Source organism: Pongo pygmaeus, chromosome 15 (assembly GCF_028885625.2).
Source record: "Pongo pygmaeus isolate AG05252 chromosome 15, NHGRI_mPonPyg2-v2.0_pri, whole genome shotgun sequence".
NCBI classification, from domain to species: domain Eukaryota; kingdom Metazoa; phylum Chordata; class Mammalia; order Primates; family Hominidae; genus Pongo; species Pongo pygmaeus.
In genome coordinates, this window is record NC_072388.2 from 86917481 (window position 1) to 87040849 (window position 123369).

The 123369-nt window shown below is 37.8% G+C and overlaps 2 protein-coding genes, 1 long non-coding RNA gene, 1 other non-coding gene and 1 pseudogene across 6 annotated transcripts; 2 read left to right on the forward strand and 3 right to left on the reverse strand.

Moving 5' to 3' along the window:
- Positions 1 to 13794: 13794 nt before the first annotated feature.
- LOC134738166 (uncharacterized) lies at positions 13795 to 20065 on the reverse strand. Its single transcript, XR_010123778.1, has 2 exons — positions 15219 to 20065; positions 13795 to 14402 (listed from the first exon to the last, which is right to left on the reverse strand). It is a non-coding gene; the product is annotated as an uncharacterized LOC134738166 (long non-coding RNA).
- A 2124-nt stretch (positions 20066 to 22189) lies between these two features.
- On the reverse strand, positions 22190 to 82034 carry GALC (galactosylceramidase). Of its 3 annotated transcripts, XR_010123777.1 has the most exons (18): positions 81729 to 81940; positions 77504 to 77572; positions 77193 to 77256; positions 75502 to 75615; positions 73409 to 73548; positions 71223 to 71261; positions 65374 to 65504; positions 57404 to 57559; positions 54575 to 54699; positions 52520 to 52647; positions 40025 to 40114; positions 39212 to 39298; positions 37096 to 37246; positions 34920 to 35100; positions 30750 to 30913; positions 29272 to 29348; positions 23566 to 24227; positions 22190 to 23349 (listed from the first exon to the last, which is right to left on the reverse strand). XR_010123777.1 is itself a non-coding variant. In XM_054447704.2 (17 exons), exons 1-17 carry the CDS (start codon positions 81921 to 81923, stop codon positions 24081 to 24083), a joined length of 2058 nt encoding a protein of 685 aa, XP_054303679.2. In that variant the 5' UTR covers positions 81924 to 82034; the 3' UTR covers positions 22190 to 24080. The 3 variants fall into 3 exon arrangements, 2 of the variants coding, with proteins under 2 accessions (XP_054303679.2, XP_054303681.2); XM_054447704.2 differs by having other exon boundaries at positions 22190 to 24227; positions 81729 to 82034; XM_054447706.2 differs by lacking the exons at positions 77193 to 77256; positions 77504 to 77572; positions 81729 to 81940 and adding an exon at positions 75887 to 76007 and having other exon boundaries at positions 22190 to 24227.
- On the forward strand, positions 41892 to 44546 carry LOC129013181 (shieldin complex subunit 2-like; annotated as a pseudogene).
- A 3070-nt stretch (positions 82035 to 85104) lies between the features above and the next one.
- On the reverse strand, positions 85105 to 85208 carry LOC129013369 (U6 spliceosomal RNA). Its single transcript, XR_008493855.1, has one exon. It is a non-coding gene; the product is annotated as a U6 spliceosomal RNA (small nuclear RNA).
- A 14373-nt stretch (positions 85209 to 99581) lies between these two features.
- On the forward strand, positions 99582 to 100808 carry GPR65 (G protein-coupled receptor 65). Its single transcript, XM_054447707.2, has one exon. The coding sequence runs from the start codon at positions 99582 to 99584 to the stop codon at positions 100593 to 100595; it is 1014 nt and encodes a 337-aa protein (XP_054303682.2). The 3' UTR covers positions 100596 to 100808.
- The last annotated feature ends 22561 nt before the right edge of the window (positions 100809 to 123369 follow it).

The following is a 123369-nucleotide window of genomic DNA, read 5'->3' on the forward strand; positions in this document are numbered from 1 at the left end:
CCATGTCTTTGCTATTGTGAATATTGCTTTGTGAATAGCAAAGACATGGAATTATGTGCTGCAATAAACATATATGTGCATGCATCTTTATGATAGAATGATTTATATTCCTTTGGGTATGTACCCAGGAATGGGATTGCTAGGTCAAATGGTAGTTCTGTGTTTAGCTCTTTGAGGAATTGCCACACTGCTTTCCACAGTGGCTGAACCAATTTACACTCCCACCATCAGTGCATAAGTGTTCCTGTTTCACTACAACCTCTCCAGCATCTGTTATTTTTTGACTTTTTAATAATAGCCGTTCTGACTGGTGAGAGATGGTATCTCTTTGTGGTTTTGATTTGCATTTCTCTAATGATCAGTGATCATGAGCATTTTTTCACATGCTTGTTGGCTGCATGTGTGTCTTCTTTTGAAAAGTATCTGTTCATGTCCCTCACCCACTTTTTAATGGGGTTTTTTTTTCTTGTAAATTTGCTTAAATTCCTCATAGATGCTAGATGTTAGACTTTTGTCAGGTGCATAGTTTGCAAAAATTTTCTTCCATCCTGTAGGTTGTCTGTTTACAATGTTGATAGTTTCTTTTGCTGTGCAGAAGATCTTTAGTTTTATTAGATCCCAATTGTCAATTTTTGCTTCTGTTGCAATTGCTTGGTGGCATCTTCATCATAAAATATTTTCCTATTCCTATTTCAGAATGGTATTGCCTTCCAGAGTTTGCCTTCAAGGCTTTTATAGTTTTGGGTTTTACATTTTAGTCTTTAATCCATCTTGATCTGATTTTTGTATTTGGTGTAAGGAAGGGGTCCAGTTTCAATTTTCTGTATATGGCTAGCCAGTTATCCCAGCACCATTTATTGAATAGGGAGTCATTTACTCATCGCTTGTTTTTGTCAAGTTTTTTGATGATCAGATGGTTGTAGGTGTGCAGCCTTATTTCTGGGCTTTCATTCTGTTCCATTGGTCTATGTGTCTGTTTTTGTACCAGTACCATGCTATTTTGGTTACTGCATCTCTGTAGTATAGTTTGAAGTTGGGTAGTGTGATTTGTTCATTTTCTTAGGATTGCCTTGTCTATTCAGGCTGTTTTTTGGTTCCATATGAATTCTAAAATTTTTTTTCTAGTTCTGTGAAGAATGTCAATCGTAGTTTGATAGGAGTAGCATTGATCAATAAATTGCTTTGGACATTTTAATGATGTCGATTCTTCCTATCCATGAGCCTGGAATGTTTTTCCATTTGTTTGTGTCATCTCTGATTTCTTTGAGCAGTGTTTTGTAATTCTCATCGTAGACATCTTTCAACTCCCTGGTTAGCTGCATTCCTAGGTATTTTATTCTTTTTGTGGCAATTCTGAATGAGATTGCATTCCTGATTTTGCTCTCACCTTGACTGTTGTTGATGTATAAAGATGCTAGCATTTTTTACGTTGATTTTGTATTGTGAGACTTTGCTTAAGTTGTTTATCAGGTTAAGGAGCTTTTGGGCCAAGACTATGGGGCTTTCTAGATAGAATCATGTCATTTGCAAATAGTGATAGTTTGACTTCCTCTCTCTCTATTTGAGTGCCCTTTATTTCTTTCTCTTGCCTGATTTCTCTGGCCAGGATTTCCAATACTATATTGAATAGGAGTGGTGAGAGAGGGAATCCATGTCTTGTGCCAGTTTTCAAAGGGGATGCTTCCAGCTTTTGCCTATTTATTGTAATGTTGGCTGTGGGATTTTAATAGATGGCTCTTATTATTTTGAGGACTGTTTCTTCAATTCTTAGTTTATTGAAAGTTTTTAACATGAAGGGGTGTTGAATTTTATCTAAAGCCTTTTCTGCATCTACTGAGATAATCATGTGGCTTTTGTCTTTACTTCTATTTGTGTAATGAATCACATTTATTGATTTGCATATGTTGAACCAACCTTGCATCCTAGGGCTAAAGCCTACTTGATCATGGTGGATAAGCTTTCTTTGATGTGCTGCTGAATTTGGTTTGCCAGTATTTTGTTAGAAGATTTTTGCAACAATGTTCATCAAGAATATTGGCCTGAAGTTTTCTTTCTTTGTTGTATCTCTTCCAGGTTTTTGTATCAGGATGATGCTGGCCTCATAGAATGAATTAGGGAGGAGTCCCTGCTCCTTAATTTTTTGGAATAGTTTCAATAGGAGTGGCACCAACTCTTCTCTGTATATCTGATAGAATTTGACTTTGAATCTATCTGGTCCTGGGATGTTTTTGGTTGGCAGGCTGTTTACTACTGATTTAATTTCAGAGCTTGTTACTGGTCTATTCAGGGATTCAATTTCTTCCCAGTTCAGTCTTGTAAGGATGTATGTGTGCAGAAATTTATCGATTTCTTCTAGATCTTCTGGTTTATGTGCATAGAGGTGTTCATAATATTCTGATGGTTATTTGTATTTCTTTAGGGTCAGTGGTAATACCCCCTGTGTTGTTTCTAATTGTGTTTATTTGGACCTTCTCCCTTTTCTTCCTTATTAGTCTAGTGATGTATTTTATTAACTTTTTTAAAAAAAAAAAAAACAACGCCTTGAATTGTTGATCTTTTAAATGAATTTTCATGTCTCTGTCTCCTTCAGTTCAGCTCTGGTTTTGGTTATTTCTTGTATTCTGCTAGCTTTGGGCTTGGTTTACTCTTGGTTCTCTAGTTCTTTTAGTTGTGATATTAGGTTATTAGAGATTTTGCCAACTTTTTGATGTAGGCATTTAGTGCTATGAATGTCCCTCTTAACACCGCCTTAACTGTGTCCCAGGGATTCTGGTATGCTGTATTTTTGTTCTTATTAGTTTCAAAGAATTTCTTGATTTCTGCCTTAATTTCATTATTTACCCAAAAGTCATTCAGGAGCGGGTTATTTAATTTTTATGTAATTATATGGTTTTGAGGGATTTTCTTAGTCTTGATTTCTAATTTTATTGTGCTTTGCTCTGAGAGGGCGATTGGTATGATATCAGCTCTTTTGCAGTTACTGAGGATTATTTTATGTCTGATTGTGTGGTAAATTTTACAATATGTGCCATGTGGCAATAAGAAAAATGTATATTCTCTTGTTTGGGGATAGAGGGTTCTATAAATGTCTATCAGGTCCCTAAACCAGTGTTAAGTTCAGGTCCTGAATGTCTTTGTTAATGTTCTGCCTTGATGATCTGTCTAATTCTGTCAGTGGAGTGTTGGAGCCTCCCACTATTATTGTGTAGGAGTCTAAGTCTCTTTGAAGGTCTCTAAGAACTTGCTTTATGAATCTGTGTGCTCTGGTGTTGAGTGCATATATATTTAAGATACTTAGGTCTTCTTGCTGAATTGAACCCTTTACCATTATGTAATGCCCTTCTTTGTCTTTTTCGATTTTCGTTGGTTTGAAGTCTGTTTTGTCTGAAATTAGGATTACAACCCCTGCTTTTTTCTGTCTTCCATTTGCTTGGTAGATCTTTGGCCATCCCTTTATTTTGAACCTATGCATATCATTACATGTGAGATGGGTCTCTTGAAGACAGCATACCACTGAGTCTTGCTTTTTTATTCAGGTTGCCACTCTGTGCCTTTTAAGTGGGGCACTGAGCCCATTAACATTCAAAGTTAGAATTGATATGTGGGGACTTAATCCTGTCATTGCATTGATAGCTGGCTATTATGCTGGCTTGTTTGTGTGGTTGATTTATAGTGTCACTGGTTTGTGTATTTAAGTGTGTTTTTATACTGACTGATAATGGTATTTCTATATTCAGGGCTTCCATCAAGAGCTCTTATAAGGCAGGTCTGATGGTAATGAATTCCCTCAGCATTTGCTTGTATGAAAAGGATCTTATTTCTCCTTTGCTTATGAGTCTTAGTTTGGCTGGATATTAAATTATTGGTTGGAATTTCATTTCTTTAAGAATGCTGAATATTGGCCCCCAGTCTCTTCCAGCTTGTATGGTTTCTCCTGAGAGGTCCACTGTTAGTCTGATGGGCTTTGCTTTATAGGTGACCTGACTTTTCTCTCGAGCTGCCTTTAATATTTTTCTTTCATTTTGACCTTGAAGGATCTGATGATTATGTGTCTTGAGGATGATCTTGTTGTGAAGTATCTTACTGGGGTTCTCTGAATTTCCTGAATTTGAATGTTGGTCTCTCTAGCTAGGTTGGGGAAATTCTCATGGATGATATCCTGAAATACATTTTCCAAGTTTCTTACATTCTTCCCATCCCTTTCAGTGACCCCAATGAGTCATAGATTTGGTGTCTTTACATAATTCCACATTTCTCGGAGGTTTTGTTCATTCCTTTTCATTCTTTTTTCTCTATTCTTGTCTGATTATCTTATTTCAGAAAGCCAGTATTCAAGCTCTGAGATTCTTTCCTCAACTTGGTCTATTCTGCTATTAATACTTGTGATTGCATTATGAAATTCTTGTAGTGTGTTTTTCAGCTCCATCAGGTCAGTTACATTCTTTACTATATTGACTATTTTATCTGTCAGCCCCTGTATCATTTTGTTGTGATTCTTAGTTTTGGTGGATTGGATTTCAGTGTACTCCTGCATGTTGATGCTTTTCATTCTTATCCATATTCTGAATTCTATTTCTGTCATTTCAACCATCTCAGCTCAGTTCAGAACCCTTGCTGGAGAACTAGCACAGTTTTTTGGAGGAAAGAAGACACTCTGGCTTTTTGAATTGTCAGAGTTCTTGCACTGGTTCTTTCTCATCGTTGTGGGCTGATGTTGCTTCCATTTTTGAAGTTGCTGTCCTTTCAATGGGTTTCTTTTTTCTTTTATCCTATTTGATGACCTTGAGGGTTTGATTGTGGTATAGGTGGGTTCAGTTGACTGGCTTCATTTCTGGAATATTTTAGGGAGCGAAGGCTCAGCTCACAACTCCTGTACTGCATGCTCTAACTCTGGGAAACCAATAAAGGGCTTCAACTTTGTTCTCTGGCTCCTGGAGGTTAGGACCCCACTGCACTGGTGTGTGTTGGGGGGTAGGGGGAGTCCCTGACGGCTGGTCCCAGTACTCTGATGGATGGTGCCAGCCAAAGCTTTTCCTAGGACGGTAGCAGCCACATCCGTCCTCGTTTGCATGTGCCAGTAGCAGGCAGCAGCAGCCCCGCAGAGAATACGCTCATGGACTGCAATACGGTGCTAGCAGGTGCCAGGGTGCCAGCCTCTATGTAGGCATTCACAGCAGAGATGGAGACAGCACGACTCCGGGGATGGGGTCCTTGCGGGTGACTGTGCACACAGTTGCACTGGTGGTGGTGCTAGCACGGGGCTGGGACGCTGGCGGGGCGCAGGACGCTGGGCGCCCTGTGTGTTCACGCAGGCGAAGGCGGCCCCACAGGGCAGGAGAGGGTCTGCTGTTCTCCATCCCTAGTTTCACTCCGAGGGCAGTGTTGGTGCAGAGATGAGGCGCTGGCAGAGGCGGGGCTGGAGGGTTGTGTGCCTGCCAAGGCTCAGAGTGCAATGGAGGTACAGCGGGAGAAAGGAGGCGGGATGGGGGAGCGGAGGCACTCACTCCAGCAGCAGTGGCAGGGCAGGTGCAGTCGCACACGCACACTGGTAGGGTAGGGAGGGAAGGTAAGATCCGCCGGGGCACACGAGCGCCAGCAAAGCGGTGTGGCGGGTGGTCGTGGGCCGGGTGAGCTGCAGTGGAGCAGGGAGCAGGCGGGCTGATGCGGGTCCACGGGGCCGCCCTGCTGGAGGTCTCCTGTCAGGCGCTGTCTGCCAGTGCAGGAGCTAGGATTCAGGCCCCCAGGGCACCTCAGGCTGCACTGCAAGCAGACACAGCCAGGCTGGGGCCCCCGGGAGAGGCCAGCCGACAAAGGGTTGCTCAGGTCGGAGCAGCCCCATCTGATGGGCAACACTGCCCTGCAGAGTTCAGGTCCGACAGTTCCCCTAGAGCTAAAGTCAACTATGGAAACAAGTGCAGCCTAGGGGATGGGCATCAGCCGTGTTCCACTACAGAGGGTTCCATACCAAACCCTCTGGGCTCTTCACTGGCTGGAGTGCTGCCTCTACCACTTCTCTGAGTAGCTCTCCTTGCCAACTCAAGTATCTGTGGCGATCGAGAGGTCTCCTCATGCTGGGATTCCAGAAGCCTGTGGCAAGAGTAAGTTGCTCCTTACCAGTTCAACTCACCCATTCTCCCTGAGTCATCGACGGCCAGGAACCAGTGCCTCCCCTTGTGCAGTAGATCCAAGCAGGGTTCCCAGCTCCCTCCCGCTTCAGCCGGTTTCTGTGTCTTCTCTGGATCCACTCTCAGTGCCTTCCCTCTGAAGATGTTAGGAGTGCACCAGTCTTCCAGTTCCCTCGGTGGTAGCTGTTCCACCTGGCTGCATCTAGCCAGCCATCTTGCCCCAAGAGCCCCCGATTGATTTTTAAGTGCCTCCTATATTCACTTAAGTTGGGACTTTATTCTATGCTAGGGATTGGCAAACTTTTTCTGTAAAGGACCAGAGTGTAAATATTTTTGGTTTTGCCAGCCGTATGATCTGTCACAACTACTTAACTCTGCTGTTGTAACGTGAAAATCGCCATAGATCATATGTAAATGTAGACTGTGGCTGTACCTCGCTGGGCTTTAGTTTCTCCTCTGCTAGCCTTAGTCTGTTGACACCTGTTCTATACCCTCCATTTTTGGTTTATTCCTGGGCCATTTCCCTGCTCACTGCATTACCACAACTTTAAGTCCTTTCTCATTACACTTCTTTATAAAATTTTTCTGGCTATTCTTTAATATCTATTTATCTAGAAGAACTTTAAAATCATTTTTAAGAAAATCTTATTGTAATTGCAGTATAATTTAATCCATAAATAAATTTAGAGAAAATGCCATCCTTTCAAAATTATCATCAGATCTTCATTTATTCAAGTATCCTATCATCATTAATTTTCTTCCTAGAGGGGCAGTGTAGGCAGACTCAAATCCGAGCTCTGCCACTTCTGAGTAGTGTGAGTTTGGGCAAGTTATCTCTGTGCTATTATTTTCTCATCAGTAAATGGGAATAATAGTATCTCTTGCAGGGTTTGGGGAGGATTAAACGATTTGCAAGGCACATGGAAAGCACTATTCACTTGGTGCTCTAAGTCTCTTGTTACATACGGTAGATAATAGTGGTTATTGCTGTGAGTATCCTCTTCTCTTTCTAACTTTAAAAAATGGTTCTAGTGCTTCACCATTAGGCACAATGGAAATAACTCACAGAAATTACCCAAATATGATGTGTTACTATTTTACTGCTTATCTAGTATATGTATTGACTTTTATCAAATGCCTTTGCCACATGTGTTGTAATCAACATTCTTCCCTCCTTTAGCCATCAACATAGAGAATTCCACCAGCAGATTTCCACGACTGATTCATCTTTGATTTGTTAAAATGAACCTCACTTGGCTGTGGTGCTATCCTTTTATTCATTGCTAGGTTGTTTTTGCTTGTACTTTATTTGGGATTTTCATATCAATATTCTCATAAAAGATTACATTGCATAGCTAATTGTTTTTAAGTGCCACTCTCACTCATCTTTTATACCAATGTTATGCTTGCTTCATAAAGATAATTCAGAAGGTTCACTTTCTCTGTTTTGAAATACTTTTAAACTGCCTAGGAGCCATATGATCCTTAATAATTTAAAATTATCCAACTGGAAACTGTTTGTGCCTGATTTTTTATGACAACTGGCTCAATTTCTTCTGCAATAATTGGTCAGATTCATTTTTTCAGTTCTTTTTGAGACCTTCTTTTCTTAAAGCCTTTTTAAAGAAAAGCATTCATTTATCCTAATTTTTCTATTTCTTGAATAGAAAAATTACAAGCAGGGTTCCATACCTACCTCATAGGGTAGATAAATTACAAGCAGTAGATTATCTGCGTTTGGATCTACTGGTTACAGAAAATCTATAAAACTTTTCTAGTTCATACTTGTTTCATTTTTATTAGTTCTTTCCTTGTTTATTCACTGATTTTTAATTAAAAAGACAAATCATTATTGTATACATCTCACTCTGTGATCATCATAGAAACTTTACCTTACCTGTCCTCCTGACTTCAATCTAATGCACAGCCTTTAGTGGTAATTGGAAATGCCATCGAGCAGAAGCAAAAGCCCTAATGCTTGATGACACAAGATACAGAACAGGAGAAAAAGGCAAATAAAAATAATGGTTTTGGGACAGGGGCTTGTTAGGCTACAAGAATGGCTCCCAACTCTGACTACATAATTAGATTCACCTGGGGTGCTTCTAAAATAAATACGAATGCCTTGACCCCTCACCAAACTAATCAACTCAGACTCTTTGGCGGAACTCAGGAATCAAAATTTTAAGCCTCCTCAGATTATTCTAACACACATCCAGAGTTGAGAACAACTAGGTTCTGGAAATACAACAGGATGGGGAAAAACAAGCCTTCAGAGGAATATGTCCACATGGTCTCCAGCCCACACCCACCATTCAAAGACAAGGGCCCTAAGCTATGCCTGACCCACAGGCCTGCTTTGGGGATTCTATTCCAGACACAAGGACTTGGATCTCTCTGTAGGGGTCTAAGATACAAGGTCACACCATCATCACCTCCAAAGACAGGCTTATGACATTAGAAATACCTTAGGAACAACAACAGCAAATAACAAAAACACGTACACAGAAATAGACAAGCTCTCTCCCAGCAGACATAGAAAAGCAAGGTCAGGGCCCAGAAACCACAGAAAGGAAATCCCTGCAGCTCTCTGCTCTGCTCTGTTCTACACAGAGTCACCATTTCCTTTAAAAAAAAAAAAAAAAAAAAACACTTAGAACCATGGAAATAAATCCTGGGATCCTAGGAGTAAGACTCAATGTCTCTCATCCATGATCTAGATTTGATAACACTTCAGGACAGCATTTTCAAATTTAATGCATGGCTCAAAAGAAAGTCTCTCAAACAAGATAGGGTGAAAACTTTATGGAATAACGCTTCTCCACTCAACCCTATCCCATCTCCCCAAAATACTCAAGAATCTTTCACTAACCTAACAGGTCAGCCTTTTCCTGTCTTTTTCTTCCATTTTTTGTTAAGCTAATTAACATATCTTTGGTGCCAGATAACACATCAACTAGTCAGGCTTTTTACATTCTTCATAATTAATCTAAGAGTAGTTTTATTTATTTCATATGATAATCAACCCGAAAACCTCCAGCTTCCCTAGTAATTTAGGATGGAGTCAGATAGACTAGCCCAAGTCCCAACACTCACTAGATTTTTATCTATGGGCACATTTTCCAATTTTAGTTTCAAATATTATCTACCTCATAGGGTTGTTACAAGGATGAAATGAGATGACTCATGAAGAGTGCTTAACACCATGTCTGCCACCTCATAAACACTACATCTACTCAACCAACAGTTATTTATATGTTGGATTATGTATTGTGCATCAAGGGGTACGTTAGGCACTACAGATACAGTGGCACGTGAAATCAAACTTGATCCCTGCTTTCATGGAGCTTATAAACTAATTCTCAACAAATTCCTGCTGTTATTATTTCAAGGTGCTAAGAATGGGAACAATCCATTCACTGCTAAAATTCATAGTTTAAGTGGTACAGCAAGAATTCACAAACTTTTACTTGAGCATGCTGATTCCCAAATGACAGGTATTTGTACAGTGAAGCTTCATGGGCAGAAACCATGCAGCACTGAAGGGCTGGATAACTTTGATAAAACTTGAAATAACAGGGCCTACGAGTGTGTAGATGCAGTCTAAGAAGACCATCTTTCTGTTCTCAGGAAGTCTTCCCAGGGTATTCCATTTCCCCTTCAGCCACTTGACCTCTCTGGGCTTTAGTTTCTCCTCTGCAAAACGAAGTAGCTGTGCCCAGTTAGTTCTAAGATCTCTGCCAGCTCACACTTCTCAATAATTTAAATTCTGCGGTTTTTGTTTGTTCCCTAAAAGCAATGATGATTCAGGTCTGCCAGCTTTAGTATATTAATATTGACAACAACTAGGCAAAATGCTTGTCCACTGATTGAGATTTTAAATAACATTAACAAAAATAGCACCCTATGGCAGAGGCTGCTAGTTGCCTACCCCAACATCCATTTTCCTCTCCCTCCTTAGTAACTGAGCCCAAGTTTTATTTGAAGTGTTGATGTGCCCAGCTGAAAAGTCATATTTCTCAGCCTCCAATGTGACTTTCTGGCTAGAATTCTACTAAGTTCTGGTCAATGGCATAAATTGGTCTTTCCAAGCAAGTTTCCTTAAATGGGAAGGGTCAAGTCCTTCTCCCCTAATGAGCAGCAATTTTAAAAAGAAATATGTTGAAGGTAAAATGCTACTGAAACATGCAAAAGAGAAATGTTCAAAAGTCAGTATTTGTTTTAAAAATTTAGTTAAATATCACTATAACCCGGCAAGCCATAAGTATCTTCTTTAGACAACTAAATTAATGGAACTTTACACATTTTACACTGCTAGGGAAAAAATGTTATCACAGTTAGACTAATTGTAAGTTTTTTATCCAACATTCGTTCAACAAATATTTATGATCATTGAAGAGTTCCCAAGCATTCTTCTACCTTCTACAAAAACAGCCAAAAATTCCTGTGCTCTAAGATAGTTATATTTTTATCATAAAATGTAATGCAGTGCTCCAAATAGATTTTACCTTTCATTTAAGAATTTCAAGATGAATCTGTAGTAGTCAGAGTTCTAGGATGAAGGCATCTGTAGTAGTCAGGGTTCGCCAGAGAAAACAGAACCAACAGGGGGTGTGTGTGTGTGTGTGTGTAGAGAGAGAGAGATTTATTTTAAGAAATTGACTCATAGAATTATAGAGGCGTAGTGATATGGTTTGGCTGTGTCTCCACCGAGATCTCTTCTTGAACTGTAGCTCCCATAATACCCACATCGTGGGAGGGATCCAGTGGAAGGTAGTAGAATCATGGGGGTGGGTATTTCCCATGCTGTTCTCATGATAGTGAATAAGTCTCATGAGATCTGATGGTTTTATAAACAGGAGTTCCCCTGCACACGCTCTCTTCCCTGCCGCCATGTAAGACATGACTTTGCTTCACCTTTGCCTTCTGCCATGATTGTGAGGCCTTTCCAGCCATGTGGAACTGTGAGTCAATTAAACCTCTTTCCTTTATAAATTACCTGGTCTTGGGTATGTCTTCATTAGCAGCATGAAAACAGACTAATGCATGTAGCAAATCCAAAATCTACAGGGTAGGCCAGCAGGCTGGACACCGAATTGCAGTCCAAGTCCAAAAACTGTCTGCTTGCAGAATTCCTCCATAGAGAGGTCAGTCTTTTTCTATTAAAGCCTCCCACTGATTGGAGGAGGTCCACCCACAATATGAAGAGTAATCTGTTTTACCCAAAGTCTACTGATTTAAATATTCATCTTAAAAAGACACCTTTACAGAAACATCTAAAATGATATTTGTCCAAATATCTGAGTACTGTGGCTTAGCCAAGTTGACACAAGATTAACCATCACATCATCTTAGTTTTATTTGCAAACCTTAATTATTTGCAAAGAAAATGTGGCACATATACACCATGGAATACTATGCAGCCATAAAAAATGATGAGTTCATGTCCTTTGTAGGGACATGGATGAAATTGGAAATCATCATTCTCAGTAAACTATCGCAAGGACAAAAAACCAAACACCGCACGTTCTCTCTCATAGATGGGAATTGAACAATGAGAACACATGGACACAGGAAGGGGAACATCACACTCTGGGGACTGTTGTGGGGTGGGGGGAGGGGGGAGGGATGGCGTTAGGAGATATACCTAATGCTAAATGACGAGTTAATGGGTGCAGCACACCAGCATGGCACATGTATACATATGTAACTAACCTACACATTGTGCACATGTACCCTAAAACTTAAAGTATAATAATAATTAAAAAAAAAAAGATAATCACAAGCTATGAGAGGAAAGACACTTCTTGAAGGTCTGTGGCCTGGACCTACAAGAGGGAAAGAAGACTCTCAGTCACTTTTGTGTTACTATAAAGGAATATGTGAGGCTGGATAATTTAGAAAGAAAAGAGATTTGGCCCATGGTTCTGCAGGCTGTACAAGAATCATGGCACAGTCATCTGCTCTGCCTCTGGTAAGAGCTTTTATGATGTGTGAAAAGATGGTGGAGAAGGTCCAAAGGGAAGTGGGTACATGTGAAGAGAGACCAAACCTGAGGGGCATCCTGACTTTATAAAAACCCAAATGAATCCATTTCTTGGGAACCAATCAGTCTCACATGAGCAAGAACTCACTCACTACTGCAAGAACAGCACCAAGCCATTCCTGATGGATCCCCGACTCATGACCTCCCACTAGGCCTCACCTCCCAACACCGCCACACTTGTGGTCAAATTTCAACGTGAGCTTTGGTGAAGACAAATAAACCATACCCAAACTATAGCAGGGGCTTCGCCTGAGAAAGTGACCTTCAACTCACTCAGTCTTGCAGTAAATTTTCAAATTATTCTAGGATTGTTACTAGTTCCACCTAAGGAGTAGTCAAGCATATAGCTCCAGAGTCATTAGAAACAGGCAGGTGAGGAGAGACATCTTGACACCTTCCATTTGCAAAATTCCTGACCATATTTCCACCGCTATCAGAGAGTATCATAAGTAGCTAAGAACCCTTGTGAGCCTTCAGGGCCAGAAATTGTCCAGTGCTACCTAGGGGGATGCCACTGGGATCCCCACACTGAAGTCCTATCTATACACCAGTTAAGTTATTATTTACCTACATTAAAGGAACTTGTATCCTCTCCCTGTATCTAGTAGGGTCTCTAATGGAGTGGCAGACAGCCTGTTTATCAAATAGAGTAGTAAATGCATTGTAATGAAATCAGAAATGCCAAAGCCTATGCTGATTTCCAAAGGACAAGGGACCACCTCACATATAAAATCTTTAATATGGTCTTAAATACTACCCACATCCTGTTAAATATATACCACACAATGCACAAACATTACTCAGTGCAATCTGTTAAACAGATGCAGAAAGTAATAAACTGTCTCTTTAATATAATTTTCAAGTCACTTAATTCTATATTTCTCTCCCCTAGTGAATGTGAAAACTATAAATAACCTGGTGGAACAAAATCACTTCAAATATCTTGTCCAACAATCACTCACAATCCCTCAAAGTGTTTGCATTTTTCCTAGTTGAATAGCAATTATCAATTCTATGGAGCATCAAGTTCAGTTTTATTGGAGAAGGAAGGAGATGGAGGAGGAGACAGAGGAGGAGGAGTGGGAGGAAGAGTGGGAGGAAACACTTCAGAACAATTTCAAATTATCTACGGACTTAAACAGAAGAGCTGTTTTCAGTATAATATGATCAAACTATAATACTCCTGACAAAGAAAGCCAGGCTTTCTTTCAAGTGAATGTAAAATACTAACAAAACAGAAGAAAAATCAAGTATGAGGAAGAAATCTACCTATGAGCAAAGACTGTAGAACACTATGATTTCTAAATCATGCCTTCGTGATTTGGAGTGGTGTAAATCACATCACAATGCTTCCACACCCCCCCCAGCCCCCATCGTTTGAAATACTACCAATAGACCTGTGAGGATAATAAAAGATGGTGCTTTTTAAGCAGGTCACATGTATAGAGGAATGGAATCTGCCATAAAGTATATATATATATAAAATGAAGTTAAATCCATTTGCAAAATAATTTCATTTGATGAAGCCATTTGACCAAGGTGTAAACATACAAGGCACTGTCTGGTCATCTTTCAGTGTGGGAAACAATAGGCAGCAAATCTCATTAAGAAAAAAAAAACCTCTTCTGGTAAGCAACTCTAGACTATTTAAATATTTGAATTAAATTTCAAAAATACAAATGTTTAAATCAGCATTACAGCATTACAGCATTACAGAGTAAGGTGTCTCAGTGATTATCCAGCCTAATTTCTTTGTTTTACAGAAAGAGCAGCTTCAGTGATTCAACCAAAGTCAGATAAATAAGCAGCAGGTCTGGCATTCAACCTAGATCTTAGGACTCAAGTTCAGTACTTTTACCATAGTGCTTTTCCAGGTGTTGCTGTTGGTGTGTAAAGTAACTTTGGCCACTTACAAAGTCGTTTCACTTAGAGGCTCTGATGAGTCTACTTAATTAATACAATTCATGGTTACTGGTAGCCATCTACCAGTACAGCCTGTCTAATCAAACCTGATCAAAAATCAAGTCCTTGATGACCACCTGTTAATACGTGTGCAGCAACACAGGGAATGTAGAAGTATAAGACATTCTTTATATCCAAATACTTCAAAGCTACTTGAGATTAAGTTAATAGCTGAAACAGGGTCTCAATCACGATGATGAATATGTGGTGCAAATCACAGATGATCCTCGACATACCATGGGGCTATATTCAGAAAAATCCATCATAAGCTGAAATATCAAGTTGAAAATGCATTTAATATACCTAACCTACTGAATGAACATCATAGCTTAGCCTAGCCTACCTTAAATATGCTAAGAATAGTTACATTAGCCTGTAGTTGGGCAAAATCATTTCAAAAAAACACAGGCAACACAGTACACTATAGAATATCTGTTGCTTACCCTCAGGATCACATGGCTGATAGGAGATACTGCTTGCTGCCACTTCCCAGCAAGTGTCAGGAGAGAGTATTGTACCATATATCACTAGCCCAGGAAAAGGTCAAAATTTGAAGTATAGTTTCTACTGAATTTGTATCATTTTTGCAACATCATAGTTGAAAAATCATTAAGTTGAACCATCATAAGTTGGGGACTATCTGTCTTAGTGTCAAAATATTTCAGAAAAGGACACCATCTCTACAAAAAAAAAAATTAAAAATTAGCCAGGTGTGGTAGCACATGCATGTAATTCCTAGCTACTCAGGAGGCTGAGGCAGGATAACTGCTTGAGCCTAGGGGTTCAAGGCTGCAGTGAGCTATGATGGTGCCATTCCACTCCAGCCTAGGTGACAGAGTGAGACTCTGTCTCTAAAAAATAAAAAAATAAAAAAAGGCTCATGATGGCCAGATATTCAAGTAAATGAATGGAGAGTTCCATTTCCAGCCTTGGGGGAATAAAAACTGAAACTAGACCAGTCTTCCCACCGTAAACAACAGTTTCAGAGAGTAGACAGCAGGAAGCCCAGTACTGTGATCAGAGAAAAACAGAGAAATCAATGAGGTGCATTTTGTGATCCCCCATTTCTGTCTGGAGCCACTTACCAGATTCCAGAGTAGAGAGGGGAAATACAGAGCATATGGGTCTCGTGGAGCTGTGGAGACAAAGATCAGAGTTCAAAGAGGCTGCAGCACCAAAATTTGCAGTGCAGAGTATCTGAGAGAAGGGTGCTATGCAGAAAAAGAGGTTCAGAAATCTCAGAGGGGGTCTGTTTGTGTCTTTAGCTCTAAACTAAGCTAAACATTCACAGTGTGAAAGCCCTTGGGCCAGACAAAGAATAATCAGGAAAGTGTCAGCTGAACAACTACCAAATTATCACAGGGCTAGAAGATATTTAAGATGTGAACAAATATAGTGGAGAGAACTCATTCAGCTCCCAGGGAATTCCATGCCTTAAGAATAGGGCTAGACTAGAGCTAGAATGCCCCAGGAGAATCAACCTCTCAGACTGAACCTGAACAGGGAAATAGAAAACACGCATTTTCTGTATTTGGAGAGCTTAACTCTTCTTACTCAGTAATTAACAGTAAACGTAGAGAGAAAATCAGTAAGTCATAGACATCAGCATGATCAACTAACATGACCTAATTAATATTTGTAATACATTACAGCCAGTCACTGCAGAAGGCAAATTATTTTTATGGGTACACTAAGATAAATTGGGTCATAAAACAAGTCTAAATACATTTAAGATAGTTGAAATGAAACACAACATATTTTCTAATCACAACAGAATTAAGTTTAAATATCAATGACAAAAAGTTATCTGGAAAATCTTCACATACTTAAAAATTAAACATTGAACTTTTATAATAATTAGCACAAAGGTCAAAAAAGTACAAGATAACTTAGAAAACATTCTGAACTGAATGAAAATTAAAACATGGATATTAAAATATGTGAGATGCAACTAAATAAATGTTTAAATTTTAGTGTTAAATGCTTATGTATTTAAAAAAAGATTACCTAAAATCAAAGATCTAAGCTTGCATCTTAAGAAGCTAGAATAAGAGTAAATTTAATCCGAAAGTAGACTAAATAATAAAGGTACAAGCAGCAATTAGTGAAACAGAAAAAAATCTAAGAAATTTAGAACTGGTTCTTTGAAAGATAAATAAAATTGACAAAATATTAATTAGACCAATAAAGATAAAAAGAAAGCACAAATTGGCCATAACAGGAATGTCTTATTGATATTAAAATAAGGGAATATTTTAAACAATGTTATGCTAATAAATTAGACAATCTAGATGAAGTTGACAAATTCCTTAAAAGACAAATTGTCAAAACTGACATAAGAAACAGAAAAATTGGCCAGGCGCAGTGGCTCACGCCTGTAATCCCAGCACTTTGGGAGGCCGAGGTGGGTGGATCAAGAGGTCAGGAGATCGAGACCATCCTGGCCAACATGGTGAAACTCCGTCTCTACTAAAAATACAAAAATTAGCTGGGCATGGTGGCACGTGCCTGTAATCCCAGCTACTCGGGAGGCTGAGGCAGGAGAATCACTTGAACCCGGGAGGCAGAGGTTGCAGTGAGCTGAGATTGTGCCACTGCACTCCAGCCTGGCGACAGAGCGAGACTCTTAACTCAAAAAAAAAAAAAAGAAAAAGAAAAATTGGAATACCCCTGTATCTGTTAAAGCTTCTCAGCCTCAAACCCACTCGTTTGATCTGCTTTATGATACTGGAGCTGGGTCCTGCCAACATTTCTGCTGTGTCACATGGCATACTTAAGCTTTATCAGTGGAGGTTATAAAGACACTGCAGGAGGAAGCAGCTTCTCTTCTCTGTCCCAGTATGCTTTTTCCTTCCTGCTTCTGTGGCATGTGGCTACTAGCAAGCAGCATTTGGGACACCCCGTGAAGCACCTGTTCCAGTAGGAGTTGGAACAACCAGTGGCACTTACTCTGCCGGGATTTTCACCAACAATCCTGCAGGTGGTTTCCCAGAGAGTTTCACCAGCACCACAAAGGGTGGCTTCCTAGTGAGTTTCAGCAGCACCTTAGGAGGAGCTTCCCAATGAGTCTGACACATACCCCAGAAGACAGTTTCCCACTTGCCAGCCCCAGCACACAGCATCTCAGCAAACTCTAGGCCATTCCAGGGTCAGGCTATAGCAACACTGTATCATCTGCAGTGAGATCTGAGCCTCAGCCACGTAAGGAGGATCTCTTCCAAGTTTGTTCCCGCTGTGAGTACTCTGCCCTAGCCTAGGAAGTGGCTGGTCTCTACATCTGCTCTTCCTGTATTCTTTGGAGTTCTCTCTACCCCTGAGTTGCTAATCTCATTACTAGTTAATAATTCTTAACATTAGATTGGTCCTGGCATGGTTTCTGTCTCCTGACTGGACCCTGACTGATATAACTGATGAATTCTAAGATTTAAGAACCTCACAAACTTTCAGAGAATAAAGAAGGAGGCAGCATTTCCAAACTGAATTTATGAGGTATCACTCTGCCACCAGACCAGATAAAGACAATAGGAGAAAATAAAACTAGATCAATATTCCACAGGAACACAGACACAAACACTTTTAGCCAAATATAGGCAGACTGAATTCACCAGTACATAAATAGGGTAATAAACCCCACTTGGTCATGACATATCTCACAAATGCAAAGTTGCTTTAATATTTGAAAATCAAACCATGTGATATATCACATTAACAGAATAAAGAAGATAGTATAACTATCTCATTAGATGTAGAAAAAAAGCATTTAACAAATTCAGTACTCATTCATAAGCAAGCAGGAAGTAGAAAAAAAAATCCCTAAAGGGAATCTAAAAAATTAAAAAAAAAGAAAACTCTAGAACTAACTTCACACTTAATGGCGAAAGAAACTCTTCCTAAGATGAGGAACAAGGCTGATACATCTGCTCTTACCACTTCTCAACATTGTACTTGAAGTCCTGGTCAGTGCAATAAGGCAACAAAAGCATCAGAAACACAGCAGAAATACTGAAAAGGAAGAAACAGAATTGTCTGTATTCACAGATGACATAATTATATATGTAGAAAATTCTAAAGAATTTATCCAAAAAAAGCTAAACTAAAAAGTGAATTTCGCAAGGCAGCAGGACTGCAGGTCAATATACAAAAACCAACTGTATTTCTATGTATGAGTAACAAATAATAAACACTATTTACAATAGCATCAAAAACAAACTATTTAAGGATACATTTAATAAAAAACATCTTCAAGATCTGTATGCTGAAAACTACAGAAACTGCTGAGAGAAATTACAGACTTAATACATGAAAAGGTGTCACTGCTCCTCAGCAAATGCCAAAGAACTGAAATCATAGTCTCTCAGACAACAGTGCAATCAAATTAGAACTCAGGATTATGAAACTCACTCAAAACCACACAGTTACACGGAAATTGAACAACCTGCTCCTGAATGACTCCTAGGTAAATAATGTAATTAAGGCAGAAATCAAGAAGTTCTTTGAAACCAATGAGAACAAAGAGAACATACCAGAATCTCAGGGACACAGCTAAAGCAGTGTTAAGAGGGAAATTTATACCACTAAATGCCCACATCAGAAAGTGAGAAAGATCTCAAATTGACACTTTAACATCACAATTAAAAGAGCTAGAGAAGCAAGAACAAACTAATCCAAAAACTAGCAGAAGACAAGAAATAACATCAGAGAAGAATTGAAGGAGATAGAGATACGAAAAGCCCTACAAAAAAATCAATGAATTGAGGAGCTCGTTTTTTGAAAAAATTAACAAAATGGATAGACTACTAGCCAGACTAATAAAGAAGAAAAGAGGGAAGAATCAAATAGACACAATAAAAAATGATAAAGGGGTATCACCACTGACCCCGCAGAAATACAAACTACCATCACAGAATACTATAAACATTTATTTGCACATAAACTGGAAAATCTAGCAGAAATGGATAAATTTCTGGACACATATACCCTCCCAAGACTAAACTAGGAGGAAGTCGAATCCCTGAATAGACCAATAACAAGTTCTGAAATTGAGGCAGTAATTAATAGCCTACCAACAAAAAAAGCCCAGGACAAGATGGATTCACAGCCAAATTCTACCACAGGTATAAAGAAGAGCTGGTATCATTCCTTCTGAAACTATTCCAAACAACTGAAAAGGAGAGACTCCTCCCTAACTCACTGTACGACACATCACCCTGATACCAAAAACTGGGAAAAGACATAACAAAAAAAGAAAATTTCAGGCCAATATCCCTGATGAACATCAACATGAAAATCCTCAATAAAATACTGGCAAACCGAATCCAGCAGCACATCAAAAAATTCATCCACCACGATCAAGTTGGCTTCATCCCTGGGATGCGAGGCTGGTTCAACCTATGCAAATCAATAAACATAATCCATCACATAAACAGAACCAAAGACAAAAACCACATGATAATAGATGCAGAAAAGGACTTTGATAAAATTCAACATCCCTTTATGTTAAAAACTGTCAATAAACTAGGTATTGATGGAACATATCTCAAAATAAGAACAGCTATTTATGACAAACTCACAGCCAATATCATATTGAATGGGAAAAAGCTGGAAGCATTCCCTTTGAAAACCAGTACCAAGGCAAGGATACCCTCTCTCAACACTCCCATTCAACATAGTATCAGAAGTTCTGGCCAGGGCAATCAGGCAAGAGAAAGAAATAAAGGGTATTCAGATAGGAAGAGAGAAAGTCTAATTGTCTCTGTTTGCAGATAACATGATTCTAAATTTAGAAAACCCCATCATCTCAGTGCAAAAACTCCTTAAGCTGATAAGCAACTTCAGCCAAGTCTCAGGATACAAAATAAATGTGGAAAAATCACAAGCATTCCTTTACACCAACAATAGACAAGCAGAGAGCCAGATCATGAATGAACTCTCATTCACAATCGCTACACAGAGAATAAAATACCTATGAATACAGCTAACAAGGGATATGAAGGACCTCTTCAAGGACAACTACAAACCACTGCTCAAGGAAATAAGAGAGGACACAAACAAATGGAAAAACATTCCATCCTCATGGATAGGAAGAATCAATATCATGAAGATGGCCATACTGCCCGAAGTAATTTATAGATTCAATGCTATTCCCATCAAACTACCCTTGACATTTTTCACAGAATTAGAAAAAACTACTTTAAATTTCATATGAAATCAAAGAAGACCCCATATAGCCGAGAAAATCCTAAGCAAAAAGAACAAAGCTGGAAGCATCATGCTAGCTGATGTCAAACTATACCATAAGGCTACAGTAACTGAAACAGCATGGTACTGGTACCAAAACAGACATATAGACCAATGGAACAGAACAGAGACTTCAGAAATAACACCACACATCTACAACCATCTGCTCTTCAACAAACCTGACAAAAACAAGCAGTGGGAAAAGGATCTCCTATTCAATAAATGGTGCTGGGAAAACTGGCTAGCCATATGCAGAAAACTGAAACTGGACCCCTTCCTTACACCTTATAGAAAAATTAACTCAAGATGAATTAAAGACTTAAATGTAAAACACAAACCATAAAAACCCTAGAAGAAAATCTAGGCAATACCACCAAGGACATATGCATGGGCAAAGACTTCATGATGAAAATGCCAAAAGCAATTGCAAAACAGCCAAAATTGACAAACGGGATCTAACTAAACTAAAGAGCTTCTGCACAGCAAAAGAAACTATCATCACAGTGAACAGGCAACCTACAGAATGAGAAAACATTTTTGCAGTCTATCCATCTGACAAAGGTCTAATATCCAGAATTTACAAAGTACTTAACTGTACAAGAAAAAAACAACTCCATCGAAAGGTGGGCAAAGAATATGAACAGACACTACTCAAAAGAAGACATTTACGCACCCGACAAACATGAAAAAAAGCTCAACATCACTAATCATTAGAGAAATGCAAATCAAAACCACGATGAGATACCATCTCATGCCAGTCAGAATGGCAATTATTAAAAAGTCAAGAAAGAACAGATGCAGGTGAGGCTGTGGGGAAATAGAAATGCTTTTACACTGTTGGTGGGAATGTAAATTAGTTCAACCATTGTGGAAGACAGTGTGGTGATTCCTCAAGGATCTAGAACCAGAAATACCATTTGACCCAGCAATCCCATTACTGGGTATACACCCAAAGGAATATAAATCATTCTGCTATAAAGACACATGCACACGTAAGTTTATTGCAGCACCATTTACAACAGCAAAGTTATGGAACCAACCCAAATATCCATCAAACATAGACTGGATAAAGAAAACATGATACATATACACCATGGAATACTATGCAGCCATAAAAAAGAATGAGATCATTTCCTTTGCAGAGACATGGATGAAGATGGAAGCCATCATCCTCAGCAAACTAACACAGGAAGAGAAAACCAAACACTGCATGTTCTCACTCGTAAGCGGGAGCTGAACAATGAGAACACATGGACACAGGGAGGGGAACAACACATACCAGGGCCTGTTGGGGGGTGGGGGTCGAAGGGAGGGAACTTAAAAGGATGGGTCAATAGGTGCAGCAAACCACCATGGCACACGTATACCTATGTAACAAACCTGCACCTTCTGTACATGTATCCTGGAACTTAAAGTAAAATAAAATTTTTAAAAAGGTGTAACTGCTCATGGATTTAAAGGGTCCATATTAGTCAGATATCAGTTCTTTCCAGATTTATCTATAATTTAAGTGCAATCACAATGAAAATTCTATCAGGCTCTTTGTAGAAATAGAGAAAATAATTTTCAAAACTTTTTTTTAAAAAAAAAACGTATCTGGAAGATGCAAAGAGCTCTTAAAACTCAATGGAAAAGACAACAGAATTTTTTAGATGAGCAAAAGATTTGAATAGATATTACATAAAACAAAGTATGTAAATGTCCATTAAGTCCATGACATCTGCTCAATAGCTTTAGTCGTCAGAGAAATGTACATACTATACACCCACAATTAAGGGTTAAAATTAAAAAGAATGACAACATGAAGCACTGACAAGAATGCAGAGTAACTGGAACTTTTAAACACTGTTGATGGAAGTGTAAAACTATACAATCATTTTGGAAAACAGTTTGATAGTTTCTTACAAAGTTAAACATATAATTAACATAAGACCCAGGAATTTCACTCCTCAGTATTCATCCAGAAGAAATAAAAAGATATTTGACACAAAGATTGTAAATGTAGACAGTTTTAACTGTAGTATCAGAAACTGGTGGGGAGGAAACAAATTGTGATATATTCATACAATGGAAAACTCTTCAGAAATAAGAAGGAACAAACCAATGAATCACACAACATGGACAAATCTCAAATCATTATGCTGACGGAAAGAAACCATTCATAAGAATACATAGTACATGATGCCACTTTCATGATGTTCTGGAACAAAGAAAACTAACCTGTAGTGATAGAATTCATATCAATGGCTGCCAACAATTGGGAGTGAAAGGAGCTGACTGAGCAGGTATACAAGAGAACTTTCTGGGGTGATGGAAATATTCTGAAGCTTGACTGGAGTGTTGGTTACATGGGTATATCCATTTATCAAAACTCATTGAATTGTATATTTAAAGTAGCAACATTTTATTGTAATTAAATTATGCCTCTATAATGTTAGTTTTAAAAAATATTAGATACATCAGCTGGAAATCACTTGGTTTTAATGAAAAATTTTCTCTGTAATCTTATTTATTCTAGTACTTATCTTCTTGTCTTTAAAAGCAATGCAAAACTTCACTGTAGCTAAGCCTATGTTAGACTCTTAAAAATTCCTAAATAGTAGAATTAGTTCAATGAGTAATTCTTATAAATAATTCTGATTTACTTTACCTACATGAATAACTGATTTGCTACTTAGAGCCACATTAATGCTTAGTATAAATCATACAACATGATGAACATGCTCACGTATATTTAAATATAAACATATTTGGACTTTAAAAAGTAAGTATATCTTAGGAGATGATCCAATTCTGGGAGTTAGCAAATGGCTAAGTGCTCCCCTCCTTCCACACATAAGGAGAGAAAAGCATTCATCAGCTGTGTGAGTCTGTTACCAGTGCCACACGTGAGGACAGACCACAGCACAGTGAGATGAGGCTGAGGAAACGGCTACAACAGCATTGGCTAGATCAGGTTTTCTTCCTTCTTCCAGCCACCTGGAAAAACGTTCACAGAGAGTTATAGTGGTTACAAGACCAAAACTTCGAATCAAAAAAAATAAATAATGCAAATAACCCAATTAATATGCTAATATCTATTACTGCAGAAATAGTGTTAGAGGTAGTTTATTAAAGAGGCATTTTTTAAATCATCCCACTCATCATATCCTGCATTTCAAAAGTATCATCTTAAAAAGGAAAATAAAAAAATACTTTTTAGAGCATAAAGCCTAACAGGTTGAAGTGGTTTTCAAAAAGCTACTTCCAGTGTTCTTCAGCTTTCTATTATGGCAGCATCATCTTGTGATGAAGACATTGGTTCACTTGGACACACGGTCAGCATGCATAAATACATCTCAGCGATGATCAAGTTACTGCCATCCACAGGACCGCTTGCAAATAAGATGAAGAGAGCCACCTCAGTGTTAGCAGCAAGGCTTCGAGGTCTGTACTACTCAAACCACTCCTAAGGGTATGACCAATGCACGGTTTGAATGTTAGGGAACACACCAGGTAATGTTAAAGATTCACCAGTTTTCCCCTTGGAATTAATTCTAATAAAATCTTCCACAGGATAAATTAAAAATAAATTTCTCTCCCCTTTTACTCTTCATTATTTTTAGCCTCGAAAGCCTCATATACTGTTCCAATGAAACAAGAATTGGCTCTGAACCAAAACCAAAAAGAAGGGAAGAAAATCCAGAGTATTCTATGACGCCCTGTAGGTACTAGCGTGTGGCTTCCACATGAAAGTTGTCAAACTGTGCAAATTCAAAGGAGTGAGTTCCAATTGCAGCCCAGCCATTCTTTGGAAAATTCACAGGGATGTCTGTCCACAGAGACTTGTCATTCAGCATGCCAGAGGAGAAATGACCCTAGAGTAGAAAGAAACACATTCCTTGAAACCATATGAAAATGGTCCTCTGAAGTCTGTTTCTTGATCATGTATGGCCCACTACTTAGTGGAGCAAATGTACTACTCACTCAAGACTTAACCACAGCAAAACACAATTCCACAAGTTTGAGCAAAAGTTTAAAATACAGAAAAAAACTCTAGGAAGAAATTCTTATCTACCTACTTAAATTGTTCCCAACGTACAAGGAATACCTCAGTATTTCCTGTGCTCCACCAAAATTTAAAACCAACAAAATGCAAAACTTTCAATGCATTATTATAAAGTTTTGGAAAAAAGCTCATTAAAATTTAAAAAATGCTATTTATAAGTAGTCACATGTACAAGTGGTGTGGCTAACAGCCACCAGCTCTTCAGACATGACTGCTGGAGTCAAAACATCTGCTTCTACCTCATTGCTTCTTTAAGGTTTTCAGTAAGGAGCCTCTGCCCAGCCAGAAGAAAAATAATTAACCTTAGTTTTTGTGTTTTGTTGCCATGAATAGAATATCACTTCAAAGCCATATGAAGCTCCTACCCTTAAGCTGGAAAAACAGTAACCATCAGTTAAAGTGATGATGGAGTAGGGTGCAGCGGGTGGAAGAAGGGAGGCATCTATAAGGTGTGACTTACTGGTCACTGAGTGAAGGAAAAAATTACACCTTCCTCAGAACGTTGCCATTCTACTTAGCTCAGTGCCTGGCACATGGTAAACAATAAATCTCAGCTCTTATTATCTTTATGATAGTACATTTATGAGCACATATTCACAGCATACTAACTACAGCCAATCACATAAAACTAGCTACTCTCAAAAGGTAAAGAGCTCAAAACTCAAAGCACTGGGCCAAGAACCAGAATAAATCTGCTTTTAAGTCTTGGAAGTATAATGTAATGGGCCTTAATTTAGTTCTTTTATTTTATGCATGGAAACACTGAGGCTTAATAGATTAAAGCTCAAAGTCACAGGTTTTTACTCCCAGTCACCTAGCTCCAAATTCAGAGCCACATTCCTATTACTACAGACTTGCACAGCTATCTTCAGCTCTAGAAGTGCTTACTGAACATCTGCTGCTGCCATCAAACAGTCAATATTAACACTGAGCCAAGGGACTCAAATCACAGATCACGTTAAGCACAAAACCTGTCTAACAGGACCTCATCTCTCCTGACTCCCCAGGCTTCAGCCACCCCAGCCTCCAGGCTGCTCTTCACACAATATCAGCTACACCTGCCTTTTGCACCAGCCACTTGGTCTGCTCAAATTGTTATTCCCAGCATTCAGGTCTGCACTCAAGTACCACCCACTCAGTGAGGTCTTTCCTCACCTCCCTGGTTAGAGAATCAGGGTAACAGAGCTACTTTATCTCATGACTCTATTTTTTCTTCATAATCATTTAGAAACTTATTTACAAGTTTATTGACTCAGGATAGGGCTCAGCAAACTATGACCTACATGCCAACCACCCTTTTTTTAATAAATAAAATCTTACTGAAACACAGCCACATCCATTCATCTACCTATTGTCTATGGCTTTTTTTCTCATTACAATAGCCAAACTGGGTAGTAGCAGCAGAGACCACATGGCCCACAAACTCTAAAATATTTACTATCTGGCCCTTTACAGAAAAAGTTGCCAACCCCTGTCCTAGAAGAATACATGTTCTAAGAGAGCAGGAATCTTGTCTGTTTCGTTCGCCACTGTATCCCTAGGACTTAATAAAGTGCATACAGTAGGGGCTTAATAAAAATGTGTTGAATATAAGAATGAAACACATTTAACCCTCAAAACAACCTCACAGAAGTTATCTCCATTTTACAGATAAGGAAATGGATACTCAAAGAGGTGGAATAACTTGCTAGAAGTCTCAGTAGGTGTTAGTGAGGAAATATGAATGCTGGTCTGTCTGGTTCCAAACACTCCTACTCCTAAGAATATTAACTTGACTCATTAAGTGCTTACCACATATCAGGTACGAGATAGAGATATATATATATATATATATATATATATATATATATATATATTTATTTTCTCATTGAATCTTCATAAGAAAAGTGTTCTTCATGATATCATGGATGGGAAAATTGAAGCTGTGCAATATAAAATACTTGCAAGTAGAATATAGTAGACTTCAAAGTCCATTGTGCTACCCGCCATTCAACAGAACTGGGACAAGTCACCTGACAAGTGCTGAGAAGAATTCAACAGGTGGCTGACAGTCAGTGACAAAATCCTCACATTAGCTGTAATTTGGAATATGGGCAATATAGAAGATGGTGTTTTGTTTTTTTCATTTATGCAAAGAAGATTTATATGTCAAATACTGTTTAATGCACTGGGAATTCAAGATGAACAAGAAAGACAAGGTCCCTGCTCTTACGGAGCTTATATTCTAGTAGAAGCAGATGGACAGATATGCACATACACACAAAATGAGAGCTAAAGGATAAGTAGCATGTAAAAATTAAGCCAGGTCAAGGTGACAATGGGTGCCTTACAGACTACTTTAGTGCAGATAGTTACAGAAGACCTTCAGAGTATGTGGAAAAAGCTGAGATTCAAGAGGAAACAGAATGCCCATAGTTGATGAAACACAAAATAACAGGAGTAGGGGAGTGAGGTGGGTGCATGCCAGCAAAGTCCTATCCATCCTAGTAGCAAGACAAGAGTCAATTTTTAAAAGTAATGAATCACATTATATTAAAGACACACCAGAAGAAACAGCTAAAATAGTGAAGAGTGGCTGTATCAGAAGTACAGGACACAGAATGGGGTCAAGAAGAAGGAACACGATGTGAGGCAGGAGGCAGCTGTTTTCAGTAAGTCCTATTGATATTTTAACCAGGTACGCAAAGTACCTGAAGAAAATTAAGAAAATGTTTAAAATCTCATTCATTGATTTCAAAAAAACTCATAAAATTACTAAAACAAACCTAATCAAAGGTTTGCAAAAATAAAACTGAAGGACATAGTGGCAAATCTTAATAAATGGTGAAATATAGCATGCTTTTGTTCCTGTGTTCTCTCATGGGGAAACACACTACTGTTAAAAAAAAAATCTCATATTTTCCTAAATTGATGTATAAATTTAATGTAATACCAGCACCATTTTTCAAGTAACTGCAAGTTTGTTTTTTAAAAGTTAAATCAAATAATATATATAGTGGAATAGCAAAGATAATTTTGAAAAAGAAATAATGAGGAAGTTGCCCTACCAGATATCCATTTATTCATTTACCAAGTATTATTCAGGCTCTTGCTCTGCCTGGCTGTCAGGCACTTTTCTAGGTGCTACAGAGCCAGCAGTGAGGAATATGGAGAAAAGCCTGTCACTAAAGGAGCTATGTGCTAGTGAAGGGAGTAGGAAAACACATAAACAATTAACAGAATATGTGTGATTTCAGCTTGGGATAAAACTTTTGGAGAAAAATAAAGCAACAGAAAGGAGTTAGAGAGTGAGATGGGGCGCTGTTTTCTATCAAGTGGTCAGGTAAGAAAACTCAAGGAAGCAAGGGAGTAACTGTATCATCAAAGCTTTTAGAATGTGAACACCAATTAAAAGTGTGATTTTGGATAATAATAGACAAACATCAATATGGAGAACAGAAAAAAGTTCAGAAACAAGCATGTGCACATGTGCTGATCTGTTACATCAAAAAGGTAGCCTTTAAATCATGGGCAAAAGGATAGTCCATTGTAAGAAATGATGGCTATCCATTTTTTAAAAAATTATATTCAATACTTCCCCTTACAATTCACAAGTAAATTTCTGACGTATTTAAGATTTACACATAAAAATAAATCCTAAACTTTGTTTAGTTTGGGGGAAAAATGTTCCTAACCTTAAGAAACAAGAAAGCCTTATTTAAAACATGAAACATAAAAGCAATGAATAAAAAGTGAAATATTTGACAGTATCAAAATGTAAAACTTATAATCATCAAAAATACCATAAGCAAAATTAGAATACACATGAGGGAAGAGCATAGTTGTGACGTATGTAACAGACAATGGGTTACTATCCAGAATACATATTAAATTCACACAAATTTGCCAGAAAAAGACAACATGATAGAAAAATGAAGAAATAAGTGAACAGGCTACTTCAGAGAAGAGAAAATACAAATAGCCAGTAAACATCAGATGTGCAAGCTCCCTAATTATCAACGAAATACAAATCATATCTATGAGTTCGGAAAAAATCTTCAAATTCAATAATAGTAAATATTATTATAATTGCTATAAAATGGCTACAATTTGGCTAGTGTGGTATAGTTAAATAATCTATGCTACATCCAAACCAAATCTTCAATATACATATTGTTAATGCTAAAAAAAATTTGTGCTGTCATTTTTGGTGGTTGAGAGAACAAATTCCAAAGTTATTGGAATCTGATTTTTAATTTCTACTGCACTCTAAACAAAATTGTGAGAGCTATCTTGGGAGAGACCAGCACATTATACACAAAAAATTTATCTGCACAGCATCCCTTGGAAGCACTGTCGAGAAGTAACTCATGATCACCCAGTGATTCTGAGGAACATTTTTATATTTCTATTATACTAAAATTAATCTGGTATTTTCTCTGACAAAAATATTCATGGAAACCAATTTCTAAAAACTATGCTTATAATTGAAAACCAAATTATTCTTAACCATCAAAAATAAATGTATATGGCTTTGCTTACATCTATAAGCTCCATGTACAGTCTTGGTTCAAGCAAACTTGAAAAAAATAGTTCAATTATTGACTCTATCAACTATGCCTCAGTTTAAAAAACAAAATTAAATTAAAAAAAAAAAATAGTGACCTGATAAAGTCAACTGCTGATGGTTCTCACATAGGTTACCCTCACACACGTAACTATCCTAGGGATGAGTGGCTTCCTGGCACCAAGGCAGATTCCTTGTCTCTCTTCATTATATGTCACACTTTCCCCCTCCTATTTTATAACAGAAAATTCTAGAAAGGCACAACAAAAGAGCATTTTACCTCCAGACTCCAATCAGCAATACTTACCTTAATAGTTAACGTGAGTGTATACCATTTTTTTGCTGTAACTTCAACACGTCCTAAAGCATATATAATCCATCCAGCTGTAACACAAAAATATTATCCTAATAGATATAATTTTGAGATCTCAATCACAGAATCATATAATTCAGTGGGGTTCTCGAGTGGCATCTGTATGTAGTAAAGTCAGCCTCAATAGAGAGCTATGTCCCTTCATTCCCAGATCTACAACTGAGTTAAGCCAAAACATTTTTCATTTAGCCATGCATTTAATAGCATATACTGAGATCCTACTCTGAGCCATATACTATATGTGAGCTCACAACAGAACCAGTGAAATAAACTTAAAAGCCAGTGATAGTACGAGGTGTTAGCATCTGTAGTTCAAGTACACATTTATACATGACTGGATTGAATATGGAAGACAAGAGAGAGAGAATATAAAATTTCCAGCCAGTCTAATTGGTCACATGGTAATACTATTAACTTAGAGGGAGAAAATAATAATTTTTGGAATTAGTGTTATTCGAATGCCTATGAGAACCCCAGGATAAAATTTCAAGTAGGCAGTTTAAAAGAGACAGTAGGGACTGCAGACACAGATTTAAATTCCTAGTTCCAGTTCTGCCACTAACTAGCTTTGAATCATTAGGCAAGTCAATTAACCTCACTGGTTCTATGTTTTCGATTTCAGTATCACTGAGATAACTTCAGATTGGTAATGCTATGAATATGTAACTCTTGTTCTAATATGCTTACTACCTACTTCCTCTTTTTTATTTTATTTATGGAGTCAAAGCAAAGAGCAGCAAACTATAAAAAAGATATTTTTAAATTAAGGTAAGAGGAAAGTCAAGAGACTGAGAATCAAGAAAAGTCACTACCAGTAAGGTCTAGTTTCAAAGGAGTGGTGTGTACCAAAACCAATCTGAAGTAGACACAGTTCAATCTGAACATATTTGAAGCACCTATTCTGGATAAAATATTATCCTACCTAACACAAGGGCTGTAAAGATGACTGAGAAAAGTCAAGCTATTTTCAAGTATTAACTAAATTCAAAAATGAGATTTTTCCATTTTAAGCCGATCAATCCCCCTCCTTATATTTCTATAAGTACAGCAGCAACAGTCTTATACTCTTGCTTTTATTTATGGTGCCTCCTGAGCATTCTCTCCCTACCACCACTACCTCAGATGGTTTTGATACTATCTATGCAAATCCTATCCTCACAGCCCAGTTCAACTCTACAATACCCTTAAAAGCTTTGTACAATTATTTTCCCTTCCACAGAGCTGCCCCCATCTCTAGGAATTAAATAACTTTCTATAATTGTAAACTATTTGGTATTTGCTTACATCCCTTCCCAATTAGATGTCCAAACACCTTGGGTTGAACTCATATCACTCCCACAAATAAGAAGTAGGTGCTCAAAGTAACATAGCCTATAAGTCATACGCTATTAAAAAAAAAAAGAGTCACTTACCTAAATCACCTGTAACCCTGTAAGATCCATTTGCAAAAATCCAGAAGAAAATTCCTCTGGCACTTCTAATCAAAATACCACCTTTATTTACTCTTCCTGCAATGAACACACCTCCTGTGTCAGGGATCTCTATGTAAACATCACACTTTATAGTCAGATTGGTCCTGCAAAATAAAACGGTTGATTAGTACTGTTAAAATATGCCCTTTGTAACACAGTACAGATATGTCATTTCACAGCACATGCTTCCAAACTTCTAATTGAGGTGAGAATGTGATTTGCTAAGTCTGAGCCTGTAGCAGAGATGGACTTCAAGAATCTTTATTGACAACAGTTTTAAATGTTACATGACTTAAGTCATTTCATTGCCTCTTTAAATAATTACTGGACAATAATAGTTATGATTTTTAAGTTTCCTGAGAAAATATTTTTTTCTACAATAAAACAACTTCTCATCTTAAGAATACAATATTTTAAAAAGCCACTATTGTCTATGAACACATTAAAAAGTAAAAAGTTCCACACAATTCTGAGGGAAAATGTTTATTCAAATTTCCATCAACAAAGAGAGGCAATGAAGGCAATGCTAGGAGCCTTTGGGAGAACATAAGCTATTCCAGGGCCAACTTTTACATTTAAATCTAACAAAACTTTAAAACTCCAGAAGAAAAGATCTAAAGTTATTTCTCTGCAAAGACCACAGAGTTGACTCTCTAGGAGGGCTTCTCACACCCGAACTGCAGTGAAATCACCTGGAGGGCTTCTTAAACTCAGTTCACTGGCCCTACCCCACAGCGTGATTCAGTAAATCTGAGGCAGCCCCTTGAATTTGCAGGTCTAACAAGTTCCCAGGTGATGCTGATGCTGTTCGTCCAGGAATGCCACTTTGAGGACTATTTTCCCCTATGAAGTATCTGTCTATAAGGAAGCAATAAAATCCTGGTTCTAGGCTCACTGATCCACAGCAGTCTATCAAAGATGGGAAAAGATTCAGCTGTCCAGGGACTACCAGAGCTTTTACAGTGAGCTCTCCTCCAGGTTTCCTCTTACAAATGCTACCAGGTACAACACTTTCCTTCTGGAATGCTACAACCACCCCAAACCAACATGATCTCTGAAAATATTTCACTTCCTACTCAGTATCTAACTGCAAGTGGGAAGAAAAAAGAAAGCCTGCACATAACCAAGTCATAAATCAAGCAATATATCTCACATAAAACTGGAAACAGCAAGAAATCCATTCCGGAAATGGGTTGGGGGGAATAAGATCCAGAATTACGTGGCTTTTACATTTCTGTGTCTTATCAGTGAATTTTGCACAGTGAAATTTTACTACATAAAGAAAAATATTACAGAAGTACCTACATCAGCTACACAGGGAGGACAATCCACACTTAATTACCTAAGCAGAGCTGGACTACTTTACAGGAAGATAAATGCTGAGTAACTCAAGCCCAGTCTCTCTTGTATGTCCTCTGACATCAGAGGGAGTTTTTTCTCCATAGATTATCACCAGCATGAAACCACTGGCAATCAACACTGGTACTTATATCCCTTACCTCCTTTCTGGTTCACCAGAAGTTTGAAAGTGCTACAAATACCATCAGCACCATAAAATTATTCTATTTAGAGCTGGAATGAGAGAAGATCAAACTTTCCTTTTCTATATACCACATTCCAGAATAAGTGATTCTTGCATCAGAACTTGCCAGGCAATTTCATAGATAATGAATGAAATGGAATAAAAGTGTGGTTTATTCTTCCACAGCCACAATCTCTCAGTAGTGCAGAAAGAACAAAAACTAGCCAAGATATAAGGCAAATTTGATCAAATAGAGAGTTCAGCTGTGTGCAAGGAAAGGTAATTTTGTGATTGCCTTTAAAGGATTCCAACCAACGCTCACTATCAAGATAGAAGTAGCCAGTACAACTATCCCGTATAATCAAATTACTGTGCTGGTAAATTACTAAATCTAGGTATAAGAGAGGAAGTTCTACTCAAAACACAACTCTAAAAACTATGAGTAGTGTGCACCCATTGAGAGCAGATTTACTAAATAGCACTACAGATAAACTAATTTCTCATTTCCTACCTTTAGGAAGAAGATGATTAAAATGAGGCTGTGAGATGTAATCCAAAGAGAATGGGCTACTTAGTCATACAGACCCGGCTTCTAGCCCTGCTTCTGCCACTTACAAGTGAAATATTGGGTAAATCTTACTCCAAAGATGCAGTTTCTCAGTCTGCAAGGTGGGGATGATGATATCTCCACCATAAAGTGGTTGTGTGGGAAATCCATCAAAGTGTCTACTATTACCCAATTTTTATTACCTCCTTTTCCCACAATAAGTGGGCACAGCAGCCAGACATCAGAAATGAACAAGGGATTTGTGTGGATCTCTGAGCAGATCTGGCTGCCTCAAATAGAGGGTGGAGTACTGGAAAATAACACATAATAGATGAGACCAAATTATAAAGGGTCTTGGAAATCAAGCCTACAAGTGGAAAACACGGGTAGCAGGAGAGAGTCACTGCATCTTCCTGAGCAGGGGAATAACATGATGAAAACAGGGCTTCAGAAAGATGAAGGCAGTCCTTCCTTGACATGCAAAATTGCAACTTCCCAGTTCCTTTCCTTTCAGAATATGTCACTCTCTTCCCTTCTACACCCTTCCCCAACCCTCGTCCCCACCTCCTTACCCACTGCAATAGATCCTAGTAAAAACTGAGTATTGCTATTTAGATGTATATGAAGACTCAAATATATGAAGATTTGGGGGAGTAAATCTTTAGATGGTGCTATATCTCACTTCTATACTACAATTAAGGGGCTTCTCAATCTTTCTGGAGTCCCAGCCAGAAATAAGTTTGAGTTTGAGTTTAGAAAGAGCCCTCTTTCTAAACTCAAACTCAAAAAGTATTCAAGTGCATGGGGTATAGGGGATGTCACAGAAAAAAAAAAGTTTCCTATATGGTGACTTCAAAACTGGAGATCAAAACAATGGGACCCATGCCTTGGACACTTGAACCCAGCCACTGGACTTACAATAAGACCATCAGTCACAAATAACGATGCCACAAACTCCACTGCCATAATCGGAAAATCTAGGTAAAGTTTCCACCTCAGAGACAATGGGACAGGCAGAAATTCTGTGTAAAAACACAAGCCACAAATGTCATCCTAAATTAGGAAAGAATTCTTCACTGCACCTCAATAACTCTTCGTAGTGTTATAAGGGTTCCAGGGGCTCTGGATAACTAAAAGTTTCTTAAGACTTATGTCAGAGCTTGGGACTAGAATCAGGATTTTTAACTAGGAGTAAGGCACTGCAGGAGGGATAAACACTTTCTGCACACTTCATAGACAGGCAATTCAAGGCTCTTTTCAGAATTCTTTTCTCTTCCCTCTCCAGTTTCCAAGCTTCGGATATGGCTTTTTGGTGGCTTGGTATTACTAGTACTAGCTCTAAACCTGGAATGTTTATGTGTTTTTTTTTCCCACAGTGGAATCATACTAGTTATAGGAAAAAATGAAAAAGAAACACATAAGACAGGTGGGATGAGTCAGCACATAGAAATTCTGTAACTAAACTAAAGAGGAAGGGAAAGTTCTAGTTTGGCATTATATTTTATGTGAATAATATAACTTGTCTCTTTACCAGATGACTAAATAAAAACTTAAATTCACTAGGTGACTAAAGCTGATTTACTTTTTACTATTGCCATCTACTGTCACCTGGTAAATAGATTTTTTAATAAGGCTAAGACGGTGTAATTCTAAGATTGGTCCACTAGATGGCAACACCAGATCAACAAATCAACTCTCCAGCAAAACAAAAACTTACAAATACCTCACAAATCCGTCTATTTATAAACAAATATTAAATTATAATTGGGTCCAAAAGTCCTCAGTTTTTATACTGAAATCAAATTGTTCCTGTAATAATCACTATTAAATAGGGCAAAGATGAGGGAAGGACACTGGGGCAGCAAAACAATTTGCAGCTTTGTGGTCATCACCATAATATTCAACAACCCTTAATATCACACATTACACATCTATTAGGTTCTTGAAATAGGAGGACTATTGAAAACTCTTCACTTCAAAATGTACCTGACAATATTACAGGGTATTTCAGCCAGATCCACATTGAGAACACCAATCTTACCAGTTGTAGTCTCCTATGATACTGATTGTGTTGGATGCATCGGCAGCCCACGTAATGGGTCTCTGGTTGAGAACCTGGCGTAGCGTGAAGTGATGCTCGCCAGGGTCTTCAATATTTGTAAAATATTCAAATACACCAGTTTGATCAGCAAAGTTTGGAGCTTCACTAAAAAATGGGTAATCTGTTCAGAATATAAGAAATTCTCTGTTTAGTACCAAATCCTTCAGAAGCTCTCCTTGCTGATATTTTACAGTATGTCTGAAACACTTCTGAAAGTTTTTAAATAAATAAATAAAATCTAAACCAAAGTTTAGGACCTAGGTCTAATAAAGATATATTAATTTTGTATCATCATTACTAAATATCAAGATGATGAGTTCAACATATAGATGCTGCATAATATTTAATCCAGGCATCTGGTGTAGAGGAAAGGTCACGAGTTTTGAAGTAAGACCTAGATTCAAATTCGAGTTCAGTCTGTCGCCCTGGACAAGTTATTTAACTGCTCTGCACCTAAAGTTTCTTCATTTCCAGGTTTACAGGAGGACAAGAGAATTAAAGAAAAGATAACATGTACACAAGCCAGCACCTGGCAAGAGCTCAATAAGGGACAGCTTTATTATTTCTAATATCTGTCAAGCAAGGTTCCAAATCATGGGTCACAATCATCTGCCAAAAGAGCATAAGAAAGGTTCACTATATCAAGCATAAAATTTACAAATTTTCTTCTACTTCTAAACTGCAGCAAAAACCAGTTTTGGGCCTAAGTTATCAATTCCTTTTTAGTTTTACTAAATTAAATTATAGTCTCACAATAATGAATGCTGTAGAGGAGAAATTTTATATATCTTATAGCTCTTAGACCTCACGCTTTTCCAAGTGTTTTTGCATTCATTACCTCATTTGAGACATTTAGAAGGCTAACAAGTATCTCCAGAGCCTAGCTTATAATATTTAACTTTAGTTTTAAATTTATATTGTAGCTCATAAAGTACTACATTTTATATTTGAAGGTTTGAAATTGCCTCTTAGTCTTCAGGGTCACAAAATATTGGTCTTGGTGCTGGCAGAAGTTCTTCAATCTCATTATCTAGGCCATATCCCACACAGATTCGTCACTTACTGAAGGCAAAAGTCACCTTTGCTAACAGAGAACCAAGCGAGCAACAGATTTTAAAGACCCTGTGTTTCACAAAATTAATGGGTTTATCTAAGAGGCCATTTCAAAGAGTTGCAGAAAAACAAACCACCAAGCTCCTCCTGAGAATCACTGTTGTCTGTATTATAGTTGAGAGGACTCCACTACACAGTCCAAAAGGCCTTATACTCCAGCCAACTAGATCATTTCCTGAGAAAGGGAGGTGAGACCCTGTAGCAGTGACTGGGAAAGGGTGCTAGGAGTGTCCATCTTTGGTGGAACAAGCAGCTCTGCAGCAAACAGGAGCTTCAAGTGATGCTCCAGCAATGCCAGTTCCCTCCCTATTACTCTCCTGCTGCTACAGATTTTAGGAGCAGATTACAAAGCCACCTGACCCTGCCTGTGAGACCCATAAACCTACAGAACACCACCAACCAGTCAACAAATTTTGTTACTTACTCCCTAGGAATATAACTACAATGACCGTGTCTTCTAACTTTTTTCCAAGTGGTTTTCCTAGATCACCTATAACCAAAAACTTTTCTAACAACTTTAGGACAGATCTTCCTAGAAAACCAAGAAAGCTCAATTAAAAAAAAAGCACGGGATGGTATATAATGAGTTGGATCACCCAAGGACAACATAACTGCCCATAAGCATTCAGTTCACTAGCACTGCGGAAAGACAGATACGAATGTCTTAACCTCCACACAGAAGGAAGATGTCAGTAATGGCTAATGGGGCAGTAGCAAAGTTACAAAGTTTAAGTTTCACCAAAAACAAATTAGAACTATAACTTTCATTCTAACAATGAACTCTATATTTTTTTCTGAAGCTGAAAAATACAGGGTCCTCAAATTTAGATTTACCATAAAGTAATGCAAAAAATTAGCCCTCCTTTTACCACATATGAGATGTAGGAGCTAAATGAATGTGCTTTTGACAGCCACTCCATCATGCACCCAGTTTGACAGGTAGAAATCAACACACTACTGTTAAATATAGAAACCAAGTTAAGTTTTAGTGAAAAATACTCACCAACATTGAAATCATCCTTATAGGTACTTGGGAAGGGCTGGGATTTTGGAGGAAGCGGGTAGCTGCCTTTGCGACCAGTGGTGAGAGTGGTGAGTGTGAACAGCTCATCTTCATGCAGGTTCAGTGTGAAACTGCCATCGCTGTCGAGGAGCTGTAAAAGAAGACACTACTGTATTCAAGACCAGGTACTACAGCTCATCTCATGTGGACAAAATAGCTTTAAAAAAATTAGCTCAAAGAAAAGTCCAAATCATTTCTGTTAGAACTTCCTAAACATTTGTGGAAAACTCACCAATATCAAGGCCCTTGGAATCTTTTTTTCCTAAGTATTTTAGAAAACTTTATAAAATTATGCTTTATAATTTTAAACAACCTTACTTCATGGAAGGAAGGACTAAATAATCTCAAAATCTATTTCTATTAGCCTATTCTTTTCCACTACACAGTAAGCTCCTTAAAGCTTGCATATATTCGATACATGCAACTAAGAGACCTGCTTTTTTCTCTCAGTAGTTTACTAAGGTAGAAAAGTCCATAAAACATCACTGTCGACCCAGCTGTTAATCACAGAAATCCTTTTACAATTAAGAGAGAAAAATCCTGCTCATTTTATGATCAATATATATTTCAACTAGCAAGTTAGGCTTATGTCACACTTACGATCTTGGCAACTTAATCTCTTTAAGTCACAATCTCCTCATCTACAAAATGAAGAAAAAATATATACCTCATAGACTGTTGTGAGGATTAAAGCAGATAATGCTTTTAAAGTGCTAAGCCCAGTGTGTGACCAATGGAAAACGCTCCCGGTATCAAAGCTGTTCTATGCTAAATGTAGATCTCTGAAGACACTGGAATCCTTTTATGAAATTTGAACAGTTTTTTTCTACTTTGAATTAAAGGAGTTATTATCCTTGTTTTAATGGTAAATTGATGATCAGATCTATGAAATACCTGATGTTACATTCAGGTGGAAGAATAACCCCAAATGACATTATTTTTCTTATGGGGAAAATCAATTTTATTATGCCATTCCTAGCAATTTGTCACACAAAAAGTAGGAACTTTTTTTTCAGAACTTAATATATAATAAGGTGTTTTATCACTGTTAGTGACTAGTTGGTTATCAGAACATTAATAATAACCAGAAAAAGTGGTAGACTTGTGTCAATTAAGTGAAATAATGTGCTTGTTTGGGCCAATTCGTTCTTTGAAACCTTTCCCCAGAAAGCACCATGGATGAAGCACGGTGGGAAGTACCTGGGATATAAAGCTAAATAAGGCAAGGTTCAGTCTTCGAGGTGTCCGGTGGCGCAGGAAAAGCATTTAACTAGGTAAGCACATGGCCCTAGGTGAATATGAGCTAAGACTGGCGAGGAAGCTTCAGAGGAAGAGACACTTGAATTGAGTCTCAAAAGATGACAAAGATGAGGAGAAGCCATTCTAGGTGAAGAACACAGTATGTGCAAAGTCACAGAGGTAAATAAACAGGCATGCTATGCTTTGAAAAATGTAAGTTTAGTCTGTGAAGAGAGGCCAGTTTAACAGGACACACATCTAGGAAGAAAACCAGTCTTCTACCTTCTGGGAGGATAATGAGGGCCATGTGCTACACTAAGGAATGTGAACTTCTAAGAAAACAATCACTGAGGTCCTCTGAGCACGGTGGTCACAAAAATCAGATCTGCATTTTTGACATTTCACTCTGTAGCAGTGTGATGGGTGACCTGGAAAGTCAGACTGGAAAAACAAGAGGCAGTTTCTGAAATCCAGGAGAGAGATAATGAAGAACTGAAACAAGAAGTAACGGTGGTAATGGAGAATAAGGAGTGAGTAAGAGAAACGTGTGGATACAATTGTCTATACTTGACCACTGGCAGGATACAGAGGGTGAGTGGGAAAGACAGAGAGTCTCAAATGGGACTTAAATTTCCAACCTGGGAAGCCAGGTGATGGCGTCACCATCCACCAAGACAAACTAAATGTCTAAGAGCTAAACACATCTATAAACACACAAACTTATAAAAATAAAAATTCTTAATTAATGACATTTCTGTGCCGTTTTACTGTTTTACTGTTGGAATACCCAAAATATAAGAATTTACTTTAAAATTACCCATAGAGAATCCAGCTGCTTAAAAAGAAATCTTTCGGATGTTTTTCCAAGTTTGGTATACCATACCTGTAGCTCTGGTATTTCACTCTGTAAAGAAAAGACAAAAAAGCATGGCTGAGTAATTCATCACATCCTCTTGAGGATTTCCAAAATCAGTACCAGCAAGAATGTACCAATGACAATATTATCTCTATTTATCAGGAGAACCACCTCAAATATTAAATAATAATATTTTTAAAAATAGGAAAACAGTGTTCAAGAAAATACTTTATTCTCTAAACACTAAAGAATTTTGGCAAATGATAAAAAAATTACAGTGTCTTTGCTTCAGAAACATTCATTACTGTACCTGTGTAATAACTTCTAAATTAAAATAACTTTCTGGTATTAAAAAACAATTCTTATGCCATTAGTAATCAGAAAGGGTACTGCAGTTTCTCAATTCAAACCTAACAATTCACAGAAATAGCAAGTATCTGGTACTTTTAAAAAATATTTTTGGCATAGTATACTGTAAATATCAATGCTTGAAAATTCCCTACAGCATACAATGCTTCCACCACCAAGAACAACTTTCTTGCAAGTGACTTTTGTAAGTGTTCCTCAAAGTCACAGAGCATTTTACCTCCTACTGGCTTCTGTCCTGTTAGATTAAAGCAAGTCAGAAGACAGAAGACACCAGGGCCTCTGTCAATTCATATGCAAACTGTTAAAAGTTCTTAATATAAGGCTTCACTTAAGAACTACTGGCCTGTGACAGAATATATAAATTCTTAAATCAAAACCAAAATAAAGTTAAACATATTTACTTACAAAAGATCCCTTAAGAACAAAGGTGGCAAATTGTTGTGACACATTGAAATAAGGAAGAAATGGCCGTATGCACTTAGAATGTTTATGACTCTGAAAAAAAAAATCACATACATTATCCAAATGATATATAAGCTACCTTAGGGGAAAAAAAAGTTCAATAGTTAATGCCCAAGATTAACAGAAATTAACATAAACTAGATAACAAATATGAGTTTATTTCACATTTTTAAAGACTTTTTTATAATATAATCTTACTGAATGTGTGTTGTATGTTCCTAGTCAAACGCAAAGGTCAATGGCATTTCAACTGGATCAAATTTTGAATTCATAGCTAAACTGTAGAGACAGATGGCATACAGATTAATTTTTTGTTATAACTGTTTTCCAACTAAAATACATCAAATAAAAAGCAAAAGTAAGGATGTTTTCACTGAAAAGACATCTCATCTAAATATAACTTTCGTTCTCATGTAAGTATATATATATATGTATGGGTGTGTATATATAGTATATATAGATATCAAATACACACTAAGGTCAGCTAAATATATGTAACATAGTTCTCACATTGACATTACTGTTTACTAAATAGTCAGCAATTCTTTGGGCTGGAATCAAAAGAAGTATGAGACATAATCCCTACTTTAAGAGATTCCACAGTCACAGAATACTTACAGTACACAGTTCTATTTCAGGCTTTGCAGACAATTAAAAAATTACTTTCATAATCAGAGATTTCAATACCCATCTCTTAGTAATTGATAGTACAACTAGATGGACAATCAGCAAGGATATAAGAGATTTGAACAACACTACCAAACAACATGCCATCTATAAATGCCTCCATCTAGCAACAGCAGGATGCACATTCTTTTCAAGCGCACATGGAACACTGACCAAACTACACCATACTCTGATCCATAAAGCAAGTCCTCATAAATACAGGAAGATTCAAGTCACACAAAGTACTTTTTTAACCACAAGAGAATTAAATCAGAAATGAATAACTGAAAACCTTCTGGAAAAGTCAAAAATATTTACAAACTATCAAATTTCTAAATAATCAATAGATCAAAGGAAAAATAAAAAGAGAAATTAGAATTTTCAGCTTTATGAAAATGAAAACACAACATATCACAATTTGTGGTATGCCACTAAAGCAATACTTAGGAGGACATTTACAGCACTAAATACCTAGATTAGAAACCAAGAAAGGATTTGAGAGTTCAGCTTCTGTCTTGAGATACTAGAAAAATAGGAGCAAATTTTAAAAGATTACAAATTGGGTTCAGTGTATACTGCTTGGCGGATGGGTGAACCAAAATCTCACAAATCACCACTAAAGAACTTATGTAACCAAATACCACTTGTTCCCCAAAAAACTGTGGAAATAAAATTTTTTTAAAAAGTAAAAATAAAAATAAAGAAAAAACCAAAATAGGCAAAGAAAATAATAATGAGCAAAGAAGAATCAATTAAACAAAAACAAATTTAAAAACCACAAGAAAGTAATAAAACCAAAAGCTGATTCTTCGAGAAGATCAATACAGTTGAAAAACTTCTAGCCAGACTAATAAAAAATCAGGTTAAGAGAAAACATACATTTCAACAATAAGAAAGGTGACATCACTAGAGATTAGAGATTTACCTAGGGTGAGAGGCAAGGCATGAAATAGCTTCAAACCTTTTCTTAAAGGAATTGATATTTGACACAGAGCATAGAGAGGTTTAAGACTAATCTTGTTCTAAAAAATAATGGAGGTTTTGGTGAAAAGAAAAGAAGAGACCAGTAGCTTTACTACAGGCATAAGCTAAACCACAGCCCAGTGTAATATCCTGTTGAGAACCACCAGCCTAGTATCCTGTTGCTCCACTAAAAATGACAGTATCACAAGACAGTTTCTTTAATGTCCGTTGCTGACCCCTGGAAAAAAATTCAGCTTTTATATAGTCAACATTCTTTATATCTGAAGGATGAAAAACAGCACAAAAATCTTGAAAACTATGAAGTCCCAGAATCTATTGGTTCTCCAGATCTTAGTGGTCATTTCTTAGCAAACTGTATGAATAGACATGTTCATGTGAAAGATGACTTACGTACATTCTGTTTCTGAAACACAGAATATAGAATCCCAGAAGATTCACTCCTTTGGACTGAGTGATGTAACTAGCTCTAATATGCAAATATGTGGATTTAAAAGCACGGTTCTGCATTTAACTGAAAAGTATCAAAAGCTTCTCAGTGAAAATAAAATTATAGATGAACAGCCTAAACATCAGTCAGATATATGTGGTCAGAACTTTAACACAAATTTGTTTCAGTTAGGCCACAAATGTGCAGCTATGTTGGATTTGGTTTCTAGTACTAAACAAATTAATATAGGGCCTGAAGTGGTACAAAGAGAGTGTGTGCCAACAGAATATCATGAAATACAAAACCAGTGTTTGGGACTATTTTCCTTGAACACAGTAGACAAGCCAAGGTCTGACGCAGCAGTTAGGAAGGTCTCAGACCTTAAAATGTCAACTGATACCGAACTTCTCTGTATAATTACCTCCAGCCAGGTTGCTTTTTTAGCTCAAAAGAAAGATAAAGGGTGGAGTCCTACAAATAAAGGGAATGTAAACATGGAGACTGAACCAAAGGCAAGTTATGGGGAGATAAGAATACCCGAAGAGAATTCGATTCAACTTGATGATTTTACAGAAGCATATGAAAGTGGACAAAACTAAGCATATTCTCTTGAACATTTTAGTCCTGTTTGTCCTAAAACAGAAAATAGCCACATTCACATAAACTCTGATAAAGGTCCTGAAGAAAATACAGGATCTCAAGAACTTTTCAGTTCTGAAGATGAACTGCCACCAAATGAGATACGTATTGAGTTGTGTAGCTCAGGAATACTGTGTTCCCAACTAAATACCTTCCACAAAAGTGCTATTAAAAGAAGCTGCACCTCTAAAGATAAAGTGGCAGTCTGAAGCTCTGTCTAGAGTCCCTCAAGTAGCTAAGAAAATGAAGTTGATTTCTAATGCAGGAGATTCTGCTGCAGAAATGGATCAGAGGAATGTGTCTGAATTTAAGGGTATTTAAAAAAGTCATTAATAAAGAACTGATTCTAAAAGCCAAAAGTATCATTGTTTAGTCATGGTGCTATCTCCATGCCATGTGAAGGAAATAAACATAAAATTCGGACCAAATTCTGGCTCTAAATTGCCTTTAGCAACAGTTACAGTAATTGATCAATCAGAAACTAAGAAGGTTTTTCTGTGGAGGACTGCAGCATTTTGGGCATTTACAGTGTTTCTTGGAGATATAATTTTACTCGCAGATGTTGTTATTCATGAGGACCAATGGGTTGGCGAGACAGTACTACAATCAACATTTAGCAGTCAGTTATTAAATCTTGGGAGTTATTCATCTATTCAGCCTGAAGAATATTCCAGTGTAGTTAGTGATTTGTACTTCAAGACTTACTGGCACATGTGTCCTCAAAATATTCGTACCTCAGAGATCTTCCTCCGAGGCAGCCTCAGAGGGTGAACAGTATAGACTTTGTAGAATTGGAGCACCTTCAGCCTGATGTATTAGTCCACACAATACTAAGAGTTGTTGATTTCACTATACTGACAGAGGCAGTATACAGTTATAGAGGACAGCAGCAGAAAAAAGGTATGTTAACAGTGGAACAGGCCCAAGATCAACATTATGTGCTTGTATTATGGGGTCCTGGAGCAGCCTGGTACCCTCAACTTCAAAGGAAAAAAGGTTATATTTGGGAATTTAAATATCTTTTTGTTCAGCGCAATTACACACTAGAAAACCTAAAATTGCATACAACGCCTTGGCCATCCTGTGAGTGCTTGTTTGATGATGACATAAAGGCAATTACATTTAAAGCAAAATTTCAAAAAAGTGCACCCTCCTTTGGGAAAATATCAGACTTAGCAACCCACCTAGAGGATAAGTGTTCAGGAGTGGTTCTAATTAAAGCCCAGATTTCAGAGCTGTCATTTCCTATTACGGCAGCTCAGAAGATAGCTCTAAATGCTCACAGTTCTCTGAAGAGTATTTTTTCTTCTCTTCCCAACATCGTATATACTGGCTGCGCAAAATGTGGATTGGAACTAGAAACAGATGAGAACAGGATCTACAAACAATGTTTTAGCTGCTTGCCATTTACTATGAAGAAAATATACTATAGGCCAGCCTTAATGACTGTAGTTGATGGAAGACATGATGTCTGCATCCGTGTAGAATCAAAGCTGATAGAGAAGATTCTTCTCAACATTTCTGCAGACTGCCTCAATAAGAGTGATAGTTCCTTCCTCAGAGATCACCTATGGGATGGTCATGGCAGACCTGTTCCACTCCTTGTTGGCAGTCAGCGCAGAACCTTGTGTATTAAAGATTCAGAGCCTTTTTGTGTTAGATGAAAACAACTATCCATTACAACAAGATTTCTCCCTCCTGGATTTTTATCCTGACATTGTAAAGCATGGAGCCAATGCCCTTCTCTGAGGCCAGAGGAAGAAACTGCAGGCATTTCAAGGAAGAAGTACGGAAATGATTTGTCTTTTGAAGTAAATGAATGATAGGCCTTTTGCTTTGGATTTTTTATTAAATATATTTTACAAAGAGAATTGCACTAGATATATAAATTAAAACTTTTTTCTAAGAAAATCCTGTGAGGTTTAAAAAGATTGTTTTTTTTTTTTGGTTTCTTCCTTTCTTCTGGAGAAATGATCTACCAGTCAAGGCAATATGTAGCAGATCCCTGGGAATTAAAGGTTTGCCCATTTGTTCACTGTATTTAGTCCCTGCTACGTTCCAGGCATTTTACTAAGTATGAGGAACCACAGGGAAGACATTCCCTCAGAAACTGCTGCAGTGCTTTCGCTTAGCCCTACCTAAAAACCGTCAATGTGAAATCATTTCCTTGATTACAACTAAACATGATAATGGATTAGTTTATATAAACCTATGTTTAGACAAGTTCAAGACAGGCGTGTTTTTCTATAAAAAGCATTGAAAATGAAGGAAATGAGATCATGTTTCAATTTATTAAAGCGGGGAAGAGTGTTCTGTGGTTAGTTTGTCTAGGATTTGAATGCCTTACTGAATGTATTTACCAGCAAACATGTAGCAATCTGTTCTCTCGTTGTGATTGTAGAAGAAGCTCATGTAAAATGATAGTCATTAATGAGGAAGTATGGAGTGGTACTTATTCTGTAAGTTCAGAGTATGCCGAGTGTTAACAGATTATCATATTGCCTGAAAATAAATTTATGATGACATAAAAAAAAGTGACAGTTAAAAAAAAAACATCTCCTGTGGTCAGAAGAAAACTAAAACAGTAACCTCACACCACCCCTGAAAATGAGCTAGAATTTAATTGGATCAGTCTTTGGAACAATTTAAGTCCCCAGTGTTTAAAACAACACAGAAATCCACCAGCAATTAATGTAACTTACAGTGAGGTGTGATCAAGGAACCAGACAGAGTACTGGAAAAACCAATGTCATCCCAAGGGTGACTGTGGATATACCCAAAGCCACATTCTCCAAGGAGCAACATTTCAGGCTTTACAGTGTGTGGGAGGTAAGAGGGAGGGAACAGAGTTAACTAAAATACTCCAACAAATCACTAAATAAATAAATAAACAACAACAAGCCTCAAGGGGGAGAGGATCAATGCCCAGAGTTGCTAGCATATATTATATATGAGTTGCTACCATATATTATATATAAGGTCCAGTTTCCAACAATACACAAAAAAATGAGACATTCAAAGTAATAGGCATTATTTCATTCTTTTCTATGGCTGAAGAGTATTTTATGGTATATATATATATATACACATATTTATATATTTCCTTTATCCCTCATTGGTTGATGGGCATTTAGGTTGATTCCATATCTTTCAATTGTGAATTGTGCTACAACAAACATTATGTGGGCAGGTGACTTTTTGACACAGTGACTTCTTTTCTTTTGGGTAGATACCCAGTAGTGGGATTGCAGGAATGAATGGTAGATCAATCTACTTTAGTTCTTTGATAAATCTCCACATTGTTTTCCATATAGGTTGTACTAACTTACATTCTCACCAGCAGTGGATAAGCATTCTCTTTTCACCACATGCATGCCAACATCTATTGTTTTTTGATGTTTCTTAATGGCCATTCTGGCTGGAGTAAGGTGGTATCTCACTGTGGTTCTAATTTGCATTTCCCTGATGATTAGTGATGTTGAGCATTTTTTTTCATCTGTTTTTTGGCTATTTGTATATCTTCTTTTGAGAAATGTCTATTCATGTCACCTGCCACTTTTCAATGAGATTTGTGTTTTTCTTGCTGGTTTGAGTTCCTTATAGATTCTGGATGCTAGTCTTTTGTCAGATGCATAATTTGTAAATGTCTTCTCCCATTCTGTAGGTTGTCTGTTTACTCCAATGACTCTTTGCTTTGCAGAAGCTTTTTAGTTTAATTAAGTCCCATTTATTTATTTTTGTTTTGCTGTATTTGCTTTTAGGATCTTAGTCATAAATTATTTGCCTAGGCCAATGTACAGAAGAATTTTTCCTAGATTTTCTTCTAGAATTTTTATGGTTTCAGGTCTTAGATTGAAGCCTTTAATCTATCTTGAGTTAATTTCTGTATCTGCTGAGGTGAGAGGTAGGGATGCAGTTTCATTATTCTATATGTTGCTATCCAATTTTCCCAGAACCATTTATTAAATAGGATGTCCTTTCCCCAAAGTTATATTTTTGAATGCTTTGTCAAAGATCAGTTGGTTTTAAGTATTTGGCTTTATTTTTGGGTTCTCTATTCTGCTCTATTGATATATGACTGCTAGATCTGATAAATGAATTCAGTAAAGTTTCAAGTTACGAAATCAATGTACACAAATAATGTACATAAATCAGCAGCACTGCTATATACCAATAATGACAAAACTGAGAATCAAATCAATAACTCAATCTCTTTTAGAATAGCTACAAAAAATATATAAGAATATACTTAACCAAGAAACAACCGTTCTAAAAGGAGAACTGTTATACAAAACACGGCTGAAAGAAATAATAGATGATGCAAACACATGGAAATACATCCCATGCTCATGGATTGGAAGAATCAATATTGTGAAAATGAGACCACAATGCCCAAAGCAATCTACATATTCAGTGTAATTCCTATCAAAATACCAACATCATCTTTCACAGAATTAGAAAAAAACAATCCTAAAATTCATATGGAACCAAAAAAGAGTCCAAACAGCCAAAGCAATCCTAAACAAAAAGAACAACCTGGAGGTATCACATTATCTAACTTCAAATTATACTACAAGGCTATAGTAACCAAAACAGCATGTTATTGGTTTAAAAACATATAAATGTATGTATAAAGTAACAATGTCCTATTGAGTTTGCAGCACGCTGTGTTGTGATATGTGTGCTAATAATAGAACAAAAGGAGAAAGGGAACAGAGCAACAAGGGAATTCAGCATAAACTACTGTAATTCGGTTAGTTTAAATCTGAGGTGAGTCCAATAAGTTAAGATGTATATGGTAAGCCCCAGAAAAATCACTAAAAAATAACTCACAAAAATATAGTGAATAATTAATATTGTTAACACAGCCATACTACCCAAAGCAATCTACAGATTTAATGTAATATGTATCAAAATGCCAAGGACATTCTTCACATAAATAGAAAACACAACCATAAAATTTATATAGGAACACAAAAGACCACAAACAGTCAATGCAACCCCGAGCAAAAAGAACAAAGCTGAAGGCATCACACTACCTGACTTCAACATATACTAAAAGGCTATAGTAACGATTAATAAAACAGCATGGTTTTGGCAAAAGCAGACACACAGACCAATGGAACAGAATAGAAAGTCCAGAAATAAATTCATGCCCTATGACCAACTAATTTTCAACAAAGGTGCCAAGAACACACTGGGAAAAAGGACAGTCTCTTCAATAAACAGCACTGGGAAAAATGGATAGCCCCATGCAGAAGAATGAAACTGGACCCCTGTCTCTCACAATATACACAAGTCAACTCAAAATTGATTACATACTTAAATATAAAACCTGAAACTATGAAACTAGAAAAAAAAACAAAGGGAAAGTGCTTTATGACAATGAGCTGGGCAAGAATTTTTTAAATAAGACCTCAAAAGCACAGACAACACAAAAACAGACAAAGGGGATGACATCAAACTGAAAAGCTTTTGCACAGCAAAAGAAACAAAGTAAAACAGCCTACAAAATGGGAGGAAATATCCACAAATTATACATGAGACAAGGGGTTAATATCTAGACTATATAAAGAACTTAAACAACAACAACAAAATAGCCCAATTTAAAATTGGGCAAAAGACTGTAATAGACATTTCTCAGAAGAAGACATACAAATGGCCAACGGGTACATGAAAAAATACTCAACATCACTAATCATCAGGGAAATGCAAATCAAAACCACAATGGGATACCACTTCCCTCCACTTAGAATGGCTATTACCAAAAAAACAAAAGAAAACACGTGTTGGTGAGGATGTGGAAAAAAAGAAATACTTACTTAATGTTGGTGGGGTTGTAAATTGGTACAGCCACTATGAAAAACAGTGTGGAGATTCCTAAAAAATTAAAAATAGGCGGGGCACATGGTGGCTCACGCCCATAATCCCAGCACTTTGGGAGGCTGAGGCGGGCAGATCACTTGAGGTCAGGAGTTTGAGAACAGCCTGGCCAACACGATGAAACCCCGTCTCTACTAAAAATACAAAAATGAGCCAGGTGTGGTGGCAGACGCCTGTAATCCCAGCCACTCGGGAGGCTGAGGCAGAAGAATCACTTGAACCCAGGAGACAGAGGTTGCGGTGAGCCGAGATTGCACTACTGTACTCCAGCCTGGAAGTGCAGAGTAAGATTCTGCCTCAAAAAAAAAATAAATAAATAAATAAATAAAAGTAGAACTACCATATGATCCAGTAATCCCACTACCGTGTATATATCCCCCCAAAATAAAATATGTATGTTGAAGAGGTATCTGCACTCCCATGTTTATTAAAACACTATTTACAATAGCCAAGATATGGAATCAACCTGAGTGTTCAACAATGAATGCATGAATAAAGAAAATGTGATATATATATACACAATGGAGTATTATTAGTCATAGAATGAAATCCTGATATTTGCAACAACATGGAGGAATATGGAGGATATCATGTTAAGTGAAATAAGCCAGACACAATAAGACAAATACCTCATGATCACACTTACATGTGGAATTAAAAAAAAGAAGAGTTGATATCACAGATGCAGAGAGTAGAACAGTGGTTACCAGACACTGGGGTGGGGCTGGGAAGGGAAGGACAGGAAGAGGTCGGTCAACGGGTACAAAGTAACTATTGGACAGGAGGTGTGAGTTCTGGTGTTTTATTGCACACTAGGGTGAAGATGGTTAACAGTAAGGTTTTGTGTATTACAAAACAGCTAGAAGAGAGGCTTTTGAATGCTTTCATCACAAAGGAATGATAAATTCATGAGGTGATGGGCATACCCTGATTTGATCATTATACCACATGTATGTATCAAAACATTAAAACTGTACCCTGTGTCAATAAAAAATAAAAATATGACAAAGTTGAATTACTCACATTTCCTCACTTCAAAATTTATCAGATAGCTACAGTACCTAAGACAGTGTGGTGCTCACGTTAGGACAGATATATAGGTCAATAGAAAAAAATTGAGGTTCTAGAAATAAACCCTCAAATTTATTGCCAATTGATTTTCAACAAAGGTGCCAAGACAATTCAATGAAAAAGGAATAGTCTTTTCAAAAAATAGTGCAGGGACAACTAGATATCAAAATGCAAGAGAATCAAGTTGGACACACATATAACCCCAGTTAAGAAAGAAAATGGACCAAAAACCTAAATTTAAGATTTAAAACTCTAAAACTCTTAAAGGAATACATAAATATAAATCTTCAGAACCTTGAATTAGGCAATAGCTTCTTACATATGACACCAAAAGCACAAGAAACAAAAGAGAAAACAAAGTGGGCTTCATCACAATTTAAAACTTTTTTTAATTCAAAGGGTACCATGAAGAAAATGAAAGACAACCCATACAAAGGGAGAAAATACCTGCGAATTATATTTCTGATAAGGACTTTTTATATAGAATAAAGAATACTTATGACTCAATAATAAAAACACAAATATCCCAATTTAAAAATGGGTAGGGTTTAAATAGACATTTCTCCAAAAAAGATATACTACTAGCCAATAAGCACATGAAAAGATCCCCACATCATTAGTCCCTAGGAAAATGCATATCGAACTACAATAACATAGCACTTCACATTCACTAGGATGGCTATAATCAAAGGCATGGACAATAAGAACTGTTGGGGAGGATGTGGAGAATTGTAAGCTTCATAAACTGCTGGTGGCAATGTAAAATGGTGCAGTAACTTTGGAAAACAATTTGGTAGTTCCTCAAAATCCTAAAGACAGAGTTACCATGTGACCCAGCAATTCCACTCCTACATACATACCCAAGAGAACTGAAAACACGTCCACAGAAAAACTTGTACACATATGCTAATCCACACCATTAGTCAAAACAGCCATGATGGGGTTCAAGACACACTCCCCGCAAATATTTTAAAGTGAAATAATTTGAGAAAAATGCAGAAGCAGGAAGTTTACTCTCTGACCTTCTCCTTTCTCCTCTGAAGCAGGTCGTAAGACCCTCATTCAACAGGTGCTCTCCCTATATTCCTTATCTCTGAAGACAGTTTCTGGTGAAGATGATGAGATGCCTACTCACTCTAAGAGCCTGCAGATGAGATCCTGAGACACTGACAAAAAGCTGGCAGAAAGGTAAGAATTCTCACCAAGGCCTGCTCTTCTGGATCTCTGTCTGAAGTACCCGATTGAGAGAAGACAATTAAAAAAACAAACAAACAAACAAAAACCTCCTCATCCCTTCCTCTCCAAATTCAGATTCACAGAAGAAAAACATTCGTTTGGTTTGTGACCCTTGTATAAATTTAGTTTTGGGTACTCATTACCTGTAGATCCCTTCCTTCCCAGGGTCAGCTATTGCTTTCCTATTTGTCTCATTTTGTGTACTGAGAACCTGGCTTGACTACCCACCTGTCAGGGATGTGTGAGCTGTGTTTTGTGTATGCAGGCAGCCAACTTCAAGCCAACCCAAGAATATAACTGGACAAAAATGTGATTTGCACCCTATTTGCAGCTAGTTTACCAACTATCGCCAGCTCTGACAGGGAGTGGGGAGTAGGGAGGTTATCTAGGTCTTTCTTTTGACTATCCTCGGGAGTGGTTCTAGGTCTTTGGAGGATCACTTCTCAGCCTTCTGACTATGATGAAGTGTAGATTTTGGGAGGGCTGCATCTTTTTACACCCTCTTTTGAGGATCCTCTTCATCCATGGTAAGACATAAAAGGCTTATTGGTTTGTGTTGTGAGTCACTTAATAGATACCTTTGGTTTAAAAAGGTCAATACTGCCAGGAATATTTACTGTTTGTCCTGGCTCAAACCTGATAGTAGGATATTTGAAAGAATTTGTTTTTTAAGAGTCTGTGGTCAGGAGTTTGCCAAACTGTAGGCTGACATTCAGAACCTGATATGAAACACACACACACACACACACACACACACACACACACACCATTTTTTTAAGGCTACTCTGTTCTCTGTTTTGGATCTTGCTTCTCCCATGGGAACTTAGTTGCTAGAAATCCTTCTTCACAAAGCCCTGCTGACTATATGCACTTTCTATTCTGTCTACCTCCTTCTTATTGGAACTTCATTGACCTCTTTGGGAAGCTTGAGATCTCCCCACACTGGCACCTCTCAGACTTCTTCTTCTCTCCATTGGCTTCTGCTTCTGCTTCCACATTTTTTCACCTTCATTCTTTCATTCAGTTCCCTTGAATCCTTGATATGTCCGCTTTCAAGCCCCTACCTCCTCCCATGCCTCTGTCCACCTGTCAGACCTATTCCCTTCCTACTCAAGCCCCTCAATCACTTGAATTTAAGCTCCTTGCTCTCAATAGACTTAAGATTTCCCCAAAACAACCTGAGGATGAAAAAGGAAAAAGCCACAGCCTCCATAAGGTTACATATCAGGGCAAGGGAAGGTTGTGAAGGTCTTCTCCACAAATATTGGTACACAGGTAACCTTAATTTTATCCCAATTGCCAGGAACAAAGTGGAGAAAAGATGAGAGCTGACTATTTTGTACAAATCAATGAGTTGTGTGCTATGTTTTACGACTCATGGCTAAAATTTTTTAAATGAAAGCCATAAGATCTTGGCATCTGTCTGTATGTTTATGTATTTACATGTAAAACAAAAGCATTCAGTTTTGTATAATGTTATTTTTCCAACAGTAAAGAAGTGAGTTAATCCAATAGTAACAACAAAAGTTTACCATGGTTTCAATGATGATGGTGAGGTTCCCTAAGCCATCAGTCAGAGCTACGTAGCTTCCTCCTTTCTCTAAATGGCCAACTGTCTTCAGGTAATACCAGCCAGGTTGAGTAAACTGAGTGGTATGAGCTATAGAAAAACAGAAAGTTCCAAATAAGACAAAAATGGTAATAATAGTATTTCTTTTGGGAAAAAAAAAAGCTGTATATCAATTTGAGTCTGATTCATCCAAACAAGCTATTTTCTATTTTGGAGGAATATATCTGTCAACCTCATGTTTAAATTTTTAAATAATTAATCTAGATAAATGGTACAATTGCAAGAAGATTCCTGGAATGATGGGTAAAAATAAATGAACCTGTCAGTTCAAGAATATGATCAGTCTTTTTTTTAAGAACAAAATAGTTATTCCCCCCCAACCTTGGTTCATCACTATTTAACCCATCCTAAAATAGCTACCAAAAAAAGGTTTAAAAAGTTAATAATGAATTTCAGAAACTAACTTTATGATTTCAAACGTATTTATTTCCACCACATGTACATTTATTGGTCACCTCCTAAGCTCGTCCTGAAAATGCACTAAGCAATATACCGTGTCCCAAGCCTTGGAAAAGTCACAAAATTAAGAGTACATTAGTTCATCTAGATAATGTGGGGCCAACAATTTCAACATTCAAGGGGCTGATATACAAGTCTAACCTTAATTTTCTCATATAATTCTCAATATTAGAATATACAAGTCAAATATACAAGTCTAACCTTAATTTTCTCATATTTTTGGAGGGACAATTTAAGGAGTTTAGAATAATATCATGATTACATGATTAATATGATTACAAATCGGTCTTAGGAGAGCACAACTAAAAGGGAAAACCACCAAATTTAAGTTTAAAATAAAAACAAATTCACTCCAAATTCATAATTTTCTTCTGAAAGCATTTTACCTTTAAAGAAATTAGCTTTTTAGAAAGATTGTTAGGATTTTAAAATCAAATGGTAATAAATGTTTATAATCTTTTACAAAAAAACTGCAGAAAAAAATTCAACATTATTCAGCAACAGATTTTGTTACTTTGTTTAAAATATAATCACTATTAGTATGGTTATATCTCCTCATGAAAAAGTGACACTATGCCATCCATCCCTGCATAATCTCAGTTTCCCTTGTGACTAATGAATGATACTGCAGTAAAACTTTTGTGTTTCAATAAAAATGGATGTATTATCTATAGCCCTGTTCATTGTTTCTGAGCTATGTAAATTATGTCTTGTCTGGTAGAAATTTAACTAATTTCTTCCCTGTTGTGGGAAACCCAATTTGCCTCCATTGACAATTCATCTCCAATTCCCTTATGCTACAAAAATTTGTGCTATGTTGACTTTTCATTTGAACTGTTTCTAACATCTGTCATCTGCCAGGATCCTTCATATCATCTGAGTAACATAAAATCTTCAGTATGTGCTCATTTTTAAAATCTTTATGAGCTTTACATTGTTACCCATTTTGAAATTTACTTTTTCACAACCCACATTTCACAGATTTAGGGGACAATATAAAGCCATATTTCACATAACTTTCATGTTTACTCATTCATTTGATGATTCAATAAATACAGTATTTTTAATCATCTACCTTTGATTTTGCTAGCATACTATTCTAATTGAAACTCTATTAATATAAAAGAACAAAGTGTCTTCAAAGCTAATCTTAAGACTTCTAGATACTCTGTTTATAAATACATAATCTTATTAGCAATTATCATCATTTGTAATTATATCCTTAGATGATTATTTATTTCTGTCTCTATCCCTCCACAGCTCCTCTTTTCCCTCTCTCTCCCCCTCCTCTCCTACACTTTTCTAAAAGCCTGGTCTTAGAATAAGCAGAGAGTAGTCTAGTTACCCAAAATATTCTTATAAAACACTGGCAAATCTTGCTTAGAGACACATACTTAAAACACGCATAGACACACAGTTTATAGAATCTTCTCTAAGTGTTTTTCTGCTTTGTCTCTTAGAGGAGAATTTGGGAGTGAGAGATGGAACTGAACCATACCTGATACCCAGACAGGAGAGTCTACCACGTAGTGCCCACTCCATGGCTCCTGGGCCGTCATCAACCCGCATCTCCCATAAGGCAGCTGTTCATAGTAACTAGCCACTAAATTCCATGCGATTGTGCTAAAAGATTTGATAAAAAAGAAACACCAAGACAACTTGTGATAAAAATGTAAATGTCTAAAAACCTGGAGTAAAAAGACTTTATCATAGTAATACACATCTACATAAATGACAATAAAAGGATCAGCCAAAATAAGAAAATATAAGTTGTCTAAATTTATTCACATTTTGAAAAATCCAGTGTTGGGTACATTTTAATATTTTTAATGGTGAATCACATGATAAAAAATACAAATGTATTATGTGCAAGATTTTTACTAAACAGTGGTATAGCCAGAAGATGAATCATGCCTTACCAATACCCAACACATCACAAATTTGAGTCAAATACAAATAAAGGCTTTGTGCATACCTACTTTCCTTTCGACAGTCAGCCTTCTTAATGCCCCAGTTTTATGACATAATTTTTATGAATTTGACTCTGAACTGTCCCAAAGTTTTACAATTGAGAATTATTAGAGTCAGACTGCCTGGGTTTAAACCATGGTTTCACCACTTAACCTCTCTGTAAAATGAGGATAATAATTATATCTCTCTCATGTGAGTTTGTAAGGATTAAATGTACTAATGCATAGAAGAGTATGGAACAAGGTCTGGGCTGTAGTATTGCTATTAAATATGATTCCACTTCATCTATAAGTAGTAATTGAATCCGATTGCTGATCTGCTTTGTGGCCCATTCTTTCTCAGATGATCAGGCCCTAACAGTCCAGAGCAGGTGCTAAACCCTAAAACTATGACTCTCTGCTTCTCAGGAAATCCAAGGACAAAAGGGAAGTTCTTGAACTTGGTATTGTTGGGTCCCTCACAGATTAAAAAAACAAAGCTTACCCACAGAATTTTATTTTTCCTATCAAGTCCTCATCCACTATAAAAAAAGAGACTGACATTCTTAGCAAATCAAAGCCTTCTAATTCTATCAGTACAAAGTAGAAATAATAGTCCTAATTTTCAAAACACCTTACTACTAGTGAATATTTTAAGTTCTTATAACTTTGCCCATGGTTTGCAAGATGTGTGGTATCCTTTCTGGCTAGTGATAGATGTATAACTCAAGACAAGCTTTCTGGAGGGCATTTTGTAAAATACATACAAAACCCTTCAAAATCTATGTATTTCTGACCATTCCATTTCTAAGAATACAGCCTAAGAAAATAGTCATGGGTATGTACAAAGATATTTGTATACAATTGATCATTTCAGTTTGTACGAAGCTATTAATTAAAACAGAGACAACTTCCAATTCTAAAAGAGGAGAATATTCAATAAGCAATAATATATTGTCCACATCAGTGTTTCCCAACTTGTGTGGCATCAGAATCACTTGAGGGCACTGACTAGATGGACAGAATCCCAGAGCCTTCCCTGTAGATTCTGATTCACAATGTCTGGGCAGCTGCCAAGAAGAAGGTATAACAATGAGTGTCTCGGGTGCTTCTTAAGCCAAGTTTGGGAAATGGTGCTTTATGTAACAGAATATTTTAAATGCATTAAAAATGATGAAGTAGAAATATAGGTAAATGTGAGAAAAAGTTCCTAATGTCGTGTCAAGTGAAAAGCAGTTTTTTAAACAGATTCTATAGTATGGTCTCAATTTTGTATTTAAAATGTATACATGTCAATATAAAATAGGAGGACATTCACTAAAATTGTTAAGGATGGTTAGCTCTGGATCGTAAGACTGTAGGTGATTTTGCTTCTTTCTTTGTACCTATCTTCAGTTTTCTAAATTCTCTGCCATGAAGATGCCTTACCCTTAAGACCAAATTAAGTTATAACCAAACTCTCCTAAGTGTCTTTTCTTTCACAAAGAGAAGAAAAAGAACAAATACAATATATAGCAACCCACATTAACATCACAACAAATATATAAATATTGGTTTGCTTTTGTTCTATTTATCATTGTTTAAGAAAGCTAATTGGAATCTATTCACAATTAAAGTGTTTTTCAAAGCATTTAAGAAATGCTTTCCTTGGGAGCAAAAAAAGTTGTGTTCTCCCTTAAGAACATCTGTTTTTTAAACAAACAATTACACATATTAAGTGATGCCATGAGGAATCAATCAGACAGGCTGGGAAGCAGACAGTCCACAAGACAACCAGCCTGGTCTTTTCAACAGATCACTGTCATCAAAAATGAGGAATAAGGAAACCACTCTAGACTAAAGGAGACTTGAGGGGTGTAACTTTTAAATGCAATATGTGTGTGCTTGACCATTCCTTTTCTTAAAAAAAGCTGCAAATGATATTTTTGGGAAACAATTAGGAAAATCTGAATATAGACTGAGAATTAAAAATACTCTCATGTATGAAAAAATGATACTGTGATCATGTAAAAGAATATCCTCATGTTTTGGAGACACACGCTAAAATATTTAGAGATAAAGTGTCCTTACATATACTATTTACTTTATAATTATTTATTAAAAATATATGTAGCTTGTCAAAAATCAGAGAGCTGCATGTATTTTGCTACATATAAATTATACCTCAATAAACCTGACTTTATTTAATATAGACTATACTCAAATATAGAAAATTAGATATAGATTAAGTATAGGTATAAAAATAGAAGACACTAATAAGGCAAAACGTTTACAATCATTGAATCTAGGCTGGAAGAATAAGGAATTCCATTTTTTTCTAACTCTTATGTTTTTAAATTTTTTATGATAAAAACTCTAAAAGGTTTTTAGTAACTTACGAAGTCATATAGCCATTGATATAATTCTGATTTAAAATGCGACCCCAGCAGCCTGCACCCGTGTCACTATTTAAGGTGCTAAAGTCTTCAGAAGACCAAAGCTTCTTCCCAGTCAACTTTGCATCTTTTGCTGAATGGGTTCCAGGATAATGAGCCCTAGAAAAAAAAGGGTGGCAGTCAATGAAAAAAGGTCACAATGTGGCACTTATATACATACATATTTGTTGAGTGTATAAAAATATGAGTCTTCTCCAAGGTTTTCTATTTTAGAACAGTTGGGTAGCTTCCAGGTAGATAATGAATGTAAGCATCTGCTTTACGCCCTTTTGTCTCAGCATGCCATTAAAATGACAGCAAAGAAAACAAAAGGGGATAAACCTAAAACAGCATACAGGATAGGAAGGAAAATCATCAATAGATAAGAAATTTCAATCTTTTTCTGGAGCTCACAAGATGGATGGAAGTATGTCGAAGGACGGAGGTAGCAGAGAGGGCCACAGCCTAGAACACTCCAAGAGGAGAATGAAGTAAAGATAAGATTCAGACTTCCCAGGGGAAGCTAAGGAGCTTGGGGCAATAGTAAATGAGTGAGGAGGAGGCCAAAAATAAGACTAGTGAAACCTTTATATAAAGTAGTACTCTCCCCATTACTCCTGTCCTTAGAACACAGAAAGATAGCTTGGCATTTACTCCCAGGCCAAAAACAAACAAAAAAAACCCACACATGGTTATTTCTTGAATAAAAAGAATAAGCTACCTTGGGAAAACTAAATTACTGTATCAGAGCAGTGGTGGTTCTCAACCCAGATGATTTTTGTCCCTGGAGGGAATATTTGGCACTATCCGTAGACATTTTTTTCAACCATCCCACCTGAGGTCGGGGATATTTGCTACTGGCATCTAGTGAAGAGAGGCCAAAAATGCTGCTAAATATCCTACAATGCATAGGACCAACCCCTACAACAAAAAAATTATCCATTGAAAATATCAATAGTGCAGCAGGTGAGAAACTGCCCCAGAAAATGAATGCCTCCTTCATTCTATCATTCGATGGGAGGGGAGTCAGTCAGTGGAAGTATAAATGCATATTCGTTACTGCAAGAGTAAAATATTCCCATAATGATGATTGTGGAAGACATTGATAATAGGAATAAAAACAATAAATTTTAAATGTAAAACAGAAAATAGATTGACAATCCAATAAGAGAGCACACTAGCTAAATAACTGTAGGAATAAGAGCATCTACTTTTTAGTTTAAAAATTATTTACAAAAAACAATGCAAGCAAAATAATGGAGATTAAGTTATATCATAATTCTAATCTTTGTAGTTTGGTGTAGTAGTATTTATAACATCAAAAGAATGATCGTGAATACTTGTTTTACTTTTTACTTATTTAATTCCCTTTTAGGTCACAAATCTTTTAGGAAAAAATCCTATTTGGTAATTCTTTATACCTAGTGAAGATGAATTAGGGCACAATATCAATTTGGCATCCCAGGATTTCATGAGTAAGAAAATAATATACAATATATACTGGAGAACATAAAAAGAAGTATTAGAGAAAAATGAGGTTCCACTAAGATTTTACTGAGTCACTAAACTCAGATGAAAGCAGGCATCTATTCAATATTGCAAATCTACACTACAAAGATACGAACAGAAATCTAGCATCTAACAGGATTAAGCAATCATTGTTCTGGCACTGTAACGCCCAACCTGAAAAATCTGGCTACTAGTCTTTTAAATAATATAAATTCAAATAATTACATTTTAGATTTATTCTTCTAACCCACAACTCCATTCTATTTCCATGAAATTCAGCTTTGGCACCTCAGCCAAATGTTAAGTTTTAATACTCATCTAGTTGTCATCCAGTTGTCTAGTTACCAAATGCATGTTTGGTGTATTTGGTTAAAATATATTTCTATATTAAAGAAAACGCTGTAAAGTAATATGCTAGCATGTTACCAATAATCAGTAGATGTTAGGATTATGAGTAAATTCTATCTTTATACTTTTCTACATTTTCCAAATTTTCTATAACGAGCATATTATATTTATAAAATGAAAAAGTAACTTTACTGAAGTTATAGGAATAGGTGATATATCCTTCATTCAGAAAATGATGAAACTGTTACTACATTCAAAACCCAAATGATTTATTACATGATCTGAGCAAAGAAAGGCAGAACTAATACTAAAATCTGGGTCTTTCTTAATGTATAGATTTATTACTAGTGCAACAAAATGTAAAGGCTCCTTAAGAATATAAATTTTTATTGGGAGGCCAAGGCTGGCAGATCACGAGGTCAGGAGATTGAGATCATCCTGGCTAACATGGTGAAACCCCGTCTCTACTAAAAATACAAAAAAAAAAATTAGCCCCAGGCGTGGCGGCGTGTGCCTGTAGTCCCAACTACTTGGGAGGCTGAGGCAGGAGAATGGCGTGAACCTGGGAGGCAGAGCTTGCAGTGAGCTGAGATCGCGCCACTGCACTCCAGTCTGGGCGACAGAGGACAGAGTGAGACTCCGTCTCAAAAAAAAAAAAAAAAAAAAAGAAAGAATATAAATTTTTAATGTACATAAGCAGGCAAACATTCTCTATCATTTCACAGCATTATTTTTCAAACTTCAATAACAGACAAAATTAAGATCATTGAAAGTAAAACAACTTCACAGTTTATCCTAACAGAGGAACATATTTGTACTTTAAAAAATTAGAATTTCTGGCCAAGGCAGAACATGACAGCAGCCCAGTTTCTGAAGCTGCTCAGTACTCCTCCTGAAACCAAACTGACCAACCAGATAAGGGAAAGGAAAAACTCACAGATAACACTGCCATCAAACCAGGTGACAGGGACTCTCCCCAGGAACATCAGAAATGACCCAGGATCAGCAGATGGTATATGGAAACTGGAAGTGAAAGGGGACTGGCCGGTACTCACACAAAAGGAGTAGACCCTACTGTAAGGGGGAGCATAGAAGACCAATTCAGGAAGATGGGAACATCTTCATAGGCTTGAAGTTAGGGGTCAATGCTCAAAACAGTGAATTCATTAGGAGATCAAACCCAATACTGTAACAGTTCAAACCAGATTTGTCCAGTAGAAATATGATATGAACCACACATACAATTTTAAATTGTCTAGCAGCCACATTAAAAACCAGCAAAGGTCTTTACCACAATAAAACACATAAATGGAAAAAATTTAATTGAATTTACAAAGCAGAAAAACAGGGAGAACATAATTTTAATGATATATTGAACCCAATATACCCAAAATATTATCACTTAACATGTAATCACTGTAAAACAATTGTAAATAATATTTTCATATTCAATTTTCAAAACCCAGTGTATATTTTATACTTATAACACACCTAAACTCAAACTAGCCACATTTCAAGTGCTTCCTAAACATATGTGTCTAGTGGCTACTGTATTGAACAATACAGGTATAAGGAATAACAATTTCAGGAGAAGGTAGCAAATAATCAGGAATGGTAGAGCTTCAACATGAAAATAAGCTGTTTGAAGTAGAATCCAAGTTGAATAAGGCAGGAACACTTTGAGGGAGAACAACTTTCAGTCACTAAGAAGAATGGGGCCCAGCAGAAACAGACCCTAGAAAGTACTGTAACTGTAAAACAAAAATCTGCAGATATAGCACAGGCCAAGCATAACATGAATGAGGCAGGGAGGAATAGTCTTCTATGAAGATGTGAGCCAAGAAATATCTCCTGAACAAAATTCCAATAGCCAAAAATTGGAAACAGTCTAAATGACCATTAAAAAATAATACACAGATAAATTGTGGTATGCTACATTTAGCATGCAATTGTTGGATGCTAAACAATAAATATGAACTACCTCTATATATAACAACATGCATTAATCTCACAAATGTATATAATATTGGCTGAAATAACAGCTACTATAAGATGCCATTTAAATAAAGTTTTTAAACCGGCAAAATTAGTCCATGGTGTTAGAGGTCAGATTAGTAGTTATCTTTAAGGCAAAAAGAGAGCTTAATTATTGGAAAGATTTCCAAGGAAAAATCTTTCCAAGAGAAAATATCAGTAACCAAGCTTCTTGGGCACTGATAATTTTCTGGGTGGTGATTACATAGGTACGTTCACTTTGTGATAATTCATTAAGCTATTATCCGATGATTTTTGTACTTTTATATATGTATGTATGTATGCTGTACTTCAATTAAAAATTTTAAAGATGAATTGTTAGCGATACAAGAAATTAAAATGAGAGAATTATAGAAGAATTATTTTTAAAAACACATTTTGGAAATGAAGGTTAAACTAGAAGGAACATAAGACAGAACAGACACTGGAAAACACAGTGAGGAATACAGAATAGTAAGGATAAAATAATAGAAAAACATAAATAAAGAGATAGAGAAAAATTCAGAGAAATACAAAATAAAGGCATATGCAAATAAGACCAAAGTATAACTGGGGCTTCTAAAAAGAAAACCAAAGTAATGGAGTGGAATAATGATTTAACTTATAACTTAAGTAAACCTTACTGAAATAAGAAAATACTTAAATATAGACATTAAGAGAGCATATACTATATATCTGGAAATGGTAAAGCGTATACAGCAACTAAACTTTAAAGATGAATAAAAATATTCTTTGGGCATAAAGGAATTGTGTCAAGTTACTTACAAGGAAAAGAAAATATCTCTGGAGTCAAAATTCTCAATAGCAACATTTTATGTAAATAACTAATGGAGCAAATTTTATGATATATTTACACATATTTGAGGATTAAAAAAGGATTATATCCAGTCAAACTGTCCTTCAAGTATAAAGGTCATAGATAAACATCAATAAACATCTGAACACATCAAGAAATATTGTTTCCATTAGCACTTTCTGAGACATTTAATAGATAATTACACTTCTGATATCCAAGAAACTGAGGGAGAAACTTCGGCAAAAGACTTGAAGGTGAGCATTTAATATGTTTAATGGTAGAGCTAGATTAAAAGAAATAGTAATTAAATTATATGTAACTATTACACACTTGGCTAAAGTACAACTAATATAGCTACATGAAATAGGACAAGAGGGAAAGAAGGTGAAATGTAAACTAAGTTTGCAGATTATTTGGGAGTAAACAGTTAAAACTTGTAGCTGTCAAATCAATATAGTAGAAGCTTAAGTTCATGTAAGAGTACAAAAATTAAAACTAAGATAATTCTGGTAATTAAAATTCCACGGTAGGGGAGAAAAAGGGAGGAAGAAGTTATCAAATAATTTTAGTATTGCTCATAGTAAACCAATAGACAATAACTAAACGAAGAAGAAACCAAGAGTATTAGTATGAAGCAGTTCCTGAACCTCAGCACTATTAATATTTTGGGCTGGATCATTTTTTGTTATGGGAAAACTATCCTGTGTACTAAAGGATGTTTAGAAACATTCGTGGCCTCCATCCATCGGATTCCAGTGGCACCGCCCTACCTATTTGTGGCAATTAAAAATATTTCCAGGCATTGCCAAATGTCCCTCTGGGAGGCAAAATTATTCTCAGTTGAAAATACTGGTATAAATCAGTATAAATATAATTGATAGAACAAAAACCAAACCTTGCTAAATAACAAAAGAAACACCACCTTAAATAAGTGCAAAGTAAACAAATCACATAGCAGAATAGCTTGTATTAGTACATGGATAGTATAAATCATTCAATAACAAAAGACAATATAGTAGTATAGAAAACACAAACATCAGTTATATTTAAAAATGAGTTTAACTCATTCATTAAAATATAAAGATTTTCAGAGGAACTTTAAAAAAGCAAACCCTAACTCTATGCTATATACAAGCAATGCACATAAAAGAAAACGGCCTTGAAAGGTAAAGAATAAAAAGGCAAAAATATATTAGGCAAATCCTAACGAAAAGAAAGCATGGATCTCTTAGTCACACAGAAAGCAGAATTCAGGCCAAGAAGCTTTAAACGAGACAAAGAATGGCATTTTTTAATGATAAGAAATAAATCATAATGAAGATAAAACATTCATCAGTATTTACATACCAAATAACAAAGCAGAAGCTTCCACACAGCAAAAACTGCCTAAGATTGAAAGGAGAAATAGACCCCACTAACATAAGGAAACAAACACACCTGGTAGCCCTGAACAGTTCAAGTGGACAAAATCATTAAGACACAAAATACCTGAACAATATAATCAAAAAGGTAGATGTTATAAACTCAATTCTGTATCCTAATAAAGAATACATCTTAATAAATCAAAATATGCTCGAGATAGTCAAGAAAAATGCGAAGGTATTTTTTCAGATTTTTTTTTAATAAGCTCCTGAGAAATTTCCCAAAAAAGTGTAAATAATACATTTGGTATTGAATGGCCACAATGCAATAAAATTAGAAATTAATGATAAAACAGCCCTATGAGATAAAACTAAAGCAGTACTCAGAGGAAAATTCATTACATTAAAATACCTATATCAATAAAAAATGAAGTACATATCCAAGTCCTTTATGAAGATACAGTAAAACCCATATTTTCATTTAATATTTTTTAAGAAAATATATTTAAGATTAACACAACTTTGTTTTCCTTCAAGACTTCAACTATTTATGAAAGCTTTAACAACAGCAAAACTTTCATTTTACTTTCAATGTATAAAATGTTTAAATATAATTAAGAAATTTTATCTTGCAAAAAAAAATTAAGCCTAAATCTAACCTAACCTAAATTTAACCTAAACTACCAATTTCAAAAACCATTGAAAAAGGATAGATGAGCAAGTTATATTAAACTGTAGGGGTTGAAATCAGTAAAATCCAGACTGACACAAAGTTTATAAGACAAACAACCCCGTTCTTCAACAAATTAAAAGAAAGAAAAAGAGCAAGAACCTAAAGATTAGAACAGATTTAAATATCAACCAATCACAATGCATGAATTTTAAATGGATCCAGATTCAATCAAATAAAACTATAAGATAATAATAATGAATATTTAATATCAAAAAACTATTACATTTTAGGTATAATAATGGTATTGTTTATGGTAAGTAGAAAAATAATCCTTATCTTTGGAGACACATACACAGTAATATTTTTATAGAAGAAATAATGTCTGGGATTTCCTTCAAAGTAATGTAGGCAGGAAGGGAAGAGTAGATAGACGCATGGATGAAGAATTGGCCATGGATTCACAGTTCAAGAGGCTGAGTGATAAGAACATAGATATTCACTGTATTATTCTGCCTATTTTTGTGTACATTCAAAATTCTTCATTAAAAAAATAAAGCACATGGAGAGATCAATCAGTCTTCACACTGGATAAAGAACAAATTCTACACACATACATACACATACACACACAAACATACATATCCTATTTTTCAAATGTTTATATCCTGTGTCATGGTAGAAAAAAATATAAATTCACTTTTTAAAAAAAATGAACCCAATGAGGTCAGGGCCCAGAGTGCTAAAAGGCAGAAATGGAATAAAGAGTAGGGGTCAAAACTATACTACTAAGGAGGCATGACAAAAGTTATTGTCAGTGATCATAATGAACCATTTACAAAAGTGTTCATGCAAGAACTTCCAGCCACAGAATATCTGAGAGTTTGAAACTAATTTCACAACTTTGCCTTTATAATTTCTAAAATTAAATACAGGTATTACTCTGCCCCTTAATCTAAAACAAAGCCCTGTTTTATTATTCCAAACATCAACATGTTTTTTAAAAGCTATCAATACATGTTTGTCATAGAAAGATCCTAAAATATATTTAAAACAGAAAGTAATGAACTATGAGCCATGCATGCTTCAGGTAGGTAAATACAGGAGAGCTACCTTCTGAGAATGTAATCAAATGGGGAGAAGGCAAGAAAAAGATAGTCGATACACAGAGCAAGCAATCAGAAACTGCTAGTTTTCCAAGTAAAACATGCCTTACCCTATAACATCAACCACCTTGAAGAGTTCGGCATCAAGGAGCATGGATGCAGAGATGGACTCCCAGAGATTATCACTTGCTATGATTTTCACTCGCTGGAGACCTTGATAGTTCAGCATTTTTCTTAATATCTTTTGGAGTAATAAACACAACATAAGAAAGGATACAAATGAATTTTTAGCTGTTGAATTTATGACCAAGATAGATAAAGTTATCTTTACAAATCAGCATTCTGGAGCATTCTGGATAATAGCTTTTTTTGTTTGTTTGTTTTTCTCAGACAGAGGCTTGCTCTGTCACCCAGGCTGGAGTGCAGTGGCAGGATCTCAGCTCACTGCAACCTCTGCCTCCCAGGCTCAAATAACCCTTCTCCTGCCTCAGCCTCCCGAGTAGCTGGGATTACAGGTGCGCACCACCACGCCCGGCTAATTTTTGTATTTTTTAGCAGAGACAGGGTTTCACCATATTGGCCAGGCTGGTCTTCAACTCCTGACCTCATGGATGATAATTTCAATACTATATTTTCTCAATAGAAACATCCCACCTACGGAAAATAAAAGCATTACCATTAAGATAACCTACTTCACTAGGAATGTAAAAAGAAAAAGAAAACACAAGGGTTAAAATGTTTTAGAGGATTTTCACTTTGACTTTAAAATTACGTTTAACCATAGAAATACTGGGGGGGGGGGGAATGAAACAAAAATAATCAAATGGTACTACCCTGAAATAACCACTATCATTTTGCTATGCATTCTTACAGGAAGTCTCCTATGCAGACACAATAATAAAATGGGTAACATATTAATCATACCATTTGGCAAAATGCTTTAACTTATCATTTTAAGTATTTTCCACAGTCTTCAAATATTCTGCCATTATTAAAGAGGAGAGCAAATAAAATTTACCTGTAGGACTGTCCACCTACAAAAATTAAAAGTAACAAGCTAAGCTAAATTCTAACAGGAAATAAATCACACAAAGCACAAACAGCACCTACTTTAGTACTCAGTACTATGCTTCGGCCTCATGAGGACTCTAAAAGAAGTATGAGATGGAGCCCTCAACCTTAGGTGGCAAACACACTCAACAGGACACCAAAACTAACAGGGCATACTAGAAAATCAAAGGGCAGGTACATACCAAAACGTATGGATTGCCTATATGTAAATCAAGAGCAGAGAAAAGGAGACATCATTTTACTCAGGATCAGAAAGATCGGATTTCATACCATAAGCAGTTCTTGATGAATGGATACAAATAAGCCCACTACTATACCCCCCAAGGACCCGGAAATCTCTGGCACATAGCAGCAGATGCTCAATACTACTGGTTGAAGAAATTAAGCAAGAACAAAGAATTTCATAAGCTCTCTCTTCACATTCCAACTTCTCTGAATTAGGGCAATTTCCAATTAATGTGCTCTTTTAGGACGCAAATAATAAAAGCTCCAATTAAATCCATGGTATACTTTTCAACAGACGGTTTCTTAAAACAGATACATTATAGGATTTTAGGAAACGGGGTGAAAACTAGAGGTGGCAGTCTAAGTTCATCTTTCAAACTGGATCAGTTGAGTCCTAGGACACCCTAGAAGTCTACAGCACGAACAGATCCTTCGTAGCAAACCGAGACCAACTCTCAAGATTCAGTAGGATTGAGAATCCCTATCCCTTTAGCAGGAGGATCAATCCTGAATTTCACCACCCTGAAGTTCTTCCTTTTCTTTGAGACAGAGTTTCGCTCTTGTTGCCCAGGCTGGAGTGTAATGGTGTGATATCGGCTCAACCTCTGCCTCCCAGGATCAGCAATTCTCCTGCCTCAGCCTCTCAAGTAGCTGGGATTACAGGCATGTGGCACCATGCCTGGCTAATTTTGTATTTTTAGTAGAGACGGGGTTTCTCCATGTTGGTGAGGCTGATCTCGAACTCCTGACCTCAGGTGATCCGCCACCTTGGCCTCTCAAAGTGCTGGGATTACGGGCGTGAGCCACTGCACCCAGCCTCTTTATTCTTACAGAGAAGAGGAAGAGCAATTTAGTCAAATTTGCATTTTTCACTATAGACGGATCTAGTCTTTCTAGTCCTAGTCCTAGAAAATCCCAGTAAGACTGCTTACTTTTTTATACAGTGTATTTGAATAACATTCCAAAATTTACAAGTCTACATGCTATGATTTCTAAATAAGTTTCCATCCAAAAGTCATTACGAACAGCAGCAATCTTTTGAGCAGTTTTATCTAACATATTTTCAGATTATGTTTTTGTTTTGGAACTTTCTCATCCAGAAAAAGCTTAAATAGAAGCTCTATTTATAAGATAAATGGAAATGAACTTGTTCTGGTTGAAGTGAATGAAGGTCCAAAGACCCACACTTCCATTTCCATCCACTATCCTCAGATCCTAGATGAGATTTTCCAGACACAATTTAGAAAACTTAAGAACACCACTGAAAACCACAATAAATCATACATATCAGTAGCAAAAAAAAAAAAAAACTTTAAAGAAACAATACCCTTGTCATCTTTATATAAATTGCTCCTTTGTATTATATTTACTTCTACTATTAAAAACAAATCCTTATTCTTTCCAGGGGTCATCTTATTATCCCATAAAGAATATATATTCATTAAGGTTATCCAATCTGAGCACCTACATTCGTCATTATCGAACTCTTTGTGATAGGCATTTCTTTTTTGTTTCTTTTCTTTTGAGACAGAGTCTCGCTCTTTTTGCCCAGGCTGGAGTGCTCACTGAAACCTCTGCCTCCCAGGTTCAAGTGATTTTTCTGCCTCAGCCTCCCAAGTAGATGGGATTACAGGCGTCTGCCACCACGCCCGGCTAATTTTTTTGTATTTTTAGTAGAGATGGGGTTTCACCATGTTGGTCAGGCTGGTCTCAAACTCCTGACCTCAGGTGATGCACCTGCCTCAGCCTCCCAAAGTGCTGGGATTACAGGCGTGAACCACTGAGCCTGGCCTGCAATAGGCATTTCAACAAACGGAACACAAATCCCAATAAAATCTTGCTGGAAAAAAAATGGCAAACACAAAGTAAAAAGTTTTTGTATCCTGAGATATTTTACTGCAGGAAAACTCAAGGTTCAGAGAAAAGGAAATGAAGTCTCAACTGTCTGAAACACTGAAAATATGTCTTAGAGCAACAATTAAGTCTTTCAAACCAGGTTAGTTGAATTAGAATGCACTGGAGTCAGCAACAGACTCTTAATAGTAAAAAAGTTAAAATAAAATAAAATATAGTCCTGTCTTATTTCATTAGTTTAAAAGAAAATGGAAACTATAATACTTTTAATGTTTCCCTCAAATGAAATGAACACAAGAGAGACACGTGTATAATCACAAGAAAATAAAACTTAAGCTTTGAAATGTCAAATTTGGGTATCACCTTCCACTATGAAGATGTTGTAGCAATGCCATCCACCCGATTACAGTTATCCACTATACATGCACCAACTTGGCTTCTGCTCTGTCCCCTTACTGCTCTTATCAGACCTGTGCTCATAGCAGACATGACTTTCCACTTACAATCCCTGTGCTCCAATCTTATTAATAGCTCCATTGCCCCACCTCCCCCACCCATCCTGCTCCCACCACCACACTCCCATCAGCATACTTCAGCCTGGAATTGACCTTGAGTTACCTAGCTCTGGCTGCAATAGATCTTCTCAATCAATGCCTTCTCCACCCCTACAACTACAGATTAATTAAAATATGCCATTATTGGCTGGGCACAGTGGCTCATGCCTGTAATCCCAGCACTTTGGGAGGCTGAGGTGGGCAGATCACAAGGTCAGGAATTCAAGACCAGCCTGACCAAGATGGTGAATCCCCGTCTCTACTAAAAATACAAAAAAATTAGCCGGGCATGATAGTGGGCGCCTGTAATCCCAGCTACTCAGGAGGCTAAGGCAGAGAATTGCTTGAATCTGGGAGGCAGAGGTTGCAGTGAGCCGAGATGGTGCCACTGCACTCCAGCCTGGGTGACAGAGAATGACTTCGTCAAAAAAAAAAAAAAAAAAAAAAAAAAAAAGCCATTATTCCAGTGAATACATTAGCTTACTGATGGGGGTCAGTGCCCCCACTCTTCCTCCATTGTCTAATCCATCTTCATGACTTGTTTTTCCCCCATATCCCTTTACCTCTCAATCTTCAGTTCTTTGCACATGCTATGCCCATGCCTTAGCAAAGTGGAGAGTTCCTAATTCATCCCTTCTTGAAGATTCAAATTACACATCATCTCCTCTAAAAGACTTCCCTAATCAACCCAGGCAGAGGTGTCATCTCCTCTGTGCGCCTTTTAAGAACCCTGTAGGTGTATTATTCCATTATTTGACACATTCCAAATTATGACACATTTTAATTGTCTATATCTGACTCTATACCACCCTCCCCAACACAAAAAATCCTTTTGGGCAGAAAACAGTATTCTCTATCCTTATATTACCACCTTATGCACAATGCCTGACAAACTAGTGTTGAGCAAATAAATGCTCTATGATTAACTGAATGAAGAGATGAAAGAAATGTATTGAACCTTATCTACTTAAGAACATAAAACATTCAATTTAAAGAAAATTTTTTTCTATAAACACGCATGTGCAAGTATCTTTTTTGTATAATGACTTCTTTTCCTCTGGGTAGATACCCAGTAGCACGATTGATGGATTTGTGAAAATATGGAACTAGCCCAAATACCCATCAATCAGTATGAGTGAACAAAGAAACTGCGGTATATGTATATAATGGAATACTACTCAGCCACAAAAAGGAATGCATTAATCACATTTGCAGCAAGCTGGATGGGATTGGAGACTATTATTCTAAGTGAAGCAACTCAGGAATGGAAAACAAAACATCGCATGTTCTCACTCGTAAGTGGGAGCTAAGTTATGAGGATGCAAAGGCATAAGAATGATACAATGGACTTTAGGGACTCAGGGGGAAAGGATGGGAAGGAGGTGAGGGATAAAAGACTACAAATTTGGTTCAGTGTATACTGCTCCAGTGATGGGTGCACCAAAGTCTCACAAATAACCACTAAGAAATTTACTCATGTAACCAAATACCATCTATTCTCCAAAATCCTATGGAAATAAAAAAAATTAATATAAAAATTTTTAAAAACTTGAAATATTGTCCCAAAATTATATTTCTTGGAGAAAAGATAAATACAACAAGACAAAAGGAAGTGAAAAGTAAACTAGAGATTGGCTCCACCTGAAAAGTGAAACTGCCACTTTTTTCCAATGGCAGAAGTTATTATTCTGTTTTTCCTTTCCTGGAAAATAGCAATTATAGTAGTTACCTCATAGGTAAGGTTGTGAGAATTAAATGGAGATAAATAGAAGAAGTGGCACAAAAATAACACAACTGGCAGATGTTACTGCTACCTCTTTGCTAATCACAAAGAGAAACATGTACTATAACACACTCCAATAGAAAACAAGAATTAGAATATATGCCATAAGTTTTGACAAAAGACAAAGGAAAAGAAAGCTACATTTCTTGAAGTCCTAAAAGTCTAAAATCATGTAATTGTTTCATAACATTTACCAGAATTCCAAAACTAATGAGTTTTAAAATAGAAAAAGTCAACACTTTAGACAAAGGTAATTCAGGGCTCACAAAGAATTACACATGCTTTAATATCAGGGATATAAACATTGTTAAGATTTTGCTTGAATTTTATGTCACAACCAGCAAAATAAATAACTGTAGTATAAAAAATATGGTGTTTCCAACACAAATTTCCTACTAATTTCTGTGTTTGGAACCACAAGGAATTATTCACTAAAAAGTTAAAAACAGAAAGATACTAAAGTTGTACACACCTTAATATAATTGGCATTATATGACCTCTCATTCCAAATCTGCAAAACAAAAAGTCAAAAAAGTCTGAACTGAAAGTTACAAAATGTCAGAAAGTAGATTATCGTTAAGATACCATTTCTCTCATCATCTTTCATATTATCTGATAAGCCATTTTTTAACTTTATGGGATATCCTGTCATAGAATTTATAGACAGTTATAAGATAGCACAACTTTCTAAAAATTAAAATATTATTTTTAAAAACCTTAAAATATTTAGTGGGTATTTTTCAAAAAGTAATTTATTCCAAAGATTTTCAACAATGGAATATTCATTAATTCATTCAACACATATTGACAGTGCAATGTGTGCCAGGAACTATACTAGGCTTTGGAAAACTAATAGACAGGGAAACTGTTACAACAATTATGACAAGATCCCTGAAAGCCAAGTATTAATATGTATACTGTATAGAAGGCATATTTTTAAGCATACACAGAGAATCACAGTAATACACTAGTCACAAAAGCAACTCTGAATGAGGATGGATAAAAGGAACATATATACATCTATTAGGTTTAGAGTCATGAAGCATGGGGTTTTAGAATTGAAAGAACTTCTGTAACTCCACAGTTGAGAAAACTGTTAATAACAAGAGATAATTCTAGAATCCAGGTACAGGTCTTTTTACTCAATGATACAGGAAAGAGTTTATCAATGAAGCTCCTCACCATAGCATGTGTTATCACGAGTCTAAACAAGATGTGAATCACCCATTACTTGTGACTGTACCATAAGAGAAAGCTATTAGACCAAACCTACATTTAGTCTCACTATGGGTTATAAATGTCCTGACATTTAAGAAAGTTCTCCGGCCAGGCCTGGCGGCTCATTCCTGTAATCCCAGCACTTTGGGAGGCCGAGGCGGGCGGATCACGAGGTCAGGAGTTTGAGACCAGCCTGGCCAACATAGTGAAACCCCGTCTCTAATAAAAAGAAAAAAAAATTAGCTGGGTGTGGTGGCGGGTGCCTGTAATCCCAGCTTCTTGAGGCAGAAGAATCACTTGAATCCAGGAGGCAGAGGTTGCAGTGAGCCAAGATCATAACACTGCACTCCAATCCGGGCGATAGTGCAAAAAAAAAAAGGAAAGTTCTCAAATATAAACTAATTTTTCAGTCATAATTTGGAAAAGGATAGCAAAAACTAGTATATTCTTTCTTCTGACTTCCTCCAGCCCTTGGCTCATCCTCATGCTCTGTATCATCATGTAGTATTGCAATTTATATGTTCCAGCGTCTACTTCTCTTTCTGAACACAAGAGCTTATTAATCTTAGTAGCCCTAAAATATTACAGTCACAGTTCCTGCAACATAGTAGGAGCTCAATAATTGTTTGCTGATAATCTAAGTCATGACTGCATAAAAATGTTTAAGTATTAGTTTTAACTGATGGTATATTAATAAGCAAATGATTATGGAGACCCACCTATGTGTATGTTAAGGCTCTGTGGGGTACGATGCAGCCTGAGGCATGCCTCCACCTAGCCAACAGACAAGCTGGACATGATATCATTTTTCATACTTTTTAAATCCTTAAAAGTTGTTAACTAACAGTTTGTGACAGGTGAACGCAGATTTCAGCCAGCCTGACAAATCTGGCCCATCATCTGTAATTTTACAACTTGAGAGCTAAAAGTGTTTTTAGTTTTAAATAGTTACATTTTAAATGGCTATATATCTACCTCAAGATCCTCAATATTGCCTTTTGGCCCACAAACCCAAAAACTATTTATGCTCTGGCCCTTTAATAAAAAGTTTGCCAATCTTTGGCTTAAGACAACAAGAGGATAAAATGAGACTAACCCATAAGCTGTATAGGAAACACAACACTGCTGTAGGAACCAGAGAAAGTAGGGAAAGCTTTGAAGGAGAATTTGAGTTGGGTTGATACAAAAAAAAAAAAAAAACCCAGCTCAGAGGAAGGAGGTATACACTTACCACAGTTTTCAAAAGTGGGAACACTGGGATGGGCAAAGGGGAGCAATTAAAGGTCACATGTACTTAGTTTGTGTTATTATCAGACACCATTAGAACAAATTAGTCTCATGACATAAAATGGTTAGTTAAAAAGTACCACACCATCAAATTATTTTTTAAATTACAAATAAATGTCCAAAACTGAATCATATTTTAAATATATTACTAACTCCAATATAATCAATGTCCAAATCATGATAACGCTTGGCACCCACAATCCAGGTCACGACATAATAGGCAGTCAGCTGAAGATTGACATAAGGCCAGTTGAAGCCTTTTCCCAGCCATCCAGGGAATGACCATGGCAACCCTGCAGAGAGAAGGGAGGAGGCAAAGGTAGAGGAGGTATGACGGTGCTGGCGCCATTGAAAATAAAACAAATTTTTTTTAAGAAAAGCATTCAACTAGCAAAAAACCAATACAAATCTGACTAAAGGAAAGTTTATATACCATATAAAAATTATTGAAATCCTTTCCAATCTGTAGACACTATAATTCCTTATTGATCCCTAGAGTCAGGTCCCATAATTTCAAATGTTCTTTCCAAGAAAAAGAAAAATAACAAATATAAACATCTCTCTCCAAGACCCTTACCAATAGAAAGAAATGTACCATATGTTTTAACTTAACATGTCCATTCACTGTTGGAATGTTCAATATTCAACTTCTGTTCTTTGAGGTCAAACCAAAAAATTCTAAAAGGCTTATGCCAAACTACTCCTTTGAGTTATGTATAATACAAATTTATTGTTCAATTGTACATCTTCTTACAATTTAGGGTCCTTAAAATATTAATCAGTCAGGCAATAAAATTTAGCAAAACTAGTTTGTTCTTATATCAATATAAATGACAATGACTCCATAGAGAAATATACCCTTGTTAAGTGATACACATCAAATAAGTCCATATTCTTCCAATAACCCTGATTATGTTTAAGTAAAAAAATGAGAAGAGTAGAAAAGTACTTATTATAATTCTAAATTTAACTTTCTACTAATATATTAAAATAAGCTCAACAGTTAAGTTCCTCAGCAATAAATATATTACCAAACTAGTTCACCACTGAAAAAAAAAAAATCGAAATGACAAAATGCTTATTTTCTAAACTCAGGAGAACACCCAAGTGTATTATATAAAAAATGTGACATTAAAGTAATAGAATTCTTGAAAACAATGAAATGCTAAATGCAATCTGAAGGCCTACCAAGTCTTTGTTAGGACATGGTTTAGCATGCCATATTTTCTACATTTAAATGAGGTCTGACCTTGGAAGCAGTCTAGTGGATATGTGCTGAATTCCGTGATGCTTTTACTGCTCACAGCATTTCTGGAATCTCTTACAAAAGCCCATTTATAAAGAACATACTTACTCCTAATTTCTTTTAACTTAGAAAATATTACTCTTCTCCTTTAATTTGATTGTTGAGAAAACGATTTTTCAAATAACTAGAAATCAGGTCTTTAAAATGAATCATTAATTTCATTTAACTTAGTTTGAATTTAAGCCTGTTTCAAAAAATCAAATTCATTTCAAATGATGAAAGTATCCCATCACTCTGGATGTTTGAAATACTTCACAGGCTCTGTATGCATTCTCACAGAACTGTGAAATGTACATAGTCCCATTTAAGCAACTAGCCAATGATCCTCCCAATAGAACCTAAGCCCCACAGGTGCAGGAATTGGGGACGGGATTGGCTTCCTGAGTCCCAGAACAGTAACCAGCACATTATTGAAGTTTAAAAACTGACTAACAAACAAAAAACACTTTTGTATGTACCTTTTCTAAAAATGGGGTTTACTACTACATGCAATATACAATTTTGTAACTAGTTAGGTGTACTACTGCATGTAATATACAGTTTTGTGAATAGTATTACCCTTTTACAAATACTGATGACAGATTTTGTGAAGGAAAGTAGTTTAGCATCATAGAAACATGGAATTAGGTGCTAAAACCGATTTTGCCATTTACTGTCTATGACCTTAGGTTAGTGGCATAATCTTTCTAAGCTTCTACTGCTTCTTCCTGTAAAATGGAAAGAGTCATGCCTTACTCCACAGGTATTAAAAGGATTCAACATAATATACAAGGGCAAAGAAAGGATCACCCCTGGCACATGCTTTGCTGCTGGTAGCATACTGGTAGTATTAATGACATTATGAGTACTTCCGTATTAATAGAGATTCCACCAACATGATTCAGAATTTAAAAGTTAAAGGAAAAGAGACTGAAGAAGCATTGCAAACTTCATTTCTTACCAATGAGTGTAATATTGGGATTCCTCTTCTTAGCTTCCTTCATTAACCACCACTCATATCCTCGGAAATAATTCTCATCTAGTGCGTAGTGCATGTGGGAGGGCTCAGTGCCATCTGAATAGAGGAGAGCAAAAACGGAAGTAATGATCTGTGAATGGTACTTCCTAGGACCATCAAACTCCCCACCCCCACCCCAGACACACACTTCACAAAAGCAGTATTCCAGTTCTAATCCTGAAGTTGGGCAAATCATAATCTTATACAACTTGAGGATGGATGATAAAAGCATATTATTTCATCCTTTTTTCATTATCTTAAGCATTGTAAAAGTCTTAATAAAACCACAACCTTCTATTATAAGCAGTACTGAGAGAAACGTTATCACCTCATATAACTAAAAATTTCCAGTATTCATTCTTCTGGGCTTTTGATCTCTCTGTGGTTTTCAAATCCCCATGTCCAACTTCAAGTTCTCATTATCTCAACTTTCAGCTTATCAACGCTGGATATGAATCCCTGGGCTCATGAGCCCTGTTCTCAGAACCCACACCTTTAACCTATAATATGTCTTGATACAGGAAGAGTTTTGAGAAAAAAAAAAAAAGGAATGAGTATACATATCCACCCTAAAAATAACAAAATTCTATACTAACATCTGCAGTTAGTAGAGGTTACATTATCTTAGCACTGAGGTAGGTAATTGCTATCAAAGTCCTCGTATATTTCCACAGTTCACAAACATCTGCCCTTGCTAAGCAGGGCCTTCCGAGAGGCCCTTGCCCATTTCTTCTTAAAGGTAAACATCAGAATTCACAAGAACTGCCGGTTTATGTATCTCTACCTCTAATTTAGCTTCAGCAAGTGAAATTAGCCCATCATTGTCAATTCTGCCTAAAAGGTTTTAACAGTAAAACGCAATAGCTTGAAGAAAGTTTCTGTTATGGGGGTTTCTTTTGTTTTTGCTTTGCACTTTTTCTTTCAACATAAACACTAACATCACCATATAGACATATCTGTTCAACAAAGAATTACTTCCAAATCACTAGCAGGAATACAAGTATGCAGGAGATACTCTAGAGTTCATTATAATGGAATCTGATCTGTAAATAATAAGCTATATCTAATCATAGAGAGAATTTTTTTCTTCTTCCTGGAAACAAAAGGCCTATAAACTGCCAATTGATAACATGGACTACACAAAGCCAATCAAAATAGTGACAATGAAGACTGAAGATTTAGTGATTAAAGATAAGCTTTGTTTTTAAAAGAAAAAAAAAAGCTGTTTATCTCTGTAACACTGGTTGCATATATTTTTACCACATATTTTAAGTTAGTAACACTTTATATGTTCTACACGAAATTAAAATCTTTCTAACTGCTCAATAAAATTCAAAACTGTCCCTATGCTCTGTCCTGTATATATAGGTTTTAGAAAACTGTGGATTTGTTTACTACCGATTACTTCAACTAAATAAGCAATTTAAAGTCTGAATATTGTTTTTGATGGATCAGTCATATTCTATATAATATTTTAAAATAATTACAGTTAAAAAATGAGGAACACTCTAATAAGCAACAATCAATCTCAAAAGTGTTGGTATTGTTTACACATATTCTGAAATCACAGTCCATATGGTGAGGTATAGATTAAAATGTTGATGGGAGAAATCCTATCTCCCAAATTCTCCTACCTGTTGTCTGCCCATCACCACCTATTTCCACTTTTAGAATATGCAAAGAGGCACCAAAATTCGGCTGTGAAAAGAAGTAACAGTATTAACATAGTGTTGTATTGTTTGAAGCTTCAAGACCATTACTAATTACTGCCTTACGTTTTACAGACACAAAAACAAAAGCAAAACTTCAAATAGCAATTTATTCCAAAAGTAATGTGCCATTTTTTCAAAAACTAGAATTGTGAGGCTAATAAATTCTATGGTGAAATTCACCATACAGTTTCTAAAATATCACAGGTACTATGAAATAATTATTTTTTCATTACCTTAAAGAGATAATCCAATATCTGAGAACGATAGGGCTCTGGGTAATTTACTAGAAGTCGGGAGGTTGCCTAAAAAAAAAAGTTTTCAAAAGTATTAATAAAAGAAATCCAATCATGAATATTTGTCTACAGTGTTCATGCACACCACCTGGTATACACATATTTAGCCTCAGGCAAGGTCAGGCTGAGAAAAAGCACCTCACAAGTTGTCTGTCTGCCCTTTTTGTGCCAATCATTGGGCAAGTAGGGCTGCTGTTTGTCCGACAGCTAAAAGGTTCTCTCCTTCTGGAATGAGGGTTAACTGGGAGGTAAGCTTGCTAACCTCATGATCACAAAATTATCTTGAAACTCAGGTTTTCTATCTTGAGACCACTTGGCAACAATATCTCAGGACTAAAATGGGAGGGATGAATGTCAGGTAATTTTTCCCCTTAACATCTTCCGGAAAAACATCACAAGCAGCAATGCTGAAAGGAAGCACTACTTTCCCCATCTTCATAAATTCTACCTGTTACTATTAAGAATAACTAGCAATAATCTCCAGACCAGGCTGTACTAAGAAAACTTAACATAGGAGTGGCATCAGAATGCATGGAAAGACAAGGGTGGACAGTGCGGGGACCAATAGTGGATCACGCCTGGACCACGGCATACAACTATTTGAAAAAAGAAACCACAAAACCAATAATTGACCCATAATCTATCCTTTGGGAGTCAATATAAGCAAAAAATAAATAAAAAGAGGCCAGTTTTCGGCATGAAACAGTAGCCTCAGGCTTGTAAACCAGGCAGTCCTAGGTTCAAACTGCTGACATTTTGCCAGGTGTATGTATGATGGTTGGGACAAAACACTTTTATGGGGTTCAACTTTCTATTTTATATTCTCATATATGCTACCACTGACATTCTGGTAAGTGCCCATATCTACTCTCTCACACCCAAAACATCCCCAGTCCCTACCAGTGAGGCAAAGACCCATGGAGCTGCTCTCTAGCCACTCTTCCCATCTACCTCAATATATCCCAAACCAAACATAGCACTTTTGCATGTATCTGCTACTTTTCCTGAACTTGCTGTCTCAGTAACCAACACTTGCTGAAACCATAAACTTGGGCCACCTTTTGTCCAAACTTCCCATGTACCCTCAGTCACCAAGATATCATTAATAGCTCTCAAATCCTTCCTGTACTCTTCAACCCCACTGACTTACCTAGGCCCTCCTCACTTATAAGAACAGCATAAGTGGTCTCAGGACATCCCCTCTGCCTCTCCCTGTATTCTATCTTCCATGCTACTTACGAGAGTAACCTTCCCAAAACACAAACGTAATCACAAAACTCTTCTGTGTAAACATACTAAGACCTTCCCTTCCCCAAAAGCTTTCAGGATAAAGTTCAAATTGCTCAATTTTGCACCCAAATCCCCTAATTATTTGGCTCCTAACCCTGATACTTTATCCCTTATCACTCTCACACCTTCTATCTAGATGTATCAAACGTTTTCTATTCTTATGCCTGGAATGCACCCCACATCCTCTCTTGGACAACTCCAATTCACCTTTCAGCTCAAATTCCACCTCTCCAAGGAAGGACGTCTTCTGGCCCTGCTCACTGATTTGACGTAAGTGCCTCTCCTTTGGCACCAGGTCCATATCTTTATTACAACACTTCGAACCCTGCACTCCTTTACTTTTCTGACTCACCTCTTAGTTCCTGAAGGACATGGACTGTATCTTATTCAAGTTTGTATCCTCATTCTTTGTTATTCAATAAACACTTATTAAATATTTTATGGGTCTTTTGTTGCACTGGTACTGGCAACATAAATAGGAGTCTTTGAGTCAAATGGAGTTTGTATCCTGATTTCATCATTAATAAGCTATGTAATCATAGGCAAATTATTGTAAAGTGGGCTATCTTACTCATTCAGCTGTTGTAAGACTAAAATTAGATGTATGTAAAGGACTTGGCACATTACCTGGCACATAGTAAGTTCTCAATAAAGGCAAGTGTTATATACACAAATTTTTTAAAATACATATTTCTCAAAGAGCTTACAACCTAGCAGGGGCTCCAATATTAAAATAGGCACTCTTTAAATGAACACTGTACAGGCACACTAATATATCCTTGACCCTAGGTAAACAATGCTTCCTGTTCTACACTACGCCACTAAAACCGTGCCTTTTGCTGTCTAGGGTTTCTTTTGCCCTCTATGCACTCCCACATTTAACAGAGAAAGTATCGGCTTTAGGCAAACATACCAATCATGTTATTGTAAAGCTATAGCCACACCTAACACAACAGCATAAGTCAAAGGTAATAAAACCAAATGTTAAAATGCACCACCTAGCAATAGCAAATCATGGGATTACTAACCATACTGCCTGAATGAGGCCTGGAACTGTTTACAGGCCCAGGAAAAAGCCTTGGGGACATTTCATCATTCAGTGGCCTTGAAATAACTTCCTCCTCCCTAATCCCTGAAACTGGTTATTAACCAAAATTAGTAATGTGCAAGACATCATCCTAAGTACTTTAGGTCTATCTTCACGATGCTCCTACCATGCAGGTATAACTGTATCCCAAAAAAAAGAAAGTGAGGCAGAGAGGAGTTATAACAGACAACCCGCCAAGGCCATACAGTGAAGTGACAGAACCCAGAATACACTCTTGGCAATCTTCTCTTTAGTCTACATTCTTTTTGTTTTGGTTTGGTTTGGTTTTTGGGTTTTTTTGTTTTTTGAACGGAGTCTCACTCTGTCGCCCAGGCTGGCGTGTGTGATCCCGGCTGTGGTGTGATCCCGGCTGTGGTGTGATCCCGGCTCACTGCAACCTCCGCCTCCCCGGTTCAAGCGATTCTCCTGCCTCAGCCTCCCGAGTAGCTGGGACTACAGGCGCGTGCCACCAAGACTGGCTAATTTTTTGTATTTTTAGTAGGGACGGGGTTTCACCGTGTTAGCCACAATAGTCTTGATCTCCTGACCTCGTGATCCGCCCGCCTCGGTCTCCCAAAGTGCTGGGATTACAGGCGTGAGCCACCGCGCCCGGCCCTACATTCTTAACTACCTACTTGTACCATACTGCTTTCTCTGTCTGACATGAAGATTAAATGACAGCACTCTAAACACTTACATATTGGCTGTTTCAGGTTTAGCCCAAAAACATAAAAAGGAGAATAGTAGTAGCAAGGAATAAATGCATTAACTCATCGGCCCACAGGTTTCCCTGAAATACACATCAGCACTGCTGAAGAGATTGCAAATTAGGGAATGAAAACATAAAAATCAAAAAGGATCAGCTAACTCCAGGGGAAAAAAAATTTCCCCTAGCAGAAGGTTATATCATGTGGTCAGACTACAGACCAGGTCATCCTTGCAGCAGGCATTCAAGCTTGTTCTGAGTTGAATGTAAGAATGCAAGCTCCATCCAACTCAACCCCAAAAATCCGAGTTCAACCTTAAAATTTTCAAAAAAAATTAACCCTAGATGTAATTTCGGGTACAAAACCAAAAAACAAAAATCTTCTCACCCAAAGGTCGGCCACCAAGAAGCCCGTGGGCCCAGAGCGAGTACCTGGTAGTTTCAGGCCGCTCGCTTATCTTCCTTTTAAAGAGACCTTGAGGCACCAGTCCTGCCTCCAAACAAAATCCTATTCCGCGCTACCATCTCTGGAGGAGCCCATCCTTACCCTGCACTAACAACTGCCCGGGACTGGGACTTACGAATCCACCACCCACCAACTCCCCCAAAAGGAAGAGACACAGCCAAAGCATCCCACTGGGGCGTTCTCTTTGGCACACGGACGCTCCCGCACTCCCCGGCCCTTTCTGGAGCGACGCTCCCCGACTGCCACCTCCGCGATGAAGACAGCCTGTGCCCCACTGCCTGGGACGAGGGTTCCAGCCCCGGCTACTTCACTACTTAGACCTGTCACTTTACTCTCTGCACCTATACTCTCTGGACCTCCGGATCCTCATTTGTTCAAACCTAACTGCCTCTCTGGTTCGTGTTAAACGAGAAAGCACCCGCTCCAGCCCCGCAGCGGGCCCGCCCCAACCGCCTGCTGACCGGCACCCTAGGGGAATGCGGCGGAGAGTGGAGCGGGTGGAAACGCAGGGCAACGCCGCGGGGGCTTGTGGGGCGGGCCCCACGGGGCGGGTTCTTGCGGCCCCAGGGGGCGGGTTCTTGCAGCCCCCCGCGTATCCCCGCAGCTCGCAGCTCACCCCGCCGCCGCTGACCGCGCCGATGCCGTCGAACTCCCGGCCCAGCCCGTCGGAGTCGTCGAGCACGTACGCGCCGCCGGGCGCCAGCAGCGCACACAGCAGCAAGGGCACCGCGGCGCGGCCCGCCGAACCCGCGGCGGCCGTCATAGCTTTCACTCGGCGTTGCCAGGAAGCCGAGAGTAGCCACTCAGCCATTGTGTGAGTCACATGACTCCGGCGCCCAGGGAGGCGGGTCCAGTCGCCGCCACGATAGATACGGGCAGGAGGCCGCTGACGCTGACGCCGCCGCCGCCGCCATTTTGAGTGCGGGTCAAGGGCCACTGACGCAGCTGGTGAAGTCTTGAGGAAAGAAGCGGCGAGCTTTTTCTTATCGCTCGCGTGTCTGTGGTCAGCCACAGGATTTCACCTGTACTTACTTCTGGCTTCTCTTCCGGCGTCACCTGGTGGAGAACTTTAACGCAGGGAAGGTGGATGTCCAGGGTCCGCCAAAGGAAGAGGGCCATGAGTGGCCCTACCATGGCTCTTCCCCAGCATCTCAGGGAGTATCTACCTCGTGCGAGGACCAGGCTTGGACCCCAGGTCCGGATTCCATTGTCATCTTAGTGGAATCAGTTTGCTTTTGGAGCCTGAGTTTTCCCTTATGTGAGATGAGGCGAGAAGAGCAGCAGAGTGAGGGACTGAGAGAAAAGTTAATAAGCACTCAGTACATTTGAATGCATTCCACAAGTGGCAAATAGCTGAGAAGGTTCTCCAGTGTGGTAACTACCCCGGCATATTCAAGGCTTTTAGCCTTGAAGGAGTTAATAATATACCACCTCAAAATATGCTGCTGTGGCATATTGACTGTTTTAAATTAAAGGCACTTACAGCAGGTGCAAGATCACTCTCATGGATATTATGTGTCTTAAAAGGAGGAGATGAAATTCCCATGTGAAAGATGTCTTCCCTATAAAATAACATTCTTATCTTCAGGGACAGAAAGTTGAAGTCGAGGGAAATCTGTCCAAACAAAATTTGTTAATCCCTGTCTTTCTAGTCGCTTCTCTACCCCAAGCCCCTTCGCCTTATCATGTTTCACAACTTACTATTTTTTTGTCCGTTTCACTCTATAAGCAATTGGCTCTTAACTGCTGCTTTAAGGTCTTTTTTTTTAATGAGGGCCCCCGTGCCATGTAAAATAAACAAATTTGTGTGGTTCTCTCCTGTCAGTCTATTAATATCTTAAATCAATTCAATACTAGGGCCATGCTGGGACCCTACAGGGACGAAGGTGAAATTTCGCCTCCCCTGCAATTTTATAAACTATCTTCCACTGTCAGTTGAAGTGATTCCAGATAGATAACTCTAAATTGGTAGGAAAGTTGTGAATTACCCTGAATTTCTGCCACATCCAGCACTGTCCTGAGATTTCTGATTTCCTTATTATTGAAGTAAATTAAAGAGACTCTGAAGAGCTGCAGAGAAAGATTTTCTGATCCCCAAATTTCTCTTAGCAGAAGTATGGAACTGGTTATCATTGCCTACACAAGCCACTGAGATACCACAATGGCAAGGAAAAGACCCACAGACTTTAGGACCCGTGGGATTTGTCTGCAGAACCCTATTTGGAATCTGATTATTTTGCCCCTAAACCACAAACCTAAATCTAAGTTTCAAGAACTCAATTATACTTGAAGGTCAAAGCTCTGGGCAATCCAATAAATATGCACATTAGGTCCTCCGATATCCCTGGGTTCTTAATGTACATTAGATATGTTTGTTCTTTCTTTCTTTTTAAATTGACTCTACGTCTATCCTGGTTTACTAAGGACGGTCACAACTTTTGTCTGAACATAATTACTGATAATGCTCCTTTCACCCTCAGTAGTCTTCTGGCTTGGATCGGTTAAATAGTCCCCTATGTATGAACCATTTATTTTCTTTGGTTTCTTCTTTCCCCAGTACAACACGAATCTGAGCTCTGCCTTGCCACTGCAACCAGTTTATGATGCAAGTCAGTAATTTTCAGTTCTGTGGATTTACTGTTACAGAATTCACTCTGATCCATTTGTTCTAACACAGTATTTTAAGCATGAGCTGGAGCTCCTGTGGATACAAGCCATAGTAACCATTCCATCAAGTGAATGTTAAGCTTCTCTTACCAGCTCTTAACAAGCGCATAAGACCCACTTAATACTGTGACTAGATGGGAAATACCAAGGTGATAACAGAGAAACCTACCTTACACATAAAATTAGGAAGTTGCATGATGATGTATGAATACCCAGCATACACCATCCTGTAGCACGTCATTGTGAAACAGGTCAGTGGTCAGTGGTCTCGTTGTCTGAGGTGTTATCCAAGCTTGTTGTCTCACAACCAAGAGAATTAAGGAGTGTGGACACTAGAGTGAGGTTGAAGAGAAAGTTGATTATATGAAAGAAGAAAGCTTTCTTTCTTTGCCACTTTGCCACTGTTACAGTTGAATCCAAAAGCTTTTATAAGAAGCTCCTCTCATCTCTGTAGCTGTTTGTGTAACTTACTTGTAAAGCTATCTGTGCAGCTCCCCTTATCTGTGCAGCTGTGGGTATGTCTTGCGTAAGGATAAAGTTCAGCTTCTCTTGTTTGTGTAACTGTGGGTTCTAGGTAAGCACCCTCTCCACCCCCCATGCAAGTTCCCACAGAGCCCACCATGTATGTGCCTGAAAATGGGAAGAAACTTTTTCCTGGGAACCTGCTAATCACACAAAGGAAAAAAGGCTTCTATGTTTGGCCTTCCTTTCTTATCAGTGCAGCTGTTGCCTGAGTTTTCCCCAGGCCACTCTATGTGTGCCTGTAGCTTGATTTTTCAGGCTGTCTTTCTGTTTAAAAGAATTTTACCAAAGACCAACTTTAGATGTCTGCCCAACTAAGTTTTCCCTTTTCTCCTCCCTCAGTTGCACCTTGCAGTTGGAATGCACGCCACAAATATTTGAGCAATGTGAAATCTACAAAAGAGGAAACATAAACTCTAATGGAAAAGGTAGCCTCACTTCCAGGAAGTCCCAGTAGTTCCTATTAGTTCAGTTACTAAAGAAATTGCTTACCAGATAAATATTTTTTGTTTCTAATTTGTGATCTATATTCATGAGAGCAGACATGAGGTAAGAAAGTTTCTAATAAAAGGCCGATAAATACATGCTGACAGAGATCCTTGGAGTGCTGGGCACGGCACTCAAATGTGCTCAAGATGTGAGATAAAGAAAAATGACAGTTACCCCACAAGTGATCATATGCTTAGCTTCCCTTGCGTCGGTGGATCAGGGTCAGTGAGATAAGACGGTAAGAAAGGAAGGTCCCAGTTTTCAGATTTTTAAATGAGTTTAAAAAGTAATGACAGTGTTTCTCTCTCTGTCTTTTTAATCTGAAACACTTCAAGAATTTGCATGTCATCTTTGCTCAGAGGCCACACTGATCTCTGTAACATTCCAGTGTTTGTAAATGTGCTGCCAAAGGAAACACGATGATTTTTCTCTTAAATAACAGGTGTTTCTAAGTATCACAACTATACTTCAGCCACCCCAAATCTCTCCTTTTTCTAAATAAAATAATGTGATCAAAATCAAATAGTCTCTTGAGAAGGATCAGAGATCTTTCCTTTTAATGAAAATTTATTGATAAACTCTAATAGCAGTCTGGATTTTTTTTTCTTTTTTATTTCTCCAAGACTATCATAAAACGGTATGGTAGCAGTCTGTTGTCTCAATTCAGGAAAAGGCTTTACTTTTATAAATCAGTCTGCCTCCCCTTCAGTCTACCATTGATGGGCATTTAGGTTGATTCCATGTTTTTGCTATTAGGCTGTCAGAAATTCCAGGGCAGAGGCCAAGTTTATTTCTTCTTTGTACGTCTTAAGCACAGTGCCCAAACTGTGCTAAGTACTCAATAAATATTAGTTGAATTGAACTAAAAGACAAATCACTGAATGGTCACATAAGGGGATACAAAGATAGAATTATTTACAAAAGGAGTTGGAAACATTTCTTAAAGTAGGAATCCCCTGGGACATAAGAGTGTGGAGTGTTTTCTTGAACTGTCGTGTAACATCTGCTATATTTTTCAACTTTTATTTTAGGTTCAGGGTGCATGTGCAGGTTTGTTACAAAGGTAAATTGCATGTCCTAGGATTGATGTACAGATTATTTCATTACCCAGGTAATAAGCATAGTACTCGATAGGTAGTTTTTTGATCCTCCGCCGCCCCCCATCCCCCACCCTTAAGTCGGCCCCAGTGCCTGTTGTTTCATTGTTGTTTGTGTCCATATGTACTCGATGTTTAGCTCCGTCTTATAAGTGAGAATATGCAGTATTTGGTTTTCTATTCCTGTGTTAGTCTTCTTAAGGGTAATGGCCTCCAGCTCCATTCATGTTGCTACAAAGAACATGATCTCATTCTTTTTTTTTTTTTTTTTTTTGAGACAGAGCCTTGCTCTGTCATCCAGGCTAGAGTGCAGTGGTGTGATCTCGGCTCGCTGCAATCTCTGCCTCCCAGGTTCAAGCGATTCTCCTGACTCAGCCTCCTGAGTAGCTGGGATTACAGGGTGTGTCACCACACCTGGCTAATTTTTGTATTTTTAATAGAGACGGAGTTTCACCATGTTGGTCAGGCTGGTCTCGAACTCCTGACCTCATGATCTGCCTGCCTCGGCTTTCCAAAGTGCTGGGATTACAGGCCTGAGCAACAGCACCCGGCCTGTCATTCTCTTTTATAGCTGCATGGTATACCATGTTGTATATGTAACACATTTTCTTTATCCATTGATAGAACACTGATGGAGATTTAGGTTGATTCCATGTCTTTGCTATTGTAAATAGTGCTGAAATGACCATCCACTTGCATGTGTCTTTATGGGAGAATGACTTATATTCCTTTCAGTATATATCCAACATCTGCCATTTGTCTGGTCTTCTAACTCTGGACATGTTTCTTGATGGCAACTGTTGGTTACACTGCCCTATTCAGTGACTTCTCTCTAAAATATGTTACAAGGCTCTATTCATTCAGGATTTTATATAGACAAAATGAAAATAAGTCAGAGGACAGAATCCACCTAATGAAATAAATTATAAATTGCTTACTGAACATTTTCTTAAGTATAACTACAAATAAAAACTTCTATAGCAAAGAGCAGTATAGTATGGTAGTTAGAATACTAGCTCTGGAGCCTCAGGTTGCCTGGCTTCAAATCTTTCTCCTGTTGCTTAGTAGCAGTGTAATTTTGGTTAAGTTATGTAACTTCTTTGGGCTTCAGTTTACCCATCCATAAAATAGAGATAATGATGGCAATATATTAATGTGAACATTGGACAAGCTAATATTTTTATAGCACTTAGAAGAGTGACCCACACATCCTATATGTTATATAAGTGCTTATTATATAAATAATAACATAAATGACATACCTATATAACTATCAAACAACTTTTGAGTTTACTGCTTTCCCCACAATTAATTCTGCAAAAACAGATTATTCCTGTCTTTGTATTGGTCTCAATTTTTCTTTTTGCTGGGTTGTTGTCCACAGTCATCCAAATCCATGTCGTGTGTGGCTGATTCCTCATAGTGAGAGTCTTGGTGTGAAGGAGAATTCTGCCTCCTTCAGAAGTTAAGGAACCAGATCCTCTCTCTTACAGTCCCTATCAGTACAGGCTCTGACAATGACCAGGTTTTCTCAATCAGTTTCTTGAACCTGTAAATTTGACCTTGGAAGAGGAACTAGATGTATGCACAGTTGAGAAATCCCACAAGAGCCATATCAGAGTCCAGAGGAGGCAGCTGCATAGAGGCTCCATCAGAGGTGGCCTCAGATACCTAAAGTAGTGGGATCAAGCAGTGCCATTCTCACCTGAATGCTGAGACAGAGTGACCTGGCTGTCCTTTTGGTCCTTTGACTCTAGCCCATTTTACAAGTCTTATTCTGAAGTTTCCGCATCAATTTGTTCCATATCCTCATTTCTTTCTTTCTGAGTCATTCATTTTCTGCTCAGGTAACCCATAGATGGTTTCTGTTACCTTCGGCAAGGAACCCTGATGGACACACCAGGTTATAATCCAAAGCTGATGTGATAATTGCAAAGAATTATCAGGTTCCATGTCTGCATTTCTCCACTGTAAAAACTGCCTTCACCACCTGTAGTCCTTTTGCTGGTAATTGTTACAGCATAGATTTGCTCAAATAAAGGAATTCAGGAAATTGTACTGTCCTCCTATGCTTTACCTGTGATATTTCTACTCTTCCTTGTATTTCAAATACTCACTTTATTGCACTCCGGCCAGGAAAAGAATTTTAGAGTCCACCTAGCCCCAGGTCCCAGACATGAAGAAAATGACAATACAAGAGGTTCTCACCACTCAAAATATTTTTGAAACATCTATCACAATGCTCTTCAACAGAAATATACCCAGTAGTGAGACTGCTGAATCACATGGTAGTTCCATTTTTAGTTTTTTGAGGAACTGCCAGTTATCCACAATGGCTAAACTAATTTACATTCTCACCAACAGAGTGCATGGGTTCCCTTTCCTCTACATCCTTGACAACAACATCTTCCTCTTTTTGATCACAGCCATTCTAACAAGTGTGAGGTGATATCTCATTATGTTTTCAATTTGCATTTCCCTTATGATTAGTGATTTTGAGCATTTTTTAATATACCTGTTGGCCTTTTGTATGTATTCTTCTGAGAAATGTCTATTCAGCTCCTTTGCCCATTTTTAATCAGGTTACTTATTTTCTTGCTATTGAGCTGAGTTCCTTATTTATTTTAGATATTAACCCCTGAGATGTGTGGCTTGCAAATATTTTCTGTCATTGTGTAGGTTGTCTCTTCACTCCGTTGACTGTTTCTTTGGATACGCAGAAGTTTTTTAGTTTAATGTAATTCCATTTGTCTATTTTCACTTTTGTTGCCTGTGCTTTGGGGGCCATATCCAAAACGTCATTGCCCAGACCAATGTCATGGAGTTTTCTTCTGTGATTTCTTCTACCAGTTTTACAGTTTCAGGTCTTACATTTAAGTCTTAACCCATTTTGAGTTAATTTTTGCATATGGTGTGAGATAAAGGTCTTATTTCATTCCGCTGGATGTGAATATCCAGTTGTCCCAACAGCATTTATGGAAGAGACTGCCTTTCCCCATGTGTTCTTGGCACCTTTTTCAAAAATAATCAATTAACTGTAAATGTGTATATTTATTTCTGAGCTTTTTATTCTGCTCCATTGATCTATGTTTCTGTTTTAATGCCAGTACTCTTTTGATTACTGTAACTTTGTAGTAGATTTTGGAGTCAAGTAGTGTGATTCCTCCAGCTTTGTTCTTTTTTGCCCAAGATTGCTTTGGCAATTCAGAGTTATTTTTTATTCCATATGAATTCTATGGTTGCATTATCTGTTTCTGTGAAAAATAGCATTGGAATTTTGATAGGCATTGCATTGCATCTGTAGCACATTTTGACAATATGGACATTGTCATTTTGGACATTTTGACAATAGTAATTCTTCTAATCCATGAGCATGGGACATATTTCCATTTATTTGTACCTTCTTCAATTTCTTTCATCAGTGTTTTATAGTTTTCAGCATACAGGTCCTTCATCTCCTTGGTTAAATTTATGTCTACATATTTTTGTAGCTCTTATAAATGGCATTGTTTCCTTGATTCACTTTTAGGATAGTTCATTGTTAGTGTATAGAAATGCTGTTCATATGTGTGTTGATTTTGTATCCTGTGACTTTACTGAATTTGTTTATTAATTCTAATGATTTTTTGGTAGAGCCTTTATGATTTCTTATATATAAAATTATGTCATTTGCAAACAATTTAACTTCTTCCTTTTTAATTTGGATATATTTTATTTCTTTCTCTTGCCTAATTGCTCTGGCTAGGACTTCCAGTACTATGTTAAATAGAAGTGGCAAGAGTGGACATTCTGTCTTGTTCTGATCTTAGAGGGAAAGCTTTCAACTTTTCACCATTTAATATGATGTGAGCTGTGGTTTTGTCGTATATGGCCTTTATTATGTTGAGGTACATTCCTTCTACACTTAATTTGTTGAGAGTTCTTGTGAAAGGATGTTAAATTTTGTCAAATGCTTTTTATGCATGTATTGAGATGATCAAATGGTTTTTGTCCTTCATTCTGTTAAAGTGATGTATGGTGAAAGATCCTGTTAATGTGTTGTATTCGGTTTGCTAGTATTTTGTTGAGGATTTTTGTATCTTATGTTCATCAGGACATTCGTGTGTAACTTTTTATCTTGTAGTGTTCTTGTCTGGCTTTGGTATCTAGGTAATGCTGGCCTCATAAAATAAATTGAGAAGTATTCCCACTTCTCCAAATTTTTTGGAAGAGTTTGAGAAGGATTGGTATGACTTCTTTAAATGTTTGGTAGAATTCAGCAGTGACGACTTCCTGGGCTTTTCTTTGGTGGTAGAATTTTTTTATTACTAATCAGATTTCCTTACTTTTTATTACTCTGTTCAGACTTTCTGTTTTTTTCATGTTTCAGTCTTGGTAAGTTGCATGTGCCTAGGAACTTCTCCGTTTCTTCTAGGCTATCAAATTTCCTCTTCCTATAAGGACAGCAGTCAGGTTGGATTAGGGCCTATCCTTGGGGCTTTATTTTAATTTAATCACCTCTTTAAAGGCTCTATATCCAAATGCAGCCATGTTCTGAAGTATTGAGGATTAGGGCTTCAGCATATGAATTTTGGGAAAGGACACAATTCAGTTCATAACACCAGCTAAGATTTAGGGACTTTTCATGTTGCCAGGACTGGAAGGTAGCTTGACCCTTGGTTCTCAGAACTGCCCTCTATCAATGCTGGCATCTCCTGAGACACTCCCTTTCCCTTCTGGTCTTTGGCAGTTAGCCCAGGTAGTATTAACCTGAGTTGTCCCTCATCTGTGACTACAAAGTGCCACACTGGGCCACTGAAAGTGCTGTGAGATGGGCTGAGGCTTCCCATCACTTCTTTGTGCCCCTCATTCTACTCCACCTGTGCTATATGGGCACAGAGGGACTTGATGAGTGTCTTAGTTTGTTTTGTGTTGCTATAAAACAATACCTGAGACTGGATAATTTATAAAGAAAAGAGGTTTATTTAGCTCATGATTCTGTAGGCCAAGAAATTCAGGGATGTGGTCCCAGCTTCTGGCAAGGGATTTCATGCTGCATCACAGCATGGCAAAGAAAGTCCAAAGGAAAGTGGACACATGCAAAGAGGGCCAGAGAGGTATCCAGGCTCTTATAACAGCCCACTCTCTCAAGAACTAATCCATTCCTGGGAGAACTAATCCAGAGAGAGAACTCACTTACTACCTCAGAACAGCACCAAGCCATTAAGGAGGGATCTACCCCCATTGCCCAAATGTCTCCCACTGGGCCCCACTTCCCACTACTGCCACACTGGGAATCAAATCAACACCAGCTTTGTAAAGACAAACGAACTATACCCAACTATGACAGTGAGGTCTCTCAGGTACATACTCCTGAGTCTCTCCTTGGAAATGAGGCACAGATTCACTCTCCTCCCCAGATCACACAACTCATCTAGGGTGTTTGTCACCCACGCCTGCCTCAGGAATTGCTTGGAAGTGAGTATAGCAATCAGGATGCAGGGCCCCTTTCTCAAGCACTGACCACATTTAACTCTTGAACATACTTCCTCTCTCACAACAGTAAACCCAACCCCCACCAAGCAGGACAATCTTTTTCAGTTTTGGGGGCTGGGAAGCTTTACTTTATTTCAGCACACATTCTCCCAAGCATAGTGTCTGTGCCTCAGTCTTTTCCAAGGCCTTGAATTTTTGAAACTCAAAACTCACATTGTCTTTTTTTACCCCTGCTTGTGCCAGAAATTTCCTCAAGGCAATAAATGCAAAATGGCTCAATGATTGTGTAAGGGTAGGGCTAGAGTGAAAAGAAATGTGGCTGGGAAAATATAGCATTATTTCAAAATCTTACCCTGCCATATTTAGTTGCCGCTTTAGCTAGTGAAATTACACCTAGCAGATAGTGTGGCCTCACAAAGGACCCCTTCATCAGTAGAACACACTCTTGCACTGTCTGCCCAATGGAGAAGTTGGAACCAGGTAGATCCACAATCTCCTCCCCATTACCCCATGAGTAGCCCAACTGGCCAGTGTTGGGTCCCCAGATTGTGACCACAGAAGACCAAATAATTGACTGGTCAGAAATGCCAACCCCCTTAAGGCAGTGTTCTGAATAACTACTAATTGTCTTTATCTCATCGTTATGTTGTTAAAATGTCACAGTGACTCAATGATTTAAAATTTCTAACCCTTCATTATAAAAGATAGCCCTATAGTTGAAAATACAGTATTGCCATAATTTCCATATTAAGAAGCAAATTTCTTAAAAGCTGGTAAATTTCTTATTGTGTAGAGTTGGCAAGGTTTTAGCATAGGTCAGCTCCAGCTTTTTCTCCTGTTTAATCAGAAGTGAAAGTTTGTGTTTCTTATGTTTCTTAACTATAACCTTTTTTTTTGAAAAGCAAAATACATGAATATTTGATATGGACATGAAAATACCCTTTCCCTAAAAGCAGAAGTATAGTCTGTTCAGATAAAGTAAGAGACCATGAGAGTAATGAAATACCTACGTAACAATGCACTTGTACCCCAAACTTAAAAAAGATATATCGTGTATAGAAACCACAGATAAGCAGATGTACGAAACCAAGCAAAAATGAGAATTTTGAATTAGAGTCACAAGTAAACTGAAATTATTAATTTTCATTTTTGTAAAACTTCAAGACATTTATTATTAATTTTTTACTTTATACTTAATTTTTATTATTCAGTAAAAATATATTCTGATTTATAATTTACTATATGCTAAATTACTTTATAAACTTTCCTGTACTTTATAAATGTAAGGTATTATTTTTATTATTCTCAAAGAAAGACCTACAATGGAAGTATTGAAAATCTTTACATTCCTGATATACCCTGATCAACTTCAATATGAAAAGCCTTGCTTATATACAGGCTAATCTTTTCTATCTCTGGTTAGGAAGAAAACAACAACAACAACAAAATACCAACAACAACCCTTGATGTCCTTTAACAAACACAGATTCAAAATGTCCTGATTACATCTTTAAAATTAAGTCAAATGTTTTCATCCCAAATCAATTCTGTTCTTTCAAATAATATTTTCCCTTCATTTCTAATAAAAGTTTATGAGGGCAAGATTCAAAAGTGGTATTTCTGACTTTTTTATATATCAATAGTAAGAAAGTATAGGAGCTAATTTCACTTCATATTAAACCACTTATAAATTTGGCATTAACTTTAACTTGCTAAAGTACAAGAGTTTGTATAATAACAATGTAAGTCTTTCTCAAATAAAATATTCAAGTTTCATAAAATTATTTTTCTCAGCTAGTTAATTCAACTGGTTTTAGCCATCTCTGTTTCGAAGAGGAGAGAATCAAAGGAGAAAATAGTTCTACAATCAAATACTATATATCTAATCCCATTAGTCTCTCAAAAAAAAAAAAAGAAAAGAAAGACTGTATGAGGTTGGCTACCTTAACCCCTGCCTTAAGCAGCACAATATCCATCATTAAACCCCTCAGCCTCAATTGTCCCTTTTCTGTTTTTGTCCCAGGAACTTTATCACCCTGAATCTGTCTACAATATCCTCTCCTATCTCACATATCCAAATGGTTCATTCTATTTTGTCTGTACCCCTCTTGAAGTACTTCTTCATTTTGCCATTGCATTACAATCATTATAAACATATCTTTCTCCTTTACTAGGTAAAAAAAGCTGCTTTTGGTTGATAGCCAGTTCGTATACATCTCCCCGCACACTGCTGGCATGATGAGTGAATGAATGAATGAATGAATAAATAAATAAAATATTTAACATATATTCCATTAAGTAAAGGGCATATAATATAATATCAGTACACACTTGTAATTAAGATGCAATGAGACAAGTGAGTTATAAAAATTACAGTACAGTAAACAATAAATAAAAACATCTTTAAAAGTATTTAAGAGACTTTTTTTGTCCAAACTTGGATAACGCACATCCTTCTCATTGAGATGCTGCTTCCTCATTGGTTTGTGCTGAAATATGAGTGCAATTTCCTGTCCCCTCAGCAGTGTTGGTTTCTCTTCTTGACTTGATGCAGGCACAGATTTATCAAGCTCCTCGGTCAACAAACACATCACCGGAAGAAACATGGGTAAGTATAAGATTAAAAAATAAAATAATATTTTAAAGTAGATAACATGCTTTGGCATAATTGTCAGCAATGTTCGCAACATTCTACCTGGTTTAGGCTGAATAAATGTGGTAATGCAAAGCATGATAAGAGAGAAAGAAATGAGGAAGACACATGGTTTCCTCTACTTTGAGCAGTGGTAAAGGGCCAAACTTCAAATTTAGAACTAATTAGGTAAAACTATAGGTATAGAAAAAGGGGGTTGTTCATACTTTATTTTCTTTTCAGGAAACAGTGCTTTGGCAAACTTCGTTCAGTATTTAGGAAGAAGCCTACCAGCCCCTGGCTTTAGAGCTATCTGGCACGAATCCCTCATCTGTACAATGGTCTGGTAAATACTTTTTATATCCATCAGAAAAAAATGTGATATTAGGAAAGAATATCTCCAGTATTAATAAATGTCAGGTAATAATTATTAGTTAATAAGTGACTACCACAGTGCCTGAAATATATAGTAGAGTCTTAATAAGTAACTATTCAACTGATAAATGAAAGCAAGCATTTTCTATAGCACTGTAGGAAAATATTGTACTTTTGGTCATCATCATCAATGATTTGTACTATTTTTAGATCTGTTCAAGAATAGATATACTTTAATATACTGTAGATTGTCTTTTTTGACATCTGGTAAAAATTTAAAAATTAAAAACTCACCAAAATTTCTCAGTGCTGGTTCTAAAAACTATTTTCTCAAAATTTGATTAAAGGAGCCAAAATATTATCTGAAAAGATATATGAATACTGTAATAGGACTTATATACAGTATTCCACTAAAATCTCAGATCCACCCAAATTAAATGAACAACTATTATCTGCAGAGCCTAGCATTATACGTGAAGTGTTACCATACAAATTACACTCTGAGCACCTCCAGCTTTTCTGCTATGCTCTGGCTAGATGACTAAAGATTATTTCTTTTCAGGAAATGTAGGGGACACCACAAAGATTGGTGCAGACTACCAATGTCATTAAAACAATATTACCAGCTAAAGTACAGTGAATGCCTCCCATGTGCTAGGAACTTTGCTTCATATGTCGTTTCATTTAACCCTCACAACAATCTTAGAAACTGGGTACTAACTTATGCATGTGAAAACTGGAACTTAGAGAGGTGAAGAAACACAAATGGGCCCAGAGTGCTGTTGAGAGGCATTCAAATTGTCTCCAGAGCCCACGCTCGTAACCACAAGCCTGTACTGCCTCTGCGTCACTACAGAGAAGAGGGCTTCTGCTTCATCAACCCATCCTGTCTTGTGGTTAAGTCAAGGCAGGAAATGCTTTTACAGCTAGAGAAATGTATTCCATTGAAAACTTTATAAACCTTTCTAAAAATCATTTTTTCATTTAATCTGTCATACCATTTTTAAAGAAAATGATGACTATTTATTGAGTAACACGGACAAAGGAGGAAGAGGCACACACTGCCCATTACCCGACTTTCTCAGTCCTGGTCTTAAGGGAGGATGTTTTCATGGTTCAGGTGTTCTTCCCAAGACACATGAGCCTGGTGTTGGACGTGTTGTGTGTGCATCAGAGTCCCATCCGCGGGGGCTGATTCAGTCTTCCTGCATCTCAGACATTACCCTAGTGTCCTTTTCCTACTTCAGTTATATCCTTTAGAAGTTTCTTTAGTGGGGATTTTGGATGTAAATGTTCTGAGTGGTAGTTTATCTGAAAATGTCCTAATTCTTGCTCTGGTCCTTGAAATTTAGTTCTGTTGAGTATATAATTATAGGATGACATATATTTTCTTAGCAATTTGGAACTTTTAATCTTCTGCTGTCTGTTATCGCTGTTGAGAAGTCTTTTGTCCGTCTAAATTCCATCCTTCAGAGGTAGTCCATCTTTCCTCTCTGTCTCTTTTTTCCTTAGTCTTTGGTGAACTGCAATTTTATTGCGATGTGTCTAAGTATAGGTTTCCATTTTTGTGTTTTTAATCCTATTTGGGATTTTCTAAGCTTCATAAATCTGCAGATTTCATGAGGATTGAAGATACATGAGGATTCTTCATCCATCCTCAGGATTCCTTCATTAGTTCTAGAAAGCTCATCATCTTTGTGAATATTGCCTTTTCAACATTCTCTCTTTTCAATCTTTATGGAATTCCAATTATGTATATGCCACCCTTTTCACCTTTTCTCCATATCTCTTTTATATTTTCCCATGTCCTTAACATGCTGATAATTTTGTGTTATTTCTTTACCTCTATCTTGCAATATACTAATTTTCTCTTCAGCTGGATCTAATCAGTTGGTTAGTCCCTGTGTTTATTTTTAAATTTGAATTATTATTATTTTTATTTTTAGAAAGTCTTTTTCAATCTAAAAATATGGCTTGTCATTTTTTAATTTCTTCCTCCTTACTCATGTGTTTAAATCCCTTCTTTTGTTTCTTTAAACATATTAAACATATTTTGTGTTTTTTATATATATATAAATTTTATCTCTAAAGTTTTGTGGATCTGGTTTACTTTTTTGTTTCTGCTCAATCTGACACATAGTTGCTTATTTCTCTGTGTGTACGTGTGTGTGTGTGTGTGTGTATGTGTGTGTGTGTGAGTAAGGTCATATTTGTTAGAACTCTATCTGTAGGATTCTTTGAGGCCTGAGTTAAAGAGGACTTGTTCAAGGGGGAATCTGTGTCTACTTCTTCCAGGAGCCTAGAATTTATTTTTTCATATATAGTTAACCTTTATTTTTGGTGAAGGTATTTTCATAATTAGGTAAATTATTTATTTATTGTTTTCTCTCCGTTACATTTTATATATGAGGATAGAAATAAAATCAAATTTCTTAAAAAGGCATATATGTTCCATCTGTAGGTAAAACAGATGTTTGTCAAGATGCTCTAACATGCCATCTCACACAGCCTTTTGATTCCACTCTTTAATGTTTTCATTGCAATACAATACACATGCAGCAAAATGCGCATATCCTAAGTGTACAGCTTGATGCATTTCTACAAACTGAGCATGCTTATGGAACCAGCCACTCCTATCAAGAGATAGAACATTACCAAATCTCAGAAGTCCTCCTCATGCCCTCTTCCAACAGTACTCAGCCTTTCCCCAAAGGGAGCCACTACCCAGACTCCTAACATCATAGATTAACTTTGCCTGGTTTGTATCAGATAATACATACTCTTTTGTGTCTTTTTCTTATCACTCAACATTATATTTGTGATCTTCAACCGTGCGATTGCATGTAGCAATAATTTATTCATCTTCATTGAGGTGTAGATTTCAATGGTGTTACTATATCCCAATTTACTCATCTATTATACTGCTAGTGGGCATTCTAGTTAGGGGATATTACAAGTAGTGTTACTGTGAATATTCTAATTCTAGTACCTGTCTTTTGGTTAGCATACGTATGCGTTTATGTTGAACAAATACCTAGAGGTGGAATTGCTGGATCATATGGCATGCATAAGTGCCTAATGTTTTCTTAATCAACAGCATATGAGTCAAGGTGTTCTATTTCCTTCCTAACACTTGATATTTTGTTTTATTTTCATTTTATTTATTCTGTTGGGTGCGTAGTGGTATATCATTTTAATTTTAGTTTGAATTCCTCTGATGACTAATGAAGTTGAGCATGTAGGTTGGCCTGAAGTTTGCAGGATCAAACTAATAATGTAGACCCAGGTCTAGTTTCCAAGTGAGGACCCCACAGGCCACAACTACTTAGGGTAGAATTTTTTATTGTAACTCCTCACAGAAACCAAGCAGAGGCAGGGAAATTGCCGTCTTTTCTCTACTGTCTGCAAATGTCTGTGGAATTTATTTTGTTTATTTTCTAGTTCACCCTTTCCCTGACAGCAGAGGTTCCTGGATCCCATGTGTGTGGGATGGTCAAGGACACCTTCTTACCTGCATAGGCCCAAGTTTGTCTCTAGTTTCTCTGATCCTTAGTGGGTTCCTCCAGATCTACATATGTCTCCAGGCCATCTAGAGGTCCAGTGCTCACTCACCTCCCTAATAGCAGCTCCCACCTCCTTTCTTCATCACAAATTTTTCCCCCCTTTGGAAGCTTCACTATTTATTTAAAAGGCTGTTTTTCACATTTTATTCCTGTTTTTTAGGTTGATAAAGCTAAAAGGTTTCAGGAGTTTTAGTTACCCGTTTAAGAGTGAAATATGATATATTCTCCCATATGGTTTACTCTGCTAGTAGAATTCTTGTGACTTCTGATGGCAGGTCTTTTTGTGCTCAGGATTCATCAACAGTTGGGAGGGAGTGATTCTGGTGCCCTGAATAGTGTTTCTAGAAAGCTTTCTCTGAAGGTATTCACCAAGAAAATAATCTCAGCCACCAGTAGGCCTCAGCAGCAAAGGGATATAGACAAAGTATTTCTCTACTCCAGTATGGAGAGAAGGATGGAACCTTTACTCTTATGTGAATCTATGACATCATAGCTTTAAAAAGACACTAACCTCTTAAACCATCAGATATAAAGGTGGAAATTAATGATTCCGAGATTTTACCCAGAATGAGAACATTCTGTCCTCTCATTTATAAAAGTATAAGAAAAATAAAGTGAGTTAGTCTACAAAGGAAATGAAGAGATAAACAGAAGTAGGATTGTCTAATTATATGCTAAGGCTTAACAAACTGCTACATTTTAAAATTCTAAAACTTTATTGTATTTCTATTATAGTATTTCTTTGGATAATAAGGTGATTTTTGAAAGTGCCATACACCTAGATTGCATATGAAATTAGAAATTTGAAATCATATAACCATACAGTTGATCACACATGCAAAAGTATTTACCAATCACAGACAAATAACAGAATTTTTTATCTTTAGCTGCTGGAATGATTTTTAACTTGAGTTTTGTGTTCTTGGGTTATGTCCATTGAGAAATATAATTCGCTCTAATCTAACATGCCTCAGGTAATTCTTATTTGATATAAGTAAAATGCCTTGACTTGGTTTCATTTACTGAAGTCAATAAGATAATTTTCCCATTTTAAACACCTTCACTGTAACGTAATGCATTTTCAATATCTTCAATAAATGAAACAAAAAGGGATTATTTCAAAATCATGATTGTAATGAAGTCGTGCATCTTAAACATCTAAACAATTTTAATTCGTCTTTCATTACAGAAGGAAAGGAATTTTAAAAGGAAATACCAATCTCTGTGAAAACAAAGCCTTGGATATTCATGTTTGCACCAATCTACTGTGAGATTTATGAAGAAAAACAAATTGCGGACAACTCTCTATGTACACTTACAAATGCCTCAATTGATCCTTGTGGGCTGTTTGTCAGCATTCTGTGATAATGAACACATGGACTTCTGTTTATTAAGTTCAGTTAACTCCTTTAGCCAATTGCCAGGAGCCTGGATTTTTACTTCCAACTGCTGATATCTGTGTAAAAATTGATCTACATCCACCCTTTAAAAGCATTGATGAATTAATTAGAACTTTAGACAACAAAGAAAAATTGAAAAAGAATTCTCAGTAAAAGAGAATTCGATGTTCAAAACAAACTACAACAAGACAAGACTTTTCTGTTTACTTTCTAAGAACTAATACAATTGCTACCTTAAAAAGAAAAAAAATGAACAGCACATGTATTGAAGAACAGCATGATCTGGATCACTATTTGTTTCCCATTGTTTACATCTTCGTGATTATAGTCAGCATTCCAGCCAATATTGGATCTCTCTGTGTGTCTTTCCTGCAAGCAAAGAAGGAAAGTGAACTAGGAATTTACCTCTTCAGTTTGTCACTATCAGATTTACTCTATGCATTAACTCTCCCTTTGTGGATTGATTATACTTGGAATAAAGACAACTGGACTTTCTCTCCTGCCTTGTGCAAAGGGAGTGCTTTTCTCATGTACATGAATTTTTACAGCAGCACAGCATTCCTCACCTGCATTGCCGTTGATCGGTATTTGGCTGTTGTCTACCCTTTGAAGTTTTTTTTCCTAAGGACAAGAAGATTTGCACTCGTGGTCAGCCTGTCCATCTGGATATTGGAAACCATCTTCAATGCTGTCATGTTGTGGGAAGATGAAACAGTTGTTGAATATTGCGATGCCAATAAGTCTAATTTTACTTTATGCTATGACAAATACCCTTTAGAGAAATGGCAAATCAACCTCAATTTGTTCAGGACGTGTACAGGCTATGCAATGCCTTTGGTCACCATCCTGATCTGCAACCGGAAAGTCTACCAAGCTGTGCGGCACAATAAAGCCACGGAAAACAAGGAAAAGAAGAGAATCATAAAACTACTTATCAGCATCACAGTTACTTTTGTCTTATGCTTTACTCCCTTTCATGTGATGTTGCTGATTCGCTGCATTTTTGAGCATGCTGTGAACTTCGAAGACCACAGCAAGTCTGGGAAGCGAACTTACACAATGTATAGAATCACGGTTGCATTAACAAGTTTAAATTGTGTTGCTGATCCAATTCTGTACTGTTTTGTAACCGAAACGGGAAGATATGATATGTGGAATATATTAAAATTCTGCACTGGGAGGTGTAATACATCACAAAGACAAAGAAAACGCATACTTTCTGTGTCTACAAAAGATACTATGGAATTAGAGGTCCTTGAGTAGAACCAAGGATGTTTTGAAGGGAAGGGAAGTTTAAGTTATGCATTATTATATCATCAAGATTACATTTTGAAAAGGAAATCTAGCATGTGAGGGGACTAAGTGTTCTCAGAGTGATATTTTAATCCAGTCCAATAAAAATATCTTAAAACCGCATTGTACAGCTCCCTCCCTGAGTTTTATTAAATGATGTATATTAAACAAAGATCAATATTTTCTTAATGACTCAGGGTCTTTATTGTTAATGCCAATTGTTTTTGTATCTGTGATATAATCCCTTAGAGTCAGTAATGTATGTAGGACTGTTTCTTCCTTTGTGTCTGGGTTTTATGATTTTTCTCACTCTTCCTTTGGACTCCAGGGTGTCAGCCATCAGTTCTCCTAATTTTGTGTACCGGTCTCCAACAACCCCAGCTACTGAATACTGCTTCTAATCTCCTCATTCATTAACAAATCTTTATTTTTTTTATCTTGTACAAAGTAACTGCTTTATTGACACAAAATTTACGTAACTTGAAATTCAACTTTGTAATGTGTACAATTCAGTGATTTTTTGTATATTCACAGAGCTGTGCAACCATCACCACACTCAAAAAATTTTCATCACCCACCAAAGAAATCTTATACTCTTAGCAGTCGCTCCCTGTTCTCCCGTCCATGCCAGTTATTAATTTACTTTCTGTCTCTAAGGATTTTCATATTCTGAACATTTCATATAAATAGAATTATACAATATGTGGCCTATTGTGATGTATTTCACTTAGTATAATGGTTTCAAGTTTTATCCGTGTGTAGAATGTATCAGCACTTCATTTCTTTTTATGGCCTGATGGTATTCTGTTGCATGGTTATACTACATTTTGTTTATCTAATCACTTGGCTTCATTAACAAATATTTATTGAATCCATTCCATAAACTAGGTTTTGAGTTAAGTACTGGGGCTATGAAAGAAACGGTCTCATGAAGCCTCACGAAGTTTACATTAGTTCAAAAGCCTAGTCACTGAGCTTGAAAGATTTCTATATAAAGGAAAAGGAAATAGGCTCTGAGTTTTATTCTGATCTCTTTTTAATTTATAACTGGGTATAGCATAGCTGAAATTACCAGAAGTTTAATGCATAGACAAATAAATAGTTCTATTATATCTTTCTTTTTGGACTTAGAATCTTAGAATATTTTGAGAGTTCTTTTTTTTTTTTTTTTTTTTTGAGTCAGCGTCTTGCTCTGTCATCCAGGCTGGAGTGTAGTGGTGCGATCTCCACTCACTGCAGCCTCCACCTCCCAGGTTCAAGCGATTCTCCTGCCTCAGCCTCCCAAGTAGCTGGGATTACAGGCACCCACCACCACGCCCAGCTAATTTTTGTATTTTTGGTAGAGACAGGGTTTCACCATGTTGCACAGGCTGGTCTCGATCGAACTCCTGACCTCAAGTGATCATCCCACCTAGGCCTCCCAAAGTGCTGAGATTACAGGCGTGAGCCACCATGCCTGGCAAAGAGAGTCTTGATACAACATATTCTTTTGAATCCTCATTGTGGAAATTGCCTCGTTGTAAATAGACACTCAGTAAACATTTTCCTCACCAAAATATTTTTAGGATTTTTCTACCCTTCTCCTTTTCTCTTTGCTTTCCTTTTCTTGCCTATTCTTTCCACTCCCCCCAAAATGATCAGATAGCAAATGTCTTGATAACATGAAGTGCCCTCACATTAAAAAACAAAATATTGAGCCGGGCACGGTGGCTCATGCCTGTAATCCCAGCACTTTGGGAGGCTGAGGTGGGCAGGTCACCTTAGGTCAGGAGTTGGAGACCAGGCTGACCAATATGATGAAACCCTGTCTCTACTAAAAATTCAAAAATTAGCCAGACCTGGCCTGGTGGCATGCGCCTGTAATCCCAGCTACTTGGGAGGCTGAGTCATAAGCCTGCAATAGGAAAATGGATCGAATCTGGGGTGAGGGGGAAGTGATGTGGGGGTTAAGATACCTCTTTTCTCTTCCAAAGATGCTGTTCTTACTGCATCACTTGTGGCTGGCCAGGAAACGCCATGCAGGAGTTTTGTTTGTGGCCACTAGGTGACGATCGTGTTCTGTACGGGACCTCTTATTAATAGTTCACCACTAGCTGCCACTCCAGAAGAGCGGAGGAACCCAGGATAATATTTTTTCAACCAAGAAACAAGAAGTCCCTCCCAGGAACTGGAAATGAATGGGGAAAATGCTGAAATCTCATTTGCACTATTCATTTCTCTTCTCTCTGGAAAGCTCGGCAATCATCAGGTCATTTCATTTGGCTTAAATTCCATATGTCTTTCCAAACTTTTAAAAGCTGGTGAAAATTGTTCCACCCGTAGGTAAGAGAACATAGGCTAAGTTGTCTAATTCTTGCAGGAATGTAGATATAGCATTAAAAATATGTCTTTGTATACTTATCTTACCCATGTAAGAAAAGAGTGGCCAACTTTCACATAAATAGAAAGAGAACATTTAAGCTATATGCAGTTTGCATTTTTGTCTACTATTATGAAATTATTATCTATGAAATTCAAGTTGTAACTCAACATATGTATAATTTTAATTTCTAATTTATTGTTAGATCTCAGCACTTAAAAAATTACATCTTGTATTTGAATTGTTAAATCTGTTCTTTGCAAAGAACAGTAATACAATCATGTTCTAATTTACTAGCATTTGCATATGTTAGAAATATAATGGCCTGTAATTTACTTTTCTTTTGCCTATAATTTTCTGAAGCTCTTTATGAAGCACCGGTGCATTTTTATTTAAAACATAGGTTGTGACTCCTCAAATAATGTTGCAATTCGATGTTCAAAAAGCAATGCATGTACATAGCCATAAAGGGATGAGCTAGAGAGGTCTCCATATTATCATTCAATGTGAGCTCTAGAATAAAAATATAAATTTCTTTATCTAGGAAATGTGTGTTCATTGAACTTCAAATCTAACACAAGCAAGAAACCTTACCCTGCAATGACTTGATTTGCCAATACTGTTAAAAATATTAACTTCAGTTCTCAGCATTTCATTGAAAGCTCTTAGATATTTGCTTGAGCTTGTAAACATCTTTCTAAAAGAATTATTTTCAGAATTACTCTAAAATTTCTGGTATTGCCTCCAAGACTGTTGACACTAACAAAAAATTTAACTTGGAAACCTCGATTGAAAATTTAGAAACAATTTTTGTTCTGATCCCCAGAAAGGACAATTTTAAGGGTATTCTCACTGGTAATCATAATTGTTTGTTGGATAAATAAATAATAAGTTAATTAATCAAACAAACTAAAAATGCTGCAATTTTACAGTTTGTCCTAACCTCAGGATTCAGTTCCTAAAACCCTTAGGGCTATTTGTACTCCTGGTTGAAAAATTTTAAGATTATATGGGAAAGTAAGGTTAAAAAGAAAGAGTCTCCCTTTAGGAAAGCCATTATTAATAATTTTTACATTTGCTGAACTAAAATAGTAGGAACAAACATTAGCAAATGACATTTTATTCATCTTAAATTAGTAGTAACAAGAAGTGTCATGTTAATTTCCAGCTATCATTCCTTGCTCATGAGAAATGTTTTTAGGATATCCCTTCCCTAAATTTTTAGTAAACTGTTCATCAGTTGACTTACTTTTATTGCAGACTACACAGTGGCATGAATCTCTGTTCATGGAATCAGCGCTGCGAGAAAACATTGCTACATTTTCTTTGTCAGCTTAATTGTAACTCCCAGCCTACATCCCACCAAGCTATAGGAAATTCCATCTCAGGCATTATGGGATTGTCTTCCTCTTTTTGGTTTACACCAGAATCGGGGAGGTTTACATGATGCTAAGAAAATGAAAGGGGTCTTTGATTTATAGTCACCAGTGATGGTAATATTGCCTAACCTTTTAGTGGTTGCTTGATTCCTTTACTGCCTCCCTGAATCTCTTGGGGCACAGGGCAGGACTTGGTAGGAGCCCAGTTAATGGCTCAGATTCTTGTGCATCAGGTAGAGGTTCCTTCAAAATGTCGTATATCCTCATGCGAACTAAAAATAAAATCCTAAAATTCTAAGCCCCCCAACTGACTGAAAAGACCCCTCTTGGCCGGGGGACCCCAGAGAAACCTTAGAAACTGAGTTCCTAGCCATGACAGAATGGGAGCTTATACACACCTCATTGTACCCACTCTGTTTTACAACTTAGACAAAACAGCTGACCAGTGTTAATGTTAAAATGGAGATTATAAGACTGACAAAATGGACTCTTTATGGCTATAAGATACTAAATTGTAAACAAGACCTAAGGTCATGCCAAGCAAGAGTTAAGTCACGTACCCCCTGTACTTAAAGAATAAACTATGTTCCACCTGCCACAAGATTTTTCTTTTTCTCTAGCAGCTAAACAAGCACTGGCCTCGAGATAAGAAATATTGAAACAATTACAGCTCACCAATTGCCAGATGCAGCCTGATTTCACCCCTCTGTTCCAAAAGCCATCACTACAGCTCTGATGAGACAAGAGGTTGATTTTGGTAACTTTCTCTTGATGAAAGACCCCCCAGCCATGGACTGGTTCTGGCTGGTTTACAGAGGCTTCGCACTTGAATGCCTCTGTGTCTCTGCTTCACCTTTTGACATACAAGGCCTAATTGTAATGCATTTATATGTTAAGTCTCCACACAAAAGTGAATATGCAACATGCATGTTTATTCAGTGCACATGCGTTAGGACACCCTTCATGAATATTTATAGCTACTCTTATAACCTGCTAAATATGTATACTTGGCTAACCTGTTCAGCATAAATCCCTGTTCCATCCTCCCCTCCCTCAATGTACCTGCCTTCTGGCTTCTACCAGACGCTACATTTCCCAGCCTGTCAAAATGACCACCCTGCAGGCTGTAACCCTTTATGAGAAATCAAGTCTCCATTCTAAATGTAACATCTCATGATGTTTCAGCTGACACTTCAGAGCTGCCTCTTTTTAGGAATGCCTGACATCCAGACCTACATGGTTCTTGGCTTTAGCAATGGAGCATGTAGTACCTAAATAAATCAGTCAAAGCCACAATGATTGGTTCAGTGGTGGTCATGTGACCGAACCTGCTTAGATTCTGGGACAAAGGCCCTTTCTTTTAATCTGGATGTGGTGGTATGTGAATGAGATGCCTGGAATCTTTGTGGCCATTTTGTTAACATGAAATAGCCAATGCATGGGAAAAAGGAGAGCTCAGGGAATCACACAACACTGGAGCTGTGTCCTAAAGATACAGAGAGTCTTGAATATTGCAGATACATGAACCAAATACACTTCCTTATTATTTTAGTGTGAATCTCGTATTTTTGTTCCTTTAATCGTAAAGGATCCTAATGGAATTTGGAACATGGAAGTGAGGGTGATGTTACGGACTCCAGACTGTTGAATAGGCAGAGCTGAAGAGTTACAGTGAAGGCAATGAAGATAGAGCTAGCTTGTGATGTTAGCAGCCCATGTTAAGTGGTAGCAAAATCGCTGGTTAAACTATTTCCTGCTATATCCGGAGACTCAGATAATGTCCACCAAGGGTCTGGAATCAAGACTTTGGAAGGAAAAATTCAAAATGTTGGTGGTTTTTGGCTGCTTCTTATAGCTTTCAATAAAGTCCCACAAGAGACAGATAAAATAATACAATTTTTGTGAGAGCTTTTCTGTTAAATTTTCAAATCCAGAAAACACTGCTGCCCTGTGGGGCCTACACACAGAAACAGTGGGTTTTATGCTTCAGGAAAAGGGTAAATTTTAGCTAGAAAAAGCAAGTCAGCATTGTTTGTGAGTCACTAGTGAGTGGAGTCTCAAAAGCCAGACATTATGGGGAAATAAAAGAACTTTTTAAATCTCTTAGGCTCCCATCTCATATCAAGAAGTAGGCCTGGCTGACTTCAAATTGGAGTTTTCTCTATGCCGGAGGTGGTAAGAACCAATCATGATGTAAACGAAGCTTCTATTATTCAGGGAAATGAAAAAGCCTGGGCTCCTGACCCCAGTGGTCTAAGGGGAGGAGGCAAAGAAGAGTTAAAATGAGGACGTCAGAGACAAATATTGATCCTCATGGCCTGAGAGCAATAGAATTTCCAGAGTGGCCAGGATGGTCAATGCCAATAGTCTGCTTTTCCTGAAGATAGCTGCAAGCCTCTAGGGAAAACCCCATATTCAGCCTTATGCATGCACTTTACTGTGGTACAAAAATAGAGACTGGCATACAGTTGTGCAGGTTGAGTGTTGCACAAGAAATCCATGTCTAAGAGGGCACCATTCATTTAACAGACATTGAAGATTTGCACATTTATTATGTCCATTTTAAAGCATATGGCAACAAGATGCTTGCTCTAATAAAAGCAGCATGACAACTTTCTAACAACTGGAAGGAAGGTATCATAAGGGAGACACATCTTACTTTTACAAAATGCCCCATGAGCAGCATAGCCCTGCCTCTGCCCTGCTACCACAAGGTCATGTAAGCCTCTCCAACCCCGGAACCACCATGGGAGGAGCTAAGGTAAGTGGAGTATATCTGAAAGACTGAATGTTTAGCCCAGAGTAGCTGAGCTAACCTAAAAAGACAGTTTAAGCAAGAAAACGTGGTGATATCATTAATTCGCAAGTAAAATAATTTTTTGCACCGATACCCAGTAGGTTGGTAAATCAGAAAGAAGAATAAGAATAAGGAGAAGAAGAAGAAGAAGAAACAGTCAGAGAAAATAAGCTACTGTTTTAGGTGTGCATGCAGTTGAGTTGTACTGTGACCACTGTATCTAGATGTCCCAGCTTTGACAGGAGGTGGCCTCCCTGGAAAAGAGAAGAAAACATACCTTTTAAAAAAGGATGAGTTCATGTCCTTTGCAGGGACATAGATGAAGCTGGAAACCATCATTCTCAGCAAACTAACACAAGAACAGAAAACCAAACACCACATGTTCTCGCCCATAAGTGGGAGTTGAACAATGAGAACACATGGACACAGGGAGGGGAACATTACATACCAGGGCCTGTAGGGGGTTGGAGGGCTAGCGGAGGGATAGCATTAGGAGAAATACCTAATGTAGATGACGGGTTGATGGTGCAGCAAACCACCATGGCACGTGTATACCTATGTAACAAACCTGCACGTTCTGCACATGTACCCCAGAACTTAAAATATAATAATAATTTAAAAAATGATACTGTCCACCTATGATCTAGAATCCAGGTTGAATATAGGTCCAATCACCTGGTGCAATGGTTCTCAAACTTTAATGTTTATAAGAATTAACTAGGAATCTTAGTTTAAAAGATTCTTATTCAATACATCTGAAGTGGGGCCTGAGATTCTACATTTCTAAGAAATTCTCAGGTAATGCCATTGCTGCTGGGCCCTGGGTGTGGGTGTGGAGTTACATAATTTTAGAGTCTAGAGAAGAGGTTCTCAAACTTTAGCGTGGATGAGAATCACCTGGAGAGCTTGTTAAGACAGAGCACTCAGACTGTAGTCTACTCTTGTGTCATCACTGAGTCTTGGCCAATCAAAGGTGACCAACTGTTCAAACTGTGTTCAAATGATGCAAACATCAAGTAGCAACCCATCTAGTTGTTTCTGTACCTCACACCATTTTCTGTATGTCACTTTCTTTCTTCTATCTATAAATCTTCCTCCATTTGGCTGTGCTGGAGTCCCTGAGCGTACTGTGGCTCAGGAGGCTGCTCAATTTGCAAATTGTTCTTTGCTCAATCCCTCATCCCCAGAGATTCTGATTCAGCAGGCCTAGGGTGGAGCCTGAGAATTTGTGTTTTTGACAAGTTCCCTGATAACACTGATGTCAGTGGGACACACTTTGAGAACTACTGCTCTCAAATAGAGTGCAGTGCTTTCCTAAGTACCTCCTATTAATTGCCATCTACCAGAAAAAGGTACAGTCCCACCCAGTGAAGAGATGGATCCCTCCCACCCCCAAGTTCAGGCCCACCTGATGTTTGCTGAGACAGAAATTCTCAAGCTAAGGTCTAGGCTCAAAGACTGCAGCTAATCAGGTTTCTGGCTGTGGTCTCTAACCTGCAGAATTGAGAAGAAGCAAACTGAAAGCAGCCAGCTTTTTAAGGGATCTATGTGATCTTTCACCCCTGTCTGATCTCATCACCCAGTGGTGCAGGCGACATTTGGTTCTTATGCCATGCCTTGGCCAATGGGGTTCATATTCATCTCTTCCTCCAAGTTAAAAGCTATTTAAGAACAGAAATCATGTTTAATTCACGTCTTAATTCCCTCTGAGCCTATCCTCAGCTCCCTTCCTAGAAACTAGCAGAGTTTTACATATTCTAGAGGTAACAGGAATCCTATTTAGAAGATATTAAATTGTTACATTTTCCATTCCCATATAAGTGATTGTTCTCCCAAAGGCTTTCCATCATTAAAGCCCTGTTTATTGCCCAGGAAAAAGGAGGAAAGTATCAAAATGCCACAGTGCATGAAGGAAGATATTACTTGGTGATACCCTACTTGACAGTGTTAAATCAAGTTTAGCTTAAAGCTGCCTCCTTATGTATTTTGAGTTCAGCCTAAACGTTTCTGTGTACATCATGAACTATAACCTAAATGGAGTTGCACTCAGACTGTAGTCTACTCTTGTGTCATCACTGAGTATTGGCCAATCAAAGGTGACCAACTGTTCAAACTGTGTTCAAATGATGCAGACATCAAGTAGTAACCCATCTGGTGGTTTTTGTACCTCACACAAGTTTCTGTATGTCACTTTCTTTCTTCTATCTATAAATCTTCCACCATGTGTCTGCACTGGAGTCCCTGAGCCTACTCTGGCTCAGGAGGCTGCTCAATTTGCAAATTGTTCTTTGGTCAATTAAACTCTCTTCAATTTAATTTGGCTAAAGTTTTTCTTTTAACAACAAAAAGATGAAGTAGATATACCTTCTGATTCTATGAAGAAGCCATGAGGTACAGAAAGCGAGAGCAAGAGATAGGACATATTTCCGGATTCATATCAAGAGAGATCAGCAAGGAAACCCAGAAGCAGAGTGGCAGAGGGGACTCATGCCTTGTTTGGGGTTCAGGGAGGAGATCACCTTTTAGGGCACCCCTGCATTAGTAAAATTGCAACAGAACAGAAAAATCGACACGGTGGTATACCATGGTGGTGATACTTAAGAAGAAAAGATAACTGGGAATAAGTCCTCTGCTGTGGGATAGGGAAGGAATCCAAACATTGTCACTTGCTCCCAGAGGAAGAAGAGTATGAAAGAGAGATGAGGGCCAGTGGGCCTCCCATGGATCCCTGTGGGAGGGCAACTTGACCCCATGGCAGAGGCTGCTGGGTGGACAACCAAGGCCCAGGGTGGATGGAGGAGGCAGCTGAGACCATGGGGAGCTGCTGCTCTAGCAAGAACCAAGGTAAGGGAGTATAACAGGAGGGGACACAGTAGACCCCCAGCAGGCCACCAGATCACCAATTATACTGGCTGTGGTCTCAGCAGCTTCTGTCAGGGGGATGCCTAATGGATAGACAGGACATCATCTCAAAGGCCAGAGAGGACCAGAAGACAGTATGAGGAGCAGCAGGTGGACATCCTCACGGCAAAGAGGACAGGTAAGCTTTCCTCTCCATCCAGTTGCCATCTTATGGAAGACTACATCTTGCGAGAGGCACCTCTTGTGGAAAGTGCCTTCTAGTGAGTGGCTCTCCAAGACGAGAAAGAGTACTAAGAGGGGCATGGACCTTAAACTTGATTGAGTCTTTATCCAGAAGACATAAACAAGTCTTTAAAAGACTATTTAAGCCAGCAGACATGGAAATATCTTCTATGCACAAATTTAGGGTTTTTTTTCCCCCACCAATGGTGGGAATGAGGTTTTCAGGGCACAATGATGATAGTTTCTTTCCCACATCTAAATGTAGTGTGCAAATATGTGACCTTTCAACTCATCAAATGCTTGGCAAATTATGCAGGATTGTGTTATTACATTGATTTTACATAAGCCTAGTTTATTTAAGCTAAATTTTCATCAACTAAAACACAACAGCAAAAAATAGAGCTACTGTGAATAGCCCAGAAACAGTGGCTTGGTCATTGGATAGTGGAACAATGAATGGATGAATAATGAGGAAATTAAGTACTTTTCAAAATTTTCCTTCATCTTTACTTTAAAATTCATTTGTTTTTCTGGCATCCTTTGATGAAAATAATTTTCATCAAATGGATGCCAGAGGAAAGTATCAAAAAGCCACAGTGCATGAAGGAAGATATTACTTGGTGGAAACTTGGAGGGCTTGGAAGGGTTTCTTGAGTCCCTTTCAAGAAGAATAGACATAAAGATGCAATGCTAACAATCGCAATGACTAGCTCCACATTTTACTTCTGGTAAACATTGAATTTTTTTTGGCCATTTGGTGTGCTGATTAGATTTTAAGAGAGGTATAATGAAAATTATATAGTGTATTTGGTTAATTGGATTGAAGTGGGAAGATGGTATGAGTTGATACCTCTCCTAGGAGTTATCAATAGGGCTGACCAGGGCTGGGTAGGGCCCTTATTTGTAATGATGTCTATCCTTTATTGGATGGACAGCAGTGCTGCGGTGAACGTGCTAGGAACAGAGAATGAGCTCACTTGGAGGCATAACTTTTCTCTCAGTTCTAGCTGACCTGGAAGATTGGCTACTGTTGATCCTTCTCCATGTTCAGCTCTAGAAAGGCATTTGAAGAACATCCAGTACAAAACCCTCATTTTATAGGTGAGGGATCTAAGCCCAATTCCAAGTCTCCCAGTTCATAAATTTTTTCTTTACTGTAGATTTTTCTGGATAAAGGTGACAACAGATCACACACACACACACACACACACACACACACACACACACACACAGATTATTGGTCCAGGGGAGAAAAGTGCAGGGACACTTTCAGGTACGGCTGAATTCAAATGCTCAACCTCTGTGGCCAGGAGGACATTTTCACCATCTCTCAGTTCCACCTTTTGCTATTTTATTTTGGCTTTTATATGATGTCAAAGATGGTTAACAGCATCTCCAGGCCTAGGTTCCACAGATCAGAAAATCCAGCGGGAAGACAGCCTCTCTCTTGATATCTCTGAAAAATGTCAAGGTTCCCCTGCCCTTGTTCCTTCCCATCTTTAAACCGATCACTGTGATTAGGGGTGTATAGTTTTCTCATAAGCCAGGGTGGGGCCCCACGCCTGCCCTGGAGAGTAGGGTCAGTCCCATCATAACAGCAGAGACTGTAAGGGGAAGAGAGAATGGTTTCTCAAGGGAAAATCAGGATGCTGTTACCAAAGGAAGGAGAGAAAAGAGTCTGTTTCTATGACTACATCTTTCTGGGCTGTGTGGTTCAAACACACCTGTGACACCAGACATGTCCCCTACATTATTTTCCATTGAAAATGATGTTTATTTCCTTTTATACATGGTGAGAAATTGCATTTCCTTGCATAGAGAATAGACTCCTTCAGAAATATTCATTCTGGAAGGTAATGTCGGGAAGGATCCCGGCAGGCAATGGAGAGATCACTCAGATTCAGGTATTCTGAGGAAAGTCTAGTAAAGAGATATTTACAAAGGATGGGCAGGGTACAAGGAAGCCACAAGGATGATGCGGGAACTGGGGATAAGAACATCTGGGCACCCTGAGGCCCCTGGCTCTGAGAGTGCAAGCGGAGGGGGTGGTTACCAACGCTGGAGGCACAGAAGTCTGTCTGCAGACCCCCAGGCATAGCCAGCCTATGGCCAGGCATTAAAATGAGAACTAGGGAAAGAAACAAAAATCCACACCTGCTTCTCCTCCCTCCCTCCAACTTGCTGCAGGAATTCCCTATTGAATGAACCACCAGGAAGCCAGTGAGAAATCTCTTTGTTGTAGGTCCTAAGATCAGCCTCCCAGGGCACAACGGGAGAAGGACAAAAAGTGGGAGCAGAGAAACAAACAGGAAGTCAGTTTATTATCTATTTTTACACTCTATTCATGGGCCCGTTCAGGGAAATATCCATAAGATGTCAAAACACATGCCCTGGTCTGATTTCCTGTGGTATTGACTGCTAAACATGTATGTTAAAAATGGCCTGTGTAAACATCAAAATACGTGAGACTGTGAACATATCTAACAGCAGCATCAGTGTGGTCCCTTGAGGCGTCCTCTTGGTTTGGAGGCATGAGGTTTGTTTGAACTTTTGTTCTTTCATTTACAGGCTACGTGATCTTTAACAAATGAGATAACCTCTCAGAGACTGTGTCCTTGTCTTTAATAGGAGGATATTTCCCCTGCTCACCTAATGGTATCTGTTATTCAGTGCAAATGAAATATTGGATATAAAAGTATTTGAGAGTGATAAAGTACTAATGTTATATTGATCTTTTCAACCTTAAAATATGAGCATAAGAAATACAGATTAATATTTTTATGGGTATGATCGTTTGCAATGTTTATTTCAGAGTTCTACGTGGGGAAAAGAAGGAGAGATCAGACTGTTACTGTCTATGTAGAAAGAAGTAGACATAAGAAACTCCATTTTGTTACGTACTAAGAGAAATTCTTCTGCCTTGAGATGCTGTTAATCTGTAACCCTAGCCCCAACCCTGTGCTTGCAGAGACATGTGCTGTGTTGACTCAAGGTTTAATGGATTTAGGGCTATGCAGGATGTGCTTTGTTAAAAATGTGTTTGAAGGCAGTATGCTTGGTAAAAGTCATCGCCATTCTCTAATCTCGAGTACCCAGGGACACAATACACTGCGGAAGGCCACAGGGACCTCTGCCCAGGAAAGCCAGGTATTGTCCAAGGTTTCTCCCCATGTGATAGCCTGAGATATGGCCTTGTGTGAAGGGAAAGACCTGACCGTCCCCCAGCCAGACACCCGTAAAGGGTCTGTGCTGAGGAGGATTAGTGAAAGAGGAAGGCCTCTTTGCAGTTGAGATAAGAGGAAGGCATCTGTCTCCTGCTTATCCCTGGGAATGAAATGTCTCAGTGTAAAACCCGATTATACGTTCTATTTACTGAGATAGGAGGAACCTGCCTTATGGCTGGAGGTGAGATATGCTGGCAGCAATACTGCTCTTGAATGCACTGAGATGTTTGCGTATATGCACATCAAGGCACAGCACCTTTCCTTAAACTTATTTATGACACAGAGACCTTTGCTCACATGTTTTCCTGCTGACCCTCTCCCCACTATTATCCTATTGTCCTGCCACATCCCCCTCTCTGAGATGGTAGAGATAATGATCAATAAATACCGAGGAAACTCAGAGACCAGTGCTGGCGCCCGTCCTCTGTATGCTGAGTGCCAGTCCCCTGGGCCCACTGTTCTTTCTCTATACTTTATCTCTGTGTCTTATTTCTTTTCTCAGTCTCTCATCCCACCTGACGAAAAAAACCCACAGGTGTGGAGGGGCTGGTCCCCTTCAGTTCTAAAGCCCACTTGGCTCATTCCACCTGTGGCAGTATTTTTTTACCATGTGAACGCCGAAATGAATTCGTGACAAATGAACCTCCCGTTTATTCCAGGCTTGCATTAAGGAAATGATTTCCTATGATTCTGCTTACTGCTTAAAAAAATTAATCAAGTTTTCTGCCTGACAAGTAAGTCACTGTGTTTATTATCTGTTCATGACTAGGCAAAAGCACATAACATCCCTGTGTGTCCAGTGAGTTATGAAAGTCCTTTAAAAGCAGTGCATTAGCCATGGATCTTCCTGCTATCTCTCCCCTGAAGTTTGCTGAGAATGTTTTCCATAATAGAACCAGGCTTATCACAATTTATTCCTGCCTTACTGACTACTAGGTCATTGCCTAGAGTTCTGAACCCCGGGTTGGAAGCTGTTAAAGTTTAATAAAAACTACTTTAAAGAAAATGGTCACTTTCCCTTCATCCTCTCTCACCTCCCTCTGGCTCCTTGACCCCCATCCCTCCCTGAAGATGCTGGTTCCTAAGGCTCTTTTAATAGATTTCCTTGTAGTCCCAGGTTTCCGGGAATTCATCAGTGATAGCTGCCATGGGTATGTTAAGAGGATATTATGTGCTGAGAACTCCACATCTGATATTTTACTTAATTTCCCCACAATATTATGAAGTAGATGTTATTTTCCCCATTGTACAATAAGAGATGGAAAGCTAGAGAGGCTAAAAGTAGAACAAGAATTTGAACCCAAATGCCTGTGACTGTAACCACCATACATATAGCCTACCTGTTTCCATGTTGTTCTAGCAGGATCCTTGTTTTCTTCCTTCTTACAGTAAAATCTGACTGATCACTGTTGAGTAACGGATCTTAATTAGGTCAAGATGTGGAAGGAGTTTGCTCCTGTAATTTCAGGAGGTCTTTGCATATACCTATTACTGCAAATAGATTTTGCTTTATTGGAAAAACGCTATCAGTATTCCCTGGGGACTCTATTTTTACAGCTGAGACTGCTGCTCTCTATCAGTCACTATGAAGTAGAAATTCTGATTATGATATCACATAAGATTCAAGGCCACTAGTGATAAATGTTCAAGAGGAGGTGTGTTCAGCTTTGTGATGCACTATTGTGATAAAAATATGGCACAGGATTTTAAAAATATGAAAATGTAAAAGGAATACAAATATGATAAATGATTACAAGTTTATGTATGGAATTTAATCTATTTTTCCTAAATGCTGACTGTAAGAGGTTTAGCCCAGTGATATAAACTGTGCCTGAGAAAGGTCCCAGTCAATTTCATGCTGTTCATATGCCATTTATTTTTACTTTTTAAGTACATTGGGAAAATACATAAGAAAAAATGTACATTCATCTTTTTAATGATATTATAAAAGATGGTGAACAAGTTAATCGGAAGAAAAGAAAAACAATTCATCTAGACATTCTTGCAATGAATTTTTGCCAAATGCTTAATTTTTACTAGATGCTAGGAGAATTGGGAAGCCTTAAGTCTGACAGAGGCTCCAGAGACAAAAATTACAAAGTAGTGAGTGCTACAGTAAGGGTTAAGTAAGAAGGCTGGATAAGATGTCCACTACTAGCTCAATCTTGAAAGGGTCCAGGACACTTGCCTCTGAGACCTAAACGGCTGAGTGGGCATTGCTCAAGAGTGGGAGGTTGTTTCAGGATCAGCACATGCAAAGGACAGGCTCCATTTTAGGAAAATGAAAGTAGTTCAGTGTTATTGAAGCTGATGGTGAGGGAGGAAGTGGCAGAAGATAAAGGCTGGAAAGAAACAAGTCAATAAGTAGCCACAAAAAAGTTTTAAGTAGATGAATGACACGATCCAATTTGTGCTTTAGGAAGATTACTTTTGTCTCAGTGTCCAAAATAGGTGGAGGGAGGCAAAATGAGAAGCAGAGAGTTATTTGATGGTGGAAAGAGAGAGCTGTTCAAACAAACAGGCAAGATTCAGTGGAGACCTGAACTAGGCAGGTGGCATCTTGGGTTGCAAGAAATGGACAGATACAAAAGATATTTAGAAGGACAAGAAGGTATTTTAGTAGGATGACGTACATTTCAAAGGAACAAGGAAGAAGAATGGTCTGGGAATAGTATTGGTGAGCCAGGAGTCTTCATTTTAGTGGGCTGCAGGGAACGTTGTGTCCTCAGAAGATGCCACATTTCAGCTATGGTGCAATGGGAGGAAATGTTCACTGTGGCAGTGGAATCACCAGAGGGCCACAAGTGGATCAGATTGGGAAGCGGGATAATATTCCAGCCTGAATTAGATTGTACAATCCCAGGGAGCAGGAATGAGGAACAAGGGAGTAGAATAGAGAAAGAGGGAGAGTAATATGCAGATGCGTTATAGGTCTAACTGCTGCTAGGTATGACTGATTGCTCAATCCCATAGGACCATCTTCTAAGAAGTTATAATAATTTCATCACGGAGAAAAGCAAGTGAAGAATTTAGCCACTGGCTGCAGCCTCCAATTGGCCAAAGGTTTGTCTCACAGAGTATGAACCTCCTTGCACCTCCATATTACACATATTTGAGTGCAACAAGGTTCTTATATAAGTATCATCAGGGTGGCCCCAGGGAAGGAGGTAAGAAGTTGCAATAATGTCAGGTTGTGCTTGCATACAGGTGATCAGAATATACCCTAAGAGCAAGTTATCTCAGTGGCAGCTTGAATGAAATCGGTGAGCCAAAACATATAAACTAGCACATAAAAGGTGCATAATACAGTCCACCTTCTGCACTATTCAGGGCCACTTTCCCCCATCATTATATCCAAATCCCATACTACAATATAGGTCCTCGTTTTGTGAGAATAAGTTGTCCTTATCTATTCTACAGGAGGGGAAGCACTCGTCCAATCTGCCACAAGGTCCCCTTCAAGGGGATGGTCCACCAGAGTCTGGTTGAGGATAAGCAAGACAAACTTCTGTTCCATAGCTGGACCTGGATCTGAAGTCATAAGTAATATTTATCTCCAACCTCTTCCAGCAATTCTATATTACCCTCATTATGGAACAGCACATTAGCTATCTGTGTTGGTCTCCTGGTGGGATGACACAAACTTTCATCCTTGAGGGGCTTGAACCTTTATTTGCCTTATCCTTTTTGGGCCATAGTTGTTACAATACAATTACGCATCAACTTTTGACAATACAATTATGTAGGTACAATACAAACTATGTACAAATCTGTTATCACTGGACCCAGGAGCACCAAGAGATACCCTTGTGAAACCCTTGGGTTCCAGATGTGTTTCTTCTTTTCCTCACTGGGAACAGCAACTCTAGCTATTCAGCAGAGTCAAGGGCTATTACTTTTAATGATGTGCTAACTTTTTATTCCCTGCTGGCCCATAAGCATGAGGAGTTCAACTGATATTTTCCACCTTCAAATTCAGGGGACCCTTACATTTTATCTGGCAGAATTATTCTCTTTCCCATACACAGTCACAATTAAGATTTCTAATCCTATAGAGGCTAAAGTTGCAAGATGGAAGACTACAAATTCCGTAATCACTTGGTTCCCAGTTTTATATAATTGAGCTACTGGGGATTCAAAACCATATATTGGTCATTGGCTTAATGTATATGCCATATCCTGGAAGATCACAACCCTGCTAGATGTTGTCCCCAAGCTGGGATCTTAATGAACCTTTAATATGATTTCTACCATTCTCTTAGGATGGCTGCTTCTGGGTGATGGGATACAAGGAACAATTATTAGATTCTGTTTCATGCACTCATTACCTTGATTCTTATAAAACAGTCCCCTTGGTGTGTGGCAATGCTGTGTGAAATATGTGTTGATAAGCCAAGCGTTCTAAAAACTTTTGGATGGTAAGCCAGTGGAGGTACTACAGACGAGGAGGGCAAACCCAGGGTCTATTCACATTAAGGATCAATTCCTACAAGGACAAATTTCTGTCCTCCCCAACCCCCAGTGTAGATGTCTAATTGTAATCTACCTGATACCAAGAGACTGGCTGACCTCCTCAATCTCTGCTGTTGACAAATTGAGCATTCAAGAGTATCATTAGCTAGACTAGAAGGAGTTCATGCAAACCTTTATCTCTGCCGTGAGACCACCCTTTTCTTGGGCTTACTGTCCAGCATAGAAGCAGTCAGTGAGAGAGAGATGAAGTGACATACATGATGAGGTAGCCTTCCCCACTGGTTGGGGAGAGACCTGCTGGTGGTAGATGTTCTCTGGTAGGTAGTAGCAGCTGCAAAATTTGTGTCCATTTTTATAGGTCAATCTATATGCCTTTTCCTGTGACATCATCATTCCCCAGTTTTCTAATTTGATTCCTTCCAGACTCCTCACCAGTCATTCATGCAAAGTGGATGACCAATTTACTGCTCACCACTTTCCCGCTGGCTAATTTACTTTTACCGCTGCTCTTTAGAGATACCACTAATTGGATCTATAATATGTCAGCAGTGTATTTTTGACTAGCATCTGTTGACACACTTGTGAGCCAGGCGTGAAGTTTTTTTTCAATCTTCTATCAGTTGGTCATAGGGAATCCCCTATAAACCATAAGTGCAAGATGAGATAAAAGGTATCAGAGTGATAAAAACAGATGACATGCAAATTTGTGCCACCTCTTCGTGCAATTTACTCTTGCCTTTTGGACCTGCCTCAGTCCCATTTCCAGGCACGACATTCCATAATGTAGATTGCTGGTGTGCTAACCCAATCTATGACTTAGTGGATCTAATAATACACAGCTTGCTGTAGTTCTGATATTTGCCCCTTTCAAATCTCATCTTGAAATTTGACTTCCAATGTTGGAGGTGGGCCCTAGTAGGAGGTGTTTGGGCCACAAGGAGTGGATCCCACATGAATAGCTTGGTACCATTCTCTCATTAGTGAGTGAGTTCTTGCTCTTTTAGTTTCAATGACAGCTGCTTGTTAAAGAGTCTGGCACCTCCACTTCTTTCTCTCTCTCTCTCTTTCTGTCTCTCTCTCTCTCTCTCTTACTTCCTCTCTTGCCATGTGATCGCTGCACATACTGGCTCCCCTTAGCCTTCCACCATGAGTGGAAGTGGCCTGGGCCCCTCTGCAGAAACAGAAGCTAGCACCATGTTTCTTGTACAGTTTGCAGAACAGTGAGCCAAATAAACTTCTTTCCTTTATAAATTACTCAGCCTCAGGTATTCCTTTATAGCAATACTAAATGGACTCAGAAACAGCTCACACTTGTTGTCTTGTGATGTTATAACTAGGCATTCAATCTCTACAAATATCCAGTAGCAGGCCAGGAGCTGCAAAAGAAATTGCAGTCTGCAAAAGCCAGATAACTCTTTGTCAACTTTGAAGGAGATTCTCATTTCCTACAGTTCCTTCATCATGGAGAGCTCTATCACGATTAGATCTATTGAGTTTTATAGTTCAATAGTCTGGCTCTGCAGAAGGCTCCTGCAGAGACTTCTGTTAACTGTGGCCCAGGCAAAACTTCCATAGCTCCCAGAATATAGACCAAAGCAGTATTTTTAAATGCAGTCTAGTCTTCCACCAAAATTCAAAAAGGCTCACCAAGCAGTGTACCTCTTTCTTAGTGGTAGGAGTTGCAAGTAGAACAATGTGCTTATTTCTTTGGAAGAATGTCCTAGCATATTCTGGATTGCTGGATATCTACTAAGTTGACCAATATCATGGGAGCCTGAACTTCATTGGGTTTATCACCTACCCTCTGATATGCATGTATCTTACTGGGTCACCTAGGGTATTAACATTTCCATAAGCATGGCATCATCAATGCAGTAGACAAGTGTGATACCATGACGTTCTGCAGAAGGTTAAGATGATGGAAATACCTAGCTATTATGTTGTGACAGGGAACAGGAGAGTTAACACAACAGTGAGTATGTAGAGTTGCCCCTCTAAATGTAAAGTCAAATTCCTTTTGATCATTTTTGCTGATGGAAATCTAGTCAACAAACATTTTCTGTAAAGGGTCATACAATAAATATTTTTAGCCACATGGTTCTGTTATAATTATTCAACTCTGCTTTTGTAGTCTGTGGTCATATTTGGCCCATGAGCTGTAGTTTGCCTACTCCTGACTTAAAAACAGAGTGTTTTCCAGATTGGTAGCTGCATATAAAACGCCAAGGACTGTGTTGATCATTTTCATGAAAGGTACCACATTTTGTCTGCAATGACCCATATGTTTTTTTCAGGATACAGATAAACCAACTGAACAGGGATATGATGAGACCACCACACCTTCATCCTTTAAATCTTTAATGTGTAATAAAGATTTACACATTAAAAGAATTACACATTGTGTAATTCCTTTTAGGATGCAGACTGCTTCTTATTTACAATATAGGGCATGGATGTGTACATAGGGGTGTGTGTGTGTGTGTGTGTGTGCATTTTTGTATATGTGTATATGTAGGAGGAGAAGGAATTGCAGAAATTTCAGGGGTTTCCACAGAGCCCTTGCTACCATAATGGCCCTTAATCTACAAGTTGGAGAAACAATGGGAGGGTTCTGCCAGATGCTTAAAATAACTGTGTATTTGGAGACTAGAAAAATAACTGAGAATTTCTGTCCTTGTGATTGAACAATGAGAACACATGGACACAGGAAGTGGAACATCACACACCAGGGACAGTTGTGGGGTGGCGGGAGGGGGGAGGGATAGCATTAGGAGATATACCTAATGCTAAATGACGAGTTAATGGGCGCAGCACACTAACATGGCACATGTATACATATGTAACAAACATGCACGTTGTGCACATGTACCCTAAAACTTAAAGTACAATAATAAAAAAAAGAAAAATAACTGAGATAAACTTGAGCTAACATTTCATTTATCACCTAGCTTTCATATACCTACTCTAACTGGAATTCCATGATGAAGATTTGAGTCCACTAGCATCAGAAAACTCAGATCCCATATTTAACAGTGCTAAAAAACAAACATATGTACTGCCTTCTCCAGTGTACAATAGTCTATCAATGGCCACAGGTCCCTTTTGGGAAGGATTATAAGGAATATTTCATATTTATATATATTTTTTCAATAGCATTGCAATGTTATTCCTTAAGGGAACTCAGTGTCCCTTTCAATTAGTGGGTTCTAGGTCTACAAAATAACTTAAATTTTGAAACTGGAAGAAAGACTACAGATTTCATTGTGGTGACTGACGTTAACACTTCTATTCTGTAGTTCTCCATTTTTTAAAATAAAACAGTACAAGTCAGCAATCCTTGTCAGCAGTCTAGCTATCTCACACCTAAGAACACCATGGTCTATTAGCCAACACCAAAGATCCCCATTAGGGCATTTTGATCGACAGCCTGACCTTAGTGCTGATTATAGACATTATGTCCACCATGTTTCTTATAGTTCAACTATCAGAATCCCAAGCTCTGCCACTCTGGAATCCTGTCACCCCCGCTGATAATATACAGCCCAATTTTATGGCAGCATCTCCAACCCTCAGTCCTTTTACAAAGACAATTTCCATTAAACTTCTAAACAATTGTCTGTACCCTCTGACCACTGCATTCCTTATTTCTTTGGTTAATGGAAGATATTCTGTGTTCCCTCAATGAACACAGCCGGGTGTTATGTTTTTAGATGTTACATAATAAATTAATTCTAACAGCCCCATCTTTATGATCCTTCTGATCCTTTCTTCAATACTATACATCAAGAAAGTCCTAGCATCTCTACCTCATTTACTGAACGCCATCATCCTGTATAAGCTTAAAGAATCCATCCAGATTTTCAGAATCATCTTGAGATATTTCCAAAGCATTGAAATCCAAGTCATGAATGAGCTCTCCCTTGTTGAAAATGCTCCCTACGCAGCCTTATATCTGTCTTCCCACTCCAGGCCAATGCCCTCTAGATCTACTTCCACATGTGTTCCAGGTCCCGAAAATCCTTTTCAGTATAGACTATTCCTCCTGGGGCAGAGGTTGTACTTCTCTGATCAGACTGTGCTGAGACCTGACTCTGGTCATTGGCCTGAAACTAACGAGAACTGGATCTGGAAGAGAACTAGTGCCATATTGCAAAGCACCTGCCTTAAGTGGTGTCATTTCATTGCCTCCAGAAAAGGGGAGACTGTTATCCTCAGGCAAGTTGGAATCAATTGCTTCTGCCATCCTGGGGAGTTCAGGGACATCTCAGAGTTCAGAATTCTCAGGATAATATACCCAAATATCAGTAATACAAGTTAGGGGTCCCGCTCTTTTCCCATGAGGGCATTAACTTTGACAGATGAGATCTGTTGGGTCTATGCCTTGAGTCACCTGTGCAGCTCTGCTACACTGAAAACTAGATGCTGGGCCTGCTTTTCAGCAGTCTGCAGGAAATAAGAGTCTCCTTCAAAGTTGCCATAGAACACTTTGACTTTTTAAGGGTGTCTTTACTTGGCAGTTGGCTGTCATGAACTTCTCGTTTTCTTGTGCCAAGTCTTTCAGTGCAGTTAAGAAACATCCCACTCAAAATTTTGTGTAATTATCATTGCCTTCATAACATTCAATTACAACATATCCCAGTGCCACATCTTCTGCCTGCACCTCACTCCCAATTACTCTCGGGTCAAGGGCAAAAAATTACATAGAGGTATGGGGTAGGAATGCAGGAAAGGAAAATGGCCATATGCAAATTGAAAACTTAGGCCTTCTGAATAAATTGGCCTAGAGATGTATTTTGTTTGGCAGGCTCAACTTCCAGAAAAATTCTGAACTTAAATATCTTTAGGCAGAGCATGCATTTTTCCCATTTGCCACAGTTCCTACCAATCACGACGGTGTTACTCCACATATTCTCTTTCCCTGCCTGACTTCTGAGGGCATCTGGGCTTAGCATCTCTGGGTGTCAGGATCACATCTGGTAAGAAAGCATAGTGGATTTAGCTAGCTGCAAATTTTCAAGAGGAGTTACTCTCAGCAGCCTCCAGATAGGAATGCCCCATGCCTCCTGAAAACAAGTGAGCAAAGGCCCAGATTCCCTAAGCTCCTTTGAGATTTCCAGCACAGGCGAGCAGGGAAGCAACAGGGTTAGTTGATTCCCAGAACCCTGGGCACATGTTAGAAACAGCAGCAATCTCTTTTTAAGAAAACGCTTAACATTTTCAGGGGATGAGAAGGCACTGAAGTATCTTTATGCAGATGAGGTTTCATCTTGGTTGTGATTAAACAAAACGATGTTGTACCTGGTTCTCTTCCCTACCATTTTTTTAGTGGCCTTCAATTCAGTCATCATTTTCCCCCATTCTCGAGTGAGATAAGAGTTAGAGTTGTTATATATCATCGAAGCAGAGCTTGAGGTTGATTGTCTGTGCA

What these genes read in the sequence shown, in the direction of transcription:
- GPR65 (XM_054447707.2), top strand. Translation starts at nt 99,582, where the DNA reads ATGAACAGCACATGTATTGAAGAACAGCATGATCTGGATCACTATTTG.
- GALC (XM_054447704.2), bottom strand. Translation starts at nt 81,923, where the DNA reads ATGGCTGAGTGGCTACTCTCGGCTTCCTGGCAACGCCGAGTGAAAGCT. An exon ending in TGGACATTGATTATATTGGA is followed by an intron (nt 71,262 to 73,408) that starts GTTAGTAATATA and finishes TTTGTTTTGCAG; the next exon opens with ATTTGGAATGAGAGGTCATA. An exon ending in AGCAGCTGGATTCTCTATGG is followed by an intron (nt 37,247 to 39,211) that starts GTAATTTTAAAG and finishes CTTCTTTTACAG; the next exon opens with CTCCTCGACAGCGATGGCAG.